Source organism: Lithobates pipiens, unplaced genomic scaffold (genome assembly GCF_037356315.1).
Source record: "Lithobates pipiens isolate NorthernLeopardFrog02 unplaced genomic scaffold, aLitPip1_a1.2 Scaffold_23, whole genome shotgun sequence".
Lineage (NCBI taxonomy): Eukaryota > Metazoa > Chordata > Amphibia > Anura > Ranidae > Lithobates > Lithobates pipiens.
Genome location: NW_027507785.1, coordinates 60,932,823 through 61,077,001, shown reverse-complemented (window position 1 = coordinate 61,077,001; position 144,179 = coordinate 60,932,823). Strand labels below are relative to the sequence as shown.

At 44.3% G+C, this 144,179-nt stretch overlaps 2 protein-coding genes across 2 annotated transcripts; both read left to right on the top strand.

The window, feature by feature from the left end:
- Positions 1-23,597: 23,597 nt before the first annotated feature.
- On the top strand, positions 23,598-70,746 carry PODXL2 (podocalyxin like 2). The gene is made up of 9 exons (XM_077451731.1): positions 23,598-23,922; positions 24,010-24,149; positions 34,488-34,787; positions 47,909-48,447; positions 50,500-50,574; positions 54,996-55,152; positions 55,272-55,333; positions 58,449-58,628; positions 65,071-70,746. The coding sequence occupies exons 2-9, from the start codon at positions 24,122-24,124 to the stop codon at positions 65,263-65,265; spliced, it is 1,536 nt and encodes a 511-aa protein (XP_077307857.1). The 5' UTR covers positions 23,598-23,922; positions 24,010-24,121; the 3' UTR covers positions 65,266-70,746.
- Positions 70,747-78,663: 7,917 nt separating this feature from the next.
- ABTB1 (ankyrin repeat and BTB domain containing 1) lies at positions 78,664-142,669 on the top strand. Its single transcript, XM_077451729.1, is given in 13 exon segments — positions 78,664-78,874; positions 80,806-80,868; positions 84,118-84,173; positions 87,431-87,575; positions 92,710-92,869; positions 99,541-99,586; positions 101,135-101,198; positions 101,200-101,249; positions 105,971-106,086; positions 122,441-122,539; positions 126,431-126,598; positions 130,433-130,633; positions 134,402-142,669. Coding segments are annotated over 13 exon segments (1,431 nt in total). The 5' UTR covers positions 78,664-78,818; the 3' UTR covers positions 134,609-142,669.
- The last annotated feature ends 1,510 nt before the right edge of the window (positions 142,670-144,179 follow it).

The following is a 144,179-nucleotide window of genomic DNA, read 5'->3' as shown; positions in this document are numbered from 1 at the left end:
TTTTTACCACGTTTTGCATTGGCGTTTTTGTGCGTTTTTTAGCGTTAAGTAGCGTTTTTAGGCCTCATGCACACGGACGTTTTTACAGCTGCTTTTTTGAGCGTTTTTTGCAGCTTAAAAACGCCTGTCCATGTTAGTCTATGGCTTCATGCCCACCTAGGCGTTTTTGAGCTGCAAATGGCATAGGCGTTTTTAAGCTGTAAAAAAAACCCAGGACCAGTGCGTTCTGTGGCGCGGAGCTAGAGCTGTAAAAACGCGAAACGCGGGAAAACGCGCAAAAACGTGCATAAACGTGCAACATATTTTCTTTGTTTTCTGAGTGCTATAGCCAAGAGATGTGTTGCTTTAAAAACGCTACTTAACGCTAAAAAACGTGCAAAAACGCCAATGCAAAACGCGGTAAAAATCACGTTTTTATTGCCGATTTTTGCAGGCGTCGGAGCTAGCTTTGCAGCCAGTTTTTTAAAACGTTCGTGTGCATGAGCACTTAAAGAAACACCTCTCTTGGCTATAGCACTCAGAAAACAAAGAAAATATGTTACGCGTTTGTGTGCGTTTTTGCGCGTTTTTCCCCGCGATTCGCGTTTTTACAGCTCTAGCTCCGTGCCACGTAACGCACTGGTCCTGGGTTTTTTTTACAGCTTAAAAACGCCTATGCCATTTGCAGCTCAAAAACGCCTAGGTGGGCATGAAGCCATAGACTAACATGGACAGGCGTTTTTTAAGCTGCAAAAAACGCTTAAAAAAGCGGCTGTAAAAACGTCCGTGTGCATGAGGCCTAAATGATTTTTCTCGGGGGCGTGGCCAAGAGCGGCATGTGAGCGGACGTGTCTCACAGAGCTCCCTGAGTTCATCCTGAATACGATCCTTCTCCCGGCCAAACCGGGGCTCGTACCGGGCGAGGAACCGTTCCACCGCCTCGGGGAATCCTGCGGGCATCATCTGGCTCAGTTGCCGGCTCCGGAGCTGCCATGCCGGCCCGCAAGCCGCCGAGGGGAGACGAAGGCCCTGTGCTGAATATCCAAGATGGCGCCGCGTCATCACAGCGCGCACGAGGGGACAGCAAAGAGAAGGGTAAGGCGCTCCCTAAGACCCTTAAAGCCCAGGGGAAAGATATCCTTTATTATGCCCAGAAGTTGAAGGGGGCGGAGAGGCCCCGGGAAGATGCAGAGCTGGACGCCACCCCCGCTGTTTTTCGGGCACAACAAACGGGGGAACCCTCTGAGCGGGCCCAGCAGGCTGAGGGGGAGCACTATACCCCTGAGATGGAGGTGATGGAGGAGGAAGACACTGTGGAACAACCCACGCTGGCCGAAATTTTGCGAGCGGTGCAGAAATGCACAGCAATGGTACAGACTCTGCAGGAACACTTTGGAAGCCTGAAAGAGGAGGTTGGGCTGATCAGACATGACATGCAGAAAGTGAGGGAGCGCACAACGGCGGTGGAGGGCCGGATCAGTGAAGTGGAAGATAGAATGGTGCCCATGGTCAGGGAATTACAGATCACGGCCAGGGCCGCGAATGCTAATGAGCTTAAGCATGAGGACATTGAGAACCGCTTGAGAAGGAGTAATATCCGCATTGTTGGATTACCAGAAAAAACGGAGGGTAGGGATCCTACCGAATTTGTGGAGAACTGGTTGGTGGAAGTTTTTGGCCGTGAGGCGTTTTCCCCTTTTTATTCCATCGAAAGGGCTCATCGGGTCCCTCCTAGGCCCTTACCTCCGGGCAATCCCCCCCGCACCATGCTGGCCAAGTTACTTCATTACAAGGACAAGGAAATCATACTGCGTTTGGCCAGGGAGAAGAGGGGTGTTCAATACAACGGGGCAAGGGTCTCTTTTTACCCTGATTTTTCAGCGGAAGTTCAGAGGCGCAGAGCGAAATTTGGGGATGTGAAAAGGAGGCTGCAACGATTAGGCGCCAAGTACGCCATGCTGTATCCCGCCAAGCTCCGTGTGATTGCAGGAGGGCGGGCTCAATTCTTTGAGTCCGCTACAGAGGCCTCTGCGTGGCTTGAGGTGAATGAGCATCTTTTTCGTCAGGATGGAGCGAACGAGGAGGGGGTGGATTGATCCTGTGGCATTTCTGGCTATGGCCTGTGCTGGACATTTTTCTGGATTACAAATCAGTGATTATTCTGACTGAGGACTTTTGCAATTATTGGCTGATTAGGGGCCGATAACATGATCGGCCGGGAGCAGTTTATACAGGAATGAACACTTGGAAGCGCTATTGATGTTATTGAAGAAGGTGCCTTCGTTGCAGGAGCGCACTTTTGATACGAAACCACCGGCCGTGGTATGCCTGTTGCAACATGGACCGGTGAGGGGTTATGTTTATACCCTTAAACTTTTTTTGTTGTTTTTCCAGTTTGGTTTTTTTCTTTCTAGCATTATTCTCGCTCCTGAGGGGGGCGAGGGGTCATCATTATATTATTGCGGAAGAGTCACACAGAGGAATGCACCGGGTCAAGCCCAGCAGACAGACTGCCACATGGTCCCTGGGGGGGGGAGGGGGGGCCTGGATGGGGTTTGTCATTGGGGATGCTGCCTGGTTTATGCACTTATTCGGGACTGTATATTGTGGTATTCCTTCCATGGAGGTGTGGGTGGTCTTGGGAGGTGTGGGAGCTGGGTATGCCGAATGCAGTATACGGTATCTATGGAAGAATTATTCTGTATAGTCCATTTAACTGATGTGCCAGGATGACAGCTATTCCTATATTGTCCTGGAATGTGAGGGGCCTTGGGGATCCCCTGAAACGTACTATGGTATCCACGGCCATCAGAAAGCATATGCCGGGTATCTGTGTGTTGCAGGAGACCCACCTGACCCCGGGAACGGTGTCGTGCCTGGGGTTTGCATGGGTGGGCTGGGCGCATCACTCCACACACACCTCCTATTCCAGGGGGGTGAGTGTGCTGGTGCATCGTGCCCTCGATTTCCAGCTGATGGCATTGGAGGTTGATCAAGAGGGGAAATATGTATTTTTGATGTGTAGAGTGTCACGTTTACAATTCATTCTTGCTGCGGTTTATGTGCCCCCTCCGTTTAGTCCCCCGGTTCTCCGTGCCCTATTGACTTTTTTGCTAGCTAACCCGGGGACCCCTATGGTGTTGGTGGGTGATCTTAATGGTGTCCTAGACCTTGGCTTGGATAGACACCCCCCCCCCTCCGGGGGGTGGGGGTGTGCATTCCACGTCCTTGGCTAGATTCCTGGGGGAGGTGGGCTGGTTGGACCCGTGGAGGCTCAGGAACCCTACCGAGCGGCAATTCTCATGCTTTTCCAAGACGCATTTTTCTTTGTCTAGGATTGACATGTGTCTGTGCTCGGATGCAGCGTTCCAACATGTGGAAAAAGTGCAGTATTTGACTAGAAGTATCTCTGATCATTCCCCCTTGTTAGTACATATAACGGTCAACCCGGCTTCTACTTTGCAGAGGGCCCCATGGAAACTTAATGCTTTTTGGTTACATCTTCTTTCTCCCACTAACACTCTTGAAGCGGATATAGAAGCCTACTGGCAGAGACATGAGGCATTTGTAGACACCAACGTTGTTTGGGATGCTTTCAAAGCCTTCCTACGGGGGCTGTTCATAACCGAGGTCAACGCCATTAAAAGGGCTACGTCTGCCCAGAGGGATCAAGCGGACCAGTTGGTTAGACGACTGGAGGCGGAATATATTGCTGGCTCGGGAGGGACCACCCGGGAGGCCTGGGTAGCTGCACAGGATGCTATTAATAGAATGGATGCCTCCAAGGCGACCCAAAAGAGATTTTTTAATAGGTTGGCTTTTTTTGAGGAGGGGGAGCAGACGGGCAAGCTGCTGGCGACGTTGGTGCACTCTCAACGGTCCTCCCCATCTATTGGGGCTGTACGTAGCAGGTTGGGCAGGCTGGTTAACACTCCGGATTTGGTGATGAGCGAGTTGGTAGGTTTCTACTCGGAACTCTATGAGTCCAAGTCGACACGTAATCTGGCTGAAGTTCGGGAATTTCTACGGGGGATAGAGCTACCGAGTTTGGCGGATTCCCAAGTGGAGTTTCTTGAGGAGCCTATTACACTAGAGGAGATGTTGGTGGCTGCCAACTCGTTCCCTAACTCTAAAGCCCCGGGGGATGACGGTATCCCAATAGAGGTGTATAAACAGTTTGGGGAAGTACTACTGCCTCAACTGCTTCGTACCCTGAATTTGGCCAGGGAATCCCGCTGCCTTCCAGAGTCCATGAGAAGAGCCAGTATTGTGCTGCTTCTTAAGCCAGGGAAAGATCCGCTTGACCCCGGTTCGTATAGGCCGATATCGTTGCTACAGAATGATATCAAGATCCTTGCTAAAGTGCTGGCTCGGAGATTGAACACGGTGATCGCCTCCCTCATTCACCCGGACCAATCGGGCTTTATACCTGAGCGGTCTACGGCAATTAACCTTCGTCGTCTGTTTCTTAATGTGCAGTCCCGGGCGGATAATATGGGGGACAGGGCATTGCTGTCGCTCGACGCCCATAAGGCTTTCGATAGCATTGAATGGGGATATCTGTGGGCAACGCTCGAGCGGTTTGGGTTTGGGCCTGGTTTTTTATCCTGGGTACAGCTACTGTATAATTCCCCATCGGCGGTCATTAGAGAGGCGGGGAGGGTGTCAACTCCTTTTCCTTTATTTAGGGGAACCAGGCAGGGGTGCCCTCTGTCACCTCTGCTGTTTGCTCTTGCCATAGAGCCTATGGCTGTTCTGGTGAGAAGCAACCCCTTGATAACGGGTTTTAAATATGGGCAGCTACATGAAAAACTGATGCTTTATGCAGATGACGCTATGTTGTTCCTAGGGGATACTTCAGGTTCTCTGGTTGAGGCTATGAGAGTGGTTCGGCACTTCGGGTCTTTTTCGGGTCTGGTGATTAATTGGACCAAATCACATCTTATGTTGCTGGATGCTCCCTCCCCTCGGGATCCTACGCGGTATGATATTCCAGTCGCTGATAAATTTAAATACTTGGGGATATGGGTCACCCCGCGACCTTGTGATTATTTGTCACTGAACCTTTCCCCGTTGCTGGGCAGGATCAGAGATAAAGCGAAAGTGTGGGCTAAATTGAAGATGTCACTGGTGGGCAGGGTGAATCTTATTAAAATGATTTTTATGCCACAATTACTGTATATCTTACATAATACCCCCATGGTGATCCAGCTTAAATTATTTAGAATTATTAACTCCCTATTCAGATCATTTATCTGGCTTAACAAACCTCCTAGGATACGTTTGGAGCAGCTTCAGAAGCCGAAGGAGGCGGGGGGGCTGGCTCTGCCCAACCCATGGCTGTATTACATAGCGGCGCAATTGCAGCATATTGCCCGCTCCGTGGTGGATGGCCGGGAGGGGGGGGAGGGGGTGGAAAACCCAGGAATTGGGGAGGGTGACCTCTGCACCAGATGTGCCAGGGATAGGGGGGACCTCATACATCTACTTTGGCGTTGTCCCAAACTACACGTATATTGGTCGGGGGTCATTGCAACTCTTAACGGGGCCTTCCAGGTGCGGATTCCACAGGATCCGAAGGTGTGCCTTTTGGGTGTGCTGGACGATCCCTCATTGGGGACGCCGGTTAGGGAGGCCCTGGGGAGAGCCCTTTTTCAGGCGCGCAAACTCATACTTCAACACTGGAGAGCGAGTGACCCTCCGAGGCTGAAGGAATGGATAACTCAGATGGGAAATGTATTGAGTATGGAAAAGTATATTTACCAACACCGAGGCCGGGCGGGACGCTTTGAGAGATTGTGGGGACCATGGCTTGATACCCCCGGGCTGTCGCCCCTGGAGCTGGTTATGGGACGGTTGCTTAGTTAAGATTTTGCCCTATTTTTGTGGTATCATGATTGAGTAATGGGATATTTACTACCTCCTGGGATATGTGACCATGTTATGTAACAGATGTTTTTCTGTGTGAGTTGTTTGACTATGTATTTCTTTTTGTGATTTATGTGATGACCTGTGTATGATTCTATTTGTTAATAAAATCCGTTTTGATCAAAAAAAAATGATTTTTCTCAACCCTGTAAATTGATACATCTGGAAGAGAGCTTATTTTTTTTTTTTTTTTTAAACAGCAGACTTATTGGCTAGATCACCAGATGAAAATAGAAGAAAGAAAGCCAAAAAAAAAAGAAAACAAATGCAGCTGTCACATTAGGAATCGGTAAGCTGCAATATAATAAACGTTTGCTTTTGGGTTTATTACCGCTTTTAGGTAATTAAAAAAAAAAAAGTTAGCCCGCATTGCTTATAAATTCTGCTGTTTTTTTTTCTTTTCTTTTATTGGGCAGAGAATGTGTTACAGAATTAATTACAGAGAGCGGTATATGGACCTCCTCGCAGGGATGTGTGGAGAGCGGCATGATGGGAGGACTGTAGGGACGACAGTTGACGTCTGACGCCAGCCTGGCAGATTGATGAGTGGGTTAAGCTCGGTAAAGATACAAAATAACAGATGGATAATTAGAGGTGAACTACAACAGAGATTTGCTAAATCAGATCAGTGTGGCATCTGCTGGCGGCGAATGCTGTCTTGCAGTCTGACTGCGCTGTCACTCACAAATCTCCCTCTTTGCTAAGACACGCAACTTTTTGCCAATTATTCTAATTTCCCTTTTTATTTCTGCCCTTTATATAGAATCCCAAAGCTTTTGGTTTCCCTCAGTACTGCATTTTATTTTTATCTTGTTGTTATGGCAAAATACAATTACCTAATGCATTTGTAACCGTTCTTAAACAGAATTAAAGCTGAGCTCAAAAGAGATTATTATTTTTTTTCTCCAGAAGGACGGCACCATCTTTGGTCAGCATCTATTGCCGGGATTTGGATTCCGGCTCAGTGGTGACACAGTCGTGGAAATCCGGGGCCTGTGCAATTCTTGGTTGTGTTCACAAATGTCTGAGGCTGCGACCTCTCCCTTTGTGGCTTGCTGAACAAGTTACAATGTTGCAATCTGATCGCTGCGGAAAAGGAGACTGATGATTTGTCCAGCCTAATGATGTCATCAAAGTGTCACTAAACCCAGGAGCCTGCATTCGCTATATCTGATCTCCCGCAGTACACAGAACATGGAAATGCAATTATTTCAGTAAATATAAACTGCTAAATACCTTTTCCCATCAGCAGTATATAGCAGTCTTGTGACTTCTATCAGTGTCTGGTTAACCACTTGCTTACTGGGCACTTAAACCCCCCTCAGTCCCAGACCAATTTTCAGCTTTCAGCGCTGATGCACTTTGAATGACAATTGCGCGGGCATACAACACTGTACCCAAATGAAATTTTTATCATTTTTTTCCCCACAAATAGAGCTTTCTTTTGGTGGTATTTAATTACAGCTGGGAGTTTTATTTTTTGCTAAACAAACAAAAAAAGATGCAAAAAAAATAAAAAATAAAAATCATGTTTAATAGTTTGTTATAAAATTTTGCAAACAGGTCATTTTTCTCCTTCATTGAAGTGCACTGATGAGGTGGCATTGGTGGGCACTGATAGGCTGCACTGGTGGGCACTGATAGGCATAGTTAAGGCGGCACTAATAGGCACAGATAAAGTGGCACAGATAAGGCAGTACTGATGGGCACAGATAAGGTGGCACTGATGGGCAAAGATGGGCACAGATAAGATGGCACGGATGGGTGGCACTAATAGGTACCACTGATAGATGGGACTGATGGGCACTGATAGGTGGCTCTGATAGGTGGCACTGATGGGCACTGGTAGATGACACTGATGGGCACGGATATGTGGCACTGGGGTGCAGCACCATTGTTGAGGCAGATTGTGGGCACTGATGTGTGGCACTGATGTGTGGCACTGTGGGCACTGCTGGGTGGCACTATGGGGACTGATGGGTGGCACTTTTTTTATTAAAGAGGTGGCACTGGCAGGGGGCAGGTGGCACTGGTAAGCTGGCCGTGATCGGGACATCTTTTTTTTTCTCCTCGCGCTGTCAGCGCGAGGAGGAAAAATAGCCGATTACCGGCTCCGTTGTATCACATGATCAGCTGTCATTGGCTGACAGCTGATCACATGGTAAGGGGTCGGGATCGACCCCTTGCTCGGATCCGTGATCAGACGAGTCTCGTAGACTCGCCGATCACAGAGCGCGCTGCGCGCTCCTCAGGGGGCGCACAGGCCGCTCGTGCACGGGACGACGTCAATAGACGTAGTCCCGGCAAAGGAGGTCCGCGCTGTAGCCGTCATTTGGCTATAGCGCGGGTCTCTACTGGTTAAAGCCTGCAGGAGGAGTTTTCAATCTTCTCTGACTGTCCTATGAGGCTGCAGGGCAGGTTAGGCTCTGAAGTAGAAGGTGTAACCTTCGAAACGCGTCAGATCATAGGATCTGGAGACTGCTATCAGCTGACAGACTGTCACAAGTCAAAGCCCTTGTACACACGGTCGGACATTCCGACAACAAAATCCATCGGATTTTGTCCCAAACTGGTGTTGCATACACACGGTCAGACAAAGTTGTGTCGGAAAAATACGATCGCTTGTAACGTGATGACGTTATTTCGTTACGACGGGACTACGTTCAGGCTAGTAGCCAATAGCTTTGCTCTAGGAATTTGATCTGAGCATGCGTGGCACTTTGTCCGATCGGAATTCTCTACAAACGATCGGACAAAGTCCGATCGGATCATGTTGTCGGAAATTTTTTTATATCCGGCTCTCAAACTTTGTTGGTCAAATATTCCGATGGAAAAAGTCAGATGAAGCCCACACACGGTCAGATTATCCGACAACACGGTCCGATCGGACATTTTCCGTTGGAATGTCCAACTTTGTGTACAAGGGCAAAGACTATTTTAAGCGTGATTTTTCAACTACTTTTGTCAATAGTTTTATGTGTTCTTTCAAATAAACTTGTTAAAGGATAATGCACAAGGCCGGTGCGTCCTCTCTTTTCTGTGTTTTTTTTTTTGATTGCTAGGATATCCCTATCCTTGAGGGCAGCAAGACCGAAAGTTACCATCCATCCTGAACTTTGAACTGTTGGGCTAACACATTTATGCACAAGAGTATTTGTTTTGTTGTAGTGAGGTGGCAGGGCCCCTGACCCTCTGTCTGGACAGTCCTGATTGGCCCTGTGCTGATTACATGCACTCTCCTAAGAAAAAAACAACTCCAGCAACACACAACAAACTGAGCATGTGCAGAGTTCTCCCAAGGCTCTGTACTCCCAGGAGATGGATTAAGGACAGTGGAAGAAGGGGAAGATCAGAGAAGACAGGATCAAACAGCCTTTTTACACAATCTGGAGGATTAACCCCTTAGGTTCCACACTGAGTATAACAAGCATGCTTTACTGCCTATACAGACTGATTTTACTGTTGTGGGTTTAGTAACACTTTAACTAGAGTTTGAGTTTTAATGAGAACAGGTGGAGCTTTTTATATATATATATATATATATATATATATATATATATATATAAAAAATAATACTGCTGCTATATATCATGGCATGCCAGGAATTTATTCAGGCAGATTTGATAAAGTTGTTGACCGATCCACGTTAGAAGGGCACCTTGGAAGGGCAAATGTATTATATTACAGCGTACCAATTCTTAAATGTAGTTTCCTTTTTTATAGGCTTTATTTCTTAAATTTTCCTCTGGAGAGTCAACCAGCAAGTCTGTTTTTCCAAAGCACAAGCTCTCCAGCAGAATGTATCAGTTTACAGAGACAAAGCAGTTAACAATGGTAGGGGTGATTAAAATGATTTGCTTTTATTAATTCATGCAAAACCTTAATCCCAAAATGATTTTTTTTTAAATAAACTGCTACTGTAACTGATTATAAAGTGTGAGCTGGAGTTTGGCTTCAATGTGTTAGTGTATTTAAATCTGCTAGTACATTTAAAGGAGTTGGAAAGTTTCAAGGTTTTCCACCTATGCATTAAGGTGAAAAACCTTTTGTGGTGCAGCAGCCCCCCCCTTTTACTTACGTGAACCCGATCTTTTCAGCGATGGGGACGAGCCCAGCAGCTCCAGCCACTGTCTCGGGTCTTCGTTGGATAGCTTGATAGCAGCAGGAGCCATTGGCAAACCTTCTCTGAATGACAACAGTCCTTCTGTGTTCACAATGCAGCAGGGCAGCTGCTCAGTGTGGTACCTGGAAACTAGTGGGAGATTAGTGGAGTAGGGATATCTGTTACAGCCATTCTCAACAAGGCATCCATGGAACCCTGGGGTTCCTCCACAGGTTGTTAAGAGTTCCTTGAGTTGTGGCTGATTGACCTGATGGTGCCTGCATAGTTCCAGGACCAAAACCTGAAGCATAGCGCCAATGATCTTTTATCTGTCTATAAGGGGGGGATTTTTTCTCTTAACCTCTTCCCAACCGCCTCACGCCGATATACGTCGGCAGAAGGACACGTACAGGCGAAATCACGTACTTGTACATTGCCCTTTAAGAGGCGGCGGGGGCGCGCTCGCATGCCCATGAGAAGCTACATGAGTCCGATCGCGGGTCCCGCGGACTCGATCGCCGCGGGGATACCCGCGATCGTCTCACGGGGAAGGAGAATGGGGAGATACCGTTATAAACAGCATCTCCCCGTTCTGCCTAGCAACAAGTGACACTAATCTCTGCTCCCTATGATTGGAGCAGAGATCAGTGATTTGTAAAACATGGCCACGCCCCCCACAGTGAGCAACACGCCCCTAGGACACACTTAACCCCCTACACTGGCACCTAGTGGTTAACCCCCTTCACTGCCAGTGTCATTTACACAGGAATCACTGCATTTGTATAGCACTGATTGCTGTATAAATGACAATGGTCCCAAAAATGTGTCAAAAATGTCCGATGTGTCCGCCATAATGTCGCAGTCGCAATAAAAATCGCTGATCACCGCCATTTAAAAATAAAAATAAAATATTCATAAAAATGCCATAAAACTATCCCCTATTTTGTAAACGCTATAACTTTTGCGCAAACCAATCAATAATCGCTTATTGCTAATTTTTTTACCAAAAATATGTAGAAGAATATGTACCGGCCTAAACTGAGGAAAAAAATGTTTTTTTTTTTATACATTTTTGGGGGATATTTATTATAGTAAAAAGTAAAAAAATAATGCGTTTTTTTTTCAAAATTGTCGCTCTTATTTTGTTTATAGCGCAAAAAATAAAAACCGCAGAGGTGATCAAATACCACCAAAAGAAAGCTCTATTTGTGGGGAAAAAAAGGGCATCAATTTTGTTTGGGTACAACGTCGCACGACTGCGCAATTGTCAGTTAAATCGACGCAGTGCCGAATCGCAAAAAAGTGCTCTGGTCAGGAAGGGGGTAAATTCTTCCGGGGCTGAAGTGGTTAAATAGGAAGTAAAGTCAAATAAAAAATAAAATAAAACTTACTCCCTGCAGGGCAAAAGCATAATGAGCTAGTATGCATAGCATTCTAGCTCATTATGAATTACCTAAGATCGAAGCCCCCGCAGCGGTCCTCAGCCACCTCCTCCATCGCCGCCATGATACCTGGAGTGACTTCCGGGTATCGCGGCTCTGGCGCTGTGACTGGCCGGAGCCGCGATGACGTCACTCCGGCACATGCGTGTGGGAGCTGTCATTGATGGTATGTTCGGCTTCACTTGTGCGCGCCATAGACCTCGGTGCCTCGGTTTTTGGAAAATATCTCCTTAACCGTGTAGATTTAGGAGATATTTCTTGGACCTACAGGTAAGCCTTGATCTAGACTTACCTGTAGGTCAAAGTGGTCTGTAAGGGTTTACAACCACTTTAAGCCCCATTGTAAGGGGCATTCTTGACATTGACTTTCAATTAATTGGTTTTAGTAAGGGTTACCTGAGACCTGAAAGCTATCTTAGGGGTTCCTTTGGGTAAAATTTTTTGGGAAAGGCTGTTGTAGAGGGATCTCCACAGGTATAGTATATACAACGTTACATTGGTCCAAGCTGCGCAAAAGTAACTGCCGTATTTATAAAATGTCATGCCTAGAATTCTCCTTTAACTCAACTTTATATTTAGTTGCCCGCCTGGAGTCTAGTTTTACCTTCTGTCCATCTCATTTCGTCCACTACACTTCAGCAGATGTAAGCCTCTCTTGATTTTTCTGGCCTTTCACCTTATCTGCCAGGTTCGGTGTTACTAACTGCAGGGTTTAGTCTTACCCAATTGTTATATCCCACCTCTATCAGAAAAGCAAGCAGCGGGAAAATAGGGGAAAAACCTGGCATCATTCAGTGAAATGTCAAATTTCAAGTCATTGTATAAAAAGCTCCCATCGTTCTCTTTGCTTTTTATGTACGAAAAAAATGTTTGTATGACTCTTCAAAGAAAAATCAATTTTCCCTAAAAGGCTGATATAACTTCTATAAATAGTACAAAAGCTATTTTGTAGGTTATTAACAACTGCTTTTCATTTTCAATGCTGTGGCTTTCAAAAAAAGATGAGAAAAAAGTAAAAACTGTTTTTTGAAAAAAAAAAAAAGACCGTTTGATACACAGTGCTTTTGTAAACTAAATATCATCCAGTTATGGTTTAGACCTACTTTAAAGCCTCATGCGCCATAGTAAAAATCTATCATTACTTTAATGTTGAATGCTGGTTTTATGGCAGCAGCTAGATGCCATAATCCCGGTAGTGTTTTTTTTTTTTTTTTTACTATGGCCGATACTCTTTAAGATAAAAGTGGTCCTTCGTGGGATCACTTTTAGTGCACCACCCCCTTCCCGCTGCCCCCTGGTCGTTTCTGAGCTTACCTAACGGATCGGTGAAGCCTGGGAGCGATCAGGTGGGGCCGTTAGCTGAGCATGGAGAAAAGTGAGGCCAAGATGGCCACCACTCATCTCTATGCCCTTGGAGGACTGGAGCTGTTAAAGTGGATGTAAACCCAAATTTTTTTTTTTTTTTTTGATGTCATAATGTAGAGCAGGGATCTCCAAACTACGGTCCTCCAGCTGTTGCAGAACTACATATCCCATTAGGCATTGTAAAACTCTGACATTCAAAGACATGACTAGGCATGATGAGAATTGTAGTTCCTGAACAACTGGAGGGCCATAGTTTGGAGACCCCTGATGTAGAGTATAAGATTTGCATAGTTGCATAGTTAGTAAGGTTGAATAAAGACACCAGTCCATCCAGATCAACCTGAGTGAGTGTCTACAATTGTCCCTATCCCTGTACATTGTACATCGCACACTCACATTGGTCCCTACGCTCAAGGAGCCCACAATCCAATTTCCCCATTCATATACTAGGGACAATTTTGGACAGAAGCCAATTAACCTACCTGCATGTCTTTGGCGTGTGGGAGGAAACCCACACAGGCACAAGGAGAACATGCAAACTCCAGGCAGGTAGTGTCGTGGTTGGAATTTGAAGCAGCGACCCTTTTTACTGCTAGGCGAGAGTGTGACCCACTACACTGTGCCACCTAGGGTTGCCACCTTTTCTTCAAGCCAAACCCGAACACTTTAGCGGCACAGGGCACATTTGTTTTCGTAGTATACACAATAGGATTATAAAAGACCTGGGACACCTTTGGGTGCCCCAAGGAGAGTGGTAATGCAGCTCGCTGTGGCAAACAGTGGGTGTGGCCAAACTGCTCTTTCTGACATCATGGCAACCCCGCCCCCCCCCCCCCAGTGATGCCAAACCTGCCCCCAGACAGCAGCCCGCAGCTCCCGAATGGCAACAGATTTTTGTGTGACTACAGTGGAACCTTGGTTAACGAGTAACGTGGTTAACGAGCGTTTTGAAAGGCGGGGGGCGCCGGGGACACTCGGGACAGTTTGGAACTGTTCGGAGCCATTTGGAAATGCTCTGAATCACTCAGAAATAGTCGGAAACACTCGGAAACACTCAGTTCCTGAGTGTTTCTGAGCCTTTCCAAGGCTTTCCGAGTCCAGCCGACTTGTCCCCGAGTATATCCGGCGCCCCCCCCACCTCTGGCCACATGCGGTATTGCATGCAATAAAAGTCAATGCGGAACTAATTATCTTAATTTCCATTGACTTCTATGGGGAAACTCGCTTTGATATGCAAGTGCTTTGGAATACAAGCATTCTCCTGGAGCGGGTTATGCTCGTAATCCAAGGTTTCTCAGTTACTTGGGGAGCCACAGCCCAGTCTAAATAATGTGTCTGGGTTTCAGGCAGACTGAAACCCGGACACAAGATTCCAAACCCGAACTGTCCGGGTGAATCCTGGACAGGTGGCAACCCTAGTGCCGCCCAAGTCTTGTCACAAAGAGTTAATCCAGCTCTGAGCAATCCTCTTTTATTGTTCAGTGAGATAAATCTTGACGAACACATAAAAACTTTGTCAAATCCTCCCCCTTGCTGTGAGTGACAGGGATTTACATATCTTGTGCACTAGCCTAAGAGACATGCATTATTTTTTTAATTCCCTCCCACTCATTTCTTCTGCTGCTCTGCAAGGATTGGATGTTCCACACCTCAGCATGATTGGACATGCTGAAGTCATGTGAGGACTTTTCGGGGTTTTTACTGGATGTTAGTGATCATAGCAGAAGTTCAGTGTAAGAAATACACAGGAGAAAATGCATGCTGATAAGGGGAGTGTAGAGGTGGGCAGGGAGTCTACTGACATCACGACCCCACCCACAAAATCTGCAGTTTTTCAGGTCTCATAGCAGACAGAGGGGAGACATTTGACAGATAAGTATACATGCAGGAGGCATGTATATTCTTCTAGATAACCAATATTGCAGTAGTTTAGAAAGTATGAGAGTGGGTTTACATCCAATTTAAGGAATGTAATGAACATAATAATAATCATAAAATGCCTATTTTCTTATGTGTATACATGTTTCTATGCAACTCCTTACTTATCATATAGTTAAACAGCTCAGCTCTGCTTTGGAACCAAAAGATGGCGTCTACCTCCTACAGCTCCCGCACTGGAGGTATGAGGAAGTAAGGAGAAGAACCAGCAACAACCAAGCCTCTGCGTCAAGTTTCTGCATTACTCTTGTATTTCAGCCAATAAGATGTACCTTTTAGACTGACCATATTTACATAGTAATGATGTATGCTTAATTGTTCTTTGTGTATAAAACATTGGGCACCACCCTGCAATAAACAGAGATGTGGAAGTTTTAGGCCTCATGCACACGGACGTTTTTACAGCCACTTTTTTGAGCTTTTTTTGAAGCTTAAAAACGGCTGTCCATGTTAGTCTATGGCTTCATGCCCACCTAGGCGTTTTTGAGCTGCAAATGGCATAGGCGTTTTTAAGCTGTAAAAAAAAACCCAGGACCAGTGCGTTCCGTGGCGTGGAGCTAGAGCTGTAAAAACGCGAATCGCGGGAAAACGCGCATAAACGCGCAACATATTTTCTTTGTTTTCTGAGTGCTATAGCCAAGAGATGTGTTTCTTAAAAAACGCTACTTAACGCTAACGCTAAAAAACGCGCAAAAACGCCAATGCAAAACGCGGTAAAAATCACGTTTTTAACAACAATTTTTCCAGGAATCGGAGCTAGCTTTGCAGCCAGTTTTTTAAAACGTCCGTGTGCATGAGCACTTAGAGCTGAACAGGTGTCAGAGTGGTTGTTCCCGGCGTGTACGCACATCTACATTTCATAATTAGGAGCAGCAGCAGACATTCAACCTGAACACGATTGAGGCTCTGATCCATCACAGAGCGACGTCTGACGTCACGGTTCCTGGGCCATAGTAAATTTAATTGTCTTTTTTCAATTTTTTTTTTTTTTTTTTTTTTAAGCAAAAAAGTTAAAGAAACATTTTTTTTCTTCTTTTGCTTTTAAAGGTAAATGAGAGATTTGGGGTCTTTCTGACCCCAGGTATCTCAAAAAAGAAGACCTGTCATCCTTATTTCTGTTACAAGGAATGATTACATTCCTTTTAATAGGAATAAAAGTGATAAAAAAAATAAATAGAGACAGTGTAAAAATAAAAATGAATATAAATAAGAGAAAAAAAATGTAAAGCGCCCCATCCCTCTGTGCTTGCTTGCAGAAGCGTGCATGCATATATTACAACTAGGTTCATAACAATACATGTGAGATAACATCGCAAGCGTCAGACCGAGAGCAAAAATTCTAGCACAAGACCTTCTCTTTAATTTGAAACAGGTAACCTGTAAAAAAATGTAAAGCATCACCTTTGGAGCTTTTTAAGTACTGTAGTTTGTCCCCATTCCATAAGTATGCGCAATTTTAAAGCATGACACGTTAGGTATCTATTTACTTAGCGTAATATCAACTTTCCCATTATACAAAAATGGGGGTAAATATTGTGTTTTGCTTTGTTTTTAATTCATTAAAGTGTATTTTTTCCCAAAAACTTTGCGTTTGAAAGACCACTTTGCAAATACTTTGTGACATAAAGTATTGCAACAATCGCCATTTCATTCTCCAGGGTCTCTGCTAAAAAAAAAAAAATATATATATATATATATATATATATATATATATATATATATAAATTGTTTGGGGGTTCTAACTAATTTTCTAGCAAAAAAATACTGATTTTAAACTTTTAAACAAAAAGTTCCAGAAAAGGCCTGGTCAGCAAGTGGTTAAAGCTGCTCTTAGGGGCATCTGGCAGTTTTTGTTCTGCCTCCAAGGCTTGGTTCACAATGCCCCAATCCATGCCATCCCCTGTAAAATCCATACCAGACCCTTATCTGAGCATGCAGCCTGGGAGGCAAGGAAAGGGGGGGGGGCGAGTGCCTCCCCCGAACCATACCAGGCCACATTCCCTCAATGTGGGGGGGGTGCTTTGTGGCAGGGGGGCTCTCTTGGGGGACAAAGGCTTCTTGCCCACAACCCTGGGATGTGGTTGTGGGGGTGTGCAGTCTGGGGGGCTTTTTGGAATCTGGCAACGCCCTTTAAGAAAGGAGGCCCCCAGATCCCGGCTCCCCATGTGAATGAGTATGGGGTACATAGTACCTCTACCCATTCACCCCAAAAAAACTGTGTAGAGTAACAAAAACAGGGGACAGCTTTTGACAAGTCCTTTATTAAAAATGAATAATGTCCCCCCACCCCCGTGGTAGCTCCAACACAAAAAAACAAAACACTCTTCTCCCTATGAAGTCTCCCGCTGTTCTGGCAGCTTCAGTGTCTGACAGTTCTTCTATAACTATGTGGCCCGGTTATGCGGTGACATCATCCGACGAACCCGCCCCTTTTAGATGTCATTACCCAGGCATGATGAGTCTGGAGCGTCTCGAGGAGGCGGGGTCTCCGAGTGACGTCACCACATAGCCACGCCCCATAGTTGTATAAATACTGTCAGACACTGGAGCTGCCAAAATGTCTTTGTTGGGGGAAGATAGTTTGTTTTGTGGGTTTTTTTTTTTATCGGGATGGCAGCGGCAACTACAGTCATCATGACTGACGTCAGAGCTACCACGAAGGTCTTGTAGAAAACCCTCCCCCTGTTTTTTCTTACATTACACTGTTTTTTGTTTGGGGTGAATGGGTAGGGGTACTATGTACCCCATACTCATTCACATGGTATGGGGCGGGATCTAGGGCCCGCTTTTTTTTAAAGGGGGCTTCCAGATTCCAATAAACCCCCTGCCTTCACATCCCCACAACCACAACCCAAGGCTGTGGGGAAGAGGCCCTTGTCCCCATCAACATGCTACAGTTACTGGCAGCTAACGAATAGCTCCCGAACGCTGCTTGCGATCAGGATCTTTCCGATCATGTGACCGCCATGATCGTCACATGACCGTAAACCCTGCCCCCTCTCCTGGCATCAGAAACCCCTTAAAGGGCTGAGAGCAGCTGGCTCAAAGACTCCATCGGCAGCATACCTCTTTCAAGTCAGTGACTTAACTGAAGCTGGGATTAAAGTCTTTCATACATGGCTTAAATTTTAATGTGATCCGGCCGACAGTCAAGCTGTAGGTGCTTCAGTTGGCACTACCTGGCTTGACACATGTTGAATGAACAATTGACTTTTGTCAAAGGGGCCAGGTGAAAATTATTTAGTCGAACAGCACCTGCATCTGTCATGTCTACCCCAACGCAGGTGGTCAGACACTATAGCTGGCTACTGTGTGCTTCCCCTATCACAGCCCTCTTTACCATAAGGCAAGCAGGCCTACCGGTACTCGGTTGCCCCCAGGACTTATACACAATGCTATAGTGCCTGGCCACCATGCCAGGGCAGACATGATCTTAGCAAAGCAAACAGATACTTGTGGTTAGCAGACAGATAGTGATGGTTCTATGACAGTCCAGGTAAAGGGCAGGCTGAGTTCAGGGAATAGTCCAAAATCTGGTCCAAAGTCATACACAGGGAAATCCAATCTAGCAGAGCAGGGCAGACAGACAGGGGAGCTTGATCAGGAACAACACACATATCACTGGTGTCTACCACAAGCATCCAAATGAGGGCTTAGCTGGCTTATAACAGGTTTAAGTTTCCACCCAGAGACTGACCACATCAAGCCTGCAAGTGGACAAAGACAGCTAAAATGCCCTAGCCAAAACCCGGATGCCAGAATGAGGAGCAGGAGCACTAGACGCTCCTGACAGCATCCAATCAGATTCCGGCACTGTTAGGATGTTCTGACAGCTTGTAGCACTGTTTTCAGAATACAATGGCCCGTAGATTAAGATTTGTCCATCTTGTTTTGCCTAGATAGAGGAATATGTTAGATTTCTTTCCTTCAGCCTGCAGACTGATCAAAAAAGTATGTGGCTAGCTTACGATGACAGTTCTGGAACCTGATCCCTTTAAAAACCAAATCGGCAATGGCAGACTCATATTTCGGCCATAGCAGGCCTATATTCATATTAAATTGGAATGTATCCATTTGTAACTGGAGAGGGGATAGTATATTTTTAGAAACATTTTGAGTTATTTTTCGACTAATACCCCAAGGTCATTTTAATTACACATTCCCATTGCTACTTGCTTGCTGTTTAGTTTTTCAATTAGTGAACTTTATATGCAGATTTATAAAGGTTATCCATGTGTGGGGGAGGTGCAGCCTGTTTGGGGCGGCAGAAAACACTCAGAATCCAGATGCAGCAACAGAACTGTATTATAAAAGTAGTTCAAACCAACACAACTACTCGGCGGGAAGTCAACCCATCTGGGCGCACTCACTATGTTGCAACAAACAGTGTAGCAGCAGGTTTGCGCTGACAGCATCTGTCTTGAGGAATGGAATGCGGTCTGGCTGCTCTATGCCCAAACGGGGAGGTTGTGTGGGCACCCACATACCACATAACTCCCAACTCTTTGAGATGGGAATGAGGGACACCTATCAGCAAAAGTATGCAGGCATAGGACACACCCCTGGCCACTCCCACTTAAAGGAGAATTGTACAAAAAAACAAGATTGGTTAAACCCACAAGTGCTTTTTTTTTACCACTACTATTCCTTTATATTGGCTTTTGGAATCTACAAATGCAGCAATTTAGAAATTAGATGAAAGGTTTAGCACTGGGGAACACTTTTTGATAGATAAAAAGTGCATTTTATATACATCTATCAGACCAAAATAAGGGACAAATGAGGAAGAATGAGGAACAGAGGGACATTGCTCCAAATCAGAGACAGTCCCTCGAAATCAGGGACAGTTGGGAGCTATGGGCACAGCCGGGTATGCACTTGCGCATGCATGAGTGCGCCCTCCCAGTGGCCAGGCAATCTTCTGGGACCTGTGATATGTCCCAGGAGATTGCAGGGATTGAGGGGCCTCCTAGAGGGGAGAGGAGGAGTCGTCTAGGTGCCGAGACGACATAAGCAGGAAGTACCTGTCAAAACCCACTCCCCCCCCCAAAAAAAAATGCATGCCAAATGACATGCCAAATGGGGCATGTAAGGGGGCGAGGAGTGCTTAAAGCGGAAGTTTCACTCTTGGGTGGAACTCTGCTTTAAGAAACGTTTTGAAAGCGAATATTTTCAAGCTAAATTCTAGCCGTGTATGGCCATCGTAAGGCCAGTGTCTGACAGTTCTTCTATAACTATGGGGCCTGGTTATGCGGTGGCATCATCCAAAAGAACCCGCCCCTTTTTGATGTCATTGTTCCCGAGTGCCTTAAGGAGGAGGGGTCTCCGTGTGACGTCACCTCATAGCCACGCTCCATGATCAGCGTTATCCCTGTGTTCCCAAGACACAGTGAGAGGAATTGATGTTGTTCCTCCCACTGTGTGATGTCAGAAAACAGGCTTTTGAAAGCATCTGATCTAACTGATCTCAGTTTGATCAGATGCTTTGGAGGCCAAAGGAGAGGTCTGGGTTCTAATAGACCCCGGATCTCTCCATAAATGGGACCTGTCACGGAACATGTATTCACAAAGGATGTTGTTCATCTCTTGTGATAGCAATAAAGTTGATCTAAAAAAAAAAAAAAAAGAATGTAAGAGTACAGTGTTAAAATAAAATGTAATAAAATAAAAATTAAAAAAAAACTGTAAACCATCCGACCCCTCGTTCGCACACGCAAAGGCAAATGTACGCATCAGTCCCGTGCAAACATATAGACAGTGATGGCACCACACATATGAGGTATCGCCACGAATGTCAGAAAGAGAGCAATAATTCCAGTACCAGACATCCTCTAAACTAGCAACCTGTAAAGGCTTTTGGAAATTTTTAGAAATTTTTACCATAGTTTGGTGCCCCATTCCACGGATGTACGCAATTTTAAAGCCTGGTGTGTTAGGTATCTATTTACTTGGCCTAACATCATCTTATATGGTTTACCAAAAAAAAAAGGGTATAATATTGCGTTTGGTAAACAGCTGCGCAAATATTGTGCAACATAAAAAATTGCAACAACGAAAACCATTTTATTCTCCAGGATCTCTGTCTGAAAAATATACACTCACCAGACACTTTATTTATTAGTACACCTGTTCAATTGCTTGGTAACACAAAATGCTAACCGGACAATCACATGGCAGCAACTCAATGCATTTAGGCATCTAGATGTGGCGGAGATGACTTTCTGAAGTTCAAACTGAGCATCAGAATGGGGAAGAAAGGGGATTTAAGTGACTTTAAACATGGCATGGTTGTTGGTGGCAGGCGGGCTGGTCTGAGTATTTAAAAAACTGCTGATCTACTCAGATTTTGACACACAGCCATCTCTCGGGTTTACAGAGAATGGTCTGAATAAGAGAAAATATCCAGTGAGCAGCAGTTGTGTGGAGCAAAATGCCTTGTTGCCAGAGGGCAGAGAAGAATGGGCAGACTGGTTTGATATGATTGAAAGGCAACAGTAACTCAAATAACCACTCGTTACACCCAAGGAATGCAGAATACCATCTCTGAATGCACAACTCATCGAACCTTGAAGCAGATGGGCTACAGCAGAAGAAGACCACAGCGGGTGCCACTCCTGAAAGCTAAGAACAGGAAACAGAGGCTACAATTCGCACAGGCTCACAAAAATTGGACAATAGAAGATTGGAAAAACGTTGTCTGGTCTGATGAGTCTGGATTTCAGCTGCGACATTCAGATGGTGGGGTTAGAATTTGGTGTAACCAACATGAAAGCATGGATCCATCCTGCCTTGTATCACCGGTTCAGGTTGGTGGTGGTGGTGTAATGGTGTGGGGGGGATATTTTCTTGGCACACTTTGGGCCCTTTAGTACCAATTGAGCATCATTTAACCACTTGAGATCCACGCTATAGTCAATTGACGGCTACAGCGCGGATCTCCTTTTCCGGGACAACGTCTATTGACGTCGTCCCGTGTACGAGCGGCCTGCGCGCGCCCTGAGGGGCGCGCGCGGCGCGCTCTGTGATCGGCGAGTCCATGAGACTCGCCTGATCACCGATCCGTGCAAGGGGTCGATCCCGACCCCTTATCACGTGATCAGCTGTCAGCCAATGACAGCTGATCCGGTGACATAACGGAGCCGGTAATCGGCTAGTATTCCTCCTCGCGCTGACAGCGCGAGGAGAAAAAAAAAGCCGATCACCGGCGGCCGTGATCGGGACATCAGTCCCGATCACGGCCAGCAATGCAAGCGCCCACCTGCCCCCTGCCAGTGCCCACCTGCCCCCTGCAGTGCCACCCTAATAAAAAGTAAGTGCCCCCGTCAGTGCCACCCAGCAGTGCCCATAGTGCCACCCAGCAGTGCCCACAGTGCCACCCAGCAGTGCCCACAGTGCCACCCAGCAGTGCCACCTACAGTGCCACCCACAGTGCCCACAATCTGCCTCAAAGGTGCTGCACCCCAGTGCCGCCCATCAGTGGCCAGCAGTGCCGCCCATCAGTGCCCAGCAGTGCCACCTATCAGAGCCACCTATCAGTGCCACCTATCAGTGCCCATCAGTCCCATCTATCAGTGGTGCCTATCATTGCCCATCCGTGCCACCCATCCGTGCCACCCATCCGTGCCATCTTATCTGTGCCCATCTTTGCCCATCAGTGCCGCCTTATCTGTGCCTATTAGTGCCGCCTTAACTATGCTTATCAGTGCCCACCAGTGCAGCCTATCAGTGCCCACCAATGCAGCCCATCAGTGCCCACCAATGCAGCCTATCAGTGCCGCCTAATCAGCGCACTTCAATGAAGGAGAAAAATGACCCGTTTGCAAAATTTTATAACAAACTATTAAAACATGATTTTTTTTTTGCATCTTTTTTTGTTTGTTTAGCAAAAAATAAAACTCCGAGCTGTAACTAAATACCACCAAAAGAAAGCTCTATTTGTGGGAAAAAAATGATAAAAATTTCATTTGGGTACAGTGTTGTATGACCGCGCAATTGTCATTCAAAGTGCATCAGCGCTGAAAGCTGAAAATTGGTCTGGGACTGAGGGGGGTTTAAGTGCCCAGTAAGCAAGTGGTTAAAGGCCACTGAGTATCGTTGCTGACCATGTCCAGTGTCCCCATCTTCTGATGGCTCCTTCCAGCAGGATAATGCCCCATGTCACAAAGCTCCAATCATTCCCCCACCGGACAATGAGGTCCCTGTACTCCAATGGCCTCTACACTCACCACATCTCATCCAATAGAGAACCTTCGGGAGATTCCCATCATGGATGTGTAAATCTGCAGCAGTTCCGTGATGCTATCATGTCACTATGGACCAAAATCCCAGAGGAATATTTCCAACACATTGTTGAATCTATGCCACAAAGCATTAAGGCAGTTCTGAAGGCAAAAGGGGGTCCAACCTGGTACTAGCAAGGTGTACCTAATAGTGGCCGGTGAGTGTAGATAATGTTTGGGAGATCTAAGTAATTTTCTAACAAAAAAAATAATAATTCACATTTTTCTGTATGAGAGAAATGTCAGAATTGGCCCGGACTGGAACTGGTTAAAGCATCAATGAGATTAAAGTGATAAAATTTACTATATTAAAAAAAATCTAGACAAAGATCCTAGTTTCCCGTTAACAGGTGGTGGACGCAGAAGTGGCAGCGGGCAGTAGGACCATGAGGCTTTGAGGAAGATCTGCAGACAGCCACTGCACCAGCCCTGCAGGGAGGAGGTGAGTCAGTGAATGTCTTCTATACATCCAAGGGACCAGACAGAGAGAATCCTGTGCTCAGGGGACCTGCCAGGCTCTCAGCTGTGGGGGGAGGAGGAGGAAGGGGGGGGTGGGATAAAGCAGACAGTTCAGGGTGGGTGGACACAATACGGAGACCAAGAATGGTTGATGGGGTCTTAGCATAGCCTCAGATCTCCCAGACCAAGCTGCCCGGCTTAACTGTGCCCATTCACTGGGATTTTGACGCCCTGGTGGCCAAGGAATCTGTATCCTTGCAGGCTGATCATAGATCAATATCATCAAAGCTGACTGCTAGCCAACCGATTGCTGAGCCATCACTCCTCACCGTTTTCTGCTGCTTGATCGCTTTGCCATGCCAGTCCTCATTCCAGCACTGCCTGGCTGTAGACTGGCACTTGTGGTTAAATCAGTGACTGCACCTTAAAGGTGAGTAGAGCATTGGGTATAAGGATTTCCAGGAGGGGTACTGCATCGCTCCACCACCACCTTGTGTTCTTTGATATCACCCTGCAGAAAGCCTTGGGGTAATAAAGAACGAGAGGACGTTGGCGTCTGGCATCGAACATCCATTCTTGGCAGAGGGAGATGCCCGCTGATCTAAGGGTGATCACACATTAACTTCAACATGCTGCAAGCTTGGCACCTTGTGTTGGGTGAGTCCTGCTTATCTGTTCATTTTTACATTATTATTGTGATGAGGGCATGCCAAAACTCATAGTTTCTTCAACATGCTGGGTAGATACAAGTTGCCCATTGGCAGTATGGCACCAGTTTTTTTGTCGCAGTGCAATGTGTCTGACAGCCACATACTATTTTAAAAATTCATGCGGCTTCAGGAAGGGTGGGCACGTCTCTGAGCTTCCAATGGCACCTTGGGCACCAATACAGAGAACAGGCCTGTGTTGTTGTGCTTGCTTTACAGGCAAAAATGAGAACCCGTGTGAATGACAATACCCTTTGACTTTAACTTATTCAGCACCAGAGAGCAAAGAACAATAGTGATTTTCAAAGTGCCATTACCCATATTAACCAACCGGGTGTTCAGGGTACTGACGCTAAATCGATGAAAGATTCCTGAATGCTTGCTTGTCATTCTTGGTAATTGTACTGCCCTTTTCCTATTAAATGTGTTGTAAATATACTCATGATTGCTAGATTTTTGGGCAAGCATTGTAAAAGCAAAAGTACACCTGCTGTAGAATGCAAGCCTTCAAGACAATAAATATGTAGGCATTTCCTTAATGAGTAAATCAATCGTACACTTGCTGTAGAGTGCAAGCTTTTTAGACAAGCAATATGTAGGCACTGTCTCATTGAGTAACCCAATTGTACACCTGCTGTAGATTGCAAGCCTTTTAGACAAGCAATATGTAGGCATTGCCTTAATGAGTAATCCAGTTGTACATTAGCTGTAGATTGCAAGCCTTTTTGACTAGCAATATGTAGGCACTAGCACTGCCTCATTGAGTAACCCAATTGTACACCTGCTGTAGATTGCAAGCCTTCAAGACAAGAAATATGTAGGCATTGCCTTAATGAGTAATCCAGTTGTACATTAGCTGTAGATTGCAAGCCTTTTTGACTAGCAATATGTAGGCACTAGCACTGCCTCATTGAGTAACCCAATTGTACACCTGCTGTAGATTGCAAGCCTTCAAGACAATAAATATGTAGGCATTGCCTTAATGAGCAATCCAATTGTACACCTGCTGTAGAGTGCAAGCTTTTTAAACAAGCAATATGTAGACATTGCCTCATTGAGTAACCCAATTGTACACCTGCTGTTAGATTGCAAGCATTTTGGATGAGCAATATGTAGGCACTGCTTCATTGAGTAACCCAGTTGTACACCTGCTGTTAGATTGCCAGCCTTTTGGATGAGCAATATGTAGGCAGTAGGCACTGCCTCATTTAGTAACCCAATTGTACACCTGCTGTTAGATTGCAAGCCTTTTGGACAGGCAATATATAGGCACTGCCCCATCGAGTAACCCAATTCTACATCTGCTGTGGATTGCAAGCCTTTTAGATGAGAACTATGTAGGCATTGCCTTGATGAGCAATCCAATGATACATCTGCCGTAGATTGCAAGCTTTTAAGACGAGCAATATGTAGGAACTGCCTCATTGAGTAACCCAATTGTACACCTGCTGTGCATTGCAATCCTTCTAGACAAGACGAGTAATATGTAGGCACTGCCTCATTGACTATTCACTTTTCATAGATTGCAAGCTTTTAGGACGAGCAGTGCGTACGTACAGGCTCATTAAGTAAGTCAGTTGCGGACTTGTCTTAGACTGCAAGATTTTTGACAAGCAGTGTGTAAGCACTATCTCATTGAATAATCCAGCTGTAGATTGAAAGCCTTCTAGACAAGCAGCGTGTAGGCCCTGCCTCATTGAATAAGGCCTGTTGTACACACACCATAGATTGCAAGCTTCTTAGACGAGCAACATGTAGGGTGTATTGGAGACTTGGCACAGGTCCCTCTCCCTCAGTGGTTATTCCGTCTGTAATGAGATTATAGCCTTGCTGTGGCTGTGACACATTCATCATGCTAAACAGGCCCCTGAGGATCACATAATTAATTTAGCCATGTTGGTACGTGACACTGGCATGCTGTCTACTATTACGCAGCTCGAATGGAACACATGCCCTGAAATCGAGTAGTGGCGTACCCAGGCCCCTCCTAGGTTGCGTAGAGTGAACTGTCACCACTTGGGGAAACTTATGGCACTACTTCTACTGTAGAACTACAAGACTCAGCATGATATTCCAGAGCCTATGGAAACCCAAGGACCAGAATTCAAAGCTGGATTCTTATGGCCAGTTTTATTGGGCTGCCCATTTATTATTATTACTGGACATGTATGTTTAATTTCAATTGTTTTTTTTTGGATGTATCCGAATCTCCGAATGGACATAGTAGTGAATGTCAACGGATCCAAAAAATAAATTTACAAATTCATTTAGTTTCATTCAGATGATGACACATTATGCAATAGTAGTTTGGGTCCATGGGGAAATTAATTCAATATTCAAATTTGTTCAATAATTCAGATTCGAATAGCGAATTGATCCGAATTTCCTTCAATTTGTTTTTCGGAGGCACGTGACGCCAGTTTGTGTTGTCCAATCAGCTCATGCCATTTCTCTTGGTGGGTTGGACTAGTGTCCGAAAATATTGAATCCGTCCAATTTGATAATTTATCGAATATATAGCAATCTTCCAAAAAAAAAAAAAAACACGAATATACGAAACTAATTCCAATGACGAAACTGGTCAACATAACAAATATGAAGAAACAAAGTTCTTCAATGAACGGATGCTTACGAAACTAAACAAAAATGTCCACCCTGTACATAGTCTAATCATTACCATAATACAGGATTGATATAGCAGCAACAGTTTGCACAGCGCTTTACAGTATAAAGGGAAACAGTACAGCTACAATACAAAACAAGAGGATTAGGAAGGCTCTGTTCGTGAGAGCTTTCCATTTAAAAAAAGAAGGTACAAGTGATACAAAACCTAAAAACTGTGAGGTGATGAGTTGTTTGTGAAAATAAAAGTTTGGTTGTTGGCTGATGATGAACAGATTTTTTTTTAAAGGCAGACAGAGTAGGAAATAGATGTAAAGCTTGGGGTAGAGAGTATCAGAGGATGGGAGAGGCTCTGGAGAAGTCCTGAAAGTGAAAGAGAAAAAACTTCAAGGAAGTAACAAGAAAGTCAGAGACTAGTAGGTCTTGGGAGGAGTGGAATTGACTGTTGGTGATATTTGGAGACATGGTTGGTTTTGTAGCTCAGGGCAGAGTTGTGGATGGCTTTGTATGTTGTTAGTGTTTATTCATTGGCCAGGTGGAAGCCAATGTAGGGATTGGCAGAGCGGGTGGCAGATGCTCTGCAGGTGGTAAGGTGGATGAGTCTGGCTGCAGAACTCATGATATACTGAAGGGGGGATAACCCACATAGAGACAGACCAATGAGGAAGGATTTGCCAAAGTTGAGGCAAGAGATTACAAGGGAATGAATTAGTAGCTTGGTGGTTAACCACTTCCCGACCAGCGCACGACGATGTACGTCGACAGAATGGCACGGGCAGGCATATTGGCGTACAGGTACGTCCAATATTCAATGCTGCCCTGCCATCAGGAGCGCGCCGCCGGCGGCGCGCTCCCGCGCTGGTCGGGACCCCCGTGAGTCCGGTCGCGGGACCCGCGGACTCGATCGCCGCGGGCATCCCCGCGATCGTCTCACGGAGCGGCCGAATGGAGGAAATGCCGAGTAAACAGCATTTCTCCATTCTGCCTAGCAACTAGTGACGCTGATCTCTGCTCCATGTGATTGGAGCAGAGATCAGTGTTCACTAAATGAAAGCCCAACCCCCCCACAGTTAGTAACACACCCCTAGGAACACTTAACCCCTACACTGCCACCCACTGGTTAACCCCTTCACTGCCAGTGTCATTTACACAGGAATCACTGCATTTATATAGCAGTGATTACTGTATAAATGACAATGGTCCCAAAAATGTGTCAAAAATGTCTGATGGGTCCCCCACAATGTCGCAGTCACAATAAAAATCGCTGATCGCCGCCATTACTAGTAAAAAAAAAAATAATAAAAAATTATTAATAAAAATGCTATAAAACTATCCCTATTTTGTAAACGCTATAACTTTTGCGCAAACCAATCAATAATCGCTTATTGCGATTTTTTTTACCAAAAATATGTAGAAGAATACGTATCGGCCTAAACTGAGGGAAAAAAATGTTTTTTTATATATTTTTGGGGGATATTTATTATAACAAAAAGTAAAAAATAATGCGTTTTTTTTCAAAATTGTCGCTCTATTTTTGTTTATAGCGCAAAAAATAAAAACCGCAGGGGTGATCAAATACCACCAAAAGAAAGCTCTATTTGTGGGAAAAAATAGACGTCAATTTTGTTTGGGAGCCACGTCGCACGACCGCGCAATTGTCAGTTAAAGCGACGTAGTGCCGAATCGCAAAAAGTGGTCTGGTCTTTGACCAGCAAATTGGTCCGGTCTGAAAGTGGTTAAGAAGGAGCCTTATTTTGGAAATGATATGGAGGTGAAGGCAGCAAGCGTTGGACAGTGATTGGCTGTGGGGTTAAAAGGGGAAATCAGAGTTCAGGATTCCGTTTGACACATTGGAATGAGGGGAGTGACTGATAGTTGTATTATTGATCTTGAAGAAAAAGTCAGGGGAGGAGCCCAATTTTAGAAAGATTTAGTTTTAGGAAGTGCTTAGACATCCATGCTAATATGTCAGTCAGTAAATTAGTAATGTATGATGAGCCTGAAGGGGTGAGCTATGGAGTAGAGAGATAGATTTAGGTTTCGTCAGCATAGACCTGGTTGTAGAAGCCATGGGAGGTTACCAGCTGATCAATGGAGGAGATGTAGACAGGGGACAGAAGCGGTCAAAGGACGGAGACTTGGGGGACCCCTATGGAAAGAGGAAGGTGATTGAAAGAGATAGAGCTGTAGGTGACAGTGAATGAGTTCTTTAGGTAAGAGGAGGACCAGGAAAGAGCAAAGTCTTGGAGACCAAGGGAGTGGAGTTTTTTTGAGGAGGAGCAAGTGGCCAAATGTATCAAACAAAGGCAACAGAAAGATCCAATAGTATGAGCATGGAGTAGTGGCCACTGGTTTCAGTAGTTAGTAAATTTTTAGTGATCGATAGTTTTAATAGTGCAGTTTCTGTCGTAGGCAAAAGGTAGACTGTAAGGGGTTGAGAAGGTCGTTTTAAGTGAGGTAGCAGCTCAGACGGTTGTACTCTAGGCATTCTAATAATTTGTAGGTAACCGCTAGCAGGGAGATATTTCTTAAGTTGTTAATGATGACCACAAGTCTGGGAATAAAAAACAGCACTGGCCCATATGAACTGATTCAATACAGTGTAATGCCGTGTACACTCATCGTAAGAAGCTCTGATGGTTTTCCCCGACGGAATTCCGCTCAAGCTGTCTTGCCTACACACGGTCACACCAAATTCCGCGGTGACATACAACACGTACGACGGAACTAGAAAAAGGAAGTTCAATAGCCAGTAGCTAATAGCTTCCGTCTCGTAGTTGAATCTGAGCATGCGTGATTTTTTGGAGTGTCGGAATTGCATTCACACCATCGGAATTACCGATAGAAAGTTTTTCCGTCTGGAAAATTGAGAACACGCTATCAATTTTTGTCTGGCAGAAATTCGGACAGTTAAATTCCGATAGAGCATACACACAGTCACATTTTCCGATGAAAAGCTCTCATCGGTCTTTTTCTGGCCGGAATTCTGACCGTGTGTACGCGGCATTAGAAGTCCAGTGCAAATTGGGACAGCTTTGCTATTTTAATTAGAACGTGTCTGAATGATAATGATAAACCCATCCCGACCCACAATCACTCTGAAGCTGACTTCAGACCTCAGGAAACAAACAGCTGTCCTGGATTGATCCAACCACCCTACAACATCTACAGGTGCACTCTTTCTCTAAGCAGGAACACAATGACCGCACACGTTTTCCTGTTTAGTCCTTGAAGGAAGAGGTCCATGAAGACAGTGCTGACTGGGCTTCGGGATATCAAGAGAGATCAGGCACGATCAGACAAGACCAATTGTTTTAAACCCCAAGAGTGTTTATGCTGGATTGATGCTTTCTGACCAGAGATGGCCAAATGAAGAACATGTCATCTAATGTCACTTTAGTTAAACTAGCTCTTCTGGCATCTGCCGAAGTTGCCAAATGCCCAGTCATGGGCGTCCGCAGGTAGGGGCAAGGGGGGTCAAGTGCCCCCCCCCCCTGGAATTGAGGATCAGATCTTAAATTCAGCACAGTTGCGATGCTATAGGGGGTCCGTTCCTTCCCTATTGGCTATAACTGAGGGCCAATCAAAGGAGACTAGGAGAGAAGAACATCATGGGACATGTAATCCCAAAGATTGGTAGCCCCATTTTACACAGGGAGGAGGCTACAGCTCGATCAAGAGAGAGCTTAAGAGACTGCAGCCTGGAAAAAAGCTGAGGGAGAGAGAGTGCTACAGGACAAAGAATGAGGAGTGTGCTGGGCGGAAGCCAGAGAGACCAGGGTACAGACATGCTACACTACTGACCAGAGTTGCCCCCGGGGGAACCAGAGTGATCGATCATCCAGCCGGAGGGATCACTGCTGTAGTTTCTCTGGGTCTGGTAAGAGGGCCTGTTGGTCATTATCCATTACTTATCCTAGGGACTGTACTACGTCTGCAGTCTCCGACCATGATAATGTGATAATGATATTGTCAAAAAGGGGAGGTGCATGGGTGACCCTAAAATGATGCCCCCCCCCCCCGAAAAAAGTTCTGTGGACACCCATGTGGCCAGTCTAGGCTTGATGAAGCACACAGTTGTATACCTGATGGATTCCTCAAGTACATCTAAAGCCAAAACATTTATTTTTCATTTTGGTTGCAGTAGGGAATGGTTAAAACCCTTGTCATATTAAAAAAATATGCTCCCTACTGCTGTTAACAGAACAGGTAATAGAAAAATCTCTCCTATGTGAAGAAATGTCCTCCCTAGTTGACTCTGGAACAAGTGTCCTCATTGGAAAACTTCTCTTCTCTTCATTTGGTGACAACTTAATTTTTTTTACTCTTACCTTCGATCCACGTGACAATGGTTATCAATCTAATTAAAGAGAATGAATCTCCCCAGTAGAGACACAGATAGCAGTTAAAACCTGACTGGTGTTATAACGCTCCACTGATTTATCTAAAAGAAAAAACAAGATTTGGCTTAAGATACACTTTGAAGACTTTTTTCCTTTGTCTGTCTGAATACCCCAGGTGACGCCCCATCTCCAGGTGCACTCAGTTCCTAGCTCTGGAATGCTGCCACCTCATCTCACAATGCTATGTCTGTACCTTGTGGGCCAATAGAGAAATGTGTGCATTGCAGGAGGGGCATTAAGCACACTCAGGTTCAGGGACTCCTGGAGAGCTCCAAATAGATATTAACATGATTGTAAAGGTTATCTATATATGGTTTTAATAGCAAACATTTTATACGTACCTGCTCTGCACAATAGAACTGCACAGAATGGTCCTGAACCTCCTCTTTTCAGGTCCCCTGTTGGCATTCCTAGGTCTTCCTCTTCTGAGTGTGTCCCCATAAGAAGCCACTTGGTTGACTTTTAACTACATTGATTTAGCTTATATACTTTATTCTTAGTGACAAACTTACTATAACTACTTCTCACTCGGCCTATTGTAAAATGACAGGCGAGCGGTAGCAGTGTTATCCTAAGTGGACGTCATATGATGTCCTCCAGTTGCTCGCCTTGTGTGCGCACTAGGGGCTGCGCAGCAGAACGATCTGTCTCCTGCTGTGTCCACTGGACACAGTGGAAGACAAATTGTTGTACTGGGCCAGCCTTGGTACCATGTGATCGCTGTGACCAATCACAGTGCTCAAATATCTGTTGTACACAATGGCTTTTCACTTATAGTCATTAATTGAGTTCTATTGTGATCTCTGTGATTGGTCACAGTGACCACAAGCATAGGGGCCAATCACAGCGGACCTGTACCATGTGAAAGCTGTGGCCAATCACAACAGTACACATGGGCACATGAATGGATGCCATTCATAAAAAGGAGTGCTTATACCAGTGATCAGATCATCACTGTAATAAGCAAAATGAGACTGGCCGTCAGTACATCAGGATTGATTAATTTTCAAATATATATATATATATATATATATATATATATATATATATATATATATATATATATATATATACCATAGTTTGTACACTCTATAACTTTCCTACAGACTAAATAATATACACAAATTGGGTTATTTACCAAAGAAATGTAGCAGAATACATTTTGGCCTAAATTTATGAAGGAATATTATTTCTTTGCAAAATTTCATAACGAAAACTAAGAAAAACTGTATTCTGTAGTTTATATAGCAAAAAGATTTTAAAAAAAAACAGTGGTGATTAAAATTACATTAAAGAGGAAGTAAACCCTGATGGGTTTACTTCCTCTTTCATTCCCTGCAAAGGTAAAGCATAATGGACTACTATGCATCGCATACTACCCCATTATGTGTCACTTACCTGACACAGGAGCCAGCGAAGTCACCGCTGTCCCCTGTAGTCCGGCGCATCCATCTTCTAGGTGGGTCTTGCCGCTCCGCCGCTGTCATTCGGCGAAGCCGCGATGACGTCACTCCCGCGCATGCGCACGGGAGCCACCACGCGCGGCATATTCGCCGTTGATGGTGCCGCACTCAGTGCGCCTGCGCGCCGCTGTCTACGGCGCATGCACCGTAGACAGCGGTGCCTGTCTTTTGGCAAATATCTCCTAAACCGTGTAGGTTTAGGAGATATTTCTTGGACCTACAGGTAAGCCTTAATCTAGGCTTACCTGTAGGTCAAAGTGTGTTGTAAGGGTTTACAGAGGGTTTACAGAGCAGCCCAGATCCTCCTGTTGTTGGGTGTCCCACCAGCACTCCAGGCCCCTCTCTCCTGCCTAGTGCCCCCCATAGCAAGCGGCTTGCTATGCAAGCACCCGAGAAGGCTTGCTCCTGAGTCGCTGCTCTGTTTGTCCATTTACACAGGGAGCGAGACTTGGCCCCGCCCCGCTTTCTCCTCATTGGCTCAATGGCTGTGATTGACAGTAGCAGGAGCCAATGGCTACCCCTGCTGTCTCAGAGGAGTGAGAGACCCGGGAGAGCCAAGGCTTTAATGCATATCGCTGGATTGAGATGGGGGTCAAGTAAGTAATAGGGGGGCTGGGGGCACTGCTGCACACAGAATGCTTATTACCTTCATACATAGAATGCATGAGGGTAAAAATGCCTTTACAGCCCCTTTAAATATCTCCAAAAGAAAGTTCTGTATGTCTCAAAAAAATGATAAAAAATGTATATGGGTGCAGTGTTTGCAGTAATTGTCATTCAAAGTGTGACATAAAATTGGCCTTGGCAGGAAAGGGGTGAAAATGTCAGGTATTAAAATGGTTAAGGGTCAGTAAACCTAAAACCATGAAATGTAATTCACAAATATGTATGCGAGAGTAACTATAAATGTACGGAAACTGAGATAACTGATGTCGTATTTAGCAGACTCTGGCTTATTTTAAAATTTTCAACCACGCCATGCTACAAGAGGCTTGCCAGTTGCAGTTGACGGTCTTTGTTATAGAATGGCATTAATCTCCTTTCTAGCTCAGGTCTGCTTCTACCTGAATCAGCAGGTGTATTTGGAGCATTGTTAGTCTTTATTGCAGCAGCTGCAGTACCCAAATTCAACAGCAGGTAGCGCTGCAAGTAAAGTTGGCCTATTCAGCTTCCCAGTTTGTTCTCTGAACAGAACCATGGGGACAGCTGTTTGTTAACAAGTATTGGATTTCCATAACAAGTAGAAGGTACCTTTAGTTTAGTGTGCTTTAGGGCCATATAACATCTGTACAGTCTCCCACGATAGTCATAGCCCTGTCCAGGGGGTGTGCCAGTAGTGCCTGGACACACCCTAATCACTACATGCCATGCCGATTCCCCCTACTGCCCAGCCCAGGCTTTCCCCCTTGTTGCTTCCCCCCCCCCCCCCCCCACCTGCAGTGCTGCTGGCTTCCCTCCTATCCTCTCCCCCAGCTGCTGCAGAGAATGTTTCAGGATGGAGAGCAGAAGAAGCGGCTAGTCAATATGTCATTTACTGGCCCCTTCATTTTCTAAATGAACACAGTGAACATACTCGCTCACTGTGTTCATTCATAACTGAACACAGTTCATTTGTAAATGAACAGGGAGCTGCTCAGTATGGAGCACGTCCCATTCATTCACTATCCATTGAAGCTGAGGCTGCAGAGAAAGGCATGTGTGTTTGAGCTTTGGGGGTGCACACCCTAATGCAATAGGCTACGTACACCTATGATGATTGTAGTTCTGTTTTTCTCACTAGCCTCTTGTTTTCTTCCATAGGCCTTGTCCCATTCCTCCTTGTGAACTGTGAGGAGCCCAGTTCCGAAGGACTCTCCTCCACATCACTGGTGGACCTCTCCTCATCCTTGTCCACTCTAGAGACCTTGGATTCTATAGAACGTGCCAGTGATAGGTACTCAGAGACCGACATCCACCATGACTTGCTCCACACGCCTCAAGGGTCTGGCTTTTCCAGCCAGGAGACAGAGGAGATCTCCATTTTCCAATCCCCCAAATATTTCTGGGATGATGATACAAGAAGAGTGAATGGTACCAGCGATGATAGTGTGACACAAACAAGTGAGTAACTTTGTTCAGGCCTATTATTTCTCAGACTGGTTCATCAAGAATCTTGGGAGCCATAACCCTAACTGAATTTTAGAATTTGTTTAAAGCGGTCTTTCTCGCCTTTTTGACAAGTTGGAACCCTTGAAATTGTTTTCAGGTGTCAGGGACTTGCTTGCCTGTAATTGCCAAAACACAACATATGTAAAAGAAGGGGACAGCAGAAAGAATGCTCCATACATTTCTGGACTATGGAAAAAACCCCCACCCCCCCTTACAGATAGCTAAATTGATCACTGCTATCAGTGGTTACTTACTTTATCTCAGAGACAGAAATTGCTCATTGCTGAAGGGAACCCTAGCAACCTTTGGAGGAACCCTAAATTCCACAGAACCCTGGTTGAGAAAGGCTGATTTAAAGGGTGCAAACTAAACATGACTGGTTGCTTTTCTTTGGGTTACTACATTCTAAATAATGGAAAATTTCCTACCAAATACTTACCGTAATTTTCCTTTCCTGACGGACTCCATAGCAACATAGGTATGGGTTAACCCTGCCTCCTCTCCAAACCTATAGGACCCCACGCCCATAAATTTTGTTTAGAGCCAAAGGTTGCATGTTAATAGCCCCTTAGGACACTGGGAGGAAACCCCTGCTGCCATGGAGTCCATCAGAAAAGGAAAATTACTGTAAGTTTTTGGTAGGAAATTTTCAATTTTCCTGACAGACTCCATGGCAGCATATGTATGGGAAATAACTAGCCATACCACCAAGGATGGAAATGCTGAACAAAAGCTTTAATTTGCACCTTCAACTGACAGGACTTTCAAACCAAAATTGATAGAGGATAAAGAAGCAGGCTCCACACAATAATGAGCCATAAAATTGTTGATTGAGGACGATGAGACCAGCTTGCAGGTAACATCGGGAGCCAGATTCCGCCCAAAATGTAGAAACACTCCTGGTTGAATGCACTCTCACTGCTTCTGGGGGGAGAGAGGCCCTTAGCCCTGTAAGCTTGCTGGATGGCCTGGACATTCCAAGCCACAATCATCCTAGACGAGGCACGCTTCCCCTTGTTCCTTCAGGGAAAAGGGATGCACAGACGATCCAAAAGCCTTAAAGAGGCCGCAACTTGAAGATTTGACTTCAGGGTCTCTCCCACATCTAGGTGATGTGCATTGGCACCAGGGCTCAAGTCCTGCGGGAACGCATGGGAACGGAGTTCCTGTACTTTTTCCACAACAGGAACTCAGTTCCCGTTAGCAGCCATGTCCTGCAAGACTTTGAAGTATGCGAGCTGTGTGGCAAGTGCTACACCAGCAGCCACCGACATAGCTCACAATAGTAAGTGCCGCACACCTGACCATTCAGGCATTGCCAGTAGGGGGCCCCATGACAGCTTTCGCTTTGATCTACCTGTCAATCACAGCTAGCTGATGGGTAGATCAAAGCGAAAGCTGTCATGGGGCCCCCTACTGGCAATGCCTGAATGGTCAGGTGATCTACCTGTCAATCACAGCTAGCTGAGGGGTAGATCAGGTCTAGGTCTAGCTGACGGGTAGATCAGCTATTCTGCTCACAGGACATGCAAGGAGAGAGGTGAGCTGAGGGAGGAACATCAGTTTGGGGTTGGTAAGCTGAGCACAATACCTGGTAAAGTTTAATGCCAGGAGGGAAGATTATGTGGAAATATGTGAAGGGTTGGAATAGCAGCGAGTGTGTGTTGGAGCCCTGCAGAGTTTGCAGCCCCCCAAGCTAACATACATCTCCTAAGCAGGAACACATCACTATCTCCCCAAGCATTCTGTCCAGATAATGCGCAGTTAACTTATGACCTTTCCGTTTAACCCTGTGTTATCCAAACTCTATTCAATGAAAAGTGTAATCTCACCACATAAACACTCTATATACAAAATAACATTCCCCAATAAAGATCAGAACATCATGTTCACATTTGCATGGAAGCACAACTGAATGAATGCTGATTATTCAGAGAATTACCATATTTATGTTTATTGAGGATTGTTTTTTTTTTATGTTCTAACAGTTAAGCTTCATACACACAATACGAAAACTGGATGAAAAATACCACTTTTGAAGTGTTTCGTGCATATGAGCGTATCATTTTTATTTATTTTTTTGGTGGGGGAGTGGATCGTGGGTGGGAGTTCCCACACTTTTTTCCTCAGGACTTGACCCCTGATTGGCACTCTCAGGTGCTCTAAAGGTTGGTACAACAATGTCTTGGTTCTTGTGAAAGACTAATGTTACCTTGGGATTTGAGTCAAGTCATAACATTAGAAAAAGCTCCTTGTATCCAAGGGCTCCAATTTCCAAGACTCTTTTAGCCGACGGGATATCCACAAGAAAGGCTGACTTGATGGGGAAGTCCTTAACAGAGATAGACCTGAACCCCTCAGCTACAGATCCATTTGGGAAACCTCAGCCTGAGCCTAGTTGAACCTTTGAAGCGAAGGTAAGATTCCGAACACACAAGTCCTAGGATGAGGACAACAAAGGAGCCAAAATTTATGGGAGTGGGGTCCTATAGGATTGGAGAGGGGGCTGGGTTAACCCATATGTATGCTGCCATGGAGGAAATTATTATTACCTAAAAGCTGTCAGTCAATGGAGTAAGAACTGGCGTCATAGTAGTTGCACCCTCAACTAAGTTAGACGGGTGGTACCACCAATCATGTGCAACCCATTCAGCTGAATGTGGGCACCTTGCAACCACCCTGCAACCATTTGTAGTGCACATGGTTGCAACATGCAAGTGCGGATTTTAAAATGCCTCCTCATTGCTAGTCAGGGGGCACTATATTTGTAAATTAGCTCTTAAAATATAACTATAGCCAGGACAAGGAGTTTGCAGGAGGGGCAGCTGCCCATGGCGCATTGGTAGAGGGGAGGAGCCCCCTCACTACATGCAAACTCCAGTTCAGTGACTGGCATGCAGCGGGCAACAGCTTCATTTCCTCTCTGGCAGCTCCAAAATGCCCTCTCTCCACACCATAACAAAAAAGCGCACTGTGCAAGTGTAACTACCTTACTTTACCCTATTGTTTGCTAGAAAGCAAGCTACGTGTGTGTAGAGTGCACCCCATTACAACTATAGGCAATCAGAGAATGGGCACAGGAGAGTACACCCATTCTATGGCATGTATTAGCAGTGGTGGCCACATCCTTGCCCTGGGCACTGAAGGGACCTGTACCTGTACTGGCTATAGCCTCCCAATAAAACAAAAATGTACTGCAGCACTTCATTAAAAGTGCATCTGCACTTACAGTTTTCTCTTAGTTCCCCTGCAAATGCTTGTTGATCCTGTTAGGTCAGGGGCATTGCTAGGTCTACAAAAGGTCTGGGGCTAGAGCCCATAGCAGCGTAGTAAAGAAAGTCATACACATGGGCGGGCATACACATGTATATACAGTAATGTATGTGTGTGTGTGCGTGTGTATATATCCCAGAGAGCCTCCCCTTAAATCAGGGTCCCCAGAGAGTCCCCCTTACACCAGGATCTCCATAGAGCCTCCTCCTTACATCATGGTCCCCAGAGAGCCCCCCACTCACATCAGGGTTCACAGAGAGCCCTCCTTACATTAGGGTCCCCAGAGAACCTCCCCCTTAAAATCAGGTTCCCCAGAGAGCCTCCACCTTGCATCAGGGCCCCCAGAGAGCCCCCCACTTACATCAGGGTCCCCAGAGAGCCCCCCACTTACATCAGAGTCCCCAGAGAGGCCACCCTTGCATCAGGGTCCCCAGAGAGCCCCCCCACTTACATCAGGGTTCCCAGAGAGCCTTCCTAATATTAGGGTCCCCAGAGAGCCTCCTCCTTAAAATCAGGGTCCCCAGAGAGCCTCCTCCTTGCACCAGGGTCCCCAGAGAGCCCCCCCCCACTTACATCAGGGTCCCCAGAGAGCCTCCTCTCCCCTTGGGGACCCCTGCAGAGACTCAGGGCTATGGGCCCCATATTAGGGGCTATAGCCCCAAAAGCCACCCCCTAGTGACGCCACTGCTGCCAGTGAAGTCCACCTAATGCAGCTTCTTCTAATGCTGTGGCAAGGATGCTGCACTGCTCCTGAATTCAGAGCAGAGTTGTCACTCTCCTGTAGGCAATGTACGCTTGTGCTATAGTGGGATCAGAAGATTTTAAAGGGGACATGGCTGCATTTTGAGTTTTTTGCCCCCTCCTATCCTATTGCCCCAGGCATTGGCCCACAAGCGCCATTATAGTTAATAAAGTCCTAGGCGGGGGAAGGTAAACTAGCGTTGGAGCATCATTAGCTGAGCCACTCCTATCAATTAACAACTGTACACAGAAATATATACACAACCAGCCAAAAAACTCACTGGGGACCCGCCGTAATGTAATTCATCAGAAGATAGTAATTGGTAATCCGCAGGGAGAGATTTACAGATACAGAAATTTGTGTAATCCTCTGCAGTGATGATTCAGACTGATGCAGCTTCAGCTTACTCTGGACTCCTGTATAACCATATCCAGGGATATACGCTATATTGTCTAACGTTTTTGGACACCTGCCTTTACATGAACTTTAATGGCATCCCAGTCTTATTCCGTAGGGTTCAATATTGAGTTGGCCCACCCTTTGCAGCTATAACAGCTTCAACTCTTCTGGGAAGGCTGTCCACAAGGTTTAGGAGTGTGTCTATGGGAATGTTTGATCATTCTTCCAGAAGCGCATTTGTGAGGTCAAGCACTGATGTTGGACGAGAAGGCCTGGCTCACAGTCTCCACTCTAATTCATCCCAAAGGTGTTCTATCAAGTTGAGGTAAGGACTCTCAAGTACCTGCATCCCAAACTCACTCACCCATGTCTTTATGGACCTTGTTTTGTGCACTGGTCCAAATCATTTGGTGGGCGGGGGGATTATGGTGTGGGGGTTGTTTTTCAGGGGTTGGGCTTGGCCTCTTTGTTCCAGTGAAGGGAACTCTTAAGGTGTCGGCATACCAAGACATTTTGGACAATTTCAAGCTCACAACTTTGTGGGGAACAGTTTGGGGCTGGCCCCTTCCTTTTCCAACATGACTGCGTGCCAGTGCACAAAGCAAGGTCCATAAAGACATGGCTGAGTGAATTTTGGATGAAGGAACATGACTGGCCTGAACCCGATAGAACACCTTTGGGATAAATTAGAGCGAAAGACTGCGAGCCAGGCCTTCTCGTCCACCTTAGTGTCTGACCTCACAAATGCACTTCTGGAAGAATGGTCAAACATTCCCATAGACACACTCCTAAACCTTGTGGACGGCCTTCCCAGAAGAGTTGAAGCTGTTATAGTTGCAAAGGGTGGGCCAACTCAATATTGAACCCTACGGCCTGAGACTGGGATGCCATTAAAGTTTGTGTGCGTGTAAAGGCAGATGTCCCAGTATTTTTGACAATATAGTGTATATTGTGCAGGAGAATCACTCTTACCCAAGTCTATTATTAACCATTTATTGTTAACCACTTGCTGACCACAATACATCTATATACATTGCAGTTTGCAAGTGGTTTGCCCGGATTACGGCTGAAGATATCAGCCATAACCCCGGTATCATTTTTTGCAGCCGGTGGCTGACTTTCTGAGCGGCTCATGAGCCATTGGGAAGGTTTCCGAAGCAGCGGGAGGAGACCTCCCACTGCTCACTGGTGTTTCTTGGGCTTACTGTTTCCGCTGGTTCATCCAAGAAATTATCCGATGGTGCGGCCAGCTGCTCCCGTAGGCGATCAAAGAGTCAATATTCTTTAATCTCCTCTATGGCCTTGGAGCACCAGAGTGACATCACGATGACACTTCCCAACCAGTTTTTTTTTAATCTTTTTGCTTTGAAAGGTAAGGAAGAGATTTGTGGGTCTTTTTGACCCCAGATCTCTCCATAAAAGGGACCTGTCTTCCTTATTTCTATTACAAGGGATGTTTACATTCCTTACCAAGTGCATAGCTTTGCTATGGGGGCACCCAAGCCGAGCCGCTGCTCTCTGTGTGTGAATTCAGACACGGAGCTGTGGTTCTGCCCCGCCCCCTCTCTCTCCTCATTGGCTCATTGACTTTGATCGACACACACTGCTGTCTCAGCCAATCAGGTGGGAAAGTCTCGGGCAGCCTGGACTGCCCTGCAACATCACTGGATAGAGATGAGGCTCAGGTAAGTATTAGGGGGCTTCTGCACACAGAAGGTTTTTTATTTTAATGCAAAGAATACATTAAGATAAAAAAAAACTTCTGCCTTTACAACCACTTTAAGGAAAATCATTGGTCTTTTACAGTTTTTTCTTGCCTTTGTAAATGAAGGTGGTCAAAATAATGGTTTCAATGAGTGTTATACCCCATACACACGGTCGGAAATTCTGCCTGAAAAGGTCAGATCGGATTATATTGTCGGAAAATCCGATCTTCTGTGGGCTCTATCGGACTTTTTCCGTTGGAATTACAAAAATTTGGGAGCAGGATCTCAAATTTTCCGACAACAAAATCCGATCAGACTTTTTTCTTTTTTGTAGAGAATTCTGATCGGACAAAGTGCCACGCACGCTCAGATCAAAGTACAAGAGCAAAGCTATTGGCTACTAGCCTGAACGTAGTCCCGTCGGAACGAACGAACGTCACCTAGTTCCGAACGATTTGATTTTCCGACAACTTTGTCCGACCGTGTGTATGCAACACCAGTTTCGGACAAAATCCGTCGGAAAAAATCCGACGGGTTTTGTGGTCGGAATTTCCGACCGTGTGTATGGGGGCTAAATGTTTTAAAAATCTGTTTTATACAGTAAAGAAGAAGAAGGCCATATCTGCTCATCATGTATGCAGGCACTACTTCCTGCTTAGGGGACATACTAAAAGGAATGACAGAATGGAATGCCCATAGACTTTAACAGGGAGATGGAATGCCCATAGAGAATAATGGAAAAAAAATTCAGTTTGTGACAGACTCTTTTGACATATAAATGTTTTTTTTTTTTAAAGACCTACTTTTAAATATCAGTGGCCATGTTTAATATTGAGATTAGATGGGATTAATGTTGTTTTTTATGGCATAACAAAGGTAAATGACAGAGTGGAATGCCCATAGAGTATAATGGGAAGTAAAATATAAACTCATTTGCAAGCAAATCTGAGTGACATAGCAATTTATCCTTTACCACAGCTGTTCCTCAAGTAGAGTAGAAGATTGGGATTATTTGGGATTACGGCTGTTTTATATTGAATTACAAACATATGACAGAGTGGAATGCCCATAGAGTAAAATGGGAAGCAAGGTGTGTCCTGGAGTCAAAACCATTGGTCATATCAGATCATTCTTTAGCAGACATACTCTCTATGTCCAGTGGTGATGTCCAAAATTCACATTAAGTGGGATTATTATTGGTTTCTATGGAATGACAAACATATGATAGAGTGGAATGCCCATAGAGTATAATGGGAAGCAAGATGTGACCTGGAGTCAGAACCATTGGTCATATCAGATCAATCTTTAGCAGACATACTCTCTATGTTCAGCAGTGATGTCCAAATTTCAAATTAAACGGGATTATTATTGTTTTATATGGAATGACAAGACATATGACAGAGTGGAATGCCCATAGAGTATAATGGGAAATAAAATCTAAACTCATTTTCAGGCAAATCTGAGTGACATAGCAATTTATCCTTTACCACAGCTGTTCCTCAAGTAGAGTAGCAGATTGTAAGGTTGAGATTATTTGGGATTACAGCTGTTTTCTATGGAATGGCAGATAAATAATAGAAAGGAATGCCCATAGAGTATAATGGGAAGCAAGATGTGACCTGGAGTCAAAACCATTGGTCATATCAGATCAGTCTTTAGCAGACATACTCTCTATGTCCAGTGGTGATGTCCAAAATTCAGATTAAGTGGGATTATTATTGGTTTCTATGGAATGACATACATATGACAGAGTGGAATGCCCATAGAGAATAATGGGAAGGAAGGTGTGACCTGGAGTCAGAACCATTGGTCATATCAGATCAATCTTTAGCAGACATATTCTCTATGTCCAGTTGTGATGCCCAAAATTCAGATTAAGTGGGATTATTATTGGTTTCTATGGAATGACATACATATGACAGAGTAGAATGCCCATAGAGTATAATGGGAAGCAAGATGTGTCCTGGAGTCAAAACCATTGGTCATATCAGATCATTCTTTAGCAGACATACCCTCTATGTCCAGTGGTGATGCCCAAAATTCAGATTAAGTGGGATTATTATTGGTTTCTATGGAATGACATACATATGACAGAGTGGAATGCCCATAGAGAATAATGGGAAGCAAGATGTGACCTGGAGTCAGAACCATTGGTCATATCAGATCAATCTTTAGCAGACATACTCTCTATGTTTGTTAGTGATGTCCAAATTAGACATTACGTGGGATTATTATTTTTTTCTATAGAATGACAGATAAATAATAAAAAGGAATGCCCATAGAGTATCATGGAGAGCAAGATGTGTCCTGGAGTCAAAACCATTGGTCATATCGGATCAATGTTTAGCAGACATGCTCTCTATGTCCAGTGGTGATGTCCAAAATTCACATTAAGTGGGATTATTATTGGTTTCTATGGAATGACATACATATGACAGAGTGGAATGCCCATAGAGTATAATGGGAAGCAAGGTGTGACCTGGAGTCAGAGCCATTGGTCATATCCCATCAATTTTTAGCAGACATACCCTCCATGTCCAGTGGTGATGTCCAAAATTCGGATTAAGTGGGATTATTATTGGTTTCTATGGAATGACAGATAAATTATAGAAAGGAATGCCCATAGAGTATCATGGGGAGAATGATGTGACCTGGAGTCAAAACCATTGGTCATATCAGATCAGTCTTTAGCAGACATACTCTCTATGTCCAGTGGTGATGTCCAAAATTCAGATTAAGTGGGATTATTATTGGTTTCTATGGAATGACAGATAAATAATAGAAAGGAATGCCCATAGAGTATAATGGGGAGCAAGATGTGACCTCGAGTCAGAACCATTGGTCATATCAGATCAATCTTTAGCAGACATACTCTCTATGTTCAGCAGTGATGTCCAAATTTCAAATTAAACGGGATTATTATTGTTTTATATGGAATGACAAGACATATGACAGAGTGGAATGCCCATAGAGTATAATGGGAAGTAAAATCTAAACTCATTTGCAGGCAAATCTGAGTGACATACCAATTTATCCTTTACTACAGCTGTTCCTCAAGTAGAGTAGCAGATTGTAAGGTTGAGATTATTTGGGATTACAGCTGTTTTCTATGGAATGACATACATATGACAGAGTGGAATGCCCATAGAGTATAATGGGAAGCAAGATGTGACCTGGAGTCAACACCATTGGTCATATCAGATCATTCTTTAGCAGACATACTCTCTATGTCCAGTGGTGATGTCCAAAATTCACATTAAGTGGGATTATTATTGGTTTCTATGGAATGACAAACATGACAGAGTGGAATGCCCATAGAATATAATGGGAAGCAAGGTGTGACCTGGAGTCAAAACCATTGGTCATATCAGATCAATCTTTAGCAGACATACTCTCTACGTTCAGCAGTGATGTCCAAATTTGACATTAAACGAGATTATTATTGTTTTATATGGAATGACAAGACATATGACAGAGTGGAATGCCCATAGAATATAATGGGAAGTAAAATATAATCTCATTTGCAGGCAAATCTGAGAGACATAGCATTTTCACCTTTACCACAGCTGTTCCTCAAGTAGAGTAGCAGTTTGTAAGGTTGAGATTATTTGGGATTACAGCTGTTTTCTATGGAATGACAGATAAATGATGGAAAGGAATGCCCATAGAGTAGAATGGGAACCAAGATGTGACCTGGAGTCAAAATCTTTCAGCATACCAAATAAATCCTTAGCAGATATAGTATCCAAGTTTAGTGGCACGATTTTAAATCGAGTGTGTATGGATTTTAATTGTTTTATAAGGAATGAAAGAAGAAAATGCCCACAGAGCAGCCCTCAAAAATTACACTCGCCTGCTCACATTTTGCGAGTGGATTTTGAGGGCTGGCAGATGTGGGCTGCCTGGGGGGGCCAGCACCACCAGTGGCGGCCCGCCCATAGGGGGCGCCCGGGCGCCGCCCCCCCTCCCCCTAGGTGTAAAAAAAAAAAAGTAAAAAAAAAATAAAATAAAAAAAACGGGCCCTTTAAGACATTAAAAAAAAAAAAATGTCATTTAACAATTTAACATAGTGTACTGTGGCGCCGGTCACAGTGCACTATGAGAAGCGCCACGTCGATGCAATCACAAGATTGCATCCATGGCGCTTCATTTGCGGGTTAAAAACCCGCCTTGCGGCGCTCTGCAGAACGCCGACTAGCTTCCGCCCGTAAAATCATTGTGATTGGCCACGGCAAAAGTCGCCTTGCCTGGGGAAAGCTTTCTGGCTGTGAAAGCTTTTTTTCCATTCATTCAGCTAAATGCATGAACATTCTCAACAAAGTAGAAACTAGAAAGCCTTTATGCGGTGACTCACCTCCTGCCTCACTGTCTTGCAGCTCCGCTCGGGCTGAGGAACGGAGCTGCCGACGTCACTTCCGGGTTTCGTGAAGCAGCCGAAAGCCGGAAGTGACCTGCCTGTCTAAGATTGACAATGCTCCCGCCCGTAGAATCACAATGATTTTACGGGCGGAAGCTAGTCGGCGTTCTGCTGTGCGCCGCAAGGCGGGTTTTTAACCCGCAAATGAAGCACCATGGATGCAATCTTGTGATTGCATCGACGTGGCGCTTCTCATAGTGCACTGTGACCGGCGCCACAGTACAATATGTTAAATTGTTAAATGACATTTTTTTTTTTAAATGTCTTAAAGGGCCCGTTTTTTTTTTTTTTTTTACTTTTTTTTTAACTTTTTTTTTTTTTACTTTATTTCTTTTTTACACCTAGGGGGAGGGGGGCGGCGCCCAGGCGCCCCCTATGGGCGGGCCGCCACTGGTGGTGCTGGCCCCCCAGGCAGCCCACATCTGCCAGTCCTCAAAATCCACTCGCAAAATGTGAGCAGGCGAGTGTAATTTTTGAGGGCTGCTCTGTGGGCATTTTCTTCTTTCATTCCTTATAAAACAATTAAAATCCATACACACTCGATTTAAAATCGTGCCACTAAACTTGGATACTATATCTGCTAAGAATTTATTTGGTATGCTGAAAGATTTTGACTCCAGGTCACATCTTGGTTCCCATTCTACTCTATGGGCATTCCACTCTGTCAAATGTCTTGTCATTCCATATAAAACAATAATAATCTCGTTTAATGTCAAATTTGGACATCACTGCTGAACGTAGAGAGTATGTCTGCTAAAGATTGATCTGATATGACCAATGGTTCTGACTCCAGGTCACACCTTGCTTCCCATTATATTCTATGGGCATTCCACTCTGTCATATGTTTGTCATTCCATAGAAACCAATAATAATCCCACTTAATGTGAATTTTGGACATCACCACTGGACATAGAGAGTATGTCTGCTAAAGAATGATCTGATATGACCAATGGTGTTGACTCCAGGTCACATCTTGCTTCCCATTATACTCTATGGGCATTCCACTCTGTCATATGTATGTCATTCCATAGAAAATAATAATAATCCAACTTAATGTGAATTTTGGACATCACCACTGGACATAGAGAGTATGTCTGCTAAAGATTGATCTGATATGACCAATGGTTTTGACTCCAGGTCACATCTTGCTTCCCATTATACTCTATGGGCATTCCTTTCTATTATTTATCTGTCATTCCATAGAAACCAATAATAATCCCACTTAATGTGAATTTTGGACATCACCACTGGACATAGAGGGCATGTCTGCTAAAGATTGATGCGATATGACCAATGGTTCTGACTCCAGGTCACACCTTGCTTCCCATTATACTCTATAGGCATTCCTTTCTATTATTTATCTGTCATTCCATAGAAACCGATAATAATCCCACTTAATGTGAATTTTGGACAACACCACTGGACATAGATAGTATGTCTGCTAAAGAATGATCTGATATGACCAATGGTTTTGACTCCAGTTCACATCTTGCTTCCCATTATACTCTATGGGCATTCCTTTCTATTATTTATCTGTCATTCCATAGAAAACAGCTGTAATCTGAAATAATCTCAACCTTACAATCTGCTACTCTACTTGAGGAACAGCTGTGGTAAAGGATAAATTGCTATGTCACTCAGATTTGCTTGCAAATGAGTTTATATTTTACTTCCCATTATACTCTATGGGCATTCCACTCTGTCATTTACCTTTAAAAAAACAACATTAATCCCATCTAATCTAATATTAAACATGGCCACTGATATTTAAAAGTAGGTCTTTAAAAAAAAAAAAACATTTACCGTATTTTTCGGACTATAAGGCGCACCGGATTATAAGGCGCACTAGCAACGACCGGCTGATAAAATGGATATTTCCATATATAAGGCGCATCGGACTATAAGGCGCACCGGATTATAAGGCGCACTAGCAACGACCAGGTGATAAAATGGATATTTCCATATATATAAAGCGCATCGGACTATAAGGCGCACGGTCGATTTTGGGAGAAAATTTAGGCTTTTACGTGCGCCTTATAGTCCGAAGGTTTACGTCAAGATGACAGATACTGTTAACAAAGAACTCCAGCGATGTCAACAGGTCATATATAAGGCGCACCGGACTATAAGGCGCACGGTCGTTTTTGGGAGAAAATTTAGGCTTTTACGTGCGCCTTATAGTCCGAAAAATACGGTATATGTCAAAAGAGTCTGTCACAAACTGAATTTTTTTTTCCATTATTCTCTATGGGCATTCCACTTTGTTCCATTATTCTCTATGGGCATTCCATCTCCCTGTTAAAGTCTATGGGCATTCCATTCTGTCATTCCTTTTAGTATGTCCCCTGCTTAGTGGGAATGCACAGTGACTGTGCTTGACTGCTCCTTTGTTTAGGGACAATTCCCTATAAGGCTAACTGAACATATTATCAGACATTAAAATAAACCTAAACCTAGAGAAACACCTCTCCTGCCCACTGAAAAATCATAGACAACATACTAAAACTATACCATTTTTTTTGTATTATTGTTATAGCTGAACCCGTGTCCACAGACAGCAGGGTCACCCAAGATGAGACAAGCACTTTGCCTAAAGAAGTTTTGGAAACGTCTACAACATTTTGGCCCACAGAGGCTGGCGAGACTCCTAAACAAGGATCCCCAATCATCAAGGTCCTCGCAGAGGAAGATCCTATACAGCCCATACACAATGAGACAGCAACTGCAGTTCCGGTCCAGGAGGAGAGGACAGCTACCAAGATGACATCCACCTCTTCCAACACAACTGTCAAGCCGCCCCGAAAGAACAAGAAACATTCCGGGTCCAGAGGACATCATGCCGGTCACAAGCCAGAATCCGAACTTTATCCCGGACCTCCTGCAGATTCACGGGGACATCCTGCAAGGCATCACCCCCCTGGACACATGGGCAACGAAAGTATGTTAGTCAACCAATCTTCATCTGCTGCCAACAGCAAAAAGAAACTCGATATTCCGCCAGTCTTTTCCACCCAACGGGAAGTTGACCCAACAAAGGCTGCAGCCCCCATGCAGCTGTCACCAAATACAGAGCAGGTAAATATACCAGTGTTTTTTTATTTATTTGTTTGAATTTAGAGAAGCAAAAGGAGCATCACATCAAAGGGAACCATCCTTGTCTGAGAAATACTATCAGACCTGGGAGTTAGAGGTGAGAGGTCTCCTGAAGTCCAACATTTGCTGTTCTGCCAACTGTCTGACCTTATGGTGAGAACCGTCCCGTCTCCTGAGTGTGCATAACAGAGCCCTGCTACTAAGGTGATGTACCTAACTTCAGGGCTCTGTTTTTGATATTGTTGCCGTTACTTAGTTGGAACACAACATTTGATATCAGTATGGGTCCAGGCAGAGGACAGGGCAGCAACCGTGAAACTTAAGGGGCCTCCCACCTCTGATTCTTATGCCCTGTACACACATTCTGATTTTCTGACAACAAATGTTGGATGTGAGCTTGTTGGCTGGAAGTCCGACTGTGTGTATGCTCCATCGAACATTTGTTGTCGGATTTTCCGCCAACAAACATTGGCTAGCAGGTTCTCAAATTTTCTGCCAACAAAACTTTGTTGTCGGAATTTCTAATCGTTTGTACACAAGTCCGACGCACAACAGTTCACGCATGCTCGGAATCAAGCAGAACGAGCCGCACTGGCTATTGAACTTCCTTTTTCTCGTCTCGTCGTACGTCTTGTACGTCACCACGTTCCCACGATCATAATTATTGGCCAACATTTGTGTGACCGTGTGTATGCAAGACAAGTTTGAGCCAACATCCTTCAAACAAAAATCCACAGTTTTGTTGGCAGAAAGTCCGATCGTGTGTACGGGGCATAAAAGTGATGCTAAACACACATTGTATAAAGTGGTTCTAAAGGCTGAAGGTCTTTACCTTCATGCATTCTATTGGGCTAGCTCTGATCTGTCACATTTAGGTCCAGAAACCTGGACACACTCTGATGAAGGAGGATGTAAAAGTCCAAAAAAAGTTCAAGCAGTATAGTCTGTAAAATCCGAATCTTTATTGGCTACATAATAAAACACATTAGAAACAAGCTAACGTGCTTCAGCTGTAACAGCCTGAGTAAGGTTGTTACAGCTGAAATGCGTTAGCTTGTTATCAGCGTGTTTTTATTATGTAGCCAATAAAGATTTGGATTTTAATGACTACACCAAGTTGCCAACTTGAACACTTATTCAAGGGAGCACTATAGCCAGAGAACCAGTCTTCAGCCACAAGAAACTGAATCTGCAGTCAAACTTGGGTATTGTATATCTGTCTTTAGGGTGTAAAAGTCTATATACATCCGCCTGCCTATAGAATCCATGGAACTTCCAATCAGGTCCACTTGAAAAATTGACAGGCATATCTGATCGGAAAGCCTACCTGAAAAGACCCTTATGCCGTATGTACATACGACCGGACTTTCCGGCAGACTAGGTCCGACGGGATTAGTCTGTTGGACAATCCGATCGTGTGTGGGCTAGTCCGATCGTTTTTCGGAAAAAAAAAAATCAGACGGACCTAGAAATAGAACATGTTTCAAATCTATCCGACGGACTCAATTCCGACGGACTAAAAATCGGGAAAACCGTTCGTCTGTGCTAGTCTGATGGACCAAATATGACGCAATGGCAGCTATTGGCTACTGGCTATTGAACTTCCTTGTTTAGTCCCGTTTACGTCATCACGTTCAAAATGAACGGACTTTAGAATGGACTTAGTCCATTCGTGTGTGGCCAAGTCCGTCGGACCTCCGCCGAAAGTCTGTTGGGAAGACCGTTGGACCTAGTTTGCCGGAAAGTCTGGTTGTGTGTACACAGCATTAGGCTTCGGATTGGTGGGTTGTAATATACCAAATAAAAAATATATTTCTACAACCCCCGTCCTCAGCGGTGGTTCCTTCTGCTGGCTCCTACATCACTGCAGGACATAAGGGCCAGTGGGAGGAACCATTAAGCCCAGCGGGGAGGACTAGTGTTGCATGCTAAAGACTTTGTCCCCATTTTTAGGGTAAACCTACAATACGATACTGCTGAATTCAGAAGTCTTGTATCTTTCTTCCTCATTATACATAAATTGTCTATTTTCAGGTAATCTGCAAAGACTGGATAAATTTGGCAGGAAAAAATTACATCATCCTCAACATGTCGGATGATATCGACTGTGTAAGTACTGACAACAGTCCACTTGAACTGGCCAACACCATCCAGTATATAATTGCTTCAGAGCTTCAGCTCTCTAACCGCGACCTTGAAAGATGACAGGATCTGGTTGGTTGCTACAGGCAACGCCACCTTTTCCTTTTAAAAAAAGAACAACCCAACCCACGTCTGACAAGGGCTTCTTTTTTGTGGCAGGGCTCAGTCGCCCCTTCCCTCCCAAATTACACTGCTGGGTGTGCAGGCCGGAGCCTGCCCCGAGATTTACCAGTCTCCATGACAACTGTCCTTATTAACCATCTCCAGGGTCTCTGGGTTGTCATGGAAACAGCAGAGGGGATTAGACAGCCGTAGAGGGAGGGAGGAATGCGGAAACTGCTCGGTGACCTTTTCTGCAAGCGCGCCGACTCTTTCACTGCCGTTCAGCGTTGCAGCGAGGAAGGCTCCACTGGCCGCACGTTGTTCATAAGTCTGTAGGAACTTAATGGAGTACTCAACCCATTGGAGGGCTGGTTGGAGCGAGCCTTGGGAGGCAACCACAGAAAGATATTTTTTTTCTTTAGTTTACCTGTTTTTGCATTCTGTGGATGGCAGTGTATATTGTTAAACTTTTATTTTATTTTTTTCTCAAAGAAATTTATTAAAGAAATGAAATTACAAACATGGTATAGATTCCAGGTTCAACAAGTTACAGTGTACAATCAGTATACTTATCATCACTTTACACCAGCACTCAACATGGTATCTTCCTAATGCACCTTCAATACACTACCCTACAGGGCCCACTGTGCTGTCTAACATTAACCACTTAAGGACCAGGCCTCTTTTTCAGACTCAGTGTTTACATGTTTAAAACAGTTTTTTTTTGCTAGAAAATTACTTGGAACCCTAAAACATTTTATATATTTTTTTCTAACACCCTAGAGAATAAAATGGCGGTCATTGCAATACTTTTTTTCACACCGTATTTGCGCAGCGGTCTTACAAGTGCACTTTTTTTGCAAAAAATGTACTTATTTGAATAAAAAAATAAGACAGCAGTAAAATTAGCCCAAATTTTTTTTCTATATTGTGAAAGATAATGTTACGCCGAGTAAATTGATACCCAACATGTCACGCTTCAAAATTGCGCCCGCTCGTGGAATGGCGTCAAACTTTCAGCCTAAAAAAATCTCCATAAGCGACATTTAAAAAATTCTACAGGTTGCATTTTTTGCGATACAGAGGGGGTCTACCGATCGCGGCGATACCTCACATGTGTGGTTTGACCACCATTTTCATATGCAGGCGCTACTCACGTATGCGCTCGCTTCTGCGCGCGAGCTCGTCACGACGGGGTGTTTTTAAAAACCTTTTTTTTTTCTTATTTATTTTAATTGATTTTATTTATTTTTACACTGTTTTAAAAAAAAAAATAGATCACTTTTATTCCTATTACAAGGAATGTAAACATCCTTTGTAATAGAAAAAGAACATGACAGGTCGTCTTAAATATGAGATCTGGGGTCAAAAAGTCCTCAAATCTCATATTTGGACTTAAATGCAATAAAAAAAAAAAAAAAAGTCATTTGAAAAAATGACATTAAAAATATACCTTTAAGCCCTTGTACACACGATCGGAGATTCCGACGGAATGTGTCCGATCGGAGTGTTTTGTCGGATATTCCAACTGTGTGTGGTATGCATCGGACTGTTTCCGTCGGAATATCCGCCGGACCAAATTTTCCAACTTGCCGGAAATATTTTCCGACAAAATGCTCCGATCGGAAATACTCCGATCATGTGTAGAGAATTCCGATCGGACAAAGTGCCACGCATGCTCAGATCAAATTCCTACATCAAAGCTATTGGCTACTAGCGTGAACGTAGTCCCGTCGTAACGAACTAACGTCATCACGTTCTGAACGATCGGATTTTCCGACAACTTCGTCCGACCGTGTGTATGCAACAGTTTCAGACAAAATCCGTCGGACAAAATCCGTCGGACAAAATCCGACGGATTTGGTTGTCGGAAACTCCGACCGTGTGTACAAGGGCTAAGAGGTATGGGCGGAAGTGACGTTTTGACGTCGCTTCCGCCCTCCTATGGTATAGAGACGAGTGGGGGCCATCTTAGCCTCACTCGTCTCTATACCCAGCTAGGAAGAGGACCCGATCGCCTCCGCCACTACCGACGGCTCCGGTAAGCAGCGGGGGGGGGGGGGGGGTGGCACCTCTCCCACCGCCGATAGCGGTGATCTCGCGGCGAACCCGCTGTGGAGACCACCGCTATCGCACAGACGACCAGCGCCTGAAGATATGGATATTTCGGTTGTGGCAGCAGCTGCTGCCGTTACCGAGATATCCTTCTTCAAAAAAATGGACGTACATCGGCGTTGAGTGGTTAAGCAGATTTGAAACCTTAAGTTTAGTTTAGATTAATAGTCTGTCCAGTATGAGGTCCACCGGGGAGAATCCCGGGGTATCCAGCCAGGGTGACCACAATGCATCGAGTTTACTAGGGCGTCCTCTATGCTGGAAGATAAACCTCTCCTTAAAGTTTCACCCATTCGGGTAATCCATTCCTCTAGCATGGGAGGGTCAACTGCCTTCCATCATCGAAGGATAAGCAGGCGAGCCTCTTATCTTGCAATAGGTGGTTTAGAGTTATCCTCAAAGGCGATGTCGTCCAGTATGCCCAGTATGCATGGTCTGGGATCTGTCGGGATATTAACTGAAAAGGCCATGTTAACAGTGTTCAGAACCCCTGTCCAGTATAGGTGAAGCTTGGGGCAATGCCACAGCATATGGATCAAGTCTTCGTGATCTCTAGCGCACCGAGCGCAGTCGGAGTTTTGGTCTCGCCCCCATTCTAAACAGCCTTGTGGGCGTATAATGCACCCGCAAGGCGATGTGCAACTGGGATAGGCGTTGCGCTACATTGAGGGAAGACATTTGGACAGCCTGGAGGACCTCTTCCCACTGTTCTTCCTCAAAAGTGCCCACATCATTCTGCCACTTGTTCACCGCCCCCAAAGGGAATCCCACCAGGAATGCCGACAATAACATTGAATAATTTGTTACATTTTTCTAATGCCAACTCAAAATGAATTAGACACACATATCGTCCTTATTCTCCACCCCAGGGAGTGACTGAAAAGCCTTATATGAGCTAGGAGTTGAAGCTCACACGCAGGCGCGGACTGACAACTCATGGGACCCCCGGGCGATAGGAGATTATGGGCTAGGCAATCACAGATTATGGGACCGCACAGTATACAATCACACAGTATACACAGACTGTTTTTATTGGCTGAGAAGGTACTGGAGGGGTGGGGCAGCTATAATCTCTGGATTTTTAGACCAAAAGGATGTCGGTAAGGGACATTTCAGAGACAGATGTAAAAAAAATACAGATTTTTACATACTGTCCCTGGTTTTACTGAGGCTGGCAACCCTGATGGGGCTCCCTAGTGGCCCGGGGCCCTCAGGCAGTGCCTAAGTGGCCGAATGGTCAGTCCGCCCCTGCTCACACGTTGTTATGGATGATCCATTTGACAGTACTGATCCAATCAGCATGGTCCCCTTGGGAGTCCATAACTCTTTGTAAGCCCTGTATGAGCCACATAGTCCTCCATGCCTAAAATGACCAGTTATTTTCTTTGGTTCCTGGTGCTGAATAAATGGCAGGGAGAGAAAAGGAAAGGTAAGTATGTCCTGCTGGGGATGAATGGGTAAAAGCAAACCTAAACTTAGTCAGCTGGCTACATATATTGCAATCAGTGGTGTAACTAGAACCTTCAGGGCCCTGGTGCAAGAAACTATTAAGAGCCCCTCTGACCCCCAGCTGGAGTCCTTCCCTCTGAGCCCAGTCCCAAGTTTGACCTTTGAGACCCTGGGAGTTCTGCTACTGGTGTCAGTAGTTTTTAATTTTTGTTATTTTATTATTATTTTTACCATTTTTTTTTTATTACAATTTTTTAGGAGATATCAGGGGTCTAAATAGACCTCTAATGTTTCACCTTTGAGACAGAGAAAGGAGATTAAAGACACAGCCCTCAATCTCCATCTCTGAAGTCTCAGCTGCACAGAATGAATGGACAGGAATAGCTCTGTACAGAGCTTCCCATTTGTTCACAAACTGAACCATAGTAAACACAGTTTACTGTGCATCCACTTTGAATGTTATTAATGGACAGGGTCAGTGATCGGTACAGAGCCTTTAGCTACTTTAGCAGTCCTTTTGGCTCCCCCTTCTGCTCAAGTGTCAAAGGCAACTGCCTCTGCCTATGTCTTGGAAGGGCCGAGCCCTGCCTGCCATGTTTCAGGCATTGGGGGTTGTGGTCAGAGGTGAGGTGCATAAATAGCAACCAGAGTTTAGATTTTACAGGAGGACCTTGTCTACCTTTTTTCCCCTGTTTTTTAATTGGAGATTCTTCTTACTACAGGAAGAGTTCAGATGGAGGAAGGGGCAACAGCTGCTTTCTCTCCTGGAGGGGGCGCTCTCTTGGAAAACAGAGCCACCCCAGAGGGACTGGGTGATCTTCCTGAGCAAGCCTAATGAGAATGACAATCACCTGCTGATGACGGTCACAGAGGAGGAACGTAAGTCACTCCAAGCTTCAAGCCATCATGTGTGGTTAGGCTTCAGTGTCCAGACATGGTGGGTAATAGTGCCTTTCCGCATGTGGTCTAACAATTTGTATCTAATTTTATTTTTCAAGGTGTGGTCCCTGCTAAAGACGTCTTCATGGCGCTGGGCGACATAAAAAGAAGCCTTGCAGAGGTCAGTTGTGCATACAACCAATAGATGGCCATGGGCTCCCTTGGGTTGGACTCTTGAGATCAGAGCTTTCTGGGGGAACCTATCACTTTCTTCCCCAGCCTGACTGTGATGTCATAAGCCTAGACTAATGACCAGACACGAAACAGGAAGTGGGCTGTATAAGGGATTTCCCTGTAGAAAAAAAAAAAAGTTTTACTATCCAAAGTTAAAACAACAAGGGCAGAAGATTTAATAGATGGAACGTTGAAAAAAAAAAATTACTGAAGGTCCACTTTAAGAGAAGTACTGAGGCAGGAGGCTATATACAGCCAGCCCCTCCCACTAGTCGTGATTTGCCTGTATTGCATAGAGAAGCGCAGAGGTACAGTGGGGACATCACCTGGTCTAAAATAAGATATATCATGAAAACAGAAAGTTTTAATCATCATATTACATTCAATAATTGAATGTAAAATGGAAACGTTTTTATTTTAAGGGGCCATAGAAGACAAAATATAAGCAGATTAAACTTCAGCTTTAAAGCTGTGTTAAACCTAAAACCAAAAATGGAATATATTGCAGCTTACTAATCATTAGAAGTGATGGCTGCATTAGTTTTTGTTTTGTTTTTCTTTGCCTTTTTCACCCGGTGATCTGTCCAGTAACACCCCTCCTGTATTAGTGAGACACAACTCTGAATGAAGGAGAACAGGAGGCACAGCAGACAGCCTCATTGTGAGTTGGGGGGAGGGGGGGGGTGTAAGGCTGGCCATACATTATACAAGTTTCTTGTACTACTTTCCTTTAAATTTACCAAAACCATATACTAGGAAGTCAAACACTTTCAATTTGTATGCAATCAGACAGGACCTTGCACTACATAGTTGAAGGTAAATCTAAAGAAAATTGAATAAGAAAATGGTATGGTGTATGTCGAGCTTTAGATGTACTAGCAGATTTAAATACACTAACAAATTGAAGACACACTCCAGCTCAAACTTTATAATAAGTTGCAGCAAGCAGTTTTGTTACTTTTGGGATAAAGGTTTTACATCATGTGTGCTCAACCTGTGGCCCTTCAGCTGATGCGGAACTACAGGTCCCACAAGGCATTGCAAGGCTAGAAGCTACAAGCATGATTCCTAAACGCAGTGGCATGATGGGACTTGTAGTTCCAAAACAGCTGCAGGGCCACAGGTTTAGCACCCATGTTTTACAAGAATAATAAAAAATAATAATAAAAATAATAATAAAATCTGATCATTGTAAGAACCCCTGCCAGTGTTAGATGGTTTGTCTCATCCATGTAAACTGATACATTCTGCTGGAGAGCTTGTGCTTTTGAAAAGCAGCAGATTTACTGGACAGATCACCAGATGAAACGAGAAGAAAGGAAGCCTAATGCCGCGTACACACGGGCGGACTGTCTGGCCAACTTATTCCGCCGAAACACATTTCAGCGGACAGTCCGCTCGTGTGTGGGCTTCAGCTGACTTTTTCAGCGTGCAGTCTGGCGTACTAAGTATTTCGGAATTTCCGTAATACTGTCCGTCGGACTCGCATTTCGGCGGACAATCCGCCCGTGTGTATGCCAGTCCGCCGTACTTTTGAAATGAGCGGACTTTTCCCGCCCGGAGAAAAGTCCGCTCATTTCGAGCGGGTATCCAGGTAGGCGGGGCCCGCGAAGGAGACGTCGCTGGCCCCGCCGCCTGGTATGGACTTAAAGGGGAACCCCAACGGTGAAAAAAATCGGCGTGGGGGTCCTCCCCAAGTCCACAACAGACCCTTGTCCGAGCACGCTACCCGGCCGGCCAGGAAAGGGGGGCGAGCGAGCGCCCCCCCCTCCTAAACCGTACCAGGCCGCGTGCCCTCAACATGGGGGGGTGCCTTGGGGAAGGGGGGCCGCGCGGCCCCCCCCACCCAAAGCACCTTGTCCCCATGTTGATGAGGACAAGGGCCTCTTCCCGACAACCCTGGCCGTTGGTTGCCGGGGTCTGCGGGCGGGGGGCTTATCGGAATCCGGGAGCCCCCTTTAATAAGGGGGCCCCCGGATACCGGCCCCCCACCCTATGTGAATGAGTATGGGGTACAATGTACCCCTACCCATTCACCTGTAAAATAAAAGTACCAAAAAAAACACAACACACGAGATAAAATACTTTATTGCACAGCTCTGGGGGTCTTCCGTCTTCGGGGGTCTTCTCGCCGGACTCCTCCGCTATCTTCTTGTAGCTCTTTTGCTAGCGGAGGAGTACGGCTTTCTTCCTCGCCGTCGGCCTCTTCTCCCGACTTCGGGGGTCTTGTCCCCCTCTTCGGTTCTTCTGCCGGCCACCGCGCCTTCTTATAGCTCTTTTACAGGCGGTGGCCCGGTCTTCTGTCGCCGCCGCCGCCGCCTTCGTTCTTCTTCTTCTTGTACTTCTCCATGAGATGTTGCCTCGACGATCTCTCCGGCCGGAATGCCAGGGACGCGGCCACTTATATAGGGACAATGGGGCGGTGTCACATGGCTTTATGTCACATGGGTTGGTCACATGGGTTGATGTCACATGGGGACTATGACATCGTAAGGGGGCGGGGTCACCATGTACGGTACGGCTCAGGATGGGGGGCGCTCGCTCGCCCCCCTTTCCTGGCCGGCCGGGTAGCGTGCTCGGACAAGGGTCTGTTGTGGACTTGGGGGGGACCCCCACGCCGATTTTTTCGTTGGGGTTCCCCTTTAAGTCCATACCAGGCGGCGGGGCCAGCGACGTCTCCTTCGCGGGCCCCGCCTACCTGGAGACGCGCTCGAAATGAGCGGACTTTCCTCCGCGTGTGTGGGCGAGTCCGTTCATTTCAAAAGTAGGGCGGATAGTATGGCGGACTTAGTACGCCGTATTAGTCCGCTCAAAAAGTGGTGTGTGTGGTCAAGTCCGTTCATTCGAAAGTATGACGGACTGTCCGTCGGATTGTCTGACGGACTAAGTTGGCCAGACAGTCCGCCCCGTGTGTACGCGGCTTAAGAAAGGAAAACAAATGCAGACATCACATCTAAGAATTGGTAAGCTGCAATATAATAAATGTTTTCTTTTTCGGTTTAATACTGCTTTCAGAAGCCCCCCCTCGCCTTATAGGACTAATGGTCTTCACTTCTTTACAGATCGGGATTGAAAGTTACTCCAGCACGGTCAGCTGCCAGTCACGCCCCAGTCCACCCCGGAGCGATTACGGCAAACTCTTTATTGTTTTGGTCATTATCGGTTCCGTGTGCGTCATGATCATTGTCGCCGGGCTCATTTACATCTGCTGGCAAAGGCGTCTGCCCAAACTGAAAAACATGGTGAGTAAGATTTTTGTATACAATTTTAATTTCACTGCTGTAGACCAATGAATGGGCACCGGGAATTTAAAGGGGGTTTCCACTTTTGGATAACTCGTGCAACTTGTAAGAGAAATCAGCTTGGTGTAAGTAATCATTCATATGTGTTAAAATGTTTATCCAAGGCAGAGAAACAGGTTGATGAATCGTGGCCCCTGTGTGTGGCGCTCACTCCCGAAAAGGGCCCGCTGAGTAGACCCAAGGTTCTTTTACCAAACCAGTGTATCAGCAGCCAGGCACACGGCTCTAATCACTCTTCTGGCTTAATGAAGAGTCTAGATCTTTTTTTTATATTTTTTTTGGCTGAATAAATTTGGATAGGGACAGGGCTGCCATTAAAAATCATGGCGCCCTGTACAGCCTACCTGACAGCCCCCCTCCTCAAATTACAAACATTTTAATTTTTAAAAATAGTTTTTCCTTTTTTTTTCTTTTTTTTATTTACAATTTTAAAAATTATTTTTTTACAATTTATTTTTTTTTACATTTTTTTTATGTTTTTTTTTTCAAATTTCTTTTTACAATGCTGGTGGGGGGGGGGGGGGGGCTTGGTTTACAATGCTCAGTTATCAATGGACACAGAAGCCCCCATTCTCCATCCGCTGGTGTACCTGCAGCAGCGGGTGAGAGGAAAGCTGGCAGCACTGTGGGGGGGGTTGGAGGGGGGGGGGGCGAGAAGGGGCTCAGGCACACGGGGGGTAATCAGATGTAAGCAGAAGATGGAGGGGGATCGGTGTGGCGGGACGGGAGGACAATTACAGGATGATGCACCATGTCTGTGTCTCTCCCTCCAGCAACTGAAAACTGGCGGCAGGGAGAGGGTTAGAAACCTGCTTTTAGCTGCTGGAGGGAGAGACACAGACACAGGGCATCGTTCTGTAATTGTTCCCCACGCTGTCTGGGCCTCCCTGTGTGCCTGGGCCCCCTACATGAGGCCCGGTGGTACCCCTATTGGCAGCCCTGGGTGGGGATAAAGGTGGCTGTGGGAAACCTGCTTTCAGCTGCTGGAGGGAGAGACACAGACACAGTGCATCGTTCTGTAATTATTCCCCCCCCCCCGCTGTCCGGTCCTCCCTGTGTGCCCTGACAGCGAGGCCCGGTGGTACCCCTATTGGCAGCCCTGGATGGGGATAAAGGAGGCTGTGGGATACTCCAGTAGCACAATACAGAACACAAGGACACTTTGTCGTTCTCAAAGCTTCTCAGCATAGTCCATGCAGCAGCGACGAAGGGACTGGGCTGCACTGGACACCTCAGGAAATGTCCGCATTTTAGCAAGAGCTTGCACTGATGCACAAGGGATAGTAGCAGGACACATTCACTCAAACACAGGTCTATACTCACAAATGTCCTTGGATACTTGGATGCCTCCATATCAGCTGGACATTTCGCTCATGAACTCTCCAGACCAGATCCTCAATGGAATCCCTCAATCAGTTCCAGTACGGTTCAGTAGAATAGGTCCCCCAGCTCTAGCATAGCTTGGACCTCGATGAGCAAGTGTACAAGTACAGCTGGACTGACCAGAATGGCAGGAGAGCCCTTCAGGCTGGAAACTTCTCCTCCTGGACAAGCACAGGGCTGCTGTAAGTCTCAGATTATTTATCCACTCCTCAACCACCTACTGGGCATTCTTCCCCATGGATTGACTGGGTCCACATAAATATACAGGCTGCAAATTTGACTTTGCCAGCCCACTACATTCCAGAATACTCCAGAAGGCAGGGGGAAATAGTCAAACCTGCAACTGGTGAAACCCAGAACAGCCCTAAGTAATCACAAGCTGCTCCACTGATTACAGGGGAGCTGGAAAATGAAATTTGCCTAATTTAACTAGCAGCCTATTTATGAGGGTGCTACATGTGTATAGTGATAGTACCGGTGTTTTGCAGTTGACTGCTCTAACACCGGAACACGGGGACGGGGATGGGGTTGCAATTTGGAGGTTACTCTACTTGTTCCTAATGTCCGAAATCAGTGGTGGGAGAGCAAAAGAAAGGTAAGTATAGGTGCAGCTGGGGGGAGGGGCAGTAAATATAATCTGTTAGTTTCCTCTGCATAGGCAAAACAAAAATTTCCTTTAAGAAAAGCCCAGCCACAAATTAAATTGTATTCCAATTTATACAGTTTGAACAATTCAAAATCTGTAATGATAAAATATAGGGCCTGCCATTGCTCACATCTTTTTGTTATTTAAAGCGGACCTTCAGTCATTTTTTCAACTTTCCTTCTATTAAATCTTCTGCCCTTGTTGTTTTAACTTTGGATAACTTTGGATAGTAAAACATTTTTTTTCTGCCAGTAAATCCCTTATACAGCCCACTTCCGGTTTCTTGTCTGGTCATTAGCCTAGGCTTTTTACATCATACACAGCTCTCTCTTTGAGAGTTTCCCAGGAAGGGAGAAGGGGTGGATCATAGGAGGGCCAATGAGAGCTGTAGAGCTGGAAGTGCACCTCTGTGTGCCTGTGTAAATCCAGGAAGTGAACAGGCAGCAGCTTCGGCTGCCTGCAGTTAAAATGGTTGCAGGCAGACTTAGAGGAGAGAGATTTCTGCAGCATATTTGGCAAGTAGAGAATCACAGTATATATAAAATAATATGCAAAGTGGTTGGGAGGGAAGCTTCAGAATGGCAAAGATGTTTTTATTACAATTTATGAGAGCAGACTGCAGTTCCTCTTTAAAAGTGGTTAGAACCCCTTACATATATCCAGTGTAGTGACTGGCCTCAGGTGATACACAGAGATGAAACCAATCCTCCTACATAAGTTATACCTGTTTATCTGCGGCCTTCTCTTCTCTAATTCAAAGTCCAGAATTTGTGAAGCTGGTCTGAGCTGTCAGAAAACAGAGGTTGGGGAGTTTCACTCTACAGAGCTCAGTGAGGAGAGCTCTGAGAGCTGATTGGAGGGAGGGGACACACCTCCTTCACACAGCACACAGGAACAGCTGAGGCTGTCAATCACAGGCTGTGTGCTGGAGGTCCCACCCGGTTGTTTTTTTTTTCTTTTGGTGAAAGGAAAACTTATCAGAAGTGACTCATGCAGATAGCAGAAGAAGGAGGCAGCAGACAGAAATGACACTTAGTGCTCTGGCTTTAGAGAACACACTATAGATGGATATGTTTTGTTCATTTTTCATGTCTAAGTGTTACAGCTACTTTAAAGCATTGGTGAAAACAGACACCCCTAACCTCTGTCAGACACCCTAAACTTTTGATCAGTCATTATTATTCTACTGTATATACATTCTGCAATATGGTGGAGTAAGCTTCATCTTTATATGCTGCGGAATCTCATTGATTCTATACAGTGATACTCCCTCTAGTGGTACAAGGCAGACTCTGCTACCACATTTTAGTGAATAAATGATACCTACATTGTCCTGGATGTAGCTTGTGCCATTTACAGTAAGTTAAAGTGGGTGAATTTAGCTAAGCCTACTAGCAATACACTAAAATGCTAATTTTACAAATGTCAAAGGGTGTCTACATCTTCCAATATATTTGCAATAGTGCCATCAGTGCAGAAATAATTTCTCAGGGATAGTTTGTGTTGTAACAAGTCCCTTGTATTCTCTCCCTGTCAGAGCAAGAATTGGCTTAACCACTGATTTGGCTGGCCAAAGACCAGAGCACTTTTTGCGATTTGGCACTGCGTCGCTTTAACTGACAATTGCGCGGTCGTGCGAAGTGGCTCCCAACCAAAATTGACGTCCTTTTTTTCCCCACAAATAGAGCTTTCTTTTGGTGGTATTTAATCACCTCTGCGGTTTTTATTTTTTGCGATATAAACAAAAAAATAGCGACAATTTTGAAATTTTTTTTTTTTACTTTTTGCTATAACAAATATCCCCAAAAAATAAAATATAAACATTTTTTTTTCCTCAGTTTAGGCCGATACATATTCTTCTACACATTTTGGGTAAAAAAATCGCAATAATAAGAGTTTATTGATTGGTATGCGCAAAAGTTATAGCGTTTACAAAATAGGGGATAGTTTATGGCATTTTTATTAATATTTTTTTTTTATAAGTAATGGCGGCGATCAGCGATTTTTATTGTGACTGCGTCAATATGGCAGACAGATCGGACACTTTTGGCGCGATTTTCACACTTATTCACACTTATACAGCGATCAGTGCAATTAAAAATGCACTGATTACTGTGTAAATGTGACTGGCAGTGAAGGGGTTAACCACTAGGTGTCGCTGTAGGGGTTAAGTGTGTCCTAGGGAGTGATTCTAACTGTGGGGGGGAGGGGCTGTGTGTGACACAACACTGATCACCGCTCCTGATCACAGGGAGCTGTGATCAGTGTCCTGTCACTAGGCAGAACGGGGAGATGTTTGTTTATATCAGCATTTCCCCGTTCTTCCTCCCTGTGAGACAATCGCGGGTATCCCTGCAGACATCGAGTCCGCGGGAACCGCGATCATGCTCACGAAACCGGCAACCCGCCTCATTAAGGGCAACATACAGGTACGTGATTCTGCCGGTACATGCCCTTCTGCCGCAGTATATCTGCGAGAGGCGGTCGAGAAGTGGGTAAACAGGCAATTAACAAAACCCTTGGTTTTCTTTTAAGTAATCATGACAGCATTGATACCAAATGTTAGTTTGAACCAGCCCCTGGGATAAAAGCGCCGCATCCCAATTCACTGTATATACTGTAGATAGCAGACTCAATATAGGGACTTTTCAGGTGCTACAAAGATGAACCACACACTTACACAAACATAGGAATACATCAAATGATATGTTTTATTTTCAACAAATATTAAAAATCAAAGATTTGCAGCACTGAAAATGGTACCCAAATCTGATACTAGCATGTACCTGGGTTATGAGCCTGAGATGGCGAGGTGGTCTCTTGCAAAACTCCCATCCAAGCTCCCTTGGAAGCTGAGACAGGGTCTGCGAGGTTGGGGGAAGGGCACAAGTACGGTACCAGGAGATTGGAACTGAAGATTGGAACTTGGGAGCGTTGGATAGGGTACCCAGGATACACCAAGTTCAGTAAAGAGTGGAGTGGGGTCATAAGCCAGGTTCGGTAACACATGAACAGGAAGGGACCATGTCATGGGCAGAATTAAGGTCAGAAATGGGCTAAGGTTGGCAACATGTGGGGAAGTACAGTGTGGTGCGGCAGCAGTAAACACTCAGAGTCCAGTTGCAGAGAATAGAATTTGTATTTAATGTAATGTTCAACAATTCACAACAATCCCAGCAGGAAGGCGCCTGACTGGGAACACTCAAAGACTGCAACAGCAATGAGTAGCAGACCAGGTCTCAGATGGGGTAACAGCATCTGTCTTGAGGGGCAGAATACGGACTGGTCGGTCCAGAGCCAAATGGGGAGGTGTCGCATGTCCCTATCTTTTCTCTATTCCTCTGGACTTTCTCACTGATGCTAATCACTGTCCTTGTCAAACTGCTAACCTGTTGTTACACTACCCACACATGAATGCGAGCCAAGCCTTGGAACCAGGGCCTTAGGTAGGCTCTGCCTGGCCGAAGATGGCTGTCAGCGTCACATAGAGCGTAAGCATCCAATCAGATAGCTTTCCCAGTGACCCAGAAAAACCATAGAGGAACCATGTTCCTCTTGACTTCCCTTCAATCTGCAATGCTGCTGCAGTCGAGCGCCACCTACAGTGGAGAAAATAGACTGCACCTGCCTCCAGATGTGTAGGTAGAGTCAATAGGCAAAATCTTGGTCAGAAGTCCAGGCCGAGGTTGAAACTGAGATGGGCAGCAAACATAGACTGATAAGGATAATAAAGAAGCAGGTCTGGTTAATGCCAGGTCAATATCATAAAAGAAAATAAGAAACATACCTAGAAGTGATGATCGGCTATGCTCCCACCTGGACACAGCCTCTTCCCATTGGGGTGTCTAGTTGTGTGGGTGACATATCCGTTACCGTTTTTTTGCATATATATTGTATATACTATTGACAGTAACCTGAAAATGTTTTATTTGATTCCTTAATTTCTTTTGTTTTGGAAAATCTTCAATAAAAAACATGGTAAAAGAAAGCCAGGTCAATATCAAGGTCAACATAAGGCTCAGGATCAGGAATTGCAGGAACTCAGACTTAAAGATTGGATCAAGATTATCTAGTCCCACATATGTGAATTTATTGGCAGAGACTTTGGTTTGTACACAGTGGAATGTGATATTCTTTTACCTGTGGCAAAAGTTTGCTCTATTATTACCATTACACAGAAGGAATTTTATATATTTTATATATTTCTTATATTTTGTATGGTTACTATACGTTCAGTATTATTCACTTAATTTGGTGGTACACTGTGCAATATTAGTAGGTTAATATTAGCGCAATTATTCATTTAAAACATCGTTTTATTTACTCCATATTCCTCTTTATTGTCTTTCCAAGGAGCTGCATTTCGTGGAGAATGGCTGCCATGATAATCCCACCCTGGACGTGGCGATGGACGGACAGTCAGAGATGCAAGAGAAGAAGGCGAGCATCAACGGTGGCACCGCACACCAGGCGGATGGCTGGGAAACCCTAATAAACAAGCCTGACAAAGAAGAGAATGAAGCTATGGAGGAGGACACCCACTTATAAAGGCCAGCGACAGCCCGGTCTGTAGGCAGAACTTTTATTGGCCGTGGGGCACCTTCGGGATGCGTCATTTTACCAAACCCCAGATGCTGGGACTAACAAAAAAAAAATGGAGTTTGTCGATCTGTAGCAGCACAGAAGTCTAGATAGAGCACACAGTGTCAGTGACTACTCATAAGCTGGTCCGCGGTTTACAGTGTTTAATATGATTGCACTTTACTCTTCCAAAGATTAAATTCAGAGTCGGCTCACCAGCGTAATACTATCTGCCAGACCCTTTTCAGAGCAGCCTTGGCTGGACAGAGCGTTGTTTTAGATTAGGCATTGTACATTTTCTCCCCTGTGGCGATGTAGGACTGGCATCGCTTTTAAACGCACAGACCGCCTCCATTGTTCTGCCTTGCTATGCCAACCGTATGTAGTTTGTGTCCTTATAGCTTGGTACCAAGTCCACTGGGCAATTTATGAAAAATGTAAAAAAAAGAAAAAAAAAAAAAACAGGGTACAGGGTAGCTACAAAAGAGTTTCCTGGTCTGAGGGATTATTTTTTACCTATGAGGGCCGACACGTAGATGGTGAGCAGGTCTGCTTCAGTGCTGTAAACATCTCCTTGGTCTTTGCACCTACACGCCTAAACTACATAGACCCTTTGTAGATGCACCAGTAATTTGTATGCAATTGCAGAAGACCTGTTATGTGATGGTAAAGACCAATGTGCTATGATGTAAGCTATATGAAGCCATTATTGCTCATGCAAGTGCAACAATGGCGCTCGGTTAATGGCAGCAGCATGCTACAGTGTAGCTTACACCTTAGGGGGTCCATTGCACCATCATCTTTAGAACATTTGCAAGCAACATTACTTTTGGTACAGTTGAGGTCATGTGATTGTCTAAATGATGCTAGTCCATGTAAAGAATCATCATATAGATTTTACTCTAGTATTCTTTCCATAATCCCTGCAAGCATTGAGCTGGTGTGTTGTTACATGACCATCTTAAAGAAGCAGAATATCACCCATTGTGGCTCCAACCTGCGCTTATTCCTGTAATCCTTTACTGAAAATCTAGTGCTAAGACTACTGTTAGACTTGTAGCCAATCAAAGCCTTGGGACAGTAGGAGTTTTAAAGTCCCTGTGACTTCTACCTATATAGTGCCTGTAGTTTTGTGACCTTGCTGGGCTGTGTGGCCATGGAGCTTAAAGTGATCAATGCCATTGCTCTCTCTATCCTATCTAGGAGTACCTGTCCATAGAGCCTCCTTGAAGTTACTTTGTGCCGCATATCACAGCTCTCTAGCAATCCCTAGATAGCAGCTGTGCAAACTGTGTAAAAATCTATCATCATGTTCCCTTTGCGGCCAATCAAAGCCTTGGAACAGCGAGAGTTTTAAAGTCCCTGTGGCTTTTACCCATATAGTGCCCATAGTTTTGTGATCCACCTTGCTGGGTTGTATGGCTGCAGACCTTTAAGTGATCAATGCCATTTCTTTTTCTATCCTATCTAGGAGTACCTGTGCATTGAGGCTTCTTGAAGCTACTTTGTACCGCATGTCACATCACTCTGACAATCCTTAGATAGAAGCTGTACAAACTGTAAAAATATATTGTCACGTTCCCTTTGTGACCAATCAAAGCCTTGGAAAAGTGAGAGTTTTAAAGTCCCCGTAACTTACACCCATATAGTGCCCATAGTTTTGTGATCCACCTTGCTGGGCTGTATGGCTGCAGAGGCTTAAAGTGACCCATGCCATTCATTTTTTTATCTTATGCCGCGTACACACGAGCGAATTGCCCGGCGTACTTAGTCCGGCAAACAATCCGGCGGATAGTCCGGCGGACTTTCTACCAAACGGACTTGGACACACAGAAAGTCCGGCACTTGCTAGCATGATGACGTACAACACGTACGACGGGACTAGAAAAGGGAAGTTCAATAGCCAATAGCCAATAGCTTCCTTTTTCGTACTTGCTTCTGAGCATGCGTCATTCTTAGTCCGCCGGACTAGCATACTCATGAACGTATTGTCCGCTGAAACCCAAGTCCGGCGGAAAGATTGGAGTGCAAAACTACTTTCTAAGTCCGCCAGACTTTACGCTGGAAAAGTCCGCTGAAGCCCACATACGATCGAATTGTCCGCTGAAATGCGTTTCGGCGGACTAAGTACGCCGGACAATTCACTCGTGATAAGAGTAGTTGTGCATAGAGGCTTCTTGAAGCTACTTTCTGCCGAATGTCACAGCTCTCTGGCAATCCATAGATGGTAGCTGTGCAAACTGTGTAAAAATCTATTGTCACTTTCCCTTTGTGACCAATCAAAGCCTTGGAACAGTGGGAGTTTAAAGTCCCTGTGACTTATACCCATATAGTGCCAAAAGCTATGTGATCCACCATGCTGGGCTGTATGGCTGCAGAACTTAAAGTAATTAAAGCCATTCCTCTTTCTATCCTATTTAGGAGTACCTGTGCATACAGGCTCCTTGAAGATTCTTTGTGCTGTATGGCACAGCTCTAGCAATCCCTAGATAGCAGCTGTGCAAACTGTGTAAAAAAATATTATCACTTTCACTTCGTGACCAATCAAAGCCTTGAAACCTTAGGAGTTTTAAAGTCTTTGCGACTAGTTTTTTGATCCACCTTCTTTAAAGTTCCTATGACTTATACCCATATAGTGCCCATAGCTACGAGATCCACCTTGTTGGACTGTGTGGCTGCAGAGCTTAGCAGAGTTCCACCGACTTTTAAAACTTTTCATCGCGGGCTCCCTGGACAGGTAAGTGTCCTTATTTAAAGTCAGCAGCTACAGTGTTTGTAGCTGCTGACTTTTTAAAAAAGAAAATAAAATCGCGGCTGGAACACCGCTTTATACCCAACACAAAGTTGAGGGTGGAGGCTCAGCGATACAAATATTATATGAATGATACTAACTTCTTTAGAGGAGACGTTTATCTGTTCTTTCCACATTATGGAGAAGTGTGACACTATCTTTTGGCCTTGCAATAATTATGGCAGTTGGATGGAACTTGGGATTCTGGTGGCAACGTCTCACCAATGGTACCTCACCAGAAGTGCTACTTGGTTTGTCCCAGTTTCTGTAGATGTCATTTTTACTGGATAGCTTGGTTTGGTAAGGGAAGTATGAAAATAACAGAATTACTGGCAAGATCGTCAAGTAATAAACGTTTTACATTATGGGGAAGTGTGACGCCATAGTTTGGCCCTGCAATAATTACAGCAGTTGGGTGAAACTTAGGATTCTTCATAGTTTCATAGTTAGTAAGGTTGAATAAAGACACCAGTCCATCCAGTTCAACCTGAGTGAGGTGTCTACAATTGTCCCTATCCCTGTACATTGCACACTCACATCGGTCCCTACCCCCAAGGAGCCCACAATCCTAGGTCCCCATTCATATACTAGGGCCAATTTTAGACAGAAGCCAATTAACCTACCTGCATGTCTTTGGATTGTGAGAGGAAACCGGAGTACCTGGAGGAAACCCACGCAGGCACAGGGAGAACATGCAAACTCCAGGCAGGTAGTGTCGTGGTTGGGATTTGAACCAGCGACCCTTCTTACTGCTAGGTGAGAGTGCTAACCACTACACCACTGTGCTGCCCAACTGGCGGCAACATCTCACCAATGGTGTCTCACCAGACGTGTCATATGGTTTGTCCCAACCTCTGCAACTGTCACTTTTACTGGACAGCTAGGTCTGTTAAGGGAAGTAGGAAAATAACAGATTTAACGGCGAGATGGTCATGTAATAAAAATTTAACAGGGATTATTTAAAAAAAATTAAATAAAATATTGCTAGTAAAAGTCTGCACCATAGATGGTTAATTAGGCTCAACATTATTTTAGATCCTGCTCTTAAACTTTGTGCGTCGGAAAATTTCCGACGGAAAAAGTCAGACGGAGCCCACGCATGGTCAGATTTTCCCACAACATGATCCGATCGCACATTTTCAGCCGGAAAATCCGACCGTGTGTGGGCTCCATCTGACTTTTTCCGTCAGAAATTTTCCGACGCACAAAATTTGAGAGCAGGATCTAAAATTTTCCGACAACAAAATCCGATCGCATAAATTCCGATCGTGTGTAGACAATTCCGACGGACAAAGTGCCACGCATGCTCAGAATAAACGAAGAGACGAAAGCTATTGGCTACTGGCCCGTTTATAGGCCCGACGTACGTGTTTGACGTCACCTCGTTCAGAACGATCGGATTTTCCAACAACTTTGTGTGACCGTGTGTATGCAACAATCCGTTGTGTGGCCAAAATCCTTTAGAAAAATCCAACAGATTTTGTGGTCGGAATGTCCGACTGTGTGTATGGGGCATTAGTCTGTTATTTTCCTACGTCCCTTACCAGGCCAAGCTGTCTAGTAAAAGCGACAGTTGCAGGGAATGGGATTTTCCGACAACATGATCCGATCGCACATTTTCAGCCGGAAAATCCGACCGTGTGTATGGGGCATTACAGGCAGTTATCACCAGGTAACAAAAATTTTACAGGGATTTTTTTTTTTTAAATGCTAGAGAAAGACTGCACCATAGACAGTTAATTAGGCTCAACGCTACAAGTCTTACATGAATAATACTGACTTCTTTGGAGGAGATTTTTCATCATCATCGTCTTTCTCTTTGCAATGGTTTCGGCAGTTGGATGGAACTGGGGATTCTGGTGGCAACGGCTCAACAATGGTGTCTCACCAGAAATGCTATCTGGTTTGTCCCAACCTTTGTAGCTGTCACTTTTACTGGACAGCTTGGCCTAGTAAACGAAATAGGAAAAAAAGCTGATTTACTGGCAGGATCAACATGTATTAAAACGGCATCATTAATGATTACATAGTAAGTTTGGTTGAAAAAAAAAAAATAATTTAAAAATGTTTCAATATTTATTTTTACAATTTTTCCAATATTCATTTTTTCCAGTAGTTCTACTCTAAGACGTGATCTTTCTAGCCAAGATGAAAACATGCACAATAAGCACAAACTAGTGAAATACGGGATTTTTAGGGTCCAGAGTTCAGGTTTGGTTCTGCAGATTTAACGACACTACAAGTGCCCCCCCCCACCCCTCCCCCGCCCAGGCCCATACCATTTCCACAGCAGTTGGAGAGCTTTATATGACCTACGTCTGGTGTAGCAGTTTTGGAAGATAGCAGATTACTCAGTATGATGTAATAGAGTTCTATTTGTGTAACGGCATTTCAGTGCGTATAAAAGATTGTTTCTTTGTAAAGCTATCAGTGTGATTTTTTTTTTTTTTCCGGCTATTCTTTTCTTTTCTTTTTTGGATGTACGTAAAAGCCTGGCCGTCCCTTCACTTCACGAAACAATAGCGTTGTCGGTGTATAGCTTTGATGGAATGTGCACTACTGCGTAATAAAACTATTGCTGTTTGACTGTTGGCCAGACACGGTCTTCAATTGCCGTCCGCGCTGACAAATTTACATGAATAAAAGGAAATATCTGAGACGCCTTCCTTTATTTTTTTAGCTTTGTGTGATGTTGGCCTAACTTTGTACTTTTTTGTTGTTTTCTTTTTAAAAAGTGGACCTGTGAATTCATCTGAAAGCAGAACTGAACTCCTCCCAATCAACATGAACTATTTTTAATCCTTATTCTGCTAGCTTTATTAAATATACTATATTACCAGCCTAAAAACAGCCTAAATACACCTGCCTTTACATGAACTTAACCACTTACAGACCGGACCATTTTGCTGGTCAAAGACCAGACCACTTTTTGCGATTCGGCACTGCGTCGCTTTAACTGACAATTGCGCGGTCGTGCGACGTGGCTCCCAAACAAAATTGACGTCCTTTTTTTTCCCCACAAATAGAGCTTTCTTTTGGTGGTATTTGATCACCCCTGCGGTTTTTATTTTTTGCGCTATAAACAAAAATAGAGCGACAATTTTGAAAAAAAACGCATTATTTTTTACTTTTTGTTATAATAAATATCCCCAAAAATATATAAAAAAACATTTTTTTCCCTCAGTTTAGGCCGATACGTATTCTTCTACATATTTTTGGTAAAAAAAAATCGCAATAAGCGATTATTGATTGGTTTGCGCAAAAGTTATAGCATTTACAAAATAGGGATAGTTTTATAGCATTTTTATTATTAATTTTTTATTATTTATTTTTTTACTAGTAATGGCGGCGATCAGCGATTTTTATTGTGACTGCGACATTGTGGGGGACCCATCGGACATTTTTGACACATTTTTGGGACCATTGTCATTTATACAGTAATCACTGCTATATAAATGCAGTGATTCCTGTGTAAATGACACTGGCAGTGAAGGGGTTAACCAGTGGGTGGCAGTGTAGGGGTTAAGTGTTCCTAGGGGTGTGTTACTAACTGTGGGGGGGTTGGGCTTTCATTTAGTGAACATTGATCTCTGCTCCAATCACATGGAGCAGAGATCAGCGTCACTAGTTGCTAGGCAGAATGGAGAAATGCTGTTTACACGGCATTTCCTCCATTCAGCCGTCCCGTGAGACGATCGCGGGTATGCCCGTGGCGATCGAGTCCGCGGGTCCGGCAACCGGACTCACGGGGGTCCCAACCAGCGCGGGAGCGTGCCGCCGGCGGCGCGCTCCCAATGGCAGGGCGGCATTGAAGATTGGACGTACCTGTACGCCAATATGCCTGCCCGTGCCATTCTGTCGACGTACATCGGCGTGCGCTGGTCGGGAACCGGTTAAGTGGCATCTCAGTCTTTTTTTCATTTTATTTGAAAGGTGCTTATTAGACGTGTGCAGAACAAAAAAAATTGTTTTGTTTCATTTTGATTCATTATTTACATAAATTATTTTAGTTAAATTTGTTTAATTCGATTTCGGAATTAGTTTTGTTTATTCGTTTTTTTTAATCGAATTCAAAAAGTTTTCGAAACCAATTTCGAATAGTTTTCCAATTCGAATTGCTTTTCGAATAGTTTTCCAATTCAGATAGTTTTCCAATTTCCAAAAGAATAAAATAGAAAATAAAGGAATAGAATAGAAAAAAATTATATTCTATTCCTTTATTTTCTATTCTATTTTATTCTCTTTAGAAATTGGAAAACTATTCGAATTCGAAAAGTTTTCGAATCAATTTTGAATAGTTTTCCAATAGTTTTCGAATTCAGATAGTTTTCAAATTTCCAAAAAGAATAGAATAGAAAATAAAGGAATAGAATAGAATTTTTTTATTCTATTCCTTTATTTTATATTCTATTTTATTCTCTTTGGAAATTGGAAAACTATTCGAATTTGAAAAGTTTTCGAATCAATTTCCAATAGTTTTCGAATTTGAAATGTTTTTTTCAAATAGTTTTCGAATTCAACTATTTTTCCAATTTCCAAAAAGAATAAATTAGAATAGAAAATAAAGGGATAGAATAGAAGAAAAAAATATATATTCTATTCCTTTATTTTCTCTTCTATTTTATTCTCTTTGGAAATTGGAAAACTATTCGAATTCAAAAAGTTTTCGAATTTGAAAACTAATCGAAAAGTATTTGAAAACTATTCGAATTTGAAAATTCGTCCGAATTTTTTTTTCCTGTTATTTAAGATTCTGTACTAATCAAATTTGGAAGTTCGGATACATCAGAATTTCCGAATAACAAAAATTCATCCGAATTTTAATTTGGAATGAAAGAAACCGCACATGTCTAGTGTTTATTTATTTCGATTTTTTCATAAACACAACACAAGAACAATATACACAAGTACCATAGATATAAGGCAAAGTATGTAGATAAAACCAGTAAACATAGATATGGCATATTTGAATAAACTTAATTATAAAGCCCCATACACACTATCAGATTTTCTGCAGATTTTTGTCTTCAGATTTACCAAAACCATATAATATGAGGTCAAACCTTTAGCCCTTGTACACACGGTCGGAGATTCCGACGGAATGTGTCCGATCGGATCGTTTTGTCGGATATTCCGACTGTGTGTGGTCTCCATCGGACTGTTTCCGTCGGAATATCCGACGGACCAAGTTTTACAACTTGTTGGTAAAATTTTCCGACAAAATGCTCCGATCATGTGTAGAGAATTCTTATCGGACAAAGTGCCACGCATGCTCAGATCAAATTCCTACACCAAAGCTATTGGCTACTAGCCTGAACGTAGTCCCGTCGTAACGAAATAACGTCATCACGTCGGATTTTCCGACAACTTTGTCTGACCGTGTGTATGCAACAGTTTCGGACAAAATCCGTCGGACAAAATCCGACGGATTTGGTTGTCGGAATCTCCGACCGTGTGTACAAGGGCTAAGAGTTTCAATTTGTATGCAATCAGGCAGGCCCTTCCACTACATGGTTTTGGTAAATCTGAAGACAAAAATCTGCAGAAAATCTAATAGTGTGTATGGGGCTTTAGAGATTAAAACCCCTCCAGGCTTCCACACAATCTTAGAAAAAATGTGGTCGGAGGTGGGAGTGTTTAATGCCAAATTATAGAGATTTACGGTGCCAGGAACCCCAGATACAACCAGACATACACATTCATACCCACACCAGGTACACCCCCCCCCCCCCCCCAACATTTGCGCCATGTTCCCTGGAATAACCAATGGGAAAATTAAATTAAAGAACCAAAGCAGCCTACCCAAGCAATGCCCACCATCCATGTAGGACCACGGACTATATTGAAGTCAAGTCTGATCAATCAAGTGGTGAAGACAAGACATCACCCCAAAATGTTTCAGAGACTTCCAACCAGTGCCATATTTCTGTAAATTTCCTAGGGCACGCCCTACTTTTATAGATGAACTTAAACTTGGGTATATCTCCATGAACAATACGGTAAAGAGTTTGCGTCCTTCCAGTCCAACAAGATCACTTTATTTCCATAAAACAACAATATACGTATCAGAGCCCTCGAGTTCTAGAGACACAATCATTCAGTATACCTAAAAGCCCAACTTCCAGGGTCTGAGGTATTGGAAGATTAATCTTATGCTCAAAGAAACCAAATACATCCTTCTGGCATCCCAGTCTTAGTCCGTAGGGTTCCATATTGAGTTGGCCCACCCTTTGCAGCTATATCGGCTTCAACTCTTCTGGGAAGGCCGTCCACAAGGTTTAGGAGTGTGTCTATGGCAGGGGGTCGCAAGCTGGTGGCCCTCTAGCTGTTGCGAAACTACAAGTCCCATCATGCCTCTGCCTGTGGGTGTCATGCTTGTAACTGTCAGCCTTGCAATGCCTCATGGGACTTGTTGTTTTTGCAACAGCTGGAGGGCCGTCAGCTTGAGACCCTTGGTCTATGGCAGGGATATGCAATTAGCGGACCTCCAGCTGTTGCAAAACTACAAGTCCCATCATGCATCTGCCTCAGGGTGTAATGCTTGTGGCTGTCAGAGTCTCGCTATGCCTCATGGGACTTGTAGTTCTGCAACAGCTGGAGGTCCGCTAATTGCATATCCCTGGTCTATGGGAAGGTTTGACCATTCTTCCAGAAGCACGTTTGTGAGGATGAGAAGACCTGGCTCGCAGTCTCCGCTCTAATTTGTCCCAAAAGTGTTCTATCGGGTTGAGGTCAGGACTCTGTGCAGGCCAGTCAAGTTCCTGCCCCCCCCCCCCCCAAACTCACTCATCCATGTTTTTATGGACCTTGCTTTGTGCACTGGTGCGCAGTTATGTTGGAAGTGGAAGGGGCCATCCCCAAACTGTTCCCACAAAGTTGGGAGCATCAAATTGTCCAAAATGTCTTGGCATGCTGACACCTTAAGAATTCCCTTCATTGGAACTAAGGAGCCAAGATAAACCCCTAAAAACTAACCCAGCATCGTAAACCCCCCTCTACCAAATGATTTGTACCAGTGCACAAACCAAGGTCCAAAAAAGACATGGATGAGCGAGTTTGGGGTGGAGGGACTTAACTGGCCTGCACAGAGTCCTGGCATCAACCAGATAGAACACCTTTGACATGAATTAGAGTGAAGACTGCGAGCTGGGCCTTCTTGACCTCACAAATGCACTTCTGGTAGAATGATCAAAAATTCCCATAGACACACTCCTAAACCTTGTGGACGGCCTTCCCAGAAGAGTTGAAGCTGTTATAGCTGCAAAGGGCGGGCCAACTCAATATTGAACCCTACGGACTAAGACTGGGATGCCATTAAAGTTCTTGTGTGTGTAAAGGCACCCAAAAACTTTTGGCAAAATAGTGTAGATAGGAAGGTATGTTATTTTTACTAGTTTTTAACTTTTTTTTTTTTTTTTACATTTCTTAAAGAGGGAGTAAACTCCCATCACTGACTTGTTCCTATAGGTAAGCCTATAATAAAACTTACCTATAACTACTGTAAATATCTCCTAACCATACTTACTGTAGATGCAGCCGGTGATGTCATTGGCGCATGCGCTCTGAGCCGCAAACGGCTCCGAGCGCATGCTAATGTTAAAATGCAAGGTAATGTTGAAATGTGCTAGTATGCATTACATACTAGCACATGATGTGAAACTTACCTAAAAACAAAGCCTTCCAGTGATGCGCAGTCACCACTGGAGGCCGCTTCCATCTTCACCTGGTCTTCCTTCCAGGACCGCAGACTCCGGCTGTGTGACTGGCCAGAGCAACAATGTGCAGGGAGTTACATCACTGTTGCTCTGGCCAGTCACACAGCAGTAGTCTGCGGTCCTGGAAGGAAGACCAGGTGAGGATGGAAGCGGCCTCCAGTGGTGACTGCGCATCACTGGAAGGCTTTGTTTTTAGGTAAGTTTCACATCATGTGCTAGTATGTAATGCATACTAGCACATTTCAACATTACCTTGCAGGTCAGAAAAAAAATAATAAATTCAGCGGTTTACTACAGCTTTAAGTTACTTCCTGGTTTCTGGCCTAGGCCAAACGATGTCATACATCCCAGGAGTCTTCATGGCTTTCTCAGCTAAGCACACCCTCTTGCCCGCATGCCTGAGCTAAGGGCATATGAATTCCAGGAAGTAAATGTTACATGTATCATCTGCCCTTACTCAAGATGACCAAGGCTAGAGATGCCTGGGGGGGGGGGGGTTTCATAGTGATTTCTTAAATAAAGCACGGAGACATGGATGGATGGGTGAGTTTGCTTTATATATATATATATATATATATAAAAAATTAATGAAATTGCGTTTTCAGGTGCTCGGGCACAGTTAAAGTGAGTCTAAAGTCTCGGTTCACACTGCCATGACCTGAAAATCTTATGGTGCGATTTTGCCAGGCGACTTCCTGGCGGCTTAAGTACTACTTGATACGACTCTGAAAAGACTTTCAGGGAATGCCTAGGTAATCTTCCTTTAATGCCGGATCCAAATCACATCAATATAGATGAGGCTCCGACTTGGAGGCGACTTCCATTAAAGTCTATGGGCACAAGTCGGATACAAGTCGCCTTGAAGTAGTACAGGAGCCTTTTCTAAAGTCAGAGCGGCACCGATGGGTGGCAGTGATGGGCACTGATGGGTGGCAGTGATGGGCACCGATGGGTAGCAGTGATGGGCACTGATGGGTGGCAGTGATGGGCACTGATGGGCACCGATGGGTGGCAGTGATGGGCACCGATAGGTGGCAGTGATGGGCACCGATAGGTGGCAGTGATGGGCACTGATGGGTGGCAGTGATGGGCACCGATGAGTGGCAGTGATGGGCACTGATGGGTGGCAGTGATGGGCACCGATGAGTGGCAGTGATGGGCACTGATGGGTGGCAGTGATGGGCACCGATGAGTGGCAATAATGGGCACTGAAGGGTGGCAATAATGGGCACTGATCGGTTACACTGATAAGCAGCACTGCAAGGTGGCACTCTTGGGCACTGTGGAGCAAAAAAGGGGACAAAAGGGGCATTGGGACTTTATAAGAAACACACCACTCGGGTAAGATGAGACATTCGGTAGATTGTACATAATATTAAGTAGTGACAACAATAGGCATATTACAATAATTGATAAATATTTAATTAGATCAATAATTTGATACAAATTAGGTAAAACATGATTATTAATTACATCATAACGTAGTACAAAATTTATAACATAGTAAACAATGTATCATATGATAAAATTAGTATTAGCGGTATACCCAAAATAGGCACAAACATAAAAGGATAAAAAAAATGAATGGCTCAACCAATTAAAACCCATAATGTAAACATGGATACTGTAATACGGCATCAAATATAAAAGCTCGACGCGTTTCGTGGAATTGCATCCATTCATCAGGAGCAGCCAACTGGGAATGCCTGTAATAAATTATAAATAAATAATGAATTAATGGTCGTACGTTAACACAGGAAGAGAGGGAACATTGCCCATGGTCCTAGCACTCTTACCTGTAGGTAATATGGTATAAATGTAGAAAAAAAACATAAATAACAGAAATAATATAATGGAGGCCATTGGGGGGGTGAGAAACCATCCCCGCCGGGAGCTGAGGTGGTCATGGCTGCGGCGGCAGGGCAAGGTCAGCCATGGCACAGTGTTGAAGAAAGGTGCAGAGGTGGCATCCCCCTTCCAACGCTATAATAGTAGGTATAGACCCCAAGAGAATACCAGTATACTCTCACTCTTTTCTTGTTTATAGCGCAAAAAATAAAAAATAAAGCGCAGAGGTGATCAAATACCACCAAAAGAAAGCTCTATTTGTGGGGGAAAAAGGACGTCAATTTTCTTTGTGTACAGCGTCGCACGACCGCGCAATTGTCAGTTAAAGCGACGCAGTGCCAAATTACAAAAAATGGCCTAGTCATTAAGGGGGTAAATCCTCCTGGGGCTGAAGTGGTTAAAAAAAATATGCAAAAACAGCTCTGGCAGCAAAAGAGTTAAAAAATTTGAATGAGGTCCCTTGGCCATGGGTGAGCTCAGTACATAGAGGGCAGGAGCAGGCGAGAACCCACCACGACACTTCCTATAGGGTGACCTTGATCAGACATGTTGATTGGTCTTCTGTCTCCCCTCTAGGAGTTGGATGGGTGATGGGAGTCATGTGACCTCTCCCACCCCCCTGTCCTGTTTACTTTGCAGAAGTCACACGGAAGGGGGCGGGGCGTTATCTGTTCATATCTGGGTATCTCCAGTGTTGGGGGCGTGTTCAGGGAGTCTTTGGGAGGAGTCCAGGCTGTTCTGCGCTGGTGATACAGGATTGTGGGCGGATGGACGTGTTGATGCTGGGATAGGGGGCGTGGTTGTGCGGTGAGCGGCGTGCACAGGTAAATCGGAGATTGGAAGGTTTGTATTGGGAGAGGCGAGGCCGCGAGAAGAGCGCCGTGTTTGTATTGGCTGGGGCGGGGATGCATGTGTTTCTATTGGTAGGGGGTGTGTTGGGCATAGATAAGGGGTGTGGTTACGTTTGTGATGGGTTGTTTCGGGGGAGGGACTGTGCGTGTTTGGTATAGACAGGGGGCGGGGATCTCCGCAGTCAGCTGTTCGTTGTCTCTCCGTTCGGTGTGTCTCCTCCGCTCGCTCCGCCCTCTCCGGTGCTTCCGCTCGCTGCTTCCCGAACCCGCCGGGTCAATGAGCCGTTCGCTCCGCCCAGCGCCGGGCCCGGGCCGATGGACACCAGCGACCTGTTCAGCAGCTGCAGGAAGGGCGACATCTACCGAGTGCGGTGAGCGGGGGAGGGGCGGCTGCTGGAGGAGAGAGAGCGGGAGAGAGATATGACTCACTGGGGGTGACACTGCACTGGGGGGCAAATACCAGGGGGTGACACTGCACTGGGGACACGGCCCGGGGGGGGGGGGGGGTGACACCGAACTGTCCGGGGGGGGGGGGGGGAGTGACACCGCACTGGGGACACGTCCCGGGGGGGGGGGAGTGTGACACCGCACTGGGGACACGTCCCGGGGGGGGGGGGGAGTGTGACACCGCACTGGGGACACGTCCCCGGGGAGGGGGGGAGTGACACCGCACTGGGGACACGTCCCGGGGGGGGGGGGGGGAGTGTGACACCGCACTGGGGAAACGTCCCGGGGAGGGGGGGAGTGACACCGCACTGGGGACACGTCCCGGGGGGGGGGGGGGGGGGAGTGTGACACCGCACTGGGGAAACGTCCCGGGGAGGGGGGGAGTGATACCGCACTGGGGACACGTCCCGGGGGGGGGGGGGGGGGGTGTGACACCGCACTGGGGAAACGTCCCGGGGAGGGGGGGAGTGACACCGCACTGGGGACACGTCCCGGGGGGGGGGGGGGGAGTGACACCGCACTGGGGACACGTCCCGGGGGGGGGGGGGGAGTGACACCGCACTGGGGAAACGTCCCGGGGAGGGGGGGAGTGACACCGCACTGGGGAAACGTCCCGGGGAGGGGGGAGTGACACCGCACTGGGGACACGTCCCCGGGGAGGGGGGAGTGACACCGCACTGGGGAAACGTCCCGGGGAGGGGGGGAGTGACACCGCACTGGGGACACGTCCCCGGGGAGGGGGGAGTGACACCGCACTGGGGACACGTCCCCGGGGAGGGGGGGAGTGACACCGCACTGGGGACACGCCCCCGGGGAGGGGGGGGAGTGACACCGCACTGGGGACACGTCCCCGGGGAGGGGGGGGAGTGACACCGCACTGGGGACACGCCCCCGGGGAGGGGGGGGAGTGACACCGCACTGGGGACACGTCCCCGGGGAGGGGGGGGAGTGACACCGCACTGGGGACACGTCCCCGGGGAGGGGGGGAGTGACACCGCACTGGGGACACGTCCCCGGGGAGGGGGGGAGTGACACCGCACTGGGGACACGTCCCCGGGGAGGGGGGGAGTGACACCGCACTGGGGACACGTCCCCGGGGAGGGGGGAGTGACACCGCACTGGGGACACGTCCCCGGGGAGGGGGGGAGTGACACCGCACTGGGGACACGTCCCCGGGGGGCGAGTGACACCCCTGGAGTTCCCATAGGCCGGTAATGAGCGTACTTCCCAGGGGGCACTCCGCCCTGACACACACACAGGAGTATTTTCTGGATCTGACTTTAGACTTGGACCTGGGGGGACAATTATCAGGACTGATCATACAGGAACCTACTTGGTGGGTATTTGCTGTGTTTTGCCTTAATGTTTGCACAGGAGGCTCTCTGGGGCCATCACAGGCCTCATACCCCCCCCCCCCCCCCCAGCATGGAAGGGTCATTGGGTTTGCTGGGGATGGCACCATTCCAGGGTAACGGAAGAACCTTCTACCAGACTGGGGAATAGAGGGGACCAGCTGGGACAATAGCAGAGCTCTGTCATTGGGTCACATGGCAGTGTAATAGTCGGATGATTCCAGTCGGGGTGTCCTTTTATGTAATGCCGCCAGACTACATCCCCCATAATGCTCTGCTTTCTGGGACATGGTGTCCATATCAGGTCACGGTGATCCGTGTGTTCCTCTCCTGGCCGCCATCCAGAGTGTTATCGGAGGCAGGCGGTGACATAAAATCCCCGGTGGCACGGTCTGCAGTGACCCCTTCTGCCCCCAATATTGGCGTCTGCCTCTCTTCCCGACCTTCTCAGTTTTCTGTGACGTTAATTCTCTTTATTTATTTTTTGTTGTTATTGTCTGCAGATACCTTGTGGAGCAGAGAGACGTGGAACTAAACGTCCGAGACAAGTGGGACAGTACTCCCTTGTAGGTGCCTCCTTTTTATATTGAATGTTTTTACAGCATGCTCACAGTGAAAAGTAGAGGTGCAACGAATGGGAATGTAGGTGCTGAAAATTCGGGATGTACTTGGCCAAAAACAGAAATGACAGTTTTACAAAGAAAATACAGTATGTCACAAAAGTAAGTACACCCCTCACGTTTTTGTAAATATTTTATTCTATCTTTTCATGTGACAACACTGAAGAAATGACACTTTGCTACAATGTAAAGTAGTGAATGTTCAGCTTGTACAACAACTAAAGTGAGTACACCCCTAAGTGAAAATGTCCTAATTGCCATTTTTCCCTCCCCGGTGTCATGTGACTCGTTAGTGTTACAAGGTCTCAGGTGTAAATGGGGAGCAGGTGTGTTAAATTTAGTATTATCGCTCTCACTCTCTCATACTGGTCACTGGAAGTTCTTCATGGCAAAGAACTCCTTTGAGCAGCTGAAAAAACAAATTATTTCTCAACATAAAGATGGCCCTAGGCTATAAGAAGATTGGCAAGACCCTGAAACTGAGCTGCAGCACGGTGGCATAGACCATACAGCTTTTTAACAGGACAGGTTCCACTCAGAACAGGCCTCGCCATGGTCGACCATACAAGTTGAGGTCACGTGCTCCGCTTCATATCCAGAGGTTGTCTTTGGGAAATAGATGTATGAGTGCTGCCAGCATTGCTGCAGAGGTTGGGGGGGGGGGGGGGGGGGTCAGCCTTTCAGTGCTCAGTCCAGGGGAAGGCAACCTCAGCACTCCAGCTGTGGTGAAACTACAAATGCCATCATGTCTCTGCCCTCTGCCTGTGATTGTCAGGGTCTTGCAATGTCTCATGGGACTTGTAGTTTCACCACAGCTGGAGGGCCGAGGTTGCCTACCCCTGGCTCAAACCATACACCGCACACTGCATCATATTGGTCTGCATGGCTGTTGTCCCAGAAGGAAGTCTCTTCTAAAGATGATGCACAAGAAAGACCACAAACAGTTTGCTGAAGACAAGCAGACTAAGGACATGGATTACTGGATCCATGTCCTGGGGTTTGATAAGACCAAGATAAACTTATTTGGTTCAGATGGTGACAAGCGTGTGTGGCGTTAACCAGGTGAGGAGTACAAAGACAAGTGTGTCTTGCCTACAGTCAAGCATGGTGGTGGGAGTGTCATGGTCTGGGGCTGCATGAGTGCTGCCGGCACTGGGGAGCTACAGATCATTGAGGAAACCATGAATGCCAACATGTACTGTGACATACTGAAGCAGAGCATGATCCCCCTCCCTTGAGAGACTGGGCCGCAGGGCAGTATTCCAACATGATAACCACCCCAAACACACTTCCAAGACGACCACTGCCTTGCTAAAGAAGATGAGGGTAAAGGTGATGGACTGGCCAAGCATGTCTCCAGACCTAAACCCTATTGCGCATCTGTGGGGCATCCTCAAATGGAAGGTGGAGGAGGACAAGGTCTCTAATATCCACCAGCTCCGTGATGTCACCTCAATACAGGGCACTTAAACCCCCTTCCTGCCCAGGCCATTTTTCGGCTTTCTGCACTGCCACAGAGATCAGGGTCGTGCCGTGTCCTAGCAACACGGAGCGGCCGTTTTGAGAAGCCGTCATATGACGTCAACCCAGAGTGAGAGCCGCATCAGCCAGCCGTCATTTGATGGTGGGTGGGCGGCAAGTGGTTAAGGGCTGTGTGTTGAGTTATTTTGAGGGGACAGCAAATTTACACTGTTATACAAGCTGTACACTCACTACTTTACATTGTAGACAAGTGTCATTTCTTCAGTGTTGTCACATGAAAAGATAGAAGAAAATGTGAGGGGTGTACTCACTTTTGTGAGATACTGTATGTATGTGTGTGTGTGTGTGTGTGTGTGTGTGTGTGTGTGTGTGTGTATGTGTGTATATATATATATATATATATATATATATATATATATATATTATACTTTTTAGTATCATAATGGCCAATAAATTTCATATTCATTTAAATTTTATCATCGCCTTTTACTGCAAGAAAAATGCATCTCTTTAACGCCGGTGCCTACTGGCCCTTTAGGAGGTTAATGATGCCGGGAGGCTGGGCAGGTCTTGTAATCAAGTGACCGCTGTGATTGGCTGTCACGTTGGTCACACGATCGGAAATCTCCCGATTGGTTAGGTGACTGTGTCAGGAGCGCGCATCAAGCGCACTCTCGGGACAGCCGAATGCACAGCAATTCACACAAATATGTGGCCCCTCAGCGCTAAGGACCAAGCACCAAGAAGCCACATATTTGTGTTTGGCTGTCGCCAAGGGGTTCAATTCTATGTTTTCACACTGGTTTTTTTGCACTTCCGATGTGGTGGTAAAAATCTTGCTTGCTGCATTTTTTGCTGGTTAAAAAAAGCGCACGAAGAACACGCCTCCTCGCACCATGTTACGTTTTTGAGTCGCATGACCTATGAAAAACGCACTGTGAAATCGTGTGCCTTTTCTGCGTCATTATCGGCACCTTTTTTCTGTTTTGGAAAAATGCAGAAAACGCCTATTTCTTTCAATATGTTTCGGGCTCTGAAATTTCAGTGCATCTCTAATGAAAAGTGAACCTCTCTCCCCCCCCAGCCCATGTATAAATAAAATAAAATTAAATAAAAGTGCAAGCTCTACTTACCCTCTCCATGCGGAAGCGCTGCCCCCAAATCCCCCCCCCCATGGTCCACCACCGGAGGTCCTCTTCAGGCTGTAAGCTCAGCCAGTTGCTTACACTCCCCTCTAGGGGGGCGCCACCATCATGCAATCTGGTAACACAGTTCTCCAGAGCTGAGTGTAGGGGCTCCTATCATTGGGTGTGCGATGCTCAGTCCTGGAGGAATGCCCATCGGTGCCGGACAAAGAGGACCGTCCTGTGACGTCACCAGACCACCTTGGATAATGCTGTATAAAATATTCTAATTATATTTTATGTAATTAAAAACAAAACAAACAAAAAAATCTGGGGCGGGGCAATACCGGGTGGGACGTCCCACATGCCTGAAGTTTTCACTTTAACATTTAGTCTGTAGGATATAAAATGTAGAAATTTGGCCATTCATATTACATGGATGGAGAAGGTAACTGTGGGTGGAGATCTTCCTATCAAGACAACCTGTCACTTTCACCTTAAAAACAAAAAAAAAAACAGATGCCTTTTTAGGGTTTGTCCCAAAACTGAGCCCCTCTCATTGACTTGCTTTGTTTCCTTTGTCTTTCAGATATTACGCTTGTCTTTGTGGACATGAGGAACTGGTTCGGTACCTTTTAGCCAATGGTAAGCCACATAACCTCCTCCTCCCTCCTCCCTCCTCCCTCCTCCTGTTTTGTGCAAATGCAGTGCGATTTTTGACCCATACAAATCCATGGCTCAAATCGCAGCGCATGTAATTCGCACAGGAATGTGCTGCGATTGCTGTGCGAATTAAATGCGGTGCATCGCATCGGTGTGAACCCAGGCTGATAGAAATGGTGACGTCCACCGGACGTGCTATGTAGTAAAGTATCTCTAATGTGATGCATAGAAATCCTGCGGAGCTCCAAGATAACTCCACTTTTTGTCGAGAAAGAATCTTCCCTCCGGGTCATACTTCATGTGACAGTTCAGAAGAGTTGTCACCTGTCTGGTTTTCATAATTGCTGGTCCAGTTCTGTACTTACTATGCAGAGTGTCTGGTTTGGTAACTTTGCATAGCATATCGCATAACTTTTTATTTTATTTAAATTTTTTTGTGACAGCTCAGACAAGCTTTAGAAATTCAGTGCGAGACTAGTCACTACCACCGGTATGACCCCTTTCACACTGAGGCAGTTTTCAGGCATTTTAGTGCTAAAAAATAGCGCCTGAGAACTGTCTCTCATGCCTCCCAGTGTGAAAGGCTGTGCGCTTTCACGCTGGGACGGTGCGCTTGCAGGATGGGGGGGGGGGAAATAGTTCTGCAAGCAGCATCTTTGGGGCGGTTTGGGAGCGCTGTATACACTGCTCCTACAATGCTTCTGAAGTATTGCAGCACGGGGTGCTTTTGAACTCTTCTTCGGCTGCTAGCGGAGCTTAAAAGCTCCCCCGCTATCAGCCGAAAAGCGCAGCTTAAACAGCGGTAAAGCGCTGCTAAAACTAGCTAACAGATCCGCCGCTCCAGTGTGAAAGCAGCCTATATGTAAGGGTTTACAACCACTTTAAATGGAGGGGGGGTTGAGTATATTTAGAGCCGGTACACACCAGGAATCGGAACACTCACCTTCATGTGCAATTTAATTTCAGTGCATTTTCATCCCATTAATTTGAATGGGCTGAAATTGTACTGCACCAAAAGTAGTGCAGGCTCTACAAAAAAAATTAATAAAAAAAATATCTATCTATCTCAACCAGATTGCCTGCATCGGATCACAAGGAACAGAAGTATCATGGCAAACGCTGTGTTAGCGACCTGCATTTGGGGTGTCCTTGGCATTGCATTTGTTTTGAACGCAGTGCCGTAAAACATGCATAGAACGTAGGTTTCACCCACGTTCTAGTATGAATAGGCCGTTAACCCCTTCCTGCCCCCGCTATAGCCAATTGACAGCTACAGGGCGGGCTGTACTTTGTCGGAAGGGCCTCTATTGGCGACATCACGTTGCCCGCATACCCCATGCGGTGCGCTCTGTGACCGCCGAGTAATTCGGTTGGGGTAAAGGGCCAACCATAGAGGCTCTTTACCACGTGATCAGCTGTGTCCAATGACAAGCTGGTTAGAAAAGGAGAGAACCCATAACTGGCTTTTGTTTAAAGGGACAACGGCACTGATAATCAAAATTGCAAAATTGTATAACATTGTTTGTTTTGGTTGGGTTTTTTTTTTTCTTTTTCTTTTTCTTTTTTTTTGTTTCTCAAAATGTTTTTGGTCTTTTTCCATTTGTTCAATTAAAAAAAACCCCAGTGATCAAATACCACCAAAAGAAAGCTCTATTTGTGTGTATTTTTTTTTAATAAAAATGTCATTTGGGTACAGTGTTGCATAACTGCACAATTTGTCATTCAAAGTGTGACATTGCTGAAAATTGTCCTGGGCAGGAAGAGGGTGAAAGTACCCGGTAGGCAAGTGAGTAAAATGAGGATCATTAAAAGAAAAGGGGGGGGGGGGGGGGTTTAAAAGCACCCCCCCCCCCCCCCATCACCACATGCAGATCCAAACACGTGTGTAGGTACAGCATGCGTATATAAACGGTGATTGCACTACACACATGAAGTGTCGGAGCCAGAGCAAAAAATTCTAGGGCCATAATTCACAAATAACTCTAATCTGTAAAGGCTCTTTAAAGGTCACCTATGGAGCTTTAGAGGCAGCGCAGATCGTCACCATTTCACAGGCATGCAGAAGTTTAAATCCTTGACATGTTTGGTATCTGCTTACTCGAAGCAACATCGTCGCTCTCTCACTCGCGCTCTCTCACTCGCGCTCTCTCACTCGCGCTCTCTCACTCGCGCTCTCTCACTCGCGCTCTCTCACTCGCGCTCTCTCACTCGCGCTCTCTCACTCGCGCTCTCTCTCTCGCGCGCTCTCTCTCTCTCTCGCGCTCTCTCTCTCTCGCGCGCTCTCTCTCTCGCGCGCTCTCTCTCCCCACCATTTTATTCTCCAGGGCCTGTGCATTCAGAAAATATATCCCTTTTCGGTGTTCTAAGTAATTTTCTAGCCCAAAAAAATGCATATTTTTTTGGGAGGGAGCCCACACGTTACAAAATTAAAAAAAAAAATTACCTGGGCTGCTAGATGTTAATCATGCGTTGTGGTAGATAAATTCACTTGCCAACCAGTTAGGTGCCTGGAACGTCATCAGATTTAAGTGGTTGTACCGTAATGATATGCAACTCCAGGCATGATCCCGGTACCGTTTTTTATTTTTATTTTTTTCTTTAAAATCTTTATTTTTGACAAAATACATTCCAATATAAATGAATACAATTAATTGGTATTGCTTATCATATTGCATAGAACAGAGAATCCGGGACCGTTTTTCTTTTTAAAGGCGGCGGTCGGCTCATGTGATTAGCATTTGAAGTCGCTAACTAGCCGCTCAATTACTATTACAAGCAGCGGGAGGAGATCTCCCACCGCCCTCAGAGGCTTGCTCGGGCTTTCCCATCCCACCAGGAGACCCGAGCTACCAGCCCATGCATCCGCCAGCTGGTCGTACACCTGAGGAAAGCTGGGATCGGGTCTCCACTATAGTAACCTGGAAACGATGACCTGACATCACTTCTGGTTTACCGCCATATAAAGAGGTGTTCCCACCCCCAAATACTGTAGCTGCTGACTTTTTTAATATTAGGACACTTGCCTGTCCAGGGTTCCCGTGATGCCGGCAACCCAGCCGATTTTCGGATCGTCTCTCGGGGGCTGTCGCCGCCATTCCTGGTAAGGGAAACTGGCAGTGAAGCCTTTCGGTCTCATAATCGGTTCCCTGCTGCGCTTTATGATTGGCTCAGCGGCGGAGTGGGGGGGGGTCAAATGTTCTAGCGAGTGTTCCCGTTTTTGAACGTGTTTTGTTTTGCAGGTGCCCGGTGTGAGGTGAACACATTTGATGGAGAGCGTTGTTTGTACGGTGCGCTGAGCGACACCATCCGCAGATTGCTAAAAGAATACAAGCGAATCACAGCGAAGTGTATGCAGAGAGATTATTATGATGACTTCTTACAGAGGTATGCAGAGCCTGGGGCCAGCAATCTGAATATCACAAGTAAAACCATCATTGTCACACAACCATTTTCCCAGCACGCCTACCAGCCAGCCTGCAATAAAGACCAAATTGTCCAACAATCCATGTTAAGAGAGGATTTAGTTTTTCACACTCTTGCAAATCTATGTGGAAGCCACAGTGCCTACATCAAGGCTCCTCTGTGAACTGCAGTCCTAACTTTATAGTTTTGAGTTTCCAAGTTGGATAACATATATAGCAGTGGATAGATTGAGGGCAGTTTGTTTGGAGGGAGCCCACGCCTCCCTAAAGGCGCAGGAACACATTAGAAGCCCAGCAAAAGCACAATGGCAGCTAAAGGCGTCCAATGTGTCTCCCACACCAAATCCAGCAAACAAGCTAAACAAAAAGTTGGCATTCATCCTAATTTATAACTCGCCTTTGCAGTAAGGTGCACATGGAAGGGCAACGCAAATCGCCAACAAAAAATTTCCCGGCACTTTTACCAGCTAGCCTGCAAAAAAATAAGTTGCCCCTGTCTAACAATCCACGTAAAAATAGAGGGTTTAGTTACACACATTTACAAATATATTCCATGTTGTCAAAAGTATTGGTACACCTGCCTTTACATGAACTTTAATGGCCTCCCAGTCTTAGTCCGTAGGGTTCAATATTGAGTTGGCCCACCCTTTGCAGCTATAACAGCTTCAACTCTTCTGGGAAGGCAGTCCACAAGGTTTAGGAGTGTCTATGGGAATGTTTGACCATTCTTCCAGAAGAGCCTTTGTGTGGTCAGGCACTGATTCATCCCAAAGGTGTTGTATCAGATTGAGGCAGGCCAGTTGAGTTCCTCCACCCCAAATTTGCTCATCTGTGTATTTATGGACCTTGCTTTGTGCACTGGCTCAAATCATTTGGTGGAGGGGGGATTATGGTGTGGGGTTGTTTTTCAGGGGTTGGGCTTGGCCTCTTAGTTCCAGTGAGGCCTGATTCACACCTATGGCATTTTTATTGCATTTTGCAGATTTGCACTACAGTCCATTTAACTGGAATTCCTATGGAACATGTTCTGTGGTGCAAAATGCACTAAAAATGCATAGGTGTAAATTAGGACTAAAAGGAATTCCTTAAGGCGTCGGCATACCAAGACATTTTGAACAATTTGCCCCCAACTTTCTGGGAACAGTTTGGGGATGACCCCTTCCTGTTCCAACATGACTGCGCATCAGTGTACAAATCAAGGTCCATAAAGACATGGATGAGCGAGTTTGGTGTGTCGGAACTTGACTGGCCTGCACAGAGTCCTGACCTCAACCCAATAGAACATCTTTGGGATGAATTAGAGTGGAGACTGCGAGCCAGACCCTCTCGTTCCAACATCAGTGCCTGATCTCACAAATGTGCTTCTGGAAGAATGGTCAAACATTCCCATAGACCAGGGGTGCTCAACCTGCGGCTCTCCAGCTGTTGCGGAACTACAAGTCCCATGACTTATATACTTATTATATAAGAGCAGCTCTGATCAGCTGCATTATTATATATATTTTTTTATTTTTGGGGGAGGGGGGGGGGGTAGGTATGTTTTACAGCAGAGATTTGCAATTAGCGGATCTCCAGCTGTTGCAGAACTACAATTCCCATGAGGCATAGCAAGACTCCGACAGCCACAAGCATGACACCCAGAGGCAGAGGCATGATGCGACTTGTAGTTTTGCAACAGCTGGAGAGCCACAGGTTGAGCACCCCTGCCATAGACACTCCTAAACCTTGTGGACGGCCTTCCCAGAAGAGTTGAAGCTGTTATAGCTGCAAAGGGTGGGCCAACTCAATATTGAACCCTACGGACTAAGACTGGGATACTGTTAAAGTTCATGTGTATGTAAAGGCCGGCTCTAAATCGCTCTCACCCAAGTCTATTATGAACCACTTGCTGACCACAATACATATATTTACATTGCGGTTGGCAAGTGGTTTACCGGGCTTATGGCTGAAGATATTAGCCAAAACCCTGGTATAGTTTTTGACAATATAGTGCATGTGGGAGGCGCAGTGCCTGTGCCAAGGCTCCTCTGTATAAACCATAACTGATGAAAAGGCTAATAGTCTAGTTTTTGTTGCAAAAATGTTGCACTTTACATGTTAATGGTAAACCTTGTGTTTTAAAGTTCAGCAACATTTTCCAAAAAGTTCCCTATGCATTTTCTATATCTCCTGAAAAGGACATAGCGGCGTTCCTCTTTTATTTATTTATTTATTTTTTCAGATGCTGCACTTGCTACTTGTTACACGTGCAGCTCGGGCGCTCTGCAGAAATGACTGGCCCCTCGATCGCCCTCTGTTTTAGGCTGAGTTTACATGAAGATTGCATTCGGTTCACAGCAGGGGTCCGGTGTGTCCCCGTTCTCTGTTTCAGGGATGAATCGGGCCCGAATTTTTGCCTAAATTTGGACCTGAAACTGAGCCGAAGATGCACAGGACCCCTGTGCAATTTGCAGCCACCACGGAGATGTGTGAACCGGCTCTCAATTGAGAGCCAGTCACAATCTCCTGTCATGCCAATGTTTCTCCGCATCCAATTCACACTAGTGTGAACCCAGACTTATTTTGGGCTTGTTATAATTTCATGCCCCCCAGCATCCAACTTGGGTTGTGCAAACTGCATGCATGCGCCGTTCTTTCTTTCCTTCTCTAAAATGGACCTTCCGCTCATCGGAATCCTCCCCCCCCCTCCGGCGCCACAATTGGCACCTTTCAGGGGGGGAGGGGGGTGCAGTTACCTGGATAATCCAGGTAACTGCACCCACTTCCGGGATAGCTCTCTGCGGAAAGGGGCGTAGATTACGCCCCTTTCCGCAAGTCCCCCGCTGCCTGCTGGGAAAACACACAGATCCCAGAGGCAGCGGGTCCATCCTTATTGTGCAGCGCGGCTCGCGCATGCGCAGTAGGGAACCGGCAAATGAAGCCGAAAGGCTCCATTTCCTGATTCCCATACCCAAGATGGCGGCGGCAGCACCCGAGAAACTATCTACAGATCGGCTTCGGATGCCGACATCGCGGGCGCGCTGGACAGGTAAGTGTCACTATTTTAATAGTCAGCAGCTGCAGTATTTGTAGCTGCTGGCTTTAAAAAAAAAAAAAAAAAAAACGCGGAGTCCCGGCGGACTCCCGCTTTAAGCCCAGGAGAGAGTGCATCGCACATAGTTTAAAAGGCCTGGAGCAGCCACTAGGGGGCGCATTATTGCAGTGTTATGCAGGATGGAGGGGGATCAGATGGGTTCAGCAGTGTTTTGCGGAGAAGACTCCTTCCACCACAACTGCATGTGTAAAAGGAGCAGGTGGGGCAACTTAAAAAGGAGTGCTGGTATGTACTGATTTGGGTTATGGAACTGCATGGGGAACTTTTTGGAAAATGTTGCTGAAAGTGAACTTCAGACTTTAGATATAAATAAAACATTAAAATGCATTTAGGCAGCACAGGACATCTGCTCAAGAGTTCAGGTTTTTTTCATCTTGCTATAACTGGAGTGCACTGATTGACCTCTCCCTCCCCCTCCCTCCAGTCCCTTTTGCCAGGAGCTCTGTGATTCTAGACTCTGCTTTTTTTGTGACTTTGTTCTGCATTAAACAGTAAAGCCTTGTGCACACGATCAGATTTTCAGACGGGAATTGTGTGATGTCGGAAAATCCGACCGCTTGTACGCTCCACCTCACAATTGTCGGATTTTCTGCGGACAAATGTTGGATGGCAGGTTTTAAAATTTTCCGTGGACAAATGTGTTTACACAAGTTCGTCAGACAAAAGTCCAAAGTACAAACACGCATGCTTGGAAGCAAGGACGAGCCGGAAGCGGTCGGTCTTGTAAACTAGCGTTCGTGGAGAATTAACATTGGTGACGTGGCAAATTATGAAATCTCCAAATGCAGCGCACAATTCTCTTATTCTTTAATGGGATAATAATGAAGCTGCTTTATAGTATTAAAAAAAACGCGCTACCCCTAAAAAACTAAAAAGGCTGCAGTTTGGGTGGGATAAACACAATAAACACTAGAAGAAAAGAGTGGCGCAGTTTTTCTTTTCTTCTAATAAAGCTGCTTTTGCTGGTGATACTGATGGAGTTATTGCAAATGAATTTTCAAAGGCTTTTTTTTTCTAGTGATATCGAGAATAATATTATTATGCTTCTTTTTGTTTTTTGGGCAAGTTACCACAACACCATTATCCCGTAGTTTATAAGATCAAAGATACAACTTGTCAATTTTATATTGTATTTTTTTTTTTTTTTAAATGTAACTGCCTACTCCCAAACTGTCATTTGAAGTAAAACACATAAGCAAGTAGTATTCTACACTATTTATTATTATTAAAAAAATAAAAAATAAAAATTTATATACATTATTGTGTATTTAAAAAATAAAAATAAAATTAGACCTGCTATCTGCCATTAGAACTTAAACCAAAAAGTACATTCTATGCATCCAATAATATAGAAAATATACCATATCAAATCATTATTCAACCAAAAAAATTATGTCAAAGCAATAACTCCAAGGCCAATAATAAATAGACCTTATCTCCTCCGATTCCACAACATGTCTGGTTGACGAACAGCTCTTCAGAAACTAACTGAAACGCGTGAAATGAAAAAGTGCTAATCAACTCTCACCAAACTTCTACCAACACGAAATTAGCAGAAGGAGCCCAAAGGGTGGCGCTAAAGAGCTGAAAAACAACGTAGTATGTTTCTATTTGTTGGCCGACAATTCCTTGCCGATTGTATGCAAGACAAGACACAAGTCCTTCAGACAAAAGTCCACAGTTTTGTTGGCCAACAATCCGATTGATCGTGTGTAGGTGGCTTATAGCTGAATTTACATTAGAGCACAGTAGGAGTCCGATGTGTCCTCGTTCATCAGGTCCGATTTCAGCCCACATTTTTGGCTGAATTCGGACTTAAAACTGACCAAAAGACTCAAATCGCGCCGCTGCGGAGATATTTGAACCGGCTCTATAGAGAGCCGGTCACAATCTCCTGCCCACTTCCAATTCGCACTAGTGTGAACCCAGCCTAAAGATGTTTTCTGAATACTTTGTATTAAATTTGTAATGCAGATCAGAGTTTTCCTCTTTGCTTCTTCAGGCTCCTTGAGCAAGGCCCCTACAGTGACACTATGTTCCTGGTGCACGGGATGTCATTCTGTGCTCACCGCTGCGTCCTCGGTGCTCGAAGTCCATATTTTGCTGAAATGTTTGAAACTAAGTGGAAGGGGAAGAATATGATTGCTCTCAAACATCCGCTGGTAAGAAAGCAACCCAAAAAAAGAGTAAAAAGCAAAACCTATGATGTGTGTTTGTAGCATTATGATTAGTATTATTGACAGCAGAATAGGGATTCACCAAAATTTTGATGACAAACATATCAGTGTTTTCGGCATTTTGCCAATAGAGAAAAAGGTGTCAACGGTGTCAAACGCGATTCACTGCGGGTTTTTTTTTTTTTTTTTCTTGTGCTTATGGTGTGTTTTTCAAAGGTCATGTGACTCAAAAACCGTTGCAAAAATGTAACACAGGTGTGTTATTAGGGGACCAAGAATGCAGCAAACAAGATTTTTAACACCACAGCAGAAGCACAACAGACCAGTGTGAAGACATGCATAGAATTTTTAAATTGAGGATTTTTTTTTTATTATTTTTTTAGATGCATTATAATCATGCATTTACAGTTTTAGATTATTATGAACTTTCTGCAATTATTAATGATTTTTATACATATTTTATGATGTGGATTACAAGCCAGCTCACAACAATTATATTTTATACTGCAATGTGTTATTCATGACGTGTGTGTGTGTGTGTGTGTACTCGACTCCTACATACCCGGGCAGAATTTAGGATTTCTTGCCCATTTTTCAGAGAATATGAATGATAACATTTCTTTCACTCATGGTTAGTGTTTCTCTGAGGCCATTTATTAATCAACTGTGTTTACTCTTTTTAAATCATAATTGCAACAGAAACTACCCAAATGACCCTGATCAAAAGTGTACATACCCTGGTGACTTTGGCCTGATAACATGCACACAAGTTGACACAAAGGGGTTTGAATGGCTATTAAAGGTAACCATCCTCACCTGTGATCTGTTTGCTTGTAATTAGTGTGTGTGTGTGTGTGTGTGTGTGTGTGTAAAAGGTCAATGAGTGTCTGGACTCCTGACAGACCCTTGCATATTTCATCCAGTGCTGCACTGACGTTTCTGGATTCTGAGTCATGGGGAAAGCAAAAGAATTGTCAAGGATCTGCAGGAAAAGGTAGTTGAACTGTATAAAATGGGAAAGGGATATAAAAAGATACCTAAGGCATTGGGAATGCCAATCAGCAGTGTTCAAACTCTAATCAAGAAGTAGAAAATGAGGGGTTCTGTTGAAACCAAACCACAGTCAGGTAGATCAACTAAAATTTCAGCCACAACTGCCAGGAAAATTGTTCGGGATGCAAAGAAAAACCCACAAATAACTTCAGATGAAATACAGGACTCTCTAAAAACATGTGGTGTGGCTGTTTCAAGCTGCACAATAAGGAGGCATCTGAAAATAGATGGGCTGCATGGTCGAGTCGCCAGAAGGAAGCCATTACTACACAAATGCCACAAAGTATCCCGCTTACAATACACCAAACAGCACAGAGACAAGCCTCAAACCTTCTGGCACAAAGTCATTTGGAGTAATGAGACCACAATGGAGCTTTTTGGCCACAACCATAAACGCTTAGTTTGGAGAGAAGTCAACAAGGCCTATGATGAAAGGTCCACCATCTCTACTGTGAAACATGGAGGTGGATCGCTGATGTTTTAGAGATGTGTGAGCTACAAAGGGACAGGAAATTTGGTCAAAATTGATGGCATGATGAATGCAGAATGTTATCAAAAAATACCGGAGGAACATTTGCATTCATCAGCCAGGAAGCTACACATGGAACGTACTTGGACATTCCAAAATGAAACTGATCCAAAACACAAGGCCAAGTCCACCTGTCATTGGCAGAATAAAGTGAAGGTTCTGGAGTGGCATAAAATTTTAAAGGGATGGATTTTACTTGAACTTTTCTTGCACTAAAGGTGCAGATAATGGCCAACAAATTCATATTCATTTAAATTCATGATCTTATTAGTAAGTTGAAAATATTTTTTAAAAACTGTTATTTTCATTTTTGGCCAAGTGCATCCTGAATTTTCAGTTTCAGCGCCAAAATTTCCATCCATTACACCTCAACATCAGCATTTGTTTTTAACTGTGCAATACTGTTTGAAGGCCAGTAGATGTCACCATACACTATTTGGTTATTTTGCAGAAGAGCAATATTGTCATGGGTTGCCTTTATTTTTTTATTAGAAGGGTCAAAAGACTGGTTAACTCTGTCTGCTTTCACTTTTAAATAGTTCATTTTGGCCAAGCTGTCCCAGATTAGCTATTTCCTTTACTAATGGATGCACCTGTTGTCAGCACTCTATGCAGAATCAGCTACATACAGTATACAGCTCCTGTGTTTTCTGCAGTGGTATAGGGATTTCCCATCTACTGCCGAAACTTAATTTAGTTGCGCTTTCTATTCTATTTTTTTTTTTTTTTTTTTTTATTTTTATTTTTTTTTTTTAACTTTTCCTACACTCATTATAGTAAACGTATGACACTTAAAGTGGTTGTAAAAACTCCCCCACAACTTTGTCCCATGTAAATCGGCATAAAAAAACCCTAATGAACACTGCTTGTAGATATCTCCTTACTTGCTTAGTATTGTTGTAATCCTTGTTGTTCTGTAGAATGAAGTCGCTGAGCATGCCCAGATCTCCCCTGATTTAAGGCACACTCTCTATGTCTTATCTATCTGTTATCAGGACTTCCTACGGCACAGCACTGAACTCTGCTAATCACTCAGAGCTTCCTCCTACATACCATGTGACCTCACATACAGTCTAAACTTGGCCATTACTGCAGTCTATCAGCTGAAGCTGATAAGTCTGACAAAGGGAAACATTAGACATCTATGAAATAAACAAGTAAGCTATGAACAGGGAAGCAGGGTTGCCATAGAAAGGTTGGATTGAGAAGGAGGCTTGGTTAACAGTACAGGAAGTGCTCAATGTAAGGGCGGAAATGCACTCCACTGTGGACTCAGAAAACAATACTTAAGATGGCGCTGCCTAACCCCTGGAAACAAGTTTTTTTAAAGTTTCTTTAAACAGTAAGTAATATGCGATTTGGGCTGGATTACAGTGGCTATAGTCTGATAATTTACTTATTATAATGGACTAAATGAAAAGAAGCATCAGAGTGGGAGAGTTTACTTCCTCTTTAAAATGTAAGGAAAAAAAAAAGGCAAACGACCTGTTCACAAGTGTGCATCATAAGGGGTCAGTGATATTACCTTTTGTTAGCCACACAGTTGGACCTTTTTATATATTTTTTATTTTTTATTTTTTTTTGTTTTGGGAGCTGAATTCTAGGCTTAGCCTTACCCTAACCACCGTCCCTCTGCCCAGTGAGAGAACCTCCTTGGCAATTTACGTAAACTTACTGGTCTGACACTGAGCAACAAAGTGGGGGAGGAAATAACTGGTGCAGCTCTACACAGTAACAAATCGGCTTCCAACTTCAGCTTGTTTTAACTTTAGTGTTACTAAACTCCGGAGCCTGCAGTCACTATATTTGAATCCTACAGTACACAAAACATGGAAATGCAATTTATTTTTATTTATTTTTTTAACATAAAGTTTATTTTCAATAAAAAGAAAAACCGTAAGCAATGGTTATGTTTACAACATTCGTAGAAATCCATATAGATGGTATACAAACAGTAATCCATATATACATTTTTTCTTTTTTTTTTTTTTTTTTTTTTTTTTTTTTTTTTATGGAGTTGTTTAAGACAATAGTACGTATTCAGTATTGCATTTTCTTATTACAACTGAGAATGTCATTCTCTCTATTCAGGGAAGGATACAGATATTTAAATCGCCATGTACAGCGAATGGTAAATGAGGAGGAGAATTTAAGGTTTCCCATCTTCTGAAGGGTCATCATTTGCCTAGAATTGGGCAGATGGGTATCAAGCAAGACGGGGGTGGGGGGTATCACTACCAGGGCACAAGGAAAACCAGCTAGAGCTTTGGTTGTAAGTAACCTCTGGTGTACAGTTGTGTAAGTGAATAGTATACAACACAGTGCGTAGGTGGTGGTCTTTTTGGCTCCAATCCCTACTCCAGGGGCAGCTGCTCCTCGCGAACCCAGGTCGCCCAGACCTCGTCACATTTTTTTTTTTGGGGGGGGGGGGGGGCGCAATTGTGACCCAGATAGGTCTAGGTCAGCTTGTACAATGGCAGGGCCGCATTTATTAGAGTTCTAGCACTGCTGTATCGTCTGAGAGGAAGATCCTTTCCATTGTAGCAAGATCACCTTCCTGGCATAGAAGACTGCATAGAAAACAAATAGTTTCTTGGATTAGGGGGGCTTCCAATGTGACAGCTATACCAAGTAACAATGGCATCGGGTGATTGGGTACTTTTTAGTTTACTTACAGAATTAATGACATTGACAACTTTCATCCAGAAAGTTTGTATGTGCTGACAGGACCAAACAACCTCAGGGAGAACCATCCTCCGGGGGGAAATTTGGGACAGATTGAGCTTCTATTGGGGTACATTCTAGCTAGTTGCTGTTAGGGGTGCAACGGATCGTCAGCGATCCGAGATCCGAAACAAGTCACCCTGTTCGGATCGGCACACCCTGCGATCCTCGGAGCGCTCCGCTGCCTCGGCCTTAGGAAAGGCCGCGGCTTCGGCCTAGCTCCAGAGCGGCGGCTATCTTGGTGCAGCCGTTTACAATGTGATCGCTCCATCAAATGATGGAGCGATCACATGTAAACAAACCGGCTTCATGTCATGACGCCGGTTCCTCTCTCCCCTCTGTGTACTGATCTGTACAGTGGAGGGGAGAGATCGGATAGCAGCAGCGCTGTGGGCTGGATCTGTAGTGCCCACAGCGCTGCTCTGTGACAATTGCAGTCACATCCATCCATGCTCAACCATCCCTCCATACTCTGCCATACCCTGCAATACCCAGCCATGCTCATCTGTACCCAGCCATACTCGGCCAATATTACAGTGGGGGAGATGTTCATTACAGTGGGGGAGATGACGTGGATTTTACAGGGGGGGGGGGGAGATGACGTAGATATTACAGTGGGGACTATATGGTGGTGGAATTTTCACAGGTTTTTGCAAATTATTATTATTTGCTGATCCGAAAAATGATCCAATCTGTGACTCTGATCCGAGGAACGATCTGATCCGTGAGTTTTTTTTGATCCGTTGCACCCCTAGTCGCTGTGGAGAAAAATATGCCCTATGCAAAAACTTAATTTTGAGTGTCTCTGGCGGAGATCACCAGAGAGAGGTGTTGCTGAATGCCCTCTTCCTTGTCATCATTGATCAGTGTGGGTATATCTGCCTGCCACACAGAGAACAGCTGTGACACTTTACAAGTGTCCAGTTCCTCCAGGACAGAGTATAGAGTGGACAGGGGTTCAGTTTTATCCACTGCACTCAGTAACCGCTCAACACCAGTGATCTCCAGCACAAGAGATAGAGGGAACTAGGACCGAAAAGCCTGGCTGAGCTGCAAATACCTAAAGAACATGTGGTTAGGTAGCCTTTGTTGCTGCCTTAAAGCAGAGTTCCACCCAAAAATGGAACTTCCGCTTTAAGGGAGGTGACCCCCTGACATGCCACATTTGGCATGCCATTTTTGGGGAGGCCGGTACCATTGAGAAAAACGAATGTTCTTCTTCATCTTCATCTCCATCTCCATCTCCATCTCTACAGGACACTTGTTACATGCAAGAATGTGTTTTTGTCATCCTGGTAGCATTTGGAAATGCATAGTTCATCTGACAATATTGGCAAATCACATTTTTCTTTTCAGAAGAACTTGTAACGTGAAAATGCCTCCATATACTAGATGTTGGGCTCATCATTTTTTCTGAGGGGAGTACGAAATAAAAACAAGGAAAAATGACCACTTCCCAGGAAGACCCTAAACGATGGTTGTGTGTGGGGGGTGGGATAAGAACCAGATTACTGGTAATTAAATTATTATTTACACAAAAGTTTATAAAGAAACTAATTGTAGCTAAATGATTCAGTTTTCTGGATTCAGAATCAGATGAATGTAAACTCTTACCTTTTTTAAATTAAGTATATACTTTCAGGTCCTTCTTTTTTTGCTCTGTATTTTCTTCCAATGCTTTTAAGGCTAGCTGATTAGTGGCACTTTCTGGGATACCACTGTGATTGGACACGCCTGATCACGTGGTAAAGAGCCTACGTCATAGGCTGTTTACCAAGATTGGAGATGCTGGGTGTCAGAGTGATCGCTGCTCTGCACGAGTGGCTTATCCTGCTCGACGACCTATGACACTCGGTCAGGATAACAAAGCCAACTTGCGGACGTCATTCCGCAATAGGCCGGTAGGGAAGTGGTTAACAATACAATCTAGAAGCTGATTGGTTACTATGCACAGCTGCACCAGATTTTTCATGCACCAGTTTTCGTAAATTACTCCCAGAGAAAATAAATAAATAAAAAATCAGGTGTACAATGTGTTTATAATGAAGATAACACACTTTGTGGTGCCTGCTCCAGTACAAGGCTTTACATTTTAAATAGCTGACCACTTTGCTTTATGGTACAAACAGATCATAAAATTATAAATGTCAATTTAAAATGTTGCTTCACCTGTTTTTATAGAAAACGCTCCCTGTTCTGTGTCACCTGGCAGCATTCAAGGTTGCTGAAAGCTGATGGCAGTTTCTATCGTACATATAAAGTGCTATAAGTGCCCAATATTCAGTACTGGGAAACGGGCAAGAAGCAGGTGGCACTTCAATGAATTTAAAATTGTCCTTTCTCCTTCCAGATCAATCCAGCAGCTTTTGGCTCCATTCTTCAGTACCTGTACACAGGTAAGTGATCAAACGTATTCTTGATGGACGTAACTCCCCTTGCACACTGCCCCGCCCCCCCCCCCCCACACACACACACACACACACACACACACACTTTTTACATTACATAAAAGGGAAAAACTATTTTCAGCAGGTAAAAAAAAAAACTCATATTTTTAAAATCCTGCTTGCTGAGTAGGAACATGTAACAAATATAAAACAAAGTGTGATACCAATTTGGCTGCAAAGGTGTAAATGCACTTTAAAGTGGTTGTAAAGCCTTAAGGTTGAGCAGGCAGGTGACAGGTCTGTCTCTGCACTCTGTGCAGGGACGGACCTGTCGGAGCGCCGCTCTCCCCTATGGGGGATCGGATGAAGACGGACCGTAGAGTCGTCACTCGATCCGATCCTCAGACGGATGGAAAAGTAGGTTTTTCCTCCATCCCCCTTTTTTGGATCAGAGCGGGTCGGATGTCAGCTGACATCTGTCGCTCCATAGAAGTCTATGGAGCATCCCTTCAGGTCTGCCTAAAAGACTGACAGGCGGACCTGAACGTATCGTCCGTGTGAAAGAGGCCTAAGTGTTGTTTAATCACCACTGTGTGTTTAAAAAAAAAAAAAAAGACTTTTCTTTTGTTTCTGTTTATAAAAAAAAATTGCAAATAAATAATTTGTTCTTCATAAATTTAGGTCAGTGTATTCTGCTACATTTTCTTTTGTGAAAATAGCCCAAATATATTATTTAGTATGTAAGTAAGTAAGTAGTACGTTTTATAGAGTCCGCAAACTATGGTATATATCACAAAATTGATCAGTCGTGATGTACTGCCGGCCTATCATTTCTTGAGCCCGAAAACGGCAGTACGAGTAACCCCCAATATATATATATATATATATATATATATATATATATATATATATATATATATATATATATATATATATATATATATATATATATATATATATATATATTTTAACATACTGTCACCAGTGCAGTTTAGCATTATATAATGTGTGTGTGTGACAGTATTCTGGGACACGACTGGTCACAGTACAAAAAAAGTGTAAATTACTTTTTTTATTATATCATCAGTTTTTTAATTTTTTTTGCTTTTTTACACATTTTGTTTGCTTATAGCAGTGCATTACATTGCTATAAGCAAGCATTTTAGTGAATGAAACGGATTCATTCAATTTGTTTTGATTGGCCAGAGCTAATCACATGGCACAGATGAGAGCTGCCAACACAGTTGTATCCAATGGATGGCATGAAAGGAACTGATTTTTTATCACGGCGGTCACATGGTACAGGCAATGAGCGGGCAGTCTGATCGGTCATGTCCCATGGACACGGCCAGTGACAGATCTTGCTGCTGCGTGACCAGCGCATCCTGACATATGACATCCAGTCAGGATGACAAAACCGCCGTCCATTTGATATTGGCCAGGCAGGAACTGTTTAAAAAATATATATAATATAGCATTGCAATTGTTGGGTGTAGTGTTTAGTGATGCCTAGAGGTGGCGCTGCTTCTTAGTGTTTCTCTGTTACTATGTGTTCAGGGCGCATGGACATCAACGTGGAGCACGTGGAGGATTGCAAAAGGTTGGCCAAGCAATGTCGGTTAGGACCTCATTGAGGAGCTGGAGGAGAAATGTAAAAAGGTCTATGAATTTGGTAGGTTTATTCCAAACTATAGAAGGCCCAGCCTTGTCTTGGCATGTCTGAATAACTGCATTTGAAAAGCATGAATGGCTAGTAGTATGAATAAACACCTGAAATGGTATAATATATAGTATGACTTTAAAGCAGAACAAATCCCAAATTAGTACACCCCCCACACAAAACACTAAACGGTTATTACATTTGTGAAATTTCTTACAGTTTTTAAGAGAGATTTGTGATTGAATTTTCAGGAAGTCAGCTTTGTGATTCAAAAAATGCTTTATCTTTTCTGGCAGGGAGGATCTCTTAGAACAGGGATTGCATCATATCCTCTTCTCTCTCTCTAACTGTAATCAGCCTACATTTCCCACAAATCTTTGGGATGGGAGTGAATGTGGGAGGTACACTAGGCTTGTACATGTAAATGTGAACGCGCCCACTTCAACATAACACACACCCTTATTCTGCAGCCAGACAGCCAGGCTGAATGCCAGGGACCACCAGAGCCGAATGCCAGGGACCACCAGAGCCGAATGCCAGGGACCACCAGAGCCGAATGCCAAGGACCACCAGTGCCACATGTCTGTCCCACCAGTGCAGAGCAGGGGTTATTATTGGAAATCAGTTGTATGACACAGCGAGGATCTCCCGTGGTCTTGGGTATTGTATATGAGAACACCGTATTCTGATGTCCCGTCTCCCTTTATTGTGATTGACAGCACACTGTGCCAATACCGGAGGGAGACGGAGAAGCGCTCGGTGTTCTGATATACTATACCCGACACTGCGGGACATCCCCGCTGTGTCATACAACTGATTTCTAATAATGATCCTCACACTGCAGAGAGATAGCAGGTGGGGCGGTGGAGGGGCGGATTGCTGGAGATGAGGAGAGAGGACACCTCCTGCAGACTATTGCTTCCAGGAATCCTTCCCTTCTGCACAAACTTATTCTGTAGCACATTGTTTATTGTCATATCCTCTTCTATATGCAAAAGAACCCACTCTGAATAGTCTCTAATGCTGACTCTGATAGGTTGCTGCTACTGGGCCAGAAGTCTGCAGTATCTCTCCCTGGAAGCTTAGTAGTTGAGTAGCATGTGCTGAACGGTGGACTACTGTTCCCAGCTAGTCCAGCTTGCAAATCCTGCATCCTCAGGCTGCATTGAGTTGACATCATTCCCCACAGTCTCTCCTCTGTTCCAGGACTGCTAATCAATGAACGTGTAAAGATGAGGACTTCATCCATGACCGTGTAAGGGTGAAGTTCCCTCAGACTTCCTGGCATGTCTCCACATCCAGCCCTCCACTGTGGTACACTCACTGACCTTTCTCTGCCCTGAGTCCATGATGGAGAACTTAACTGAACCATATGTTCCAACAGCTTCTCCTGCTCCTCTGCTCCAGGTGCTCCTCATCAATGACCATGTAAAGATGAGGACTTCGCCCATGACTGTGTAAGGGTGAAGTTCCCTCACAGCTCTCCCTGGCCTCCCCCTGCGACTGGTGCACCCCGCCCCCCCCCAGATGGGGGCGGCCTCCTGCTGCTGTCTAGTACTCCATTCTCCACTTCACCCAGCTGTCAACTACTCCAAGTGGCCTGTTACTTCAGCTAATATGGGAGCCCTGCCAATTTCAGTTGGGGATTGGTCAGGGCTCCTTGCATGAGCTGCCTGCCACTCCAGTTCTAGACCCTACCCCTCTTCCATAACATTCTCCCTGGAAGCAGGGGAGGTGCCTCAGCCCTGAAGCATAGGTGGTCACACCCACTGCTACACTAACCACTCCCTGCCTCCCAGGTCAAAACAAACAGGCTTAGCCTAAAGCATAGGCCTGCTTAAATTGACCTGTACTGACAGTTCCTTACCAAAAAATCCTCACTTTAGCACCTACCTATGGTAGAGGGTGCTACATTTTATATCATAATTAAGTATCTTCACAGCAGCATGGGGCAACGATGGGACAGAATTTCTACCAATGGCGCCAACGATGGGACACAATTTCTACCAATGGCGCCAACGATGGGACACAATTTCTACCAATGGCGCCAACGATGGGACACAATTTCTACCAATGGCGCCAACGATGGGACACAATTTCTACCAATGGCGCCAGTGATGGGACACAATTCCTACCAATGATGGGGCACAATTCCTCCCAATGGCACAAAATTACACCAACTACAGGGCACAATGATGGAACACAATTTCTACCAATGATGGGAGACAATGCCTACCAATGACACCAACTATGGGGCATAATTCCTGCAAATTACATCAACTATGGGGCACAATGATACCAATCGGGGCACAATTCCTACCAATGACAACAAAGATTGGACATTTACTCCAACTGATGCTGGGACATTTTCTATTCCTGGTGACCACAGTCTGGCCTCCTAAAGTCTCAAGGACAGTAAACTGTCCCTTTGTTTAGAAAGTTTAGAGACCCCCAGTCTATAGGAACCCCCCCCCCAGCCCGATGAAGGGGGACTATCTGACCCCAAAACACGTTGGACACTGTTGATCCTCCTGTAGTCTAAATTTTTTATTATGTTTATGTATTATAAATGTTTTATGGGCTCTTTAAAATGAGCGGCTGGTGCTCCTTCCTTCCTTCCTTCCTCCCCCTTCGTCGTCTTTTTTATTTATTTATTTTTTGATATTTACTTGAATTTCTTAGTGGAGGACTTGGCCTTTCAGGTGACCACGTTTTTGTGGTAGAGCTACCAGTGTTTAGTCATTAAGCCTAACCAACCATCTTGAATCTGTGTCCAATGCTTCGTACCTACTTGCTTTTGGAAAAGTGACCTAGGCTGAAATGACGTTGCCATCTGCTGCAGACAGAAGGAAGCATTTCCTCAGTCTCCTCTCCCCCAGTAAACAAACAGACCTTGTAATTTTTGTAGCAAGTCACAGGGGGAAAGGCTGAAACGGGGGCTGATTTATGTCAGACATTTTGTAAACCAAACCCAAAATAGAATCCAGACCGCAACCCCGTATCATCCAAAAGTTTATTGGCTACAAGTTAAGTAAATCCTAGATACTTTTACGCATTTCAGCCATCGGGCCTTAATCAAAGCATTTTGTGAACACAGCCAATAAAAGCACATGATTTTGTTAGATGAAAACCTACTTTGAATATAAGATTGCCCTGTGTTTGGCTCCATCCACCTTCCCATCAACTCTGACCAGCTTCCCTGTTCCTGCTGAAGAAAAGCATCCCCACAACATGTTTCACGGTGGGGATGGTATCTCTGCCTCTGATGGATCCCCTGATTGACTCCCTCCTGGATGGTTTTACCTTTCTGACATGCCTACCTATCGCATATTTTTGTGAGTACAATAGATCCTGTGTTTGAATAAATTGTTTTCAATACTGCACTTAGAGTGGCGCTTTTGTGCTTCCTCTCCCATGGTGTCTTCAGGGTGATGTGCAGTGTTAGTTTCCCCCCACACACAGCGTTTTGCTTTTAGGGCAAAAAGTTACATTTTAGTCTCATCTGACCAGAGCACCTTCTTCCACATGTTTGCTGTGCCCTCCACATGGCTTCTCACAAACTGTAAATGGGACTTATGGCTTTCTTTCAACAATGTCTTTCTTCTTGCCACTCTCCCTTCTATAAAGGGCAGATTTGTGGAGAGACGACTAATAGTTGTCCTGTGGACAGATTCTCCCACCTGAGCTGTGGATCTCTGCAGCTCCTCCAGAGTTCCCATGGGCCTCTTGGCTGCTTCTCTGATGAATGCTCTCCTTGCCCGGCCGGTCAGTTTAGGTGGACGACCATGTCTTGGTAGGTTTGCAGTTGTGCCATACTCTTTCCATTTTCGGATGATGGATTGAACAGAGCTCTGTGAGATGTTCAAAGCTTGGGATATTTTTTATTATAACCTAACCCTGCTTTATACTTCTCCACAACTTCATCCCTGACCTGTCTGGTCTGTTCCTTGGCCTTCATGATGCTGTTTGTTCACTAAGGTTCTCGAACAAATCTCTGTGGGCTTCCCAGAACAGCTGTATTTATACTGAGATTAAATTACACACTGGTGGACTCTATTTACTAATCAGTTGACTTTTGAAGGTAATTCGTTCCACTAGATTTTAGTTAGGGGTATCAGAGTAAAGGGGGCTGAATACAAATACACCCCACACTTTTCACATATTTATTTGTAAAAAAATATTGAAAAACATTTATCATTTTCCTTCCACTTCACAATGATGTGCCACTTTGTGTTGGTATCACATAAAATCCCAATAAAATACATTTAAGTTTTTGGTTGTAACATGACAAAATGTGGAAAATTTCAAGGGGTGTGAATACTTTTTCAAGGCACTGTACATGTACGGCCTGCAGTGAGCGGGACCCCCTAGAAAGCATTGTGTCAGTTTATAAACTCAGTACAGGTAGTACCTTGGTCGGTTTGAATCCTAACCATGGCACTACATGCACGGAGTTTGCATGTTCTCCCTGTACCTGCGTGGGTTTCCTTCTACACTCCAAAGACCTGCTGGTAGGTAATTGGCTCTTGTCTAAACTGGCCCTAGTATGTGTATGTATGAATGTGATTTGGGGACCTTAGATTGTATGCTCTTTGAGGACAGGGACTGATGTGAATGTACAATATGTGTAAATTTATGGCCCTATATAAGTGTCTGTAATTAATAAAATGCATCAGAGTCATGCAAAAAAATGTAAATAAAAAATTTAAAGTGAAGTTGTGTTCCCTCCGCAGTGTCTTCCAAGCCGGGAACGTGTGTAAAAGTTCTGACTGTGGAACCATCTGGGAACGGACGTCTGCAGGAAGATTTGGCGATGTTGGCAGACTGCGCGGTGCCAGCTGAGCTGCGGGTGAGTGTGTCTATGACTCTTCTTGTATTTGTCCCAGCAGAACTTCAGGTAGATGACCACATACACCACATTTTATGTAACCGGTTTAACTGCAGGCAACTTTTATTTATTTTTTTATTTTTTATTTTTTTTACTAATTCCTAAGGTAGAACTCTAGGTATGGATATTTTATACATCATTACATTGGACTAAAAAAGGGGGGGAAATTGGGGAGCTTGGGACTTTGAGTGAAGCCATGGCTGGGTAAAGTCATGTGCCTCCATCCCTATCATCTGAAAATAAAAGCTTCACCACGGCAGGGGGCGGCGGTGATGCAAAAAAAGGGGGGACTTTAAATGAAGCTCAGGATGACAAAAATGAGTAAAATGGTGGCAAATAAAGATTTAATAATACGTAAAAAACAAGTTTACATACAATTCATTCCATGTATACAAAAATGCACCCATAACATGGTGTCACTCTGCAACCTGGTAATAATTGATAATAACATATTTACAACCATTAATATTCAGAATAAAATAAAAGGGGCCACCATACTCATAGTTGGATACAAATGTTAAGATAATAGTATCTGCACTGTCAATAGGCTCAAAAACCCAAATATGTTGAAAGAAGTATAGCACATATCATGATGGTTATGTAGTTCATACATCAGTAGCTCGACGCGTTTCGCGGCTTTAAACCGCTCTTCAGGAGCAGACATGTAAGATATCTGCAATAGGAACATATTTGTGGGTAAGTATATTAAATCAGGGTAGGGGGGATGGATAAAACCCCCCAAAAATTCTGTATAAGACAAAAATGGCTTACAAATATGCGTGCACTGGAAGGCAGGGCGCCAAAGACCCCAGGCCACCCCAAAGCATCGGTGTCGGGAGCCGAGAGGGCATGTATAGGGCGGCGATCATCACAGGCAGGCGTCCGGGTGAGCTCCAAGCATCCCTAGTGTGAATGTGAGAACTGGTGAGGTGTGGTGAAAACAATAATTGAAAACCAAAACCAAAAACAAAAAACAAAAAAACAAAAAACAAACCATGAAAAGGGGCTGAAAACAATGTTGAAGGATGAATGTGTGGGCTGCGGGACCAGTGGATAAGGGTTAGTAAGAAAAGTGATAAATGTGAAGTTGAGGAAATGGAATCCAAACAGAAGTGATGGTGGAAGACCATGGTAAGAGGTCATCACCAAAACATTCAATGGATAAAGAGTTAAATGAAGATAGAGTGTAAGATATACCTGTATTAGCGAGGAAAGGAAACAGAGCATAATTAATGTGATGCCAATTATGGTGTAGGGCTCAGAGGAACTCAGAGCACACCCGGACTGACGCCCATAAATACACGCCGCCACAGCCACGCCCCCTACGCCACAACCACAGACATGGAGGGGGGGGGGCCGCGGGGACGCCGACGCCCGGACGTACATGCGCCAGGCGGTCGGCACCACCCCAGCCCCACCTACAGTCGGGAGAATGGACAGCGCTGAGCCGGAAGGACCGCGCAACAAAGGCGCCGTACAACCGGCGCGCACATGTGACGTCGACACACAGTGGCGGCAGACCCGCCCCCCGAGCGTCAAATGCGGGCGGGGGGAAAAACCCCAGTGTGCGTCACGGCTCCCGCACCAATTGAATACGGGCAGTGAAAGAGCTGAGACTACCCAGACAACCAGTGCACACAATATTGGAAGTAACAGTATATAGTGTTATACCATAAGGTAATCACAGTAATAATCAATAACAAATTTATACACTTAGAACAATTCTGCAGATAGTCAGGGGAGAGCCCTGCCTTCCAGTGCACGCATATTTGTAAGCCATTTTTGTCTTATACAGAATTTTTGGGGGGTTTGGGGGGTTTTATCCATCCCCCCCTACCCTGATTTAATATACTTACCCACAAATATGTTCCTATTGCAGATATCTTACATGTCTGCTCCTGAAGAGCGGTTTAAAGCCGCGAAACGCGTCGAGCTACTGATGTATGAACTACATAACCATCATGATATGTGCTATACTTCTTTCAACATATTTGGGTTTTTGAGCCTATTGACAGTGCAGATACTATTATCTTAACATTTGTATCCAACTATGAGTATGGTGGCCCCTTTTATTTTATTCTGAATATTAATGGTTGTAAATATGTTATTATCAATTATTACCAGGTTGCAGAGTGACACCATGTTATGGGTGCATTTTTGTATACATGGAATGAATTGTATGTAAACTTGTTTTTTACGTATTATTAAATCTTTATTTGCCACCATTTTACTCATTTTTGTCATCCTGAGCTTCATTTAAAGTCCCCCCTTTTTTTGCATCACCGCCGCCCCCTGCCGTGGTGAAGCTTTTATTTTCATTACATTGGACTAGTTTGGAGCAATTACCTGTTGGATCCCTCTAGAACAGTTGTAATCAACTTTCTTGATGTGGGATGCCTCGAGTGCTGTTGCACATAATTTAATGGAGAGCAGACACGCAGTATAATATAGTCAAAGACTGCAGACATGATACAAGAGATGGTCAGAGACTATGGACATGAGACTGGAGACCCGGTGCCCGAGATGGCCGGCGACTGGAGACCCGGTGCCCGAGATGGCCGGCGACTGGAGACCTGGTGCCCGAGATGGCCGGCGACTGGAGACCTGGTGCCCGAGATGGCCGGCGACTGGAGACCCGGTGCCCGAGATGGCCGGCGACTGGAGACCCGGTGCCCGAGATGGCTGGCGACTGGAGACCCGGTGCCCGAGATGGCTGGCGACTGGAGACCCGGTGCCCGAGATGGCTGGCGACTGGAGACCCGGTGCCCGAGATGGCTGGCGACTGGAGACCCGGTGCCCGAGATGGCTGGCGACTGGAGACCCGGTGCCCGAGATGGCTGGCGACTGGAGACCCGGTGCCCGAGATGGCTGGCGACTGGAGACCCGGTGCCCCGAGATGGCTGGAGACCCGGTGCCCCGAGATGGCTGGAGACCCGGTGCCCCGAGATGGCTGGAGACCCGGTGCCCCGAGATGGCTGGAGACCCGGTGCCCCGAGATGGCTGGAGACCCGGTGCCCCGAGATGGCTGGAGACCCGGTGCCCCGAGATGGCTGGAGACCCGGTGCCCCGAGATGGCTGGAGACCCGGTGCCCCGAGATGGCTGGAGACCCGGTGCCCCGAGATGGCTGGAGACCCGGTGCCCCGAGATGGCTGGAGACCCGGTGCCCCGAGATGGCTGGAGACCCGGTGCCCCGAGATGGCTGGAGACCCGGTGCCCCGAGATGGCTGGAGACCCGGTGCCCCGAGATGGCTGGCGACTGGAGACCCGGTGCCCGAGATGGCTGGCGACTGGAGACCCGGTGCCCGAGATGGCTGGCGACTGGAGACCCGGTGCCCGAGATGGCTGGCGACTGGAGACCCGGTGCCCGAGATGGCCGGCGACTGCGAATATGCTATAGGTGTTGTTACAGATTGGGGTGACTTCAGGAGACAGAAATTGTTGCTATAACAAAGCAACAGGGAAACGCAGATCAGTGTCGACAGGGGCAGGTTGGGCACCAGGGCTCTAAAAGCTGGAAATCACTGTATAGACATCACTACTCTAGTGCTCTCCACTAGTTTCTGGGTCCCAGGCAGAGCATCTACCTTACTCCATTTTAAGGAAATCAGTCGCTGGGCATGGGCATCATTCAGACATTGCTTTGCATTCTTTGAATAAATGCAAAGGTTCTCTAATTGGAAGACGTGGATAGTGTGAAGTAACTGACTTGCCTCTCCACCTCGTCCAATCAGAGATCAAAGGGTACCCTTTCTGTGACAGAACAGTTGAGTTCGGTCACAAAAAGGCTCCCTTCAACACTCCTTCTCTAATGCTACAAAACGCTAGAACTTTATTCAGCTTTTTGGCTTACTCTTGCAGCGCTGCTCCTCTGTCTCCCAGGCTTGTGGCCTCTGTCTGTGACACCATAGCATGTACTGTACCTGTACTACGCACATCTTTTGGCTGCTCCCTTGCAGCCTCGCTGACTTCTGGGGAAAGGGGAGCCTTGAACTATGGTTCTGACTGCAACACCATCCTCACCGAATTGGTGCCGGAAAACTACAGGATCCTAACCAAACACCGGATAGTGAAAAAAGGAGGAGGCCTAGCAGTGATCTTTAAAGGTCACCTGGATCTCTCTAAACCATCATCTCAGAACCCAGTGCCTTTTATGGAAACCCTGACGCTACATCTTCAACCTTTTGTGGTAAAAGCAAGAAAGCATTAAAAACTTCTGTAGTGTATGATCATGATTTTAGAATTAAAATTTGCTTTTACATACAATTGTAGGGGAAAAAACAATTCAAGACAATTTACAAAATATGCCTGCAACTTGCACAAGCTATCCTGACTGACCTACCCCAAACAGTTACTTAACTGGGTTCTTCCAGGTGATGGAGTCTTCTTCCTATTATCCAGGATCTCTCAAGACTGCTTCTTGGAGCCTGCCAGGCAACTTCTAGTGCTGCTGCTTTGTCTTGAGCACTTGGTTGTGTCCAAGCCATTTTCCCTCCCCTCCCCTCCTATTTCCTGCCTACATTACTTCCTGCACTGAGCTTCATGAACCAGTCCAACAAGTTCATTAACTATGACTAGGGAAAGCTCAGCTTCTACTTCTATTTATGCTATAAAAATCACTAAAATAGCCATAGCAACAAACCTCAGATGAGATGGCGCGTTGTGCTAATGCATGGTAAATTGCTTTACCATGTGTTGCCACAAGGCACAAGTGTGAATAGTTCCAATCAATATGCCACTCTTTTTTTCCATTTTAGATATGTGGCAGTGAAAAGGTTAACCAATACACTGAGTCTTTATGCCCCATACACGCAAGCGGATTTTCCGTCGGAAAAAACTTGGATTGTTTTTCCGACGGAATTCCACTCAAGCTTGGCTTGCATACACACGGTCACAAAAGTTCTCTGAACAATCGACCGTCAAGAACGCGGTGACGTACAACACTACAACAAGCTGAGAAAATGAAGTTCAATGCTTCCGAGCATGCGTCAAATTGTTTCCGCGCATGCATAGGAATTTTGCGTGTCGGAATTTGTACAGACGATTGAAACTTCCGATCGGAACTTTTTCTGACCAAAAAATTAAAAAACCTGCTCTCAATCTTTTGCTGGCCGAAATTCTGCCAGCAAAAATCTGATGGAGCATACACACTATAGCAGGGGTGCTCAACCTGTGGCTCTCCAGCTGTTGCAAAACTACAAGTCCCATCATGCCTCTGCCTCTGGGTGTCATGCTTGTGGCTGTCGGAGTCTTGCTATGACTTGTAGTTCCGCAACAGCTGGAGAGCCACAGGTTGAGCACCCCTGCACTATAGCATTTTCCGACCAAAAGCTCTAATCGCTCTTTTGCTGGCGGAATTTCCGATTGTGTGTACGGTGCAAGGCTGCTTTCCCACTGAGGTGCTCTACAGGTGCTTTAGTGCTAAAAAAATAGCACCTGCATAACACCTGTAAAGAGCCTCTCCTCTCACTCCAGTGTCAAAGCCCGAGTGCTTTCATACTGGAGCGGTGCGCTGGCAGGATACCAAAAAAAGTCCTGCAAGCCACATCTTTGAATCTCTTTGTATACAGCGCCCATGCTCATTGTAATCAATGGGCAGCGCTGCCGAAATAACGGCGCTTTGTGGGCGCTTTTAACCCTTTTTTTGGACGGTAGTGGGGGTTGCGCCTTGCTAGTGCCCGTAAAGGGCCGCAAAAACAACGGTAATGCGTGCGCTAAAAATAGCAGCGCTTTACCTCTAACACCCCAATCTGAAAGTAGCCTTAGGGATGACATTGTGGTAAATGGACAAGCGTCTGGCTGTGCGTGTAGGCGGAGGACACAGCCTGAACCTGTTCTCTGCCTGGATTTCACGCTGTCTGCCATTTGTGTCCGGCGTACTCTAAAGAATGGCCTTTAATCCCATTTGTAGGTTAAACGAGAAACAGAAACAAGGTATTTGTCGATTCCTCTGGGATTTCTGCAATTACAGAATAAGAGGCATTTTACCGCCACATGAAAGGGATTGACAGGAGCTATTAATGTCTTAGCAGGTCTCGGCTGCCCTCTCCCTCCTGCCTTCCAAATATAACTCCTCTCCGGGAACAGAATGTATTTGCCATGGTGATCCGGAGGTCTGGGTATTCATTTGATGTGGACTGACTGGCCTGTGGAAGGTCAAACCTGTAAACCTTTAATATTGGAAAAAATTACTGCCTTTCTTATAGCAACCTGTTGTATTCATGTTTTCCCACTTCCTTTTCAAACATTTTATTGTTGAATGAGAAGGCGTTTTATTCAGGATAACCTTTTTGATTTATGCTTGGTTTTCACTTGCAATCGGGGGTCGATCAAAAAACATGTAGTTGAGCCTTGTTTTTACCACCTGCCATCTCTCCCCCTAAGCTGCAAAGGCAGCCGTTCGGGAGTATACACATACTGCTGCTGCAAACCTTTGCATTGTGGTTGAGCTACATTTTTACCAGATTGGGTTCTGGAGTTTTGAGATGTCAAAGAATTTGGGAGGGAAGAAATCTCCAACCCAGCATTCTGGTCTTTTAGAATACCAGCTGTCTGAGTGAGCAGGTGCGCACAGCCCTTATAATGGAGGACCACTGACCCTAAGGAAGGGGCACCATTTGTCCCACCGCCATGGACGATGGGGCACCATTCGTCCCACTGATGGGGCTCCGTTCTTCCCAATGACGCCAACGATGGGGTACAATACCTCTCACTGATGCCACACCAAAGATGGGACGTTGTTTACTCCAAATGATGCTAGGACATTTTCTACTCCCGATGGTCACAGTCTAGGCTTCCCTAAAGTCTGAAGGACCGTAAACTGCTCGTTGTTGAGAAAATTTGGAGACCCCCGATCTAGACATTAAAATTCTGGCCCTAGTCAGTCACTGTGTGTGTGTGTGTGTGTGTGTGTGTGTGTGTGTGTGTGTGTGTGGGTGTGTATGTATGTGTATGAATATATGTGCACGCACGCGCGAGATTGAGGCATTAAACTAAAGTAGCAATTTACAATGAGCTGCGCCAGTCCAAACTGCAGTTTTAGGGCACGGCAGCCCACTTTTATTGAATAAAGGAAAGTTCATTTGTACATCAGTTGCCCACGCAGGGGTTTCTTCTACATGACATGAATTAACGAAAATACCAAGCCACCTGGCTAACATGTTGGCAGCATGGCTGCTCCTCTTGCCAGTCCTTTGTGTCCTTCAGCTCTCTCAGAACACTTGGCTCTCTAGCCTTTAGGCGCAGTGCCCTGCTGCATGGCCCACCTCTGGCGTAAGGATTGGGGTTCTCTTGACACCCCTGATAGGAGCTACCTTTTAAATCCCGAAGACCTGCTGGCTTTTGGCTGGGTCCTCTGACCCCTCAATGAGACCTCTGTCTTGTGGCTTCTGGCTGGGAACCCCTGACCCCGGGTCAGACCTTCCCTCTCCCACACTGGGAGCAGGCTCCAAAAATGAGAGCCTTGAGTGATTCTCAGACCTGACTATAATGACCTTGCACACCTGTGTAGTGAGCCAGGTTGCAGACGTCTAGCAAAACTTGGACCCAGGATTGAATGTTCTGATTCAGAACTACCGAATCTGGAGAGATGCTAGTTCTGAACCTTACATTAACCCTTAATGAGACTCCTGGGTCACCTTTTCCTATAAACTTTTATAGCGACAGAGCCTCTCTCTGTCGTGTGTGTGTGTGTGTATATATCTCTATTCTCTCTCTGTCTCTCTCTCTGTCTCTCTCTCTGTCTCTCTCTCTGTCTCTCTCTCTGTCTCTCTCTCTGTCTCTCTCTCTGTCTCTCTCTCTGTCTCTCTCTCTGTCTCTCTCTCTGTCTCTCTCTCTCTCTCTCTGTCTCTCCCTCTGTCTCTCTCTCTGTCTCTCTCTCTGTCTCTCTCTCTCTGTCTCTCTCTCTCTGTCTCTCTCTCTGTCTCTCTCTCTGTCTCTCTCTCTGTCTCTCTCTCTGTCTCTCTCTCTGTCTCTCTCTCTGTCTCTCTCTCTGTCTCTCTCTCTGTCTCTCTCTCTGTCTCTCTCTCTGTCTCTCTCTCTCTCTCTCTGTCTCTCTCTCTGTCTCTCTCTCTCTGTCTCTCTCTCTGTCTCTCTCTCTGTCTCTCTCTCTGTCTCTCTCTCTGTCTCTCTCTCTGTCTCTCTCTCTGTCTCTCTCTCTGTCTCTCTCTCTGTCTCTCTCTCTGTCTCTCTCTCTGTCTCTCTCTCTGTCTCTCTCTCTGTCTCTCTGTCTCTCTCTCTGTCTCTCTGTCTCTCTCTCTGTCTCTCTCTCTGTCTCTCTCTCTCTGTCTCTCTCTCTCTGTCTCTGTCTCTCTCTGTCTCTCTCTCTCTGTCTCTCTCTCTGTCTCTCTGTCTCTCTCTCTCTCTGTCTCTCTCTCTGTCTCTCTGTCTCTCTGTCTCTCTGTCTCTCTGTCTCTCTCTCTCTGTCTCTCTCTCTCTGTCTCTCTCTCTCTGTCTCTCTCTCTCTGTCTCTCTCTCTCTGTCTCTCTCTCTCTCTCTCTCTCTGTCTCTCTCTCTGTCTCTGTCTCTCTCTCTGTCTCTGTCTCTGTCTCTGTCTCTCTCTGTCTCTGTCTCTCTCTGTCTCTGTCTCTCTCTGTCTCTGTCTCTCTCTGTCTCTGTCTCTCTCTGTCTCTGTCTCTCTCTGTCTCTGTCTCTCTCTGTCTCTGTCTCTCTCTGTCTCTGTCTCTCTCTGTCTCTCTCTGTCTCTGTCTCTCTCTCTCTCTGTCTCTGTCTCTGTCTCTCTCTCTCTCTGTCTCTGTCTCTCTCTCTCTGTCTCTCTCTCTCTCTGTCTCTCTCTCTCTCTCTGTCTCTCTCTCTCTCTCTGTCTCTCTCTCTCTCTCTGTCTCTCTCTCTTTCTCTCTCTGTCTCTCTCTCTTTCTCTCTCTCTCTCTTTCTCTCTCTTTCTCTCTCTTTCTCTCTCTTTCTCTCTCTCTTTCTCTCTCTCTTTCTCTCTCTCTTTCTCTCTTTCTCTCTCTCTTTCTCTCTCTCTTTCTCTCTCTCTCTCTCTTAGATATAGATATAGAGAGCGAGATGGTTAGTTATGGTGAGATTGAATCATTAAACACTCTCATATATATATATATATATATATATATATATATATATATATATATATATATATATATATATATATATATATATGAAATTATAGAGAGAGATATATCTGCAAACAGGTTACCAACACTGCTATGGAGATTTCACGTTTGTGCAGGTCCCATGAGTTTAACGATGACTCTGTTGCAGCAGTTGAATGCACTTTGCACATCTCATTCAGCCCACTCAATTACCTGTTAAGCGGTGCTTCTATATAACGAGCCACTTTTTCTTTTTTTTTTTTTTTCTATTTTTAATCATACAAAATCCAAAAAAGAAAAAAAAAAAATTAAAGCCTATTTTCCCTAAATTGCCTGTGCGATTACAGTGGCATTGTTGTGTGTATAATACTTCTGTCACGTTTCAGGAAAGTCACACAAGTTAATAGCATTGTCGGTAATTATGCTGTTCATCGTTATAAATGCACTTCAGACCTAATGCTTCCATTTTCCTGTCACTTCTAAATGGCGGGGATAAGGTTTGTTATATCTGGGAATATAGAATGTTTTTCTCCTCGCTCACGCACACAAGACATGTTTTCATTGTTATTCTCTCCATTTTACAGAGCTCTAATTTTTGTTGTTCGTGGAAGGGCAGGTTATCGTGTATTGGTGGCGTGCAGCATCTGCACTGTTTATGTAATCCTTTTTTGTGGTTTTCACATGTATGCATTGAGAATATATAGAGAGCATTCCTACCCATACAATCCCATGGGGCAATCCTCATTTGTTTTTCCTCACATGTATGCATTGGCCGTCCAATCGGATCTTTTAGCTGCTTCTTCCTTCTTTTTTTTTTTTTTTTGGTAGTAGTTTTCCATTTTGTATGCCGTATAGCTATTTTGGAAGGTTGTCTGTCTGCCGGACTTTGCCAGTGTGGATGGTGTGCCCTACAGACCCCCTCTATACAGCCTAAGGAACGGTAGTGACAACTTCAATTCAGTTTCACCACTGTTGCACTACTCCTATTGTTTTGTCTATTGATTTGTACTGCAAGACCACTATTTGAGCCTTAAAGCTCTCACTCCTAGCTGTATATCTTTCTTCTTGAGGGACCAGGGATATGACCCTTTCCTGTGGGCTACATTACGCAAAGTCTGTAGGTTGAACCAAAACCTCCACATACACCATTCATTCACACCGCTAATTCTACTCTTGCTTCAATATTGTATGTGTTTTGATTGCGGTGCCATTCACCATATCTTGAATTGAAATCCTCCTATATAATTACCCCTGAGGAAAGGACGTTGAACCTGAAACGCGTTGGGTACCAAAAAGCTTATCCTGGATGTTGGATACCGGAAAGTATTTTCAGATGCTGGAGAGAAATCACTTTGTATTCGTACTTTTACATTCTATTTGCAAGATATTGTGTCATGTGTATTTGTGTTGTGTGTCGGTGTATGTTTTAGCAATCATCGTGAGATGATGATTTATTTTTAATTTTTTTTAGCTTCGTTTTTCCTTCTTTTTTTGCAATAATAAAATATATTTTTTACATATTTCGTTAGTGTTTTGCCAATTTAAAGTGCCACCAGGGGGTATCCAACCTTTTCTATATAACACTGAAGATGGGAGCAGCTTTTTATAAGGGTAAAATAGAAAAATATGAAAATACCGGCAAGGGCTGTAATATGTTCCAAGACAGTATATAATGAACTGTGTATACTGTACTATCAGGAGATGGATTGGGGCCAGTAAAAGGAGGGGAGGATCAGAGAAGACAGAATCAAACAGTATTTTTACACAATGTGCAGGATTAACCCCGTAGGTTCCACTGTGAGTATAACAAGCATGCTTTACTGCATACACAGTGGAGAAGGGAGGAAAAGGATCCTGCCAAGAAGGTCACCACTGCAGAACATCACGGTTGCATAAAAATGTAGAAAAATGCACCATAATTGATAAACAATTAAAAAAACGAATTCAAGTGAAAAATTATTTTCCACAGCTAAGTTAAAATTACAACGTTGTTTTGGAACAGGTCGCAGCTGCACACACACCCATGCATCCCAGCAATCACACTAATCAGATCTAGGTACTAAATAATTGCAAAATGTATTGATGCACTAAAGGGTTTGAATGTGATTCCTAGAAACCATGGATGTATATAGTCACTGGTGTGGATGCTGCAAAGCGTCTTCGATAATAAGTATAGTCCAGGATTAACCATATATAAGGAACTAATTTTCACAAAGTACTTCCTGATTCTTGCCTTTAGTGGCATTGCATAATGACTACAGGTGATGCCTATCGTTCTGGCTGGTAGTGACTCCCACATAGGGAAATCACCCTGGTATTAGTTCTTGAGACTTAGTTCATCAACCCCTTTGCCAAAACTTGTTAATATACTTAATGAAACATTAAAAATGTTGTTTTTTGTTTTTTTTTGTTTAAGCAGGTATGCTCTCTAAAAAAGAATGCAATTATTTAATGGTTGGGGAATATAATGTCCCCTCATTCCATATAATCCCCAAATTACATAAGTCAATGACCCGACCCCCAAGAAGACCTATAGTCTCTGCCATTAAGGGCCCCTTAGAAAAAGTAGGTAAATACGTGGACTCCATTTTATTAAAGGTCTAGTAAGCAACCTGCCCTCCTTTGTCAGGGATATGCTCCTTAACCACTTGCTTACTGGGCACTTAAACCCCCCTCAGTCCCAGACCAATTTTCAGCTTTCAGCGCTGATGCACTTTGAATGACAATTGCGCGGGCATACAACACTGTACCCAAATGAAATTTTTATCATTTTTTTCCCACAAATAGAGCTTTCTTTTGGTGGTATTTAGTTACAGCTCGGAGTTTTATTTTTTGCTAAACAAACAAAAAAAGATGCAAAAAAAAATAAAAAATCATGTTTTAATAGTTTGTTATAAAATTTTGCAAACGGGTCATTTTTCTCCTTCATTGAAGTGCGCTGATTAGGCGGCACTGATAGGCTGCATTGGTGGGCACTGATGGGCTGCATTGGTGGGCACTGATGGGCTGCATTGGTGGGCACTGATGGGCTGCACCGGTGGGCACTGATGGGCTGCACCGGTGGGCACTGATAGGCATAGTTAAGGCGGCACTAATAGGCACAGATAAGGCGGCACCGATGGGCACAGATAAGGCGGCACTGATGGGCAAAGATGGGCACAGATAAGATGGCACGGATGGGTGGCACGGATAAGTGGCACGGATGGGTGGCACGGATGGGCACTGATAGGTACCACAGATAGATGGGACTGATGGGCACTGATAGGTGGCACTGATAGGTGGCACTGCTGGGCACTGATGGGCGGCACTGCTGGGCACAGATGGGCGGCACTGCTGGGCACTGATGGGCGGCACTGGGGTGCAGCACCTTTGAGGCAGATTGGGTGGCACTGTGGGTGGCACTGTGGGGTGGCACTGTGGGTGGCACTGTGGGCACTATGGGCACTGACGGGGGGCACTTTTGCTTTTATTTTATTTCAGGATGGCACTGCGGGAGGCAGGTGGTCCCTTGTATTGATGGCCGTGATCGGGACTGATGTCCCGATCACGGCCGCCGGCGATCGGCTTTTTTTTTCTCTCCTCGCGCTGTCAGCGCGAGAAGGAATAATAGCCGATTACCGGCTCCGTTCTATCACATGATCAGCTGTCATTGGCTGACAGCTGATCACGTGATAAGGGGTCGGGATCGACCCCTTACACGGATCGGTGATCAGGCGAGTCTCACGGACTCGCCGATCACAGAGCGCGCCCCTCAGGGGGCGCGCAGGCCGCTCGTAACCGGGACCACGTCAATAGACGTAGTCCCGGAAATGTAGGTCCGCGCTAATGCCGTCATTTGGCAATAGCGCGGATCTGTAGTGGTTAAACAGGCATAGGACTCCCAGAAGGAATACACCTGGTGTGAATTGACGTTGAGACTTTGTACACGTCAATTCCACATGAGTGAGGAATCAAAGCTATTTTCTTGAACAAGAATATCCAACATTGGGCGCACACAATGAATTTGTGGTTGAACTGCTAGACTTTATGTTAAGTAACAATTGCTTTCAGTTTTTGGGAGTCAATTATCATCAGCAGGGGTGCCTGTATGGGAGCACCATGGGCCTCGGCATATGCGTGCCTCCACCTGAGCCTCTGGGTGGAGGAGGTAGTGTATAAATCTTCGATATACCTTGGTCACTGTTGATGGTGGCTGAGGTACATCGACTATGTCCTCATGGTCTGGAGTGGGATGGTGGACCAACTGATGGAATTTCTGTCACAATTAAACCAGAATGAGAGGAATATTACACTCACATACTCCAGCCATGAGGTTACACTGTTCTTCCTTGATCTGCAGCTCACTATAGAGGGTAATAAAATGTACTACCAAAACCTACTATAAAGAAAACATTACCAATACGTTGAAAAAAAGGAATGGGTTGGGACTTTATATGAGACCACGACACCAGTACACCAGTACATTGCTCTTCATCCCCGATAATATGAAAACAAAATGGGAAATGGGGACAGGAGGGGCAATTGGGACTTTATATGTATATTACCAATACGTTGTTATTGGCACAGAGTCCCCATCTTAGATCATTGATCGATTGGGATACCCACGGGACAGTTTTTAAGGATTAGGAGAAACTGTTCTGAGGATATTCATTTCAAAGAGGAAGCCAAGGTAATGTATAAAAGGTTTAGGGAGAGGATAATTGCACAAATCACTGAAGAAAGCTGGAAGCAAAGTGCCTAAATAGTGTGAAGATCTCCTGCTAAGCCAAAAAAAGAGGCATCTTACAACAAAAACACCTACCTAAGAATAACAAAATATGGTTCCCAATGGAACCAAATTAGAAATGTCCTTGAAAGACATTGGCATGTTTTTAAGTTCAACTCCCCTTATTTCAGATATAGTGGTTCCGAGACTTCTCTTGATAGCTAGAAGAGCACGGAACCTGAATAATTCCCTATGCCTGTTGACATTGCCTGTGGACATTGCAGTATTTGCAAATATGTCCACTGATCAGATGTGTTCATCAATTCTGAAGGAACTTGAACGTATAAAATAATTTATTAATTGTGCTACTACAAGAGTAACTTGTATGCGGAGTTGTCCATGTAATAAAATCTACATAGGAAAAACCAAGAGATAACTCCGGATAAGAATTTGTGAACAGATCGGTAGTGTGTTCTACCGATGTGTGCCCCCTGACAATTGCGCTTTAAACAATTCCATTATTGTAACCTAAAGGGACTTGTGGTGAAGGGTATCTATTTTTCGAACCTCCCAATGAGAAGACGTGACTTTGATACTATTTTACTACAGAAGGAAAAAAATTTGGATTTATAATTTGTTCTATGACTCCGAAGGGCCTGAATAATGAATGCAATCTACAACCATTCCTGAGAAGCATGAATATCATGGCTTTACTCTTTTTAGTTTTTACATCCTATAGGACTTTCTGTGCTGTCTATTTATAATTATATTCTAGTCCCTGGGTTTGGTTTTTAGCTCTAATTTGCTCCTATTTGAGTATAATTGATTGAGCTGTGCGTTACTCAATTGAGATTCTATCTCTAATCTTTATCCTGTAGCTACCCTGGATATCTCCTAAACCTTAGGAGATAACCCATGTAGGAGATAACCCCTGTATTTGCATGTGCCAACATCATCGGTGCGTGTGCACTGAAGCAACGGCATGTATGTGCCGTTTCTTCAGTGAGTGTGCTGTTACCTGTGGCTCCCGCGTTCAGGAGTGTTGTCATTGCGGCTCCAGCCAATCACAGCGCCGGAGCCCGCGATACCCGGAAGTAACTCAGGGAGTGATGTCAGCTGCCGGAGTGGTGTACGAGGACGGCTGCAGGGGCTTCTATCTCGGGTAAGTAATTCATAATGCTATGCATACTAGCTCATTATTACTTTTTTTTTTTTTTGCATTTTTTTTTTTTTTTTTTGTCCTAGGGTTTACAACCACTTTTAATGACCAAAGCATTTTTTGGGATTTGGAACTGCATTGATTTAACTGACAATTTAGCTCAAACAAAATGGATGTCCATTTTTTTCCCCACAAATAGAGCTTTTTTTTTTTGGTGGTATTTAATCACCTCAGCGATTTTTTTTTTTTTTTTTTATTTTTTTTTTTATTTTTTTTTTTACGCTATAAACAAAAAAGGAGCGGCAATTTTGAAAAAAAAGGAATGTTTTTTTTTACTTTTTGCTAGAATATCCCCCAAAAATATATATAAAAACAAAAACAAATTTCTTCCTCAGTTTAGGCTGATATGTATTCTTCTACATATTGTTAAAAAAAAAAAAACACGCAATAAGCGTATATTGACTGGTTTGAGCAAACGTTATAGCGTCTACAAAATGGGGGATAGATTTATGGCATTTTTGTTATTTACATTTTTTTTTTTTTCACGATTACGACGGACAGAGCGGACACTTTTGACACCGTTTTTGGGACCACTGACATTTACACAGCAATCGGAGCAAAAAATAACCACTGATTACTGTATAAATGTCACTGGCAGGGAAAGGGTTAAACACTAGGGGCGATTAAGGGGGTTAACTGTGTGTTCCCTGGGTGTGTTCTAACTGTAGGTGGGGGTGGGCTCACTAGAACATGACAAATCACTGTTCCTGATGACGGGGAACAGCAGATCCCTGTCATTTCACTAGGCAGAGCAGGGAAATGCCTTGTTTATATAGGCATTTCCCTGTTCTGCCTTTCCTCGCCACGATCGCGGGCCACCGGTGAACAGCGAGCCCGCAGATCCCACGTGCACGCTCCAGCGGTGGGTGCCCCCTATCCTGCTCTTAAGGAGGGACGTATGGGTACATCCATTTGCCCACCCATGCCATTCTCCTGATGCATATCGGTGTGCGGCGGTCGGAACTGGTTAAACATTTTTATTCAACCGTGGTGTTCTGCAGTGGTGACCTTCTGGGAAGGATCCTTTTCCTCCCTTCTGCAGTTTGTATTTTGGTCACGTGGACTTTGCCATATGAATGTTCATATGGTGATTGGTTGATCCGTTTTATTTTAATGGACGTATTCTGAATTTCAGTTTAGCAGTTGATCCAGGCAAAGTGAACACATATTTTTTTTTTAGTTTTTTTTTTACTGAATATACAGACTGATTTTACTGTTGTGGGTTTAGTAACACTTTAATTGGTTCTTTCATAAGATATTCAGTAGTAGTACATTTTTGTTCTGATATATGCCTGATCTCTGTTCTACTTCCTTTCCTATAGGTAGGGTTCGGTGAGCTGCCGTTTGATAGCACAGACAATTTCTGCAGTTACCCCGACCTCTGTTTCCAGATCCAGGGTTACAACTTCCTGTGCCACAAAGTAAGAGACTTGATGTCATTTTATTTTCTTCTTGTTGGATAGAAAATCTCATTTGCAGGCAATTTAAATTAGTGTTTTTTTTATTTTTTTCAAAATTGTCAGTCTTTTGTTTATAACACAAAAAAAAAAAAAAAACGCGTTTATCAAATAACAGCAAAAGAGAGCTCTATTTTTGAGAAAAAAAAAATCAATTTTATTTGGGTACAGCGCCGCGCGACCGCGTAATTGTCAAAGTAACGCAGTGCTGTACTGCAAAAATGGCCCAGTCATGAAGGAGAGTAAATCTTCCAGAGGTCAAATGGTTAATAATAGTAATAATAATTTCAGTAACAATAATGATATCTGTAATAGTAATCAAATATCGGTAGTAGTAATACTATACTATACTATAATATATATATATATATATATATATATATATATATATATATATATATATATATATATATATATATATATATATATATATATATATATATATATATATATATATATATATATTATTATTTTTTTTTTTTTTTTTTTATAATTCCCCACCCTGGTTTTCTTTTTTTTTTTTTTTTTTTTTTTTTTTTTTTTTAAACCAGGTCATCTTTATTACTTTTTCACACAAAAAAAAAACACGGATAATGAACAACATACACCCAACATAGAAACCCCCCCGACACGTGATGAAAAGGGTTAGGAGAAAAAAAAAAAACCCCAGCACCTGCATTAAGTTTAGCTGAGCTCCCTTTTACATTTGGGACATTGGGCTGTATCTCTACATTACCATTTAAAAAATTTCTATGGTGTATAGTGAGCCCTATGTAATATAAATAATTGTGTTCAATTTTGTGTTTGGGATAGGGATGACGGGTGTTACAGACAGTGCCGATGCCTATTGTTCATCTGAGATTGGCCCTATATCACATGACCATGCTGATCTTGCTGGTATATCCACTGTTCCTTTACATTTTACCATATAGTATATTATAGATTTGTGAAATCAAACCTTTTTTCTTTTCTGCCTTTTCCAGCAAGTTTATTACCTGTGATTTATTAGATTTCAATTCCGTCAATCGGCCCTGTGCTTGTAATGCGTGCCTAAGCTATAAAAATTTAAAGAATCTTGGATTTGGGGATATTATATTCATCTTAGTTCAATAAAGGTTTTTATCACTTCATCCTGGAATAAATGTGTCATATATACCTTAGTCCCTTGAGCCTCCATATCTCAAACCCCTCCAGTTTCATCAGTTCCACATAATTACTATTATTCCATATAGGGGTGTATACTGTATAACCTTTTTATCTCCGTGATTTTTTTATTTTTTTTCATTTCTTGCCATACCTTGTCAAATAATTCCCGTAAATAACCCTTTATAACCCTAATTAATCCTTTGTTAGACAATTGGTTTCTCGTCTCCAATGAATGAGATCAATGGGTAGTCAGGATATACTAATAATAGCAGGCTCTGTATAGAGTCAGAGTCTGCCATTACTGTCCATCCAAAAAAGTGTATTTGTGTGGCTAAGAAGTAACTTTTTGGGTGGGGAATTATAAAAAAAAAAAAAATATATATATATATATATATATATATATATATATATATATATATATATATATATATATATATATATATAATATATATAATATTAATATAATATAATATAATTTTTTTTTTTTTTTTTTTTTTTTTTTTTTTTTTTTTATTGCAGCTGCTGCGATTCTCTGTAAAATTCAATCCAATATGGCAACTGATCCCCAGCGATCCCCCTCTCCTCACTGACAACTTCCGTGTCACGGAAGAGGAGAGGGGATCTCTGCAGCCGGCTGGTGATCAGTTGCCATATTGGATTGAATTTTACAGAGAATCGCAGCAGCTGTAATTTAAACAAAAGAAAGCACTTATGTCAGTTGGATCTCTGTTAATGATGACGAGGTGTTAACCTATTGAGGGACAACTACCCTAAAGGCTTGTTTATCAGCATTGTCTGGTGAGTTTAACCCCCCCTGAGGGGTGTGTGCCTCACGTGGTGAAATCTGTGGAATTCTGGTGGATGGTGCTGTAACAACACTTAGAATAATCACCAAAAATCACCTATTACTTTGGTTGGACCACTATCTTTATCATTGCTGCACAAAGGACTTTTTTTTTTTTACTAATTATGGTTTTGTTTACACGATCATTGTCTTAATTTAGCACTGTTTTAGTATTGGAATTTACAGGAATTGGACTGTTTTATTTTATACTATTGTTTTTATTTATTTAAACGGCTGCTTAGTCTTTCCCTCTTATTGAGTTTACTTCACAGTAAATTAGAAGGGCTATCTTATTATACTGCTGATTAACTGGGTGACTGATTTTGGTGCGGAGTGGTGTATTATAGGCCATTAAATATACACCTTTTGCTTCAATTATATATATATATATATATATATATATATATATATATATATATAATATGTGTGTATATTTATGTTACCTCCTCTCATGCTCGCCTTCAAAACTTCTCCAGAGCCTCTCCTATCCTCTGGAACTCCCTGCCCCAGTCTGTCCTATCAGCTCCTACCCTGTCCAGGAGTTCCCTGAAAACTCATTTATTCAGGGAAGCCTATCCCACACCCACCTAACTGTCCCCGAGCCACCCCCATCAAATCATTCTCTGCAGCTATTACCTTTTTGTACCACCACCCCCCTCCCTTTAGAATGTAAGCTCCATGAGCCGGGCCCTCCTGTACCTTTTTGTATTGTACTGTAATTGTGTTGTCCACCCTATACATTGTAAAGGGCTGCATAAACTGTTGGCGCTATATAAATCGTAAATAATTTTATATATATATATATATATATATATATATATATATATATATATATAATTTTTTTTTTTTTTTATCAGTAGTAGTAGTAGTAATATTATTACTATTAGAGATACTATTATTGTTACTGATAATAATATTATTAACCACATCAATACTGGGCACTTTTCACCCTCTTCCTTCCCAGGCCAATTTTCAGCTTTCATCGCTCTCTCATTTTTAATGACAATGGTGTGGTCATGCTAAACTGTATCCAAATGAAATTTTTATCATTTTGTTTGCACAAATAGAGCTTTCTTTTGGTGGTATTTATTCATGACTCCGTTTTTTTTTATTTATTTATTTATTTATTTATTTATTTTTTTGCAATATAAGCGAAAAAAGAAATCCAATAAAATCAGATTTTGACATAAATTTAATCTAAAATGTATTCTACTACATGTCTTTGATAAAAAAAATAAAAAAATAAAAGTCCTGTTAAGTGTATAATTGGTTAGTGTGATCGCGGACAGATGTACGCAGATGATCATGTACAGATGTGTGCAGGTGATCAGACATGTGTGCAGATAATCATTTTATGTGGGGGACGTGTGTTTTACACTGTGTGTTACCATGCTGGTGATCAGTGTATAAAAAGCTGTAAAAAAAAACAACTCGTACTCACTGATCACCAGCCGGCTGCAGCGATCCGCTCTCCTCTCCTCACCGACAACTAATGTGTGAGGAGAGGAGAGCCGATCACCTAGCAACCGGCTCTCTGTTTAAATCACATGACGTCTGTTAATTTATTAATAATATCAGTACCGCTTTGACGTTTATAAGAGGCCTCAAAAGCTTGTCCCAAAAATGTAACTGTTAGTGCAAATAAAAATAAAAAAGTTAATTGTTTTTGTGATGAGATCGAAAGATTTACTTTGCAGAACTAACAAAATGCTTCCAATTTGTATATTTAATGGACCAAAGGGGAGCAGATTGGAAAAGTTCATGGACTCGATGTCGCTGAACAGCTGGAGTGTAGAGGTTGTACATGGCTGCTTTATTTAGCGCAGCAGACGAATTGTTTAATGTCAACATTTCTTACATTGCAGTCGTTTTTCTGTGGCCGGAGCGACTACTTCAAAGCTTTGCTGCAAGATCACTTCTGCGAGAGCCAGGAGCTGCAGAGCCAGCCCAGCATCCCGGTGATCACCCTGCACAACATCAACGAGGAGACCTTCACCCGCGTCCTATACTATATCTACAGCGATGACACCGAGGTGATCACCCCGCAACCGCCATCACCGATTTGTTTAATACCCCCCCCCCCCCCCCCAGAATGCCTGTGTTGGTCTGTAGTGCAGAGTAAAGGAGAGCAGAGGCCTTCACCATTGTGCTGCTGCTCCTTCGTGGTCTAGTTTCAGGGGATGGGTCTTGGGAAGGCAATTTTTATAAGCGTCACTTTAGTCTGTGGGGAGGTTCCCTGAACCTCCTTTGTCCTACAAAGCTGTCTTGTCTGTCTGGTAGATGTTCCTGGATCACACAACTGCTTTAGCATAACTGGAGGTGAAACTGTCCTTTTTCACAAATTTTAATTGCCCATTGCTAATAGATGATTGATTGTTAAGGGTTACGACAGGATTCTCCTTCCTTGGATGCAGTTGTACAGCCCGGCTGACAGAACAGGGAACCAAGCCTCATGAACAAGCCACTCATTAATGCGACTAGAACACTTGTCAGAATGAGCCCTTATTTATGTGTGTGTTTTTTTGGTAAATTAAATATTTTTTTTTTTTTTTTACATCAAGCTCAAGCACTTTAAGAGCCCTTTCACAATGTTAGCGCCCGAAAAACGCTCGTAAAGCAGTGCTTTACCAGCGTTTTTCAAGCGTTATTTGGGCGCTTTTAACCCCTGCTAGTGGCCAAATAAAGGGTTAAAAGCGCCCACAAAACGCTGCTGCCAATGGCGCTTTTCAGCCGTTTTACAGACGCTTCCCATTAATTTCAATGGGAAGGGGCGCTTTAGGAGCGTTGTATTCACCGCTCCAAAAGCGCTGCAAAGAATCTGCTTGCAGGACTTTTTTTGACGCCCTGCCAGCGCCACGCCTCGGTGTGAAAGCACTCGGGCTTTTACATTGGGATTGCAGTTGCGGCTTCTTTCAGGCGCTTTTTTTTTTAACGCTAAAGCACCTGAAAAACGCCCCAGTGTGAAAGGGGTCTAAGATCTCTCTCTCTTTCTCTCTCTCTCTCTCTCTCTCTCTCTCTCTCTCTCTCTCTCTCTCTCTCTCTCTCTATATATCTATATATATATATATATATATATATATATATATATATATATATATATATATATATATATATATATATATATATATATATATATTATAATTTTTATTTTGCTGAAATAATATCAGGGGCCTAAATAGACACCCAACGTCTCACTTTTGAGACAGAGAGAGGCACAGTATCCTCAATCCTTTCTCTGGACCCTAAGCTGCCAGATTGGATGAACAGAAGGCACTCTATACAGAGGCTCCCTGTTCATTCATAACCCTTCAGTATTGTACATTCAGAGAGGGGGATTGGATCCAGTGATTGCACCCACTCCTGCTGCTTTGGGGCCCCCCATTGAACTTATGGGGCCTGGGCCCTGTACAGGAGGGCAGGTGATATCCCTCTTATCAGTGACCCTGGTTCACACTCTAATGCCCCATACACACGGTCGGGTTTTCTGACGGAAAATGTGCGATGGGATAATGTCAGAAAATCCAATCGTGTGTGGGCTCTAATCCAGCAGGGGGCAACAGAGGGTTACACATAGGTCAACTTTGGACCCGTCGGTGTTTATAAACCAGAAACTTCTCCAGTTTGCGCCCCCCATATAAAATGTATCATTGAAAATGTTTTGTAAAGTGCAGTGTGCTTGTAAATTCCTAGGTACTTTGTGATGTTGAAAAAAAAAAAAGCCACTTCGCTAATTTGTGTCCTTCCAACCTGATTTAAAGCAGAAGTAAACCCATCCATAAAACTGTTTCATTTCCGGCACGTGCCAGAAATGTAACATTCTCATTGGTTGTGCTCTCAACCAAAATGTTCATCCAATGGCTGGTGTAATAAGTGATCAAATGTGCAGTATCATGGCAGTTGTAGATTGAACAGAGGCAAAAATGGCAGCTTTCTTGGCTGAAAACGATAGGAGGGTTTACTTACACTTTAATCTTATCTAAATGTTAACAAATTGCACACAATGTTGTTGTGCCCTCCCCCCCCCCCCCCCCCCATTGGCTCCTGCTGCTGTCAATCAAATCCAGGAAAACGGGGGGCTGTCTGTGTCAATGAACGCAACAGCAAGAGGAGGATCTGGGCTGCTCTGTGCAAAATATATATAATATTTATAGGTAAATATGACATGTTTGTTGTTTAAAGAAAAAAAAAAAAAACCTTTACAACCCCCATTAAAGTGGAAGTAAACCCCTTTTTGGCACTTGTACATATAGGTAAGCCTATAATGAGGCTTACCTGTAGGTTCAGTGAATATCCCCTAAAAGTGTGCCATTTAGGATATATATATTCACACTGCATGCAGCTGGTGACGTCACTGGCGCATGCGCTCTGAAGGGACAGCATACCTGTGCCGTCCCTTCAGAGTTTTTTGCAGCATTCCATGTCTCCTGCACGCAGCCAAAGAGCTGGAGGAAGTAAACCCAGAAGTAAGACCGGGTGAAGATTGCCTGTTTGCGGTGACAGCACGGCGCTGGAGGGCTTCGTTCTAAGCAAAGTATTTCATAATGTGCTAGTATGTGATGCATACTAGCACACTATGCCTTTACCTTTTGTAGGGTTTAAAAGAAAAAATATCAAATTGGTGCAGTTTACTACCGATTTTAATCCAGCTGTAGATGGAGTGATTTTCTTTCCTGCAACCACAGGATGCAGGAAAGAAAATTTCCAGATTTTCCCCCATCAGCACAGTCAGGGTTGACGGAGGAATCCCTTGCATGCAGCCATTGTGTTCTCCCAGTGGGAGGAGAACATGCAGTGATTACTGCCAGTGGCTATAGCTGCTGGCAATAATCACATGAAAAATCTGACAGGCTGGTTGTACCCAAGTTAATCAATCGATCATCTTGGGTACATTTTAGCATACCCATACAGAGTTTGAATCTTGGCTGAACCCACCCAGATTCCAACTGTCTTTGGCCCGCTTGAAGCCGGAGTTCGCCGGGACTCCGCGTTTTATTTTATTTTATTTTTTAAAGTCAGCAGCTACAAATACTGCAGCTGCTGACTTTTAAAATAGTGACACTTACCTGTCCAGCGCGCCAGCGATGTCGGCACCCGAAGCCGATCTCTAGATCGACACTCGAGTGCTGCCGCCGCCATCTTGGGTATGGGAATCAGGAAATGGAGCCTTTCGGCTTCATTTCCCGGTTCCCTACTGCGCATGCGTGAGCCGCGCTGCGCAATGAGGACGGTCCCCGCTGCCTCTGGGATCTGTGTGTTTCCCAGCAGGCAGCGGGGCACTTTCGGAAGGGGGCAGGCACTTGCGGAAAGGGGCGTAATGTACGCCCCTTTTCCGCAGAGAGCTAGCCCGGAAGTGGGTGCAGTTACCTGGATTATCCAGGTAACTGCACCCCCCTCCCCCCTGAAAGGTGCCAATTGTGGCGCCGGAGGGGGGGAGGAATCCGATGAGCGGAAGGTCCATTTTAGGGTGGACCTCCGCTTTAAGGCTCAGGAACTCGTGGTTAATGTTCTGTCTCACGTAGTCAGATTTTTTTCAATGTGACGCATCGTTTAGAAGTTTCTCACAGCTACCAATCAGATTAAACCCTTCTTTAACATTTTTTTGGCTAAAAAGTGATGGCTTTTAAATGACCTTTGTTCTTTTAAGAGGTCTTGAGAGCGGTCATTTCTCAAATGTTTATTGTAGTGTTCCTGTCCTCGGCGGTCATAGGAGGACAAGCGAGTATTTTGGATGGAGATCAGTACATTTTATTTTTTGTTTTTTGTTTTTTTTGTTTTTCTTTCCCCTAACAATCTCTTATCCTTTGGTCATTTCTATGACCTTTTGTTCCATAGCCCTTTTCTGAAGCTCTTGTCTCTGTGTTTTTCAGCTGAGTCCGGAAAACGCATATGAGGTCCTGTGCGTCGCCGACCTGTATCTGCTTCCAGGATTAAAGCGGCTGTGTGGGAAAGTATTGGCACAGATGCTGGACGAGGACAGCGTTATCGGAATTTGGAAGTTGGCAAAACTCTTTCAGTTGACACGCCTCGAAGATCAGTGTACGGAGTACATGGCCCGAATCGTCGAGAAGGTATGGAGCCCATGCTAAGAGGATTCGTATCTATGCAAAGCTTGCTAGCAGTAATGTTCTTTCCACCCAGAACTGAGATTTCAGGTTTTGGTAGACGCTTCTAAAAAAAAATGGCTGTGTTGCTAAACTCCCTTTCATGCAAACGACTTGTAACGTTTATTTTTTTTCAATGAGATCGCAAGGTCCTAAATATACAAGTACAGTTCGTTTTTGTCCTGAATCGAAATTAGGACAAAATTCTCGGTATTCTGAGATTTGGATGTATCCAAATTTCCAAAAATTACAATAGTAACAAATGTAAACAAATTGAAAATAACAAAACAAAATTTAGTCCAAAATAACTAATTATCTGAATTCAAAATGAATTTCTAAATTATATCAGATTTAAAAATAAATTTGAAATGTAAACAAATTGCTGACCATTGCTCATTTCATTCAAAGACTGTGTGTATTAAATGCAGCCGTCTTCTGAAATTTGAATTTTGAAAAGAATATAATAGAATAAAACAAAATAGGATATAAAAGAATAGAATAGAAAATCAGAATAGAAAAAAAATATACCCATCTTCTGAAATTCGACTTTTTAAATAGAAACGAATAGAATTAAAACCCAATATAAAAGACTAGAATAGAAAACAAATAGATTTGTTTAAAATAGAATATAGCCGTCTTCCGAAATACGAATTTTGAAATTCAAATATAGAATAAAATAGAAACAATGTAGCCACCTTGCTAAATTCATATTTGTAAAAGAATAGAATATACAATAAAAGAATAGAATATTTGCGTCTTCTGAAATTTTGAATCTTGAAACAAGTTACTCGTCGCAGTGAATTTGGATCGATTTGATGTTTTCGTTTCAAATATATTGGAAACATTTGAATCCAGTTGAATACAAATAAACTAAATTCATTTTCATTATGTATACAACAAAACAAAATTAGTAACTCAACGAATCGATACAATTTTTTTCTTTCTGCACATGTCTAGTCCTAAACTTTTCAGGTTCTACTGCAGCATACAAGTGTGGGACAAGTAGGTGCTGTCTCTGCGCAAACCAATCTAGGCGACACCTAGGCTGTTCCTGACTCCAGTCAGTCCAGTAAAGGTTGTGGACCTCCTGGCCTTCAAGTTCAACTACTGCATCCGGGTTCAGGGATCCACTGGCAGAGGCAGTAGATGCTCTAGTGCAGCCTTTCTCAACTTTGTTACCCTAACAGAACCCCTAAAAAAAAAAAAAAAAAATCTAGATTTTGATGAACCCTTTCTAAATCCAATTCATTGGGGGTCAGTGGGGAAAATGCCCCTTACATTTGTGGTCAGAAAGATGAATACATCCTTTCAGAGATGGTCAGAATGAGACACTTAGACTGCTAAAAAGATAATATACAGTATCTCACAAAAGTGAGTACACCCCGCACATTTTTGTAAATATTTTTTTATATCTTTCCATGTGACAACACTGAAGAAAAGATACGTTGTTACAATGTAAAGTAGTGAGTGTACAGCTTGTATAACAGTGTAAATTTGCTGTCCCCTCAAAATAACTCAACACACAGCCATTAATGTCTAAACCGCCGGCAACAAAAGTGAGTACACCCCTGAGTGAAAGTGAAAAAGTCCTAATTGGTTCCAAAGTGTCGATATTTTGTGGGGCCAACATTTTCCAGCACTGCCTTAACCCTCTTGGGCATGGCGTTCACCAGAGCTTCACAGCTTGCCACTGGAGTCCTCTTCCCCTCCTCCATGATGACATCACAGAGCTGGTAGATGTTAGAGACCTTGCGCTCCTCCGCCTTCCGTTTTTGAGGATGCCCCACAGATACTCAACAGGGTTTAGGGCTGGAGACATGCTTGGCCTTCCATCACATTTACCCTCCGCTTCTTTATCAAGGCAGTGATCGTCTTGGAGGTGTGTTTGGGGTCGTTATGTTGTAATACTTCCCTGCGGCCCAGTCTCCGAAGGGAGGGGATCATGCTCTGCTTCAGTATGTCAAAGTACATGTTTACATTCATGGTTCCCTCAATGATCTGTAGCTCCCCAGTGCTGTCAGCACTCATGCAGCCCCAGATCAGGACACTCCCACCACCATGCTTGACTGTAGGCAAGACATACTTGTCTTTGTACTCCTGGTTGGCGCCACACACGCTTGACACCATCTGAACCAAATAAGTTTATCTTGGTCTCATCAGACCACAGGATATGGTTCCAGTAATCCATGTCCTTAGTCTGCTTGTCTTCAGCAAACTGTTTTGCGGGCTTTCTTGTGCATCATCAAGAGGCTTCCTTCTGGGCCTACAGCCATGCAGACCAATTTGATGCAGTGTGCGGCATATGGTCTGAGCACTGACAGGTTGACGCCCCACCGATTCAACCTCCTGCAGCAATTCTAGCAGCACTCGTACGTATTTTTCCCAAAGCAACTTCTGAATATTACGCTAAGCATATGCACTCAGCTCCTTTGGTCAACTATGGCGAGGCCTGTTCTGAGTGAAACCTGTCCTGTTAAACCGCTGTATGGTCTTGGCCACCGTGCTGCAGCTCAGTTTCAGGGTCTTGGCAATTTTCTTATAGCCTAGGCCAGTGATGGCAAACCTTGGCACCCCAGATGTTTTGAAACTACATTTCCCATGATGCTCAGCTACATTGGAGAGTGCGTGAGAATCATGGGAAATTTAGTTCTAAAACATCTGGGGTGCCAAGGTTTGCCATCACTGGCCTAGGCCATCTTTATGTAGAGCAACGTTTTTTTGTTTTGTTTTTCAGAGACTTCTTTGCTATGAGGTGCCATGTTGAACTTCCAGTGACCAGTATGAGAGAGGGAGAGCAATAGCACCAAATTTAACACACCTGTTTACCATTCACACCTGAGACCTTGTAACACTAACAAGTCACATGACACCGGGGGAGGGAAAATGGCTAATTGGGCCCAATTTGGACATTTTCACTTAGGGGTGTACTCACTTTTGTTGCCAGCGGTTTAGACATTAATGGCTGTATGTTGAGTTATTTTGAGGGGACAGCAAATTTACACTGTTATACAAGCTGCACACTCACTACTTTACATTGTAGCAAAGTGTCATTTTTTTTTTCAGTGTTGCCTCATGAAAAGATATAATAAAATCTTTACAAAAATGTGCGGGATGTACTCACTTTTGTGAGATACTGTATGTCACGCTGCTAGCTCTGCCTAGTGGCATTGACCCTGGGACTATGTAGGCGCCATCATATAGAAGATCAATCGGCTACAGTTCAAGGAACCTCTAGCAACCTCGAAGAGAGCCCTAGGGTTCCACAGGACCCTGGTTGAGAATGACAGCTCTAGTGGCTCTGTAGGATCAGGACACCCTTATCTATGCCTGCCCTCACCTGAAAACATTTTCCCTATTTAGGTCATTCAGATGATCCTCATTAGGCTTCTTGTACACTGTTTGAGTTTAGGAGCTTTTTTTTTTCCGAAGTTCCTAAACTCAACTCCATAAACGCCTATATGTCCATGTACACATAGGCGTTTAGGTGAAGTTAAACCTTTCTCACCTGAACGTGGAAGAATCGCGTTCAAGATAGGAACATTTTGACTGCTGGCCATGGAAAACCGCAAAGCGCATTTTTTGCTGCGTTCAGCGTAGGCTGATGTGCATGTAGCCCAAGTATGGATTGGGTCCGACTAACCCTACTGTTAATTTTTGATTTCCACTTTCCTGTATGCGGCTGTATAACCTGAAGGTTTGAGCCGTCCTGAATTAATATCTCCCTTCTGTTTGCAGCTGGTTGATTCAGAAGAGTTTGTAGCTGCCGTGCGAGAAGATGCCGCTACAGTTGAGGAACGGCAAGAGACGGACTCCATCCCGCTGATCGACGACATTCGCTTCCACATTACCAGCAACGTACAAACCTACAGCGCCATCGAAGAAGCTAACCAGCGATTAGATGCTTTGGAGAATCTGCTGGGGAGTTTAGGATTGGAATGCTGAGCGAACAAAGGGCAAATGTACAGTTGTGCTGTTTTATGTGGTTGGAGCAAGTCTTGATCTATTGATCACTCCATATGTAGTGGTATGCTGGGATTTGTAGTAATACAGGCGATTTGAGGCTGGGCTGAATTAAATGCGGCCTGCTGTTGCTTTTCTGGGGTTTTTTTTGTTTGTTTTTTTAACAAGAGGTTGCTTTTCTGTTTTAGAAATTTATGTTTAAAGGGCAACTCCAGTCGACAATTACTCAAAGCACACACCTATATAGCAATTGCACCATGCTACAAGATCTTGTGACTACCCTGGATGTGCTATATAGTGGCTTAGCATAAGGAGAGTCATACACATCTTGGGGTGCAGTTCTGCTGACCCTGTGCCCTTCAATCCCCCTGTTTGTTTTTTTTTTTTTTTTTGTTTTTGTTTTTTTGGGCTAAAGACCCGCAGTTGCTCATTTAAATACTTGCTATTCTTGTCCTATGCATTTGAATAGCTCAGAAAGCAAACTTTTTGTCCAGATCTTTTTTTTATGCAGGCTCTAGGGTTGTGGGTAAGCCGTCCCTTATGATCTGCAGACAGTTGATCTGTGGAATTTCAATAAGCATGCTGCAGAGCTGTAGTTTTGGCTACTCACCCCCTAATATACCCTGAGCACTCTTGCTTTCTGAGTGCATGTCTTTAAGTGTCTTATTCATCTGCTTCCAGAGCAGAAACAGTGACTGCAAGCCGGCTTCAGCTTTCAGCTGGTGCGTAGAATAAAAAAAAAATTCACGTGATTTACAGTTGTGACATTTTAAGAGTTTCTCCAATTTTGTAAGGATGCATGAGTATGAAAAGGGTATATTTTTATGTATTTTGATTTGGAGTTGTTCTTTACTTTTGCCGGCCTCTTTTTCTTGTTGCCTTGTGCTATAGAGCTACTTTTTAACAAAAAAAAAGTAGAATAGGAAAGGTGTCTGTTGCTAGAAAACAACCAATCAATAGCTTCCTTCATTCTTCCTATATTCACAGGGACAAGGACAATGTCACAGAAATTACTCAGGCATTGCATATGCTAACCCAGTTTTATTTTGTCCTGCCCAATATCTGCTTGTAGGAGGGGCTGTAAAGCTTAGTTTGCCTTCTGCATGGGCTACACAGGAGAGGCGATGTCACTGTTAATGAAGCTTAGCGAATTCGGAGTCATAGCCCTGGAAACCAGGAAGCGGACAAATTACCATCTATGGGCAGGCTTGTTGGACTGAAGTCTATCAATCTATCTCTTTAGGATGCCACACCAACAAAGATGCAAATAAGTAATGGATAAAATACCATGTTAACTAAAAATTTATACAAATATCTAAATGAAGTACAAAAAAGTAAAAAGCGCAGGAGCCGTAAATAACTACTTTTATAAAGTTTATCCATAAAATTGAAAAAAAGTCCAACACCAAATATAGTGACTCCAAAATGATTCTAGGATATGACCACACAGTCTCTGTGAGTCCAGAGGAAGCAGAGGAAACACCAGTTGTCCTTTCACCCAACATGCATGCTTACCAGAGCTTGTGTTATTCTCTATGCAGAGAAGTCAACATGCGCTTGTGTGAGTGAAATCTCACTGCATGATTCAGGATCCTCCAGCAGGTCTCCACAGGCAGGTTCTTCACTGTTAAGGGTCCCCAAAAATGAAGAAAAACAGAGCACCAGGCTCAAATTGTGTAAAATCCTTGGTAATACTTTAGTTAAAGGACGCTAAAAGTATACTAACGATCAGCATCTAGAGAAACCATGATTCCCACAATGCAACGCGGGAGCGAACATACGTGGTGCCGTCACGACTTCCGAATCGGTTTCGTCAAAACTGACGTCATAAGTCATCACTACTTTATATATGATCTCATGACCGCGAGAAGCACAATCTATTGATTGTGACTTCCGTACAAGTAATCCCTTGTCAGAAAAGGCTGGCAACTCAAAGTGTTCTGGGATAAAAGTACTTTATTTGCTACATAGTTACAGAATATATGCTGGCGTGTTATTTCAGAGCACTTTGAGTTGCCAACCTTTCCTGACAAAGGATTACCTATCTGTGGGAGCTGAGTGCCCTGGTTAGAGCACTGGACTCCAGCTCGTGGTCCTTCACACAAAGTATAGTTAAGAGCTAGGGGATTATCCTTGTTTGACTTCCGTACAACCAGCCTGTTGGGTTTTTCTCTTGCAATCATTGCCGGCGGCTATCGCCTCTGGCAGTGATCATTGTATTCTGAGGGCTGGGAAACCTGCTGTCAGAATACAATAGTGCAGCGTGAGATATTCCCTTATCAGCACTGGCTGAAATAGCATAATCTATGGCGTGCTTAAGGCACATTACCGACTATAGTTAATTTAAATAACCAAAGCGCCAAAGGAAAACCAGATGATGAAAAATAAATATCGATATGGTGATACCAAATCAGATGATTAGCAGCTGCAGTGAAAAATTCTGTGCAAATCAATAACAAATGAACAATACAAAGACCTCGCTCTATGCTAAAGGTATATAAAAAACAAAAACTGCATTGTGTTATGGCGACCTGAAAGTAAGGTTGCTGAAAATTCAAAGTCTCAATAAAGTGCTTGTGCTCAAACTACTTAAACCGTTGAACAGTAAAGATTCCAAGTCCCAAATTAAGTGTTTGTGCTCAAAGATAGATGCGGGATTCCGTACTTGATATATGCTCAGACAAGGTGCCCCCACATAAATGTAAACTTACCCCTCAGAATGGACCAACTATCGCTTGTATGGTCAAACGCACATATGGGGCAGCCCCTATGGATCTTCTTTACACTGGCGTTGCCTGGGATAAATGTTCCTCATGTGGATAGATGTGACAAAAAAACCTCATTGCGCAATAACGTTTCAAATTTTATTCCAAATATAAAGACATAGTAGTCAACTCGCATGTATGGGTGCCTAAAGCCTGGCACCCGGTGTGTGAATAGCAGGTAAGTTATCCAGGAAATCTGGCCATAGACCACTGCCGCTGTTAGTGTTCGATTTCCGGAAACGAACGTTGGGGTGGAAGTATGTCGCAATGGCGCGAATAAACCTTTATACATTTCAGCCTATTAAATGGGCCGTCCTCAGGAAGTTGTGATTTTTTTATATATACCTTTAGCATAGAGCGCGGCCTTTGTATTGTACATTACCGCCTATATGGAAATAGAGTCAGGATGCACATTAAAACCCCTTCCAGGCAGAGGGTTGAACTGGACTATTGCAGTGCACAACATCTATGGTATTACACACTCTTATGGTATATGCCCTCATGGTTGGTCCTCTTTGTTTGGTTGCTACAGGTGCATTCTACTTAAAAGACTATATTGTCTCTTTCAAGTAGAAAAACCAAACTGACCCTCCAAATGATAAGCGCTAGAGCCCTCTTCCATCATGGTTTGACTTGTATATTTGCTCTTGTGCTGTGTCTGTTGCTTTCCTTCTGCTCAAACAGAGCTGAGCTGCAGCCTTCCGTCTGTGCAGACATTTTTAAAGCCAAAAGTCTATCTCAAAATGAGATTTTAGTCTTAGAAGGTAAAAACCTTCCCTGTGCTTCATATTTCTTCTGAACTCTTGAATTTCCTATAGAGGAGGCAACAGTGCTTCTCAGGGATACCATGGGCTTTCATTCTACATCTCGTATTCTCCATAACCTTTATAAAAGAAGTTGAACCTTTTGTGTCCCCATAATAAGGGCCACAGTTGGTGGGTAATGAAACAGGAGCACTCAAGTCGAGAGGGCTTGCTGCTTAAATCTTGGAGAGAGAGAGAAGAGGTAGACCTGTGATTTAGCTTGTTTGGTATCACATCCATTAACTCAATGCTTTCTAAGGCTGGATTCACACCTATGCAGTTTTAGTGCTTTTTGCAGATTTGCACTACAGTCCATTTAACATTGTTTCCTATGGAACACGTTCTGTAGTGCAAATCTGCAAAATGCAAAAATCATTACAAATGCATAGGTGTGAATCCAGCGTAAGGCCTGTTTTAAACATATTTTAGCTTGTAGAAGAGCAGTGTGAACAGCAAGCTTTGACTAAGCATTTGCAGAGCTTTCAGCAAGCTTTGTTGAAGCTTTTAATGTACCATTCAACTCCAGTTTGTAAATGTTGAAAACGGATCCTAATAGGAGTGCTGATTGTCACTTTTAAAAAAGCTGCTAGCAAGCTTCAGCACTTTTTGAGGCTTGTTGAAAACCTGCTAGCAGCTTGTTTAAAGTGGCAATCAGCACTCCCAGGATCTTTGTTCAGCATTTACAAACTGGAGCTGAATGGTACTTTAGAAGCTACAACAAAGTTTGCTGAAAGCTCTGCAAATGCTTTGTCATAGCTTGCTGTTCACACTGTTCTTATACAAGATGAGGCCTATATGTGTATACAGCTGTCCGTCTGACAAAAGCCGGTCTCACGACTGGCTTCTGTTAAACGGGCATGCTTGAAAACCAGCAGCCGATCAGCAGCCATTGGCTGCGAGTGCTAACTGCTGTATTTTGGTGGGAGGGGAGGTTCCCCTGTCAGAACACAATAGCACAGATTGGGGAGATTGCTCTTCTAACATTGCCATTAACATTCAGCCTGCTGGGTTGAATGAAAAAAAAACATAAGAGTCCTTTCACATTGCCAGCACTGGGGGGGGGGGGGGTATCGGCGGTAAGGCACCGCTAGTTTTAGGGGCGCTTTACTGTTGTTTTTGCTGCGCTTTTTGGGTGCTGGCGCAGCGCTTTTAACCCCTGCTAGTGGCCAAATAAAGGGTTAAAAACGCTGCTGCCGAGGCACTTAGGCAGCACTGCCCATCGATTTCAATGGGCAGGGGCACTTTAGGAGCGGTGTATACACCGCTCCTAAAGCGCCTCAAAGAAGCTGCTTGCAGGACTTTTTTTTTTTTTTTTTTTTTTTTTTTGGACGTCCTGCCAACGCAGAGCCCCCAGTGTGAAAGCACTCGGGCTTTCACACTGGGATTGCTAAAGCACCTAAAAAAAACGGCACCAGTGTGAAAGGGGTCTTGTGTGTGCACCAGGCTTTAAGGTTGACTATAGGCAAACTAGAAAATTAATCAAGCCATAAGAATGATTGCATACCCATAGCTATGTTCGTTATGCACTGTTTGGCAGAACTTTGACTTTTTAGTCCAGGTTTTAGTTTCCTTTGAGTGTATGTATATATTCTGGCCTGGGCTAGCCATTGCAGTCTGTGTGATCTGAGCCAAAACTCGACCCACCCAAATATCCAGTACAGCAGCTGGGAAGTGGAGATGCTTTGGGCTCATCCAATGGCTGTAAAACTGCTTCCATCACTACCTCCAGCCATGGAGTTTCTCCGGCCTCCTTGCTCAGTGGCTTGGTGTGCAAATGGCTCTCTTATTGTGGTAGCAAACATTTGTCAATCATTGTAGCTTGACATTCTATTTCACGTCCTTTTTATAAATAGATCTCCACTTCCTCCTTCTAACCACTTCCTAACACGCCACGCCGGTTGGCGACACAGGATATTTGGACATGTTTTGTGACGTAACGTGTAGTTTGGTTATCCCCATAGAAGGAGCATCACATAGTATGTTGGCTTTTGAAAATGCAAGAAATTAGAGCTCTTTCCTGTTTGAGAAAATCTGAAGTGTACAGATATATAGATACAGAATGTATATAAATATTATATATACCTTGTCTGCTTTGATTAACTTTTGTTTACAGCTGCCCTTTAATATTTTCACACTGCTAAATTTCCTTCAGTTAATCTCTAAGTATTAATTGTTCATGAGTCTAGTGCGATTTACACAGCAACACTACGTGTTTGTAACACAGTACTGCAATCGCGTGCACGTGATCATAGCTATGTGCATGAGCTTACAGCCGGAGGCTGTGTGAGGCCTCAGGCAAAACTTAAACATGAGGCCCCACTCGCCACCCATAATGGGGTGGGAAATTCAAGGACAAGGGTCTCTTCCCCACAACCCTGGCCAGTGCTTGTGGGGGTCTGCAGGCAGGGGGCTTATCAGAATCTGGAAGCCCTGTTTAAAAGGGGGCCCCCAGATGTGAATGAGTAGGGGTTACATAGTACCCCTACTCATTCACCAAAAAAAGCGTAGCAAGTAAATAAAAACACAACACAAGTCCTTTGATTAAAAAGTAAAAAGGCCCTCAATGTAGGTCCATCATCAATATGATGTCTCAAGGTGCGGTGCCGCTACTATTCACTGGTTGTTATGGATGCCGGCGGCCCCACTCCCGAGTGAGACAAGGCTCCCAACACTGTCTGAGCACAGCAACATTAAGGTCTCCTGTCCCTCAAAGCTGGGGTGATGCATCAGGCTGCCGCGAGGCCTTAGGTGACCACCTAATTAAAGAGCCGCCTCTGCTTGCACCATTATGAATGATTTGCTGCAATTGAGTACAGGTGATTCTAGTAGTGCACCTAAGCTAATAAGTATTGTGCTGTGCATCAACACAACCAGGGTGCTTCCAAAATCCATCTTGTTTACATAGGAAAGTGTATACAGATTACACCTCATGGCAACTAATAAAAAGGAAAACGTGAGTGGGGCCAGAGGCAAAGTAAGGAATCGTAAAAGGAGAAAAAACACTTTTAGCCCAGGTTCACACTGTCACAGTCGCATCATATTCCAGTGAAAATTGCATGCAATTCTGTGCAGTACGATTTGAACCTTTTTTTGTTTTTTTTTGTTTGCCACACTGGAATTAGATTGCATGGGTGTTCATAACTATGCGATCCAATGCAGGTAAACGCACTGCGTTCTGTGACCTGCTTTTGGGGTCCTGTTAACTTTCAATTGATGCCTGCAGATGATTGCACAAACATCATTGCGTTTCCCGCTTTGCATCAGTGTGAAGTAAATATGGGTCAATACATTTTTGGATGTACTGGGGAAGAGTTATAACCCCTGTTGTGTTTTTTTTTTTTTGCTGTCTGTGTCACAGAGCAGGTACGTCTCCTGGAATGTGTGTGCCATAGACATCAGTCATTTTCAGCAGTGCACCACAACACACGTCAAGGTGGGGTATGAAGTGTGAATGGGCCCCAACCAAGTGTTATCGTAGTGTCAGAAAATTCATTTGGCTAATTTTGGACCTGTCGCAACACCGAAAAAAAAAAAAATGAATTGCAGTGGTGAAAATATATTTCCCAAGTGTCCCAGTTTATAATCCTGATAAACAAATTGCCCTTTGATTTCATTTTTTGTAAAAAGTCAGACCTGGTCCTACAAGACGCATTCTGAAGAAACGTAAAGCCTCTATTCACGCAAGCGACCGGGGCTGGTAAACATGGGCATCTTAGCCACAGTTTTACCACCCTTGGCTGCTCACCTAAATGTTAAATAACAACCTGAGGATACTGTTGACATACCAATTTAATGCAATACGCCGAGTTAACAGGCGGCATTACTTCTGTCGTTCAAGACAATGGGGCAACGTCACAACCACAAGCTCTCGGGTTGCAGTGCAGTAGCCCTGTTAAAAAAAACACCTTTTGGCAGAAAACAATATTGGGCATTCACAAGGTGGTAGGATTGCCTCCTGGATGCCAGACAGCGGTTGCTTCACAGAGCTTAGGAAAGTGATTGACCCCATGGATTGCTTTTCAGAGCATTGGCTAGTGTGAACCCATCCTAAGGCCTGCACTGCCGAAATGATGGCTTGGTGGTCACTACAGGTAACACGCGAAGGCCAAATTCATGACTGTGTGGTTTTTTCCAGGTTGCCCCAGCAAACTGCAAAGTCTCACATGCTGAATCTTTGGTACGCTTTCATAAAACGCGCATTTTAATAGAATTTTTAATTGCAACACATGTAAAATGCGCATACAAAAAAACTGCACCATACAGATATGAACCCGGCCTTCTTGTGTTGCCGGTAGTGACCAGCAGGCCACAGAATAATCTGTTTTCATATATCTCCCTGGTTGCTAATGGTTACCGTCTTCTACAGGAAATGGATGCGGTACTTCAAAACGCACAGAAATCCAATAAGCATATTTTAATTTTTACATTATACATTCTGCTCATCACCTCATGCTGAATAAAGATAAGCAGCTGTGTTTTTGTGTGAAAGTCTGCTGTGTAAAAATAAAACTTTTTTTTCCCTCCCTCAAAACTCGACGTGGAATGTATTCTGAGATTGTGCCTCTGGCGATTTCAGGAGAAGTGTAATCGCTGTTTTCAGGCCATGGAGGGGAAGATGGTGTAGTGACCCAGGCAGGTGGATACATAATGATTATTTTATGAGGAAAGCTATCTGGGAGTGGCGGCCATTTTGGATTTAATATTTCAGCATGTCTCACTGTACAGGGTGTCTTTGTTGAAAACATTGTTTTCTGAGGTAAATTACTCATGTTTTAGGCCTATGCCAGGCTTTGAATATTTGGTCTTTTGTTATTGTAATTGTGCGGGCTGAGGGCCCTTCACACGTGCATTGTAGCAACGTGCTCTAAAACACACCTCTTTGCCACAAAAATCAGCAACACACCTGCTCAACATGTGGTGATGCAAGACATGAGAGCGTTGTGCATTGTGCCTCACAGTAGAGTGCAACGCATGACATACCACAGCGCATACATTGTGTTGCGGTGGGTTTTGCATAAAGAATCACGCCCATTTTTTCTATTGGCCGTGGCACATTCGCAGCCCATTTGTAATAATCGGGTTATATTAACGCAATACCCATTAACGCATTCTGTGATGTGCAATATTGCACCACAAAAAAATTGTTTTTATGTGAATGGGCCCTTGGGATCACAACCGCTGCCATAATGCATGGCAGCCCAGCTCCTGTAGGTGTGTTGTAGTGCCATTCATTGTATATTCCACACTGAGTTTTAAGAACACATCTAGCACTTTTTTTATTTTTTTTTATCCGTTGTGGTGCATTGGCAACCCATTTACAATAAATGGGTTGTATTAATGCAGTGCACATTAATGCATGCTGTAATGTGTGTTAATGCACCACAATAGATTGCTTTAATGTGAATGGGCCCTTGGGAGCAACATGCACTGCCATAATGAATGGCAGCACGCCTGCCTCCGTGTGGAGCCATTATCCCCTTCACACCTAAGGGTAAAACAAATCTAAAAGCCTAAGCCTCCATTCACATTGAACTAACGTCGCCAGGAACCGCACTCTCAAATGGCCCCCGAACTCGCACTGACATGCGGGTTTTAAATCGTGCGATTTCAGCTGAACTCAATTTCAAACCCGCCCTCATAGTGAACGAGGGCTCAGCCCAGTTTTGCAATTTTGACATATGTTAGTAAAACCATACGTATCAGGTACAGGTGGTTTATACCATGTTTTATTTTTTTATTTTTATTTTCAGGACAAATTTGGCTTTCATATGCTGGTAAATGGTAATGGATATCAAAGGAAAACTGACCCAAAATAGTGAAATAAAAAAAAATGTAACTGTATATTTACCATAACCTACCACCAAACAACAAACCAAAATAAATTCCCCTGCTGATTACGATCGCAGGAATACCACATCCAGTATCTCACAAAAGTGAGTACACCCCTCGCATTTTTGTAAATATTTTATTCTTTCTTTTCATGTT

What these genes read in the sequence shown, in the direction of transcription:
- PODXL2 (XM_077451731.1), top strand. Translation starts at nt 24,122, where the DNA reads ATGCTGCAAGCTTGGCACCTTGTGTTGG. An exon ending in TGATAGTGTGACACAAACAA is followed by an intron (nt 34,788 to 47,908) that starts GTGAGTAACTTT and finishes TTATTGTTATAG; the next exon opens with CTGAACCCGTGTCCACAGAC. An exon ending in TGTCGGATGATATCGACTGT is followed by an intron (nt 50,575 to 54,995) that starts GTAAGTACTGAC and finishes TTCTTACTACAG; the next exon opens with GAAGAGTTCAGATGGAGGAA.